The 144,179-nt window shown below is 38.6% G+C and overlaps 4 protein-coding genes across 9 annotated transcripts; 2 read left to right on the top strand and 2 right to left on the bottom strand.

Moving 5' to 3' along the window:
• Window positions 1-346: 346 nt before the first annotated feature.
• Window positions 347-37,605, bottom strand: LOC139143497 (BMP-binding endothelial regulator protein-like). The gene is made up of 15 exons (XM_070713883.1): window positions 37,042-37,605; window positions 36,574-36,659; window positions 20,439-20,538; window positions 17,710-17,792; window positions 16,464-16,554; window positions 16,265-16,347; window positions 14,445-14,544; window positions 13,838-13,944; window positions 11,180-11,314; window positions 9,310-9,420; window positions 8,871-8,922; window positions 7,648-7,974; window positions 6,693-7,038; window positions 6,170-6,300; window positions 347-1,895 (listed from the first exon to the last, which is right to left on the bottom strand). Exons 1-15 carry the CDS (start codon window positions 37,115-37,117, stop codon window positions 1,717-1,719), a joined length of 2,007 nt encoding a protein of 668 aa, XP_070569984.1. The 5' UTR covers window positions 37,118-37,605; the 3' UTR covers window positions 347-1,716.
• A 6,620-nt stretch (window positions 37,606-44,225) lies between these two features.
• On the top strand, window positions 44,226-53,572 carry LOC139143498 (protein scribble homolog). Its single transcript, XM_070713884.1, has 3 exons — window positions 44,226-44,517; window positions 48,469-50,081; window positions 50,418-53,572. Exons 2-3 carry the CDS (start codon window positions 48,512-48,514, stop codon window positions 51,089-51,091), a joined length of 2,244 nt encoding a protein of 747 aa, XP_070569985.1. The 5' UTR covers window positions 44,226-44,517; window positions 48,469-48,511; the 3' UTR covers window positions 51,092-53,572.
• Window positions 53,573-55,374: 1,802 nt separating this feature from the next.
• LOC139143499 (uncharacterized) lies at window positions 55,375-76,764 on the bottom strand. Of its 6 annotated transcripts, XM_070713885.1 has the most exons (14): window positions 76,642-76,753; window positions 73,209-73,433; window positions 69,008-69,103; window positions 66,293-66,376; window positions 65,269-65,372; window positions 64,568-64,696; window positions 62,859-63,023; window positions 62,592-62,679; window positions 62,131-62,214; window positions 61,456-61,703; window positions 60,428-60,627; window positions 59,214-59,392; window positions 57,990-58,253; window positions 55,375-57,452 (listed from the first exon to the last, which is right to left on the bottom strand). In XM_070713885.1, exons 2-14 carry the CDS (start codon window positions 73,408-73,410, stop codon window positions 57,163-57,165), a joined length of 2,133 nt encoding a protein of 710 aa, XP_070569986.1. In that variant the 5' UTR covers window positions 73,411-73,433; window positions 76,642-76,753; the 3' UTR covers window positions 55,375-57,162. The 6 variants fall into 6 exon arrangements, with proteins under 6 accessions (XP_070569986.1, XP_070569987.1, XP_070569988.1 ...); XM_070713886.1 differs by lacking the exon at window positions 69,008-69,103; XM_070713887.1 differs by lacking the exon at window positions 64,568-64,696.
• A 55,087-nt stretch (window positions 76,765-131,851) lies between these two features.
• LOC139143041 (caspase-8-like) lies at window positions 131,852-135,416 on the top strand. Its single transcript, XM_070713218.1, has 2 exons — window positions 131,852-132,104; window positions 132,645-135,416. The coding sequence occupies exons 1-2, from the start codon at window positions 131,999-132,001 to the stop codon at window positions 133,292-133,294; spliced, it is 756 nt and encodes a 251-aa protein (XP_070569319.1). The 5' UTR covers window positions 131,852-131,998; the 3' UTR covers window positions 133,295-135,416.
• Window positions 135,417-144,179: the final 8,763 nt, after the last annotated feature.

The raw sequence follows: 144,179 nt of genomic DNA on the forward strand, positions 1-144,179 counted from the left end.
AGGGGATACTGAAGATTGACAAGCTGGCAACGTTCAACTCTTATACCGTGAAATATAAATTATTAATACATAATAAATAAATACTAATCACACGCATACGTTCACAACATGTTACGTAAAACACTTCACACCTGATCACAGCTACGGTGATTACATATGATGAAGGAGTTCGCTCAAAACACACCTGATCAAGCTTATGTTAAGCCAAAACAGGTAAGTCACAAACACACTCGGTCAATCAACGAGAAAAAGAAATGGCCAAAAATATAAAACTGTATTCACCTGGTCACCAGGAAGAATGTCTTTACACACAACAAGATAGCGCCATCACCGACACATCGATGAATAATTTTCATTCTTTTATTTACACGCCTATTAGAGTAAATACATGATCACAGAACGGTACAAAAATGAACTGGAAGCTAAAACACACGTCTGCTTTTTATTTATATTATTGATGAAACGGACTTGGGTCAAACTGGGCCATACATTTTTGAAACAAACCAGTTGTCCTGTACATTTAAACGTGGGGAAAGTAAATGTCACGATAAAGATTAGTCGACAGTGAGAAAATTGGGTAAAAATCTCCAAAGGTTGAAAATTTGTCATGAATAGAAAAACAAATGGCCGGAAATATATTCGAGCTAACAAATATCGGCCGATTTTTTAAAAAAACTATCAATAAATAAAAATGTTTCGCAATCGAAGCTTTATAATTTTCTCGCAGCCGGTTTCTCCGTCACTCAAATCTGAAGTTTATAAAAGCTAATCAGTAAAAACTAATTCTCTAAAAACACTGACAAAGAATTAAAATTTGATTTTAGAAAGTACTAGGTACCAAAAATAAACGTTTAAAAAAATAATTTATACCCTTGGGGCCACTGGGATGTTGCGAAGTGACGATTTCAGAATCCAGAAGAGTTAAAATTCAATTAAAATACAATAGCGCCCTCCTCTAAAAAGAAAGTGTTATGTTTACTACAAGCTTGAGGGCGCAATAACTATACTCTATACTTTTAATCGATAAATATAAAAACAAGCTTTTTAACTGAGGTAAATGTAAATGAACAAAACTAACAAACAAGCCCTCGGTTCCTAAATGCGTGACTCTTCCCCCTTCTAAAAATCTAACACCGGCGAGTTCATCAGAGATTTCAGTGAACTGATAGTAGTTAGTTAGGTACGACCCGTATGATCCCAAGTACTGAAATTAAATGATGAACGAAAAAGCACCAGAAAAGTTTTATTTCATCCGATGGGGAGATTGAGTTGTCCAGAGGGAAAGTAACTTAACCTCACGGAGGTTGCCGTATTAGAAAAATAAACCTTGATGCGTTTGACAGCAACTTAGGAATGTCTCACTTCTCTTCGAACAGGACACGACAGTTGACGACATCGACGGTTTCACGGAGGCGAATTGCCACGGAGCACAAGACTGACCATTGGAATGAAGATGTATGCTTGTTTATCTTAATTTTTTATGCCGGAATGGGTAGGATTCGGTCAAAGGTCACAGTGGTCACCTAATCAGCATGAATGTCTTGTTGAAGTCCAGCTATGCTGATTAGCGTGCGTATTAATAAACAAGCACAGGTGAGCCACTCCCTTGTACGTACCGGCGTTCCATATGTTATATTACCAAACCACGTCACAGAACAATAATCCGTGCAAAATCCACGCAAATAAATATTTAATTCCAGGACAGACCACAAAGTCTCACTTTGGGCATTCATCTGGCTCGATGCACTTGTTTCCGTGAAGAACAAGTTCCCCGGGGCATGTACATCCGGGTTTGCACAATTTCTTGCACTTCTTCTTCGTATCCTTGTTTGCGCATGTACGCTTGCAAGCTGGTGCACACATTTCATACACTCCACCTTGTGGGCATATGTCAACTGAAAAGTAGGCAGAGAGAGAATTATATGATTTTTATCTGATATTTTTGGTCTAATTGCATTGCACTTCTAAATTTTGCCAATGTTAGTCCGACTCGCCAACGGTCACCACGAAGGTGACCGATAGGAAGAATAGTCCAGTCAAAATAGGGTTAGACCCACCACAAATTGCAACAGAATTTTTTCTTCAGAATGCATTTCAGAGAGGTACCCAAAACAACATATTAAAAGTTTACTCGAATCCACCTTGGGGAAATATGTCTAATTTGCATAAATCAAATATGGCGGCCAACCATCCGACAAAATAACATAATTGGCTATATATCACATGTTAAACAAGCTATTTCAGTGATTTCAAAGTCTGACACTAGTAATTTGGCTCAGGGAATCATTTTGAAGGTATAATGTTTCATATAGGCACTTCATTAATTTGCATAATTCCAATATGGCGGCCAACATTCCTACAAAAGACATTTTCGGTCATATACCACGTATTAAACAAGCCATTTCAGTGATTTTAAAGTTAAAAGTATATTTTTAGGCATGGACAAACGATTTTCGAGATGCAATGATTTGCATAGGTAATTTGTTAATTTGCATAAATCCAATATGGTGGCCAACATTCCTACAAAGGACATTGTCGGTCATATACCACGCATTAAACAAGCTATTTCAGTGATTTTAAAGTTTTAATATTTTTCTTGGGTATGAAGAAACACTTTTAGTGGCTCAATTTTTACAAAGGCCCTTTGATAATTTGCATAAATTAGATATGGCTGCCATATTAATGCCCCATGGCTTAATAGCTTCTAATATAAATAAGGGTTTGGTATAGTTTTTAACACTAGGAAACTATCAAGAAGAAACTGTTAAGTCCTTGGACATTCTTTTTAAAATTTTGATTTTTCTGTATATGGCGACTGTTAATGATTGTTAGTCTTCTGAATAATATATTCTCTTTCTAAATATAACATTGGATTCATCTGTGTACGGCATTTTCGTAATTTGTAAGGGTGTTTAACACTGTACAGTGTCAAAACATGTAATCTGTAATGTTTACTGTTAAAAAAGACGTGTTCAAAATCTTTAGTTTTTAATTTAGACTGAACCCCCTTCTTATGGATGGGTGCATCTTTATAAGATCCCTCAGATGATAGGCAAGAAGTCATCACACACAACAGCAAAAATACAATAAACACAACAAAGCTAAAAAACAGTAAAAAATGGTATGACCAAAGTAAAATATGCCATAATACACAGAAATTGAAACTTAGCACTATTGCAAACAATGTCAGATTCATAAAAACTTTATGGACACAAAAAACTCAAAAAAATCTGAAAACTGTTTGCTTTAGCAAAGGCTTACAATTAATCCAAACACAGAATCCAAACAAGGCACAGCTTAAGTCATTTTTCCAAGTGTCATTTTTCCAGATGTACATGTTTGTATCGTGTAACAGTTGGATTCTGTTGGGCTAATGAGTTGTCTGAATTAATTTTAAGCATTTGCTAAGCATGTAATTTTCAATTTTTGTGAGTTTGTGTGTTGATCAAGTTTTTAAGAGTCTGACTTTGTTTGCATCAGCGCTAAGTTTTAATCTGTCTGTATTGTGGCATGTGTTATTTTTGGTCACATTATTTTATTTTTTCTGCGTTTTTATTATCTTTGTTGTGTTTATTGTATTTTTGCTGTTATATGTGATGACTTCTTGCCTATCGTCTAGGGGGATGTACCAAAGATGCACTCGTCCATAAGGAGGGGGTTCAGTCTAAATTATAAACTAAAGATTTTGTACACGACTTTTTTAAAACAGTAAACATTAAAGATTACATGTTTTAACACGGTAGAGTATAAAACACCAATACAAATCACAAATAGTGCCGTACACAGATGAATCCAATGTTATATTCAGAAAGAGATTATTATTAGATGACTAACAATCATTAACGGTTGTCATATTTAGAAAAATCACAAAATAATTAAAATTACATGACTTTCTTACATCTCAATAGTAAACGCATATCAACATATACGTATTTTAATCCGTTCGGAAGTCATATATGTAAGTCTACCAAATTTGCTTTAACATTCTTTTCAAAATACAATATATTTATGGAGTATTTTCACGAATTCAGGGTTCACAGTCACCTATTAAAATAAACTTTTATTCGTAAATGGATGTTATTGTAAGTAAATTTATAGTATATATTCCATATTTTTAAAAATAAATGTTCAAAGACTTAAGGTGGAGCTGCACGTTGCCAATACATTTTTTTCAAAGGAATATTTCTCATCTAAGATGACAAGGAAACCCGTAGAAACTATTTTGTAAAATGTAATATTTCACTTGAAACAAGAGTATATCCTCATTCTAAAATGGCATGGGCTGAACGACTGACACTCAAAAAAGTGCTTTAAATCATGGTTAGCAAAATAAAAATGCCTCTATTCAAAATGTAAGAATTTTATTGCAAAACAAAATAGTTGTTTTGTTATATAGCATTTAAAAACATAATGTGAAAATTTCAGAAAATTTGACCCAGCCAGACTAGAGTTATATTCTTTGGAAATCTTGAAATTTGGATAAAAGGGAAGCAGAAAATCGGGTGATTTGCATACATTTGCATACATTAACCCTTCTTTATCATGCAACTTACGACTGCTTGCCAAGCTAAAAGGTGAACCTAACCAATTTTTAATCTTGGGTTAACAAATTAATCAATTGATCAAAATTGGACGAATATTTGCAAAAAATTATTTTGAGCAAAAATTTTTGCATTAGGTGCAGTGCCCTCTTAACAGTTTCTTATTGGTAATCCTATTGCTAAAAAACTCTACCAGAACCTTATTTATATTAGAAACTATTTGGGCATTAGTTTGGCTGCCATATTTATTTTCTGAAAATTATCAAAGTGTCTTTTAAATACATTGAACCGCAAAAGGTGTTTCTTCATGCTCAAGAAATATATTTAAACTTCAAAATGGCTGAAATAGATTGTTCAATACATGATATATGACAGAAAATGTCTTTTGTAGGTACATTGGCCGCCCTATTGGATTTATGCAGATTAACGTAGTGCCAACGCAAATCAGTGCACCTCAAAAATCATTTGTCCATGCCAAAGAAATATACTTTTAACTTTGAAATCACAGAAATAGCTTGTTTATCCCTTTGACTGCTGTAATTTTTTAAACCAAAATTTTAATGCACAATTTTACCAATTTCTGTGAACATTTCTGTACGTTTTTTTCATAATTTTGGACCAAACGGATATAATTTTCAGCAGCTACATACATTTTTTTATCAGAATTTTAACAAAAAGCAGAAAAATTGACTCTGGTACATTTTATAAAGTTGACAATGTAGACTTTGGCGAACAAAGGGTTAATTTAATATGTGGTATATGACAGAAAATGTCTTTTGTAGGTGTGTTGGCCACCATATTGGATTATGCAAATTAAACAATTACCTATGCAAATCATTGCATCTCGAAAATCGTTTTTCCATGCCTGAAAAACATACTTTTCACTTTAAAATCACTGAAATAGCTTGTTTAATACGTGGTATATGACCGAAAATGTCTTTTGAAGGGATGTTGGCGGCCATTTTGGAATTATGCAAATTAATGAAGTGCCTATATGAAACATTATACCTCCAAAATGATTACCTGAGCCAAATTACTTGTCTCAGACTTTGAAATCACTGAAATAGCTTGTTAAACATATGATATATGGCCAAATATGTATTTTGTCGGATGGCTGGCAGCCATATTTGATATATGCAAATTGGACATATTTCCCCAAGGTGGATTCGAGTAAACTTTTAATATGTTGTTCTGGGTACCTAATTAAAAAGCATTCTTAAGAAAAAAATTCTGTTGCAATTTGTGGGTTAGGTGCCAAAACCCATAGATTGACTGGACTAATAGGAAGAATAACGCCATCAATCCTTGCCTATCATTACCTTGATATGAATACTGAGACATGTTATTTACGGACACGGTAAACATATTTGTCTGTTATATGAAAGCGTTGCTCGTGTTGGCTGAGCTTTTCATGATATTCTATATTTTGGATAAAAGCATAGACCGTGTGGCAAGAGTCATTCCTTGAGTCTATGGTACGAATTTTTTTTTCGATGGTCCTAAGGCTATAATTTCTATTATTTTCCCTTTTAAGCTGGACTTTATAACAGGTTTCACCGGGCACTAAGATAGTTACTCGGGACGCTTCTATTGGCCATGCTTCCGTCAACGTAAGTAACGCAACATACCTTTGCAGACGTGTCTTTTCTTCCATTTCACTTCCGCACCCTCCCTGATACACTCCCTGTGATAGGCTATTGCTGCTTCACATTGACAGTCGCCGTCCGATGGGCACTCGCATACGTCATTGACACAGGAGCTGCGGAAAATGACACATCAGAGTCGTCAAAACTATGAATACTTCAAATGTGGACAGACTGAGGTATTACTTCAAGAGATGAGGTATGCTTGAAAGTTATCTCTAGGACAAAAACTCTGAAAGTATGGTACGTCAAAAGTCGCCATCATAATTATAATTACACCATATTTCAACTCTCACATCAAAGTGCGGTTTCTCTCCTTTGCAACACACAAAGCTCTATTGATTTTAGCCGATTCTCTTACATTTTGATTTATTCAAACAAAGCTATACGGGACTCAACAGTGCTACTCTGATCACTGTTTTCCAGCTTTAACTGAGTTGGTATGACATCGAGGGATATATGTCAACCAGGGACCCCAGAATATTTCTTGTGTACGGCCCTACTTTACCTATAATAGTGGTCCAATGGGACAACTTTTCTGCATTCTTCAAACACCTTCGATTTCAAAATCTTGCATTTTCTCTCGGCGTATTTCCTGTTTTTCGACCCTTCCTCGCATGCCCTGTCTTTGGATTTTATCCTCTTTCTTTCCGGTCGTCCACACACGCTTCGTCGGCCTATCCGCCAGGTCTCGGCAAACATCGGCGCGTGGTTCTTCACGACGCCACCACGAGTAGTGTAGTCATCCCACATGTTGCCATTGTAGTTGCCACAAAGCCCGCAGAGTTTGTCTTTATAGGAGGGCGGTACGAGGACTTCAAGGTAACTGTCGCCATCCCATATAATAATTATACCTGTTAATGTCCAACAAACGTGTGTGTGGTTAGAATTTTGAACAAATGAAGAAAGAATCTAAACTTTTCAACCTGAGACCAAGGCCATATTTTTCTAAACAAATCATGTACATTTGATATCACTCGCTGAAAATTTGTCATGTCAACTATCTTCACCGGTCTCCATCATGCTTTCTGCTTACCTATAGACCTCGAAATAGCATTTTTTTTAAACTCTTGCCCAAGGAAACTTTAAATCATTTTCTGTCTTCGTTATCGAGAATAAAAATTAGGGGTCACCTTGCAAACTGTTGGATCAGATGAAATAATTACCTACAATTTACCGATATAAGGCCGCCAATGAACTATTTCGACGGGGAACACTACATTCTCGGATTTTAACAAAAACATGTCGCCTAAAACTTCATATACTCCAAGAATTCAAAATGAGTCCATACAAATAGACGATAAAAGTGTTGTACACATTTAAGTTTTCAAAAATAAAGTCAAATGGGCTTATTCTACGATACACCATTGAGGAAGCTACTGTGTCGTCTATGATAAACAAATCGTGTCGTTAGTTCATGCGCACCGGTGTATCGCCCTCAGGAAAGCTTGGCACATACTTACCCAACGCTGTGGTTATCTTAAGTAAACTGTTCTCCATGACAGCAGAAAACTCTCCTGTTTCTTCGTAAGGAATTTTTATCCTCTCTTGTTTGTACTTAACGTTGAAGTCCTGCTGTAGTTTGATATCGACGCCTCCGACAGTCAAGTGAACGGACTGGGTCCACGAAAATGACGCGGTGTTTCGAGGATCATTGCGCACGCGCACAATGAAGGTGTTGTGACGGCAGTCCGAAGTCAGGACATATTTACAAGTGCCTTGAAAATTATACAGGCGACCGTCAAATGTTTTGTAATGCGGGTCACCGAAAACGGTACACACTCCCATATCTGTAAGTAAACACAGGATCAAATTAAAATCTTATGCGTATCAAAGTACAACAGTATTTACTGTCGTAAAAATGAAAAATGTTAATGACAATATATCAAGTTCAAGTTATTTTAAAATTAATTTGATCGTTTAAATGTGAGAAATGAACGCTACCGTTCGAATTGAAAAAGGGTCAGTGAGTGGAAAACGAACCCACTGAAAACGAAAGAAATTGAATATTTAGGGGGCGCCCTTTTAATTCTCGACAACATACAGTGACGCAGCTGGCAACACGGCCATAGAGATCTCAGCATCTCAGAAACCGTGGTCAATTTTGGACCAATCGAAACGGTGGAAAATTGAATGCGAAATATCATGAAACAATGATCATGAAATGCTTGTAATAGATATAACATAAACAACTTAAAATACACCCTAAGTTTCAATTTTGTTGAAAGAGCAAAAATTAAAAAGAAGCGAAAGCTTTAAATTTAGACAGTTCCTTGTATAGACATATCAGTGAAGCAAGGGAAATATTTATACCAAATATCAAATGTACAACTAGTATATGCCAGTTAATATTAAGCCATGCAGCTAAAATTTTTACATGCTCCTTTAGACAAAACGTGGTAATCTTTCAAACTTTGTGAAAATTATTGATGATCAGAATTGCACGACAGCCTCCTTTTTGCAGTAACATTTACGTGGAAAATGTATCGCTTACTGTTATCAGAGGAATTGAAACTGGATTGTCAATGTTTGGACATTGTAATTCCTCTTTTAGTAATTTTCATACTTTCAACTCGTTTAATTTAAAACATTTTACCATCGCATTAAATATAACACACTTAATTGTGAAAGTGATGTTATTGCTGAATTGAAACATACAGTACTGTAATATTTAAAGTTCGCTTACTTTCAATGCATCGTGGACAACACTCGCCCTCTGGTGTCTGCAGAGTGTGATCCTGTGGAGGATGAATGAAGTCAGATCTCCAATTATGTTTCTGCGAACTTTTTCTTTACAAAATGCAAACTCTTTTGATCATGAAAGCACCGTTCAGATTGCCACAACCATAAAATGCATGCCCAAATGTTCGATGAAAATATTCTAGCGATTTCTGAAAATCTTCGGGAGAATCAGTAAAGTGTTATCGAAGCTGTGAGAATGCTAACAATTTTCCAGCATCCATGCCTTATCCCGCCTGTGGAATATACAGTGTGATTGGAATGTTTTCGCTCCTGCGACCAAATTCTATATTTTGTGAAAAGTTGTACTTATATCTGCGTTGTTTTGTTCCTTCTAATTTGCAACGACAAAAAAAATTGTCTTGTAGCGTTGTGGCATTACTTACCCGTGGACAGTCAACGATGTTATCGCACTGCAAAGTTTGACACGTCACCGTTTCTTGTGAACACGTACAAACAATGCAAGGATCGCCGTGGTCCGACCATGTGTCACCTTCCTGTGTACAAGAAAAATGAAATATATCGTTTATATAAACCTGCCATCATTCGACTACATTTCAACCAAATATCAAATTGTGTAAACGTAATAAATTGATAATTTCGATAACTTTGCATCAGCGACAATTTAAGAATTATATGATAAGTCGCCATTTCTATTCTGAAAATGACAGCAGGTCCATCAGTGTGATTTCAATAATGTCTACTTTCATTGTCATCCTGAGACCAAAGACTTTATTCAGTACAAGGTGAAGACACTAGCATTGTCAATGAAGTGGAACACAACTTGGAAAGAAACGGTATACAAGGGCTTCCATCTCAATGGAGTCTTTTCTTCTGGACTAAGAAGTTAGGACAGGCTCAATGTCCGGAAATGAAAATATGGACAAAATGGGAAGTTTGCAAGACCTAGACTGAGCCGTGATTCGTCAGAGATGCTCTTATTGGTAGCAATATGTTTTGCTTTTCTTTGCAATGCTAGCTGGGATCAGTTGTGAACACCTCCCACGCAGCTAAGTACCGCCACGTCCGTTCAAGAAAATGTAAACAGTACAATTTTGTGGCGGTTACAATCCGGTCAATTATTTGTATTCAGTCAGTGCAAGTCCCATTTTTTCAACATTTAAACCTATGCAAACATTGAAATCAAACAATGAGACGATGAAGATTTAGCTCAAAACAGAGCACCATGTTGAAATGTGGCAATATACTAAAACGCTAATGCTATGTCGGTTTGTTCAAAGAAATAAGAAATAAATTACGGTAATAAAAACGTATGTGTGTAAGCCCTTTTCTTTGGTTGGCATACTTTAAAAGATTTCTAACGTTGCTATTTTTTGTAAAGTGTTGATTCATAGGTGTGTTTCTAGCCATTTCGACTGTGTATTTTGTTCCTAAAGCTAATATAAAGCAACAAAGTTGAGCCGCCCAGTCATTGTCTACATCGATAAATGTTTATAATTTCATGAGGTGGTTTCCAACATGGGTGACATACAGACAGAAACAGCTTTGATATGATCAACGATACGAGTAATAAATCGTCGTAAACCAATGGCTTCTTTACAGCAACAACTGGACGCGTTACCACAAAAACTCAATTGCTCTTGGTTCTTGCTCAGCATCGCGGAGCGGAATTAATACACCAATAAAACAATATTACCGTATGTACACAAAAATCACATCTTTTCCTGGATACATTCGGTAAAACGGAGGGTCGACTTCAAGTGTTAAGGTAGAATGTGCCTCGGGGACAGATATTCAGACTCAAACTTTCACAATATTCTGATCTACCATTTGTTTGGGTTCATTTTAAAGCTCTGTGTAAGAAAACTTTTCACCGTCTTAGTTTTTCGAAAATTGAAAATCTTATTTTCTCCTTGGAGTCAACACGGGAATGGCGGACAATTTTGTTCTCTAGTAACAAAATTTGTGCAGTGATCACCAATTTTTTGTTCGTGATTTTGAAAGAGGACAGTTGAAAGATTCTTTGAGGGAAGTTTGAGAAAAAGTTTAAAGTCTTTCCTTTTCGAGGCGCTCATTACCTTAACAGAAGGGAATTTTTGTATATAAATGCATAACGATGATTCAGAAATGACAATTTGTGTACATGCATCTCGGTTAGAAAAAAGATATAGTTCGCGTGAAAGTACACTGCTTTGCATGTAGTGACCGGCAACGTGTGTCAGGGTGCAGAGAAATAGGTATTGTGAGAATTTGACAAAAGCTGAGCATGTGTGATAACCGGTGAATGTAACTTACCAAGTACGTCCTATTTCCAAACGTACATGTTCGCATTTTACACGTTGCACAGCACGCCCCTTCTTCCATCTCTATGTCCGCTTCGTCGCACTCCAAGATCGGACAGTTCTCCCGGCGGCATATAACTGTCGAGTCCTGGAGAAATATGATAAAAAGTGATTCAAACGTTAATTTGTGAGTCGACCGATGGCTTTGTCCATACTGTCTGAATGGGGATCATGCATGCCGCCGACGGGGAAATAGCTTCGGTCACCACCGTTTTCACTTTACCATTTGCACGTATTCTTTGGTACATTATTCTTCGGCACTCGGTCACTGCATGCAGAATTATCTTGTCGTAAAAAGGCAAGGTACGATTAGTCAAAAATATACATTATGCGTATACAAAAACATTTTGCAACAAATAATTGGCATTATCACATACATAGACCCAGTTATCCCTATAGTATGACGTCACACTATAGGTATATGACTACGATGAATCCATATTCCACATGTGGTGGATATCGGACCCGGACTACTTTTAAAACGTAAACAAAAAATCAGCTGTTCAGAACTTATTTTCAAATCCCTGAAATGCAAAAGTGGGAGGATAATGAAACATAAGGAAATATGGAGTATTAAAATGTATGTGTAGAATACAAAATACCGTCGATACTAGAATTTTTATGAATTTGTGTTTCTCCGTCGTTGATTTCGATTGAAACGTTTGATTTGTACACCGCTGACATTTTAACGGTATGTTACCGGCATTTTGTGTTGTCCACCTCGTCAAAATTGCCCTTCTCGATGTCCATCAAACAACATAATAAGCATAGCCGATAACCCAAGACACGTACCAATCATCCCTAGAGCAGTAAGAATGTTTTCTGAAGCAACATTGACGGGTTTCAAGTTCAACATCACGATCAATGCTGCCGCGGCAGTCAGCCAGTCGACGGGCGAGCCGATGAAGCAAAGCGTACATTATTTCTGACAGCAATGACGATACTCCGGACTTGAGACTCATCAGAAGAAAAGCTATTATATTTTTCAAGAGCGACGAGTTCACAATGTTATCAGTGCAATTAAAGGTGCAAGCTATTGTTTTGTCCATGCATATTGTGCATCACGTTTCCTGTATTGTACATGTTGTTGAACTTCTGTCGTCTCGCGTCTGAGCTAAGAAAGACTCGTTGCTTGTATGTTGTCTTACCGATTGAGTCAGAGCCGAACTGTCGGAACACTGTTCTTGATTATATTTAAACACGCTCATTTTATTCGTAAAATATTAAACATACAATTGACAATTTCGTAAAACATGATAATTGTTAATTTTGAAAATTTCATACAAACTTTGCAAAGCAGAATTATTTGAATAATGTTCGAATATTGACAAAAATAACCCGTTCTCGCCAGCCGCGGCTGAGTGTCGCGACGTCCCGCTTGTACGTCCAATAATTTTATGAATGAATTTTCACTAAAATTGATGTTATAGTAAGTACCAAATAAATACCTTGCATTAAAAATCCATAGTCTTTCCTATTTCCGCTTGGTTCGCACAGAAAAAGCCCTACGAGAGACGCTAATTATCCATAGGAGCAGCCCCGACATGTTGAGCTGACCGCAGTCAAGTCAGCTGTGACCCAGCCACGACCGCATAACACAAGCGTATGAATTCTTGTAAAATACTCCCTCTCGTTTTTTCCCAGTAATTATCATTCCTGGAAGGTTTATTGACGGAAAACTGGGTCTATGCATGTGATAAATATATAATCCCCCCGTATTCCTCACTCGTGTGTCTGCGTCGCTGACTCGTGATTCCCCGTGTAGCGGCCGTATCCCCCCTCGCCTACGGCTCGGAGGGATACGGCCGCTACATGGGGAATCACTCGTCCGCGACGCAGCCACACTCGTTCGGAATACGGGGGGATTATATATAATTATTATACACCTACTGCCGTAACCTATGGAAGTTTGACCGTCCAATAACTTTCCGTATTTTGTATAGTACGCGGAGTCCCGAATACGGGAGACGCGCGACGCGAATTTTCAGGGGTTTGTAGCAATTTTATTTAAACAATCGCGCGCGTTCCACTCATATCGCGTGTGCCGCATCCCTCAAAATTTACCGTAGAATTAGTTTATACGAACGATTAATGGAGGGAGGTGTATTATAATAGGGTTATACACAAAATACGGCCCTGTATGGACGGGCTCAGTGAGTGACGTATTGGACTCGCCTTCGGCTCGTCCAATACGTCACTCACTGAGCCCTCGTCCATATAGGGCCGTATTTTGTGAATAACCCTATAGTATGTAACTTGCTTGCTAAATTTACTTTTTGGGTCTAGTCTACAATAAATCCTGGTGAAAGGCACAAGATGTTCATAAAAATTAACCATTTCATAGGAACCTGTTCACTTAAAAAATGAGTTAAGTATCAAAAGCCTTGAAATAGCGTAGGTCGGATTAAAGGAAGCATTTTTTCGGCGTTGCTTTGTTTTGTGGTTGTGGTCATTGTTGTTTTTGTTGTTGTTTTTATTGTTGTGGTGGTAGTGGTTGTGGTGGTGGTGGTGACGGTGGTGATGGTGGTTTAAATAAAGAGTGTAGAGCCAAAAGGCTAATAACATTCAAAATGTGTGACATAACCAACTGAAATATTTCAAATGCACCTACCAGGCAAATGCACGTGGTACACTTGTCTTCTTCGAATGCCTCGCCGTCGGAGTATACCTCCTTACGAAATAAACAGCGATTGGCTAGGTCGTACACGTTCCGTTGTACTGATCAAACAAGGCGAAAAGGCAGAAAATTATTTTTGCAATGTAGCACAGATAATAGACAGAAATAATTCAGTCGTGCGAGGCGCTCTGTAACCTCAAACCCTTACGCGGGATATGTGCCGCGGTTTAGCATGTCATCCCGGCTTTTTTCGCCTGATATAAACTTTTGACCAAGATAAACTGAAGACTCGTGACCACGATAATGTAGATTTTTGACCTACGATTTTTTACTAAGGCACGACGTTTGACCAAAAATAAGCACTTTTGACCGATCATTTGTAGCAAATGTAACGGTTTGACATGAGAATTTGGCCGGAAAATGTTGACTTAAAAAAAAACTGCTTTCAATTGTGAAATTGAACTGTGAAGGGTACACCGGTGAAAATTGACTGCAGAGATCGAGAAGAGTGAGAGATGGAAAGTGTGTTGCCAGAGAAGGGCCAGCAGATGACCACGATCTATCTTACTGCGCCCTCTACCGGCGGAAGAGTTTACCGTACCTGCACACTTCGGACAACATTCTCCGGGCGCTTTCTCTTGTTGCTTCAAGGGGCAGGAAAGCACCGGACATGCGCGTTTTTCACAACGTATGTTGCCACCCTGCAGGAACAGAATTTAAGGACATTGAGACGCTGTTTAAACAGACAAGGTCACACTATTATTTCAATGTTATGTTTAGTAGTTTTTTTGTAGTTTTGAGAACTTGAGCCAGTTGGTTTGACGATGGAGGTAACCCCACGGTTAGACAGCCAAGGAGCTTATGACAGAATGGAAGACAAAACTTATTTTCAGCCCACGACAAGAAAGAACATCAAGTACTAGTGAGGTGACATAGCTTTCTTTGATCTACATGTCACCAAACTGCAGGCCTGTGCATAGAATGTAGTTTGGGAAATAATATTTAACGCTCAGAATATAGTACATCACACATCTATACTACTTGAGCTCACGGTCTGTTCCAGATATATCATTATTCTGTACGTAAATAAAAGTCATAAATATAAGATAATATGTAAGTGTAATTTTCTTTCCGACTGAAAGGCCATAACGAAGTGTGTGAGCGCCCCCCGTGGCAGTCCATTCGGACCAGTAGCAAAGGACGTGTTACCGGAAATTTTAGGGAGGTCATGTTCAATGTCGAAAATCTCCAATCTCGGGCTGACAAATAGTCTTCCGAATTGTAATAAAGAACAATTTCGTCCAAGCAGTTCACGTGAGAAACCTTCGACCTGTGTTAACGAATTTCTCTTGATGGTTAACACGTGCACTCAAACAGTGGCCCATTCGTCACCGCCTACATGTAACTTAGACACTATTTAAGGGTCAGGTCGGATGGTGAATTAACTACACAGCACATCAATCTCTGTGTAATTTTCTGCTTCTGCCGTTTGCGCAAGTTTCTCTGCTTCTCATTTCATCCGTTTATCTTGAACCCCGAGAGTAACATGACTTTTTTTAAAAAGGGTGTCTCGCCTTCCGTGTGGCAAAGTTCATAAAGCGAAAATACATTGTCCAGACATCCCTTCGCTATCGCGCAATGGTTGTCTCCATTCGCCTGCACTTAAAATTTATCGCTCTAAACAATGGTTTGGCGTACAGACCGGTGTCCGGGCGAGTTCAGTCGTTTACACACTTTTATGAAATAGCTGTGGCGCGATGCACATCTTACAACGGTCCAGAATATTTACAGGAAGGCCAATCACAAAATAATCATCAGCTTGACGGCGAACTGTGTGCTACATTATATACGATACGCTCAAGTAAATAGAGTTTTATGTGCAAACTTTGAAAACGTCGGTGAAATCAAAACGGAAAAATTATATCAAAATATGACATCATCCATAGGTCAGATATCTTTTTTTTATTTTTCCGTTATCTGACGATGTTTGTGTTACAATCTACAACGACCTCAAAGGTACACTTTATTGGCAACATCCCGATGTTGTCACAAGGCGTTTTTCAGAACCAATCCGAGCGATTTTATGTACAGAATATGCTGTCATCCAAACGTGTTGTTTTAAAACATCTCATCTACAGAAAAATTTGTAAAATCAAATACGTAATTAAGCTTTGATCTTATAATTATTTTAAGTCTTTTCTTACCACATGCAGTGAAGCTTAAACTAGCCTAAAGTACGTACTTTGTTTGTAATGCTGATAACAAAAATGCCCTTTAGAAGCGACTGAAAAGGGGTAAAGTGCTGTCTTGTACGAAAAAAATACTGAATTATGAACATCAACTTTGAAATAAAATTTCCTAATCACCTTACAAAATTATTATTTTGTCACAGGATCAATTGAACGACAATTTAAAACTAACCTCACATGCGCACTCAACGCAAGGGTCATCCTGGTATTTAAACATTGTGCCGTCTTTGTAAGTTTGTCCGCCATACGAACAACCTGAAACCAAAAGATAAGGCGTTTTAAAAATATTTGAAACTTAAAAAAACGGTAAAAAAGGAAAAATGATATTTCTTTAATTTTACGACACTTTCAATTGTCGTCGTCATAGTTACCTTCGCATGATGGACAGCATTGGCCTTCTTGGAGAATCGGGTTCTTGCAAGAGACAGCACATTGGGTGACTGATGACGTCACGACACCCTCCTGAAAACAAGGCATGCAACGGACATTAACAACAAGATAACCAGGGTAAACGAATGTCTCAGCGATCATCCTGCTGTGAAGTTGCTGAAATATTCTTCTAATTCTAATAATGCTAGGAGCATTTAATTCAAAGTTGACATCAATTCTTTATCAGAGCAAATGATTCGAGTTTATGGTTATAGAGTTCAAGGTTGTCACATTGTCCGTTGATTGAAAATGATCTCAACACTCTTAGATGAAGTAACGATCCTCATATTCCGTCACAAACCTTGAACTTGGCAAGCAAAATAGTAGCGCTACTATTACATCGTGGAGAACCAAGGCACTTCGATCGATATGACACGCTAACTAGCAGTCTGACAGACTTCTGCCCAATATATCGAAAGTATCCTAGAAATAGGAGCACTTTCATTGCAACGTTTTATCTGATCTTTCTCTCTAATAAGGTCACTCTAGATTGGCGGGTTAAGCTGATTACTATTACTTCACCCGTACGATTAGGTAAGCTTGATTTGAGTGAAATAGTTCCTGTTTTGCTCCAATAAGGGTAGACCATGATCTCAGAATCTGACAGACACCTAGAAAACGACCTCGCGTCCAGTTCAGATCCGATCACATGAAGCGCACCTAATTGCAAAATATTTTGACAAAAGCCAGTACACATCAGAATTTCTGGTTCAAGTACACTCCTATAGATTGTGTGCTGCCGCTTGTGCCGTTACATGCCTTCGCTTCGTAGAGGTGAGACACCGAGTGCTATATGTACAAGCAAGGTGTCATCAGTACAAACACTCGAGCCTACGAAGCTCTGGGTAAAAGCGTAGAATTTGTACCTATTCTTCGCACTTGCCTGCGACAAGGTTATTCGTCCATAGTTTAGATAAAGAAGTCACGAGCGACGATCGACAGTAGGAGTGTACTCCAAACGAAATTCTGGTCTTAGTTGATCGTGACTATATTTCTCCTTTCTCACAATGTTTACCTTTTATCTATTTTCTGCAACCTTGGGTAAATTACGAATTAGCAAAACTGCAAGTTTGATATGAAAATTGTATCAGAATACCAGCAGTTGCGCTGACAACACGACCGAACTACTTTCCACAAGACAACGCCTTTTAAATTGAGCCAACCTTCATGGATTGTCTTTGACCCTACCTGGCATCGAAACAACTCGCAGTTGTCCTCAGATGACCTCCAAATGCTCCCGCTATCGTGAACTTCTCCGTTGAACGAGCACCCTGTAGAAAGATAATGGTTGGATAACTTTTACCGTCGCATATGCTAAAATGACGTGGTCACATTAAACGGAATACCGTCTAACTTCAAACTATGTCAGTATTAGCCAAATGTTAGACTGCGTGCGAACTAGAAATTTGGTGATTGGTATTGAACGGGTCCAGAGTACGTAACCACTTTTCGTCGATAGTAAAAGGTCACTCTGGAAAGCAAGTTTCCTGACAAGAGAAAATTCCGTCAACGTTTTATGATAAACTATTCTTTTACAAAAACAGGAGAAATCTTGTTGTTTCTCATTTCGTTTTCACGTGGTGAAGAAAAATTATGTAAGGTAGAGAGCTCACGTCGAACTTAGTTTTTCAACTCTGTGCGCCAATTAGAATTTTACGCATTGTTAAATTTTGTGATTTTTTTTCTCCTATCTCCATAAACCTTCATTTTGTGTAGTGCTATTACTATTAAATACATGTTCTAATCTATAATTTTAAAGTGTCAATTAAATGATTTCAGCGTCATTTCTCCTTTTTGTGAGGTCCCCCTCCTTAAGGAAAGCTTCTGCCGTGACAGACATAATTGTTTTTGCCTGGTCGAAAGTCACCATCACTCTGTGGGTAAGTCAATCACGTGATTACAATCATGTGATTTCATCGATTCACAAAGATAACAACAGCTCTTATTGAATTTCAAAATGAAATAAAAATTACACGGTCAGATGTCGACTGTTTCTCCCTCCAGAATCGTTGTTCGCTGCGTTCCATGGGGTTTACCGGCGCGTGTCGAATTCAAGTTAAGAGTGTAAGGAAAGAGTTGAGCTAATTATCTCGAAATTAAATGTTAGCCGAGTTGACTACTAGTCGCCCAGGACATTAATAAATTTTCTATTAATACTGTTTACATCTCGTTGTCCATGACGCCAGCGTACGAAGTGATTCAGACACCATTGGGAACAGAGAGACAAATAGTGGATAGAAGAATATCATATCTTTACCTCTCAGTCCACATATAATATGGCAGAAAATGTTGATTTACTGGTATGCGAAGTCGTTGTCAATACCTTTATTACATATTTTCATACCAAAGTACGTTGCCGATAAGTCTGAATAGCCTGGCTCCGATTTTTTAGTGTTTGCTGTCTGTATCAGTTTCAGCGATGATGATGATTCATTTCTTTGCGTGTGCGATTCAGGAGTCACGAAGAAGCCGCCGAGGTTTTGTAATAACAGAGGGCCTTCCTAATAACCGAGAAAGTCGTCGCCAGCGTAATCTCCCCCTGTTTGAATCAAGGAAAGTGTTTCAATGAAGCTGCATTGTGCGCTCGCGGACTAATTAGAAACGGAAACTACGCATCTTTTTACGCCAACGCGACTTCATTTAATATTCTGAAAACGTTGCGACCACTTTCTTTGTTAGTGTGGCTTGATGTCTTTGCATATTCTGTTGTCTTTTTCTTAATTTCCTTTTTGGTCCTGGTTGCTACGGCATTCAACGTTGAGAAAGACTGAAGTTACATTGGCAACTGATTTGTATATTCGGTACTTCGAAGATCTATACGTTTTTCTTTCTTTCACGTTTGAGTTCCGCCCCGCTGTGGATATGGAAGGTTGAATAGTATTATCAACATCATGGTTTGACAATTAGAAGATGTACCTGCCGCTTCTGGCAGAATAACAAAACAAATAAAGTATACACCAAACACCCATCCCAGAGTAGATTTATAGTATTGCGTACAACATCGTCACTCAACAGCAGTGAGATAGCAAGGAACAGATACTATACGTAGAGAAGAGTATGTGGCCCGCAGTTGTTATGATAGCGTGTTGCATCATGTCAAACTTATGAGGTAGAACAAAAATCGCTTAGTATAACGTATTTACAGAAAAATGCCACTGGTGGTAGCGGTAGAGATAAATAGACTGTGTCTCGATTTTATGGCCCGGGGCGTCGGTGTGGGACCATCGGGTTATCGCTGCGTGCAGAAACCAGTTAGCTTAGAAACGTGCCAGCGATAAAGGGGGGCTTATCGTTGATATAATATCATGTTTGGTTTTCATTAAATCCCATACTGACCAACGGAATATGGCCACGTGTCTGGTTTGCTTTATTTCCTTGCTTCTAATCTGCACATAAGTAAAGACAGCCATCACTGGATTAGGTTTGAGAAACTTGTGAAGTCTGAGGTCTGTTTCGAAATCCCTCTTATCTGGGTAGAGGACACAGATGGTCTGTGGAAATCGTTAGGTAGCTGGTGATATTTTGTGATCTTTCGGGAAATATTTGGGATCGCTCTTCTCAAAACAGCCCCAGTGGCCATTTGGGGACCAAGACCAAAACTAGCCCTTGGTAGAGACTTGTGGGACGCTTTAAATGATAGCTAATGCAATAATTATATAATCATACGTTCTTTTGTGTGTTTTTGTCAAACACGTTCTCAGCTATCTTAAACCAAGAGGAATGTAAAAAGCGAAATCGGCGATACATAAATTATGTTTGTCTCGTAGATAAAAAAAATTGACAGAAACGGTAGACATTTTCGGGCGGGATGAGGCTGGGGATATTATTGCTCCCGGTGCTCAAAACGTATCTTTTCCATCGGCAGAAAATTTATACATAACCAAAATGTAAATAATTCCATCCGTGTCTCTTCTCACCTTTACATCTTTGGCAACAGTCGAAACCAAAACTGGTGATGACCAGGGCACAGTCGTCGATGGACTTACACTTCTCCTTGAAACATTCCACCGCATTATTCTGTGGAAAAGGAAATGAAAAATAAAATAATCTCACGCTGGTGTTAAATGTCAATATTCAAAGGGTAGAGGAGATCTTGGCGTGCAGGACACCAAGAGTGGGCGGTGAATAAAGAAGAGTGTACCGTACAAATGAACACACGAAGTGTGGAACAATCTCAGAAGATAGATGGGGTTGGCTCGTGGTACTTTAGAATCAGTGATCCATATCAGAGCCAATTGAAGGGATATTGCCTGTAACTTAAATATGCTTTCATTACTTTTTTTCATAAAATTCGTTTCCATATTCTTCTCCCAAAGTTTGCGAAATACAAAGTATTAGACGTGGAAACACATTGCATTACGTCAGTATAGTAGGCTTGATGTCCGTAGCAACATCCATTTGTCATCAACAGTATTGAAAGGTATTGGACGTTACATAGCAAAAGGCTGTATCATAATATTCACTGCACTGCATTTACATTCAAACTATGGTGCTGACTGGGCCGAGGCAGTAGATCGTGATACCACAAACGTAGAACAAAACGCTAAAATATATCACATGTTGCAGCAGCTTATCCCGTTAAAAAATTGAATCAAACAGCTTATCGGCAACCCCGTCCTCTCTTGTTCAATGATGTGAATCAAATTCAATGAAAACAATATTTATTCATTTGTTTGTCCAATGTGGTGAATATTTATCCAATATTTATCCAGCATTCACTCTCATAAAATCACTGAGTATGATTTGTAAAGAAAACACAGCTCTCCGCCTCTTTTGCTTTCCCAAAGGATCAATATTTCAGTCTGTCTGACAGAACTTTCTGTTCATTACGCATGTCTCCTACGCCCATTTCTTCAACAACTTTCGTTTTGTATTGAACTGGAATCGTGAAAATCATTCCTAAGTACCTGTCTCATGTAAATTTTTGTTGAAATTTTATATTTCCATACAACTGACAGTGAAAAAATAACTGAACAGATAGTGATCAAGGGGTCAAGTATGTGACCTTTGACCTGGAGCGTGTACACTGACCACATTTGAGTTAATCCATCATCAAAAGCTCTTGTGGAAACGCACAGGACGTTGGGAAATCTCTCTCTTTACATTAAAAGACGAAAGGCCTGTAATCTGTTTAACTATTATCGATAATGACCCGCGTAAGTAGACGAACATGTTCATTATGCAAATGAGTGTGTATCCATATGCGCTAAGGGAGCCTTCCGTCCTGGCGTTGCAAAATTATAGACTCGTTCCGTTCATGGAGGCACGGAGTCTCGCTTCTAGAACTGTGATGGAGGCAAAAGATATCTATCGTGTTGATCGAGAGTTAACCGAGATGTCAAGTTTTACATGCAGTGTATAGCACAGTCGGTTAGCTTTGGGGAAAAGTCAACTACTTTACGACATGCGGACAACCAGAAGCTATCCGGTCGCGTGGCTTGTGATGCAATTTTATTTAAATAGGCAATTACAAGCAGAATTCTGATGATTGTATCGATAGTGAATTCGAACAAAGTCATTTTTTTTATTTTGAAGAAGCTCCCTTAACCAGGAAGGGAGGCGGGATTCCAATTACAACTCCGTTACTGCTAAGAAATTTGTCGTTTGTTAGTTTAGCAAGCTTATGTCACAGTCCCCTCCACTGTATATAAAGCTCTCAAATCTTATCTCAGTCTCGCTTTCAATCCACAGTCAAAATAAAAATAGATGGTAAGTAGCCGATACCGGGCACTTCAGTATACATTACGAGGGATTACGCTTTCCAGTTTTTCAAAGGTCAAAGATTCCTGAATAAGTGTTCTGCTCGGGCACAAACCTCGTTTTGAATCGGTGAGGGCGAAAATGACCTGTTCTGGTGTTACGTGTAAAATGTTTTATTCCATGCGTTTGTTACCATGACAACGCATATTAATCCATCTTAATCGCCCTGGAACTGTTTTTTGTGTTCGTGTGCATTAACCAAAGCCTCATTTATTATATCAGACATAGGCTTCCGACTGGTGCGACATATATTGACTTTCATTGGGGGTGGTGTCTGTTTGAACGAGTTCCGGAGTGGATCACGTTAGATCATGCCGTCGTTGTTGTATAGCGTACTTCAGAGCGTACCGTTCGCCAATATTGTCGTTGTCGTTCAACGGTTGTCAGGAGGTGTTGCGCTAGCTCTACTGTGCCGTATCGAGCCTGCATATGAGACCGAAAGCGCTGAAGTACAACGGAGTCCGGTCTGGCTTGTTCAATCTCTTTCGAGCGAGATCTATATCACCCCTAACACACTCAGCAGATGCAAATAGCTCGACCTGCATCAGATAGTTGTCTTCAACTGTATAATCACTTAAGTGATATTGTCCCCCAGAAGAAAAATAAAGCAATGAAATCGTCATTACAATAATTACACAGTGACTCATCTTGGCTTTGTCCTTCGAGTGACTCTGCAATTATCATTTCGGAAGTGTCATTCAGGAAACTTGTTTTGAGCGCGATACGTTCGTGACGGAATGTTTGTGATTGTCGAATGATGTTCAAAAAGCAATTTGGATGAACCATTTCCGCTATTCTGAATAGCAGAAACAAATATTATCGTTTTACGAGCTTTAAACATCGTACTATTATTGTACAATTTAATTTGTTGCCACGTGTGACCTTGAAATGAAGTCATAAAAGTATGAAAATTCATTACGACATCATGATAGCCCTTTAAACTGGGCTGGTAAATTGTTTCACTCTCGGGGTTGCACGGCCGGAGGCAAATTACAAACCTTGACAAAGTTATCTTGTTCCGCAACACTTCGCTCAAATGCGGAGAACATATTTTGGTGTTTACAGGTTCAAAATATGGCAGTTCGGGGTCGGCGACGCAAATTATTTGTCTAATGATGCATCGTTGATTTTCGATTCCGTAATGGAAATCATTAAGTCATTAAACTACAAGATAAGTCAAGTAATCTTTTAAAGTTGTTTTTTTAATCGGAGTACCTATAATTGAATGAGACCAGAGAGAATGTCTATTATTTCATTTCAGCTGAACATTAATTCAGCTATAACCTTAGATTAGATTTATATATGTTCATTATCTGTGTTACATTAAAACAAGCACATTTCTTCTTCTTCTTCTCTCTAAAGTTTTTTAATGTTAGTTTCGCTGACGGACACAATGCATTTAGTATAATATGCAATGTTATTCGTGACGAATGAATTCTGGTCGAGTACATCGAACATTACACTCATTTACTGACACAGGTCATGTAGATAAGTTGCATGTTGGAATTTCCGTATTTTCGACATTATTTTTTGGAGTAGAAACTTGACTTAATGGACAGTGCCAAAGCATTGTTAAAAAAATATCAAAAGTAGCCACAAAAAGTGTAAATTTAGTTTGTCTTCGATTTTAAAGGAAAAAAATCCTTAAAAACATGGCACATAGTCCGAAAATGACTCCGTCAACTGTAAACTCTGTGTCAACATTAGAAGATAATCATGCTTTCGACCTAATATGCTTTGATTACAGTCAGATATTAAGTTCATAGATCAATTGTGTCAACAATTTCCTAGAGAATGTTTTTAAGTTCACCGACACTCGAAAACAGAATGAATGTCTTTTGCACAAAATGCAGACGTTTAAGCCAAGCAACCTCCTACTTGACCAAATTCCCATGCGAATTCAAACTTCGAAAATTCCTGTTGTACGGAGTATGTGGCGTGGATTGTTTTGTCTTTTACAGGGAACAAACAGCAGATTTGATCACAAGGAACGCGCGTTGTGCCAATTTTGGAGTATAATTCCGTCTAATTTAAATTCTTTGCCACTAAAGACTTCCCAAAGTTGCTTTCTGTTTAAGAATATTGGAGTTGTCTGCTTCGTTCCAACCACAAAACCCTTACCCCTAGGCCTTCTTTTCCCTTTCTCGTTATCCCTATACGATTTCTTACATTAAAGATATTTACATTCAAGCAATTGTAAAACTTATTTTTGTTTCACCACTAACCATGGTATTTCGTCATGAAAGCGGTTTTAAAGGACTTTGTCGGATAATCCGTTCGCAAATTTGACAAAATCACTCTGTAATGTGTCAATCGCTGATTGTACTTAACACAAATCACGTTTCATCATAAAACAACGGCTAATAAAGACATCACCGGGCTTACAAGTTACAGGACAGCTGTCGATTCGTTCTGTTCTCGTGCCAAAACTTCTTTTGCAATATGTCAATGGGTCGTCTAAAGCATATCCAGGGCAGGCATTTGTCTGAGCCATGTGGCATCCTCGGCATGTTAAACACTCATAGTTTTTTGATCTCATGTATTGTTTCAAAATTTCGGCCATGTTACACATTGAAAACTTAATTTACATAAACTATAGTTCGCAAAAACCTTGGATGTTAATAAAATTTATAGGAAATTGGATGTCATAGAAATATTTTTCCTGACATATTGTAGAAACGGGTCAGTTTAGAACTGGCAATGACATTTGCTTTACTACAGCACAGTTTGACGTGACATTCCAGCGACCGTGGTTAGTGACAGATGATTGGCTGGGCAAGATTTACGTAAACCGAATCTTGGCATCAATTCTAACGATCTGCTCACTTTCTAATCGCTACTGCGTGTGCGACTAAACATCACCCATTTACGGCGTTTTTGACGTCAGCAAGCATAGTTCAGACAAACCGATCATGATGTTGTAGATGTTATTTTTCCGCCAAGTAATAAAACCAACATAGAAAGGAGCCTGACCTCATCGTATGTTCAACAGTGGAGGCAGGAATGTGACCTGATGGGGAAATGCTGCTAGACTAGAAGTCTGGACAAAACGCTTCATTTTGACGCATTTAGTGATAAGAAGAGTAGTATCAAGGCAACCGTCAGGCAGACGTTAAATAAACTCGTTTCCGAGTCTCTGAATGGCTCGAGACACCAACAATCTTTGCAGTGACTAACATTCAAAAGAATACTAACATTTATTTTGTAACTATGTTTACGTGTTTCATTGGTATTTTAAATAAGCACTAATTCTGCTTTTGCGAGTTCTGCGTCGATGGAATATTTAGACGGGTAAAATTCAATCAGCAAGTTTGTTACACCACTGGAAAAACAACGATCATAGACCAAAAAGCACAGTGAATACAGTATTGTTTTCACGTCGACGCATTTCACATATTTGCCAGTTTCGGCGTGAAAGAAACACGCGAATTCCAAATGCCTGGGCAGAATCGGAAAACAGCGGTCGACCCAAACAATTGTCAAAGAAAGAAAGTGTTGGCAATGAAAGCGGCTTACTTCCGCTACGTAATGTATCATTTGTGGTTTAAAACCTGGTCAAAATTTAATGAATCAGAAGAGAGAAAGCGGGTGCGAAATCGTCGCTGTGGGGCAGAATTTCATTGTGTGAAGCTACGCGGTTTGGTCTTTTACATTCTAACGGCAGTCCAAAGCATATTTGCCATTAAAATGGTCGGAATACCGTCGTAGGCAGCCACTCCATGTTACAAATTGGTGGACAAACATAAATATTTTGCTATTGAATAAGCGGGTCTTCTGTGCACAGAGGTTTAGTCAGACAGCCTCTCTGCTCCAAGCACACAAATAATAGTTTTGCCTTTAGCTTCGTTGCCAGTCAATTCAAGTGTCGGTCCGATACACGGTGAAAACACGCCTTGGATACTTGGAAATTTTAAGTGAACTCGACCGAAGGGAGCCGACGAAGAATGGTCCTGTAACGTTTCAAACCCGGTGGAATGTTCGAAGTTTTCATACATGGAAGCTGTGTTTTCGTTTCGCAAAATATCTAACCTCCCAACAACTCGGAGTCACGGTTCCTGGTGATTTTCGTATGTCCCAAAAATATGAAATAATCTTTATTAAAAGAATGCGTTGAGTTTCTTGACAAGAGTATTTTAACCATGCCAGTAGGCAAGGCTTTCAGATTGTCAGAGATGCCTCTATTCCATTTATACCATGTATCCCTGGTAGATACTAGAAATCACTACTCCTCTATGTCAGTCAGTCTGTCTGTCTGTCTCTCCGGGGAGCTGAAGTCATGCATTTTCGACCGTTCTTTTACTGTGTTTCGAAGTGTCAAATGATCACTATATGTAGAACTAACCCTTCCAATGATAAGAGAAAGAAAGATTGTCAAAGACCGACTTTGTAACGTTTACGTACACGCCGCCCATTTTTACCGCAAAAGTCCGTTGTTGTGCGCATGGGGTTATGGGTGACCCTTACAGTACGCCAGCTCGGACACTGAAACTGTGTCAGATTACATGCATTACTACAAATACACCATCAAACCGATAAAAAGAATGCATAGATAGTTTTAAAAAAACGCCACCAAATTTAATCGCCCGCGTGCACCTGTTCACGCTGCTTATCGGCTATTGGTTTGTATTGGGCCAAAACCAGGATTACTCGGCTTAATTGTATGTATTAGATCACCATCGCGGCCAGGAAAATGCATACCTGAATGGTGGGAGAAGATTTTACTGATCTCACCCCGCAGGCTTACAACACTGTGAGAGAAAAAAAACAATATCTCGTGCCGCTAAGACCATAACGTGCAAATGAAAAGGCTCAATCTGATTGGTCGCTCAACTTGAAACGCCTTTTCATCGACCGATTAGCACACGGTTCTTGATTTCACCCAGGTGGATGAAATATGTCAAATGTTTTTTAAGCTCTTGTAATAACAGCTGCTGTGACAATGACGATCTTTTCGGGCTAAGTTACCGGTGTGCAGGTGTTAAAAAGGCTTGAATTTTTGAAACCAGCTAGGTGATGGTTATTGCGTCACTGTCCATGAGATGGAGAGAACAAATCGAAAAAAGATATCGGTTTGCGAACTGACCAAAAAAAAAACTGTTTCTCTACTGTCTATGATCGAACCTTCCGTTCGAACAATACCCGGAGGTCTCTCATACCAGAACGGCAATTGTGTATTCGCGAGGCGAGTGAGACATTCATCGTCTCGGTAGATAACAAACAGCTCATCCGACATATTGGCGATGTTTTTGTCCCAATTTCATACTTAAGTTATCTTTCGAGCCATCTTATCTCCATTGTAAAGCAATACAGGGAGTGAGTCACCAAGTGTTTTTCTCAAAAAACTCCAAAAAGCGAGATCAAATATTCATCGCCTTGCCATTTAAATCAGTTTCGGACAGCTGTCTCAGGCCATTAACCTTCGACGACGTGGGATTCATTCACCGAACGCGTAGCAGTGACTTTAATTTGGTTTGAATACTAATAGATTGTTTTTTTCTCGAAGGACGACTGAATTATAAATTATTCAAAAGGGGTGACAAATTGCTGACGTCCACTGTGAGATAAATGTTTATCTGAAATCCGGTTGGTATCGTTGCGTAAAGTGTGATACTAATTCTGCATTTCCTATTTGGCACGGTCGTAGAACCCTCTCGAAATATTTGGTATTATTATCCGAATGTAATAAAACCTATGTATCACTATATGCATCAACGACTGCTATGATATTTTGACGATCTATCTATTCGACATTGCCTCGTTTAAAACTGGCCATCATGTTGGCAATTTATCGAAGAGTGAAAGTCGAATACATTTACAAATAAAAATTAAGAGTTGAGTTGAATAAGCAGCACGTGCAAAACACTGAAGTGCGTCGAAAAGCCGCTTTTCTGACTAAAATCATAATAGTCACCAAAAATATTTCATAGGTTATAGAAGGGGTAATTTCATATTATTTATTATAATCGTATGAAAAATACATTGAGTTCTTTAATTCGTAGTTATAAACCATGGAGATTTTGAAGGCCGACTAATTCATTAATATTTTTACCAAATTGAAATTGAGGTCATCTAAATTTCATGTCGTCATTTCCATTCACGTGCTTCACGAGAAATCAAAAGTCTTAATCGAGAATTTCCATTGGATTCCAGTCGGGTCGGCATTTAAATCCGTCATAAGCTTCGTAGACGGCTATATGTATATTCTCGGCCAGGCAACGCACCGACCCTTGGTCGCCCAGAAACCACTAAAAATATCTCTTGTGAAGACTCACTAATCTTCGATTAACTTCAATCAACACAACGAATGTTTGTTTACGGCCATTCACAGGTCTGTTTTGCTGCCAAAATTCATGGAGAAAAATTAGATTCAAATAGCCCGGTATCTTATCTTGAAGTGGGTTGGAAAATTACTTTAACGCTTTTGGAATACAGACATCTGCATCAGTGACTATGCACAGGCAGTAGAAACGGCCGAACTTTACTGGGTTTCGCTGCACATTTTTCATCTGCTCATCTTTCAATCAACAATAACGCATTCATACCACAGGAGATTAGTGTCTCTGAGACTATTGATATTGTTAGATGAACTCTGTATTGCCTCCGTAATTTCAATTTATTTCAATATTCCATTTTATCATTTTGTCTAACATTTTGTTTCTCGGCCTCTGCTCGCAATAGATCGAAAAAAAAATGTATGAGAGAGCGGGGAGGGAGGGATTTTGTCCATCTATTGATACTCTTCAACTGCCTTATTTGCCTTTAAGAGGTGCTGAATATGACATTCTACTTAATATTTGAGCATACCAAGAATATCCCCACAAGCACTGAATGTACCCTATTCTCAGACAACTACTACAGGTAGTTGCCTTAGCCTTGCAAGCAAACCAACGCCCGTACTTTGTGTCTTTGTCCTTCAGTAGTCGCCGATAACGCGTGGTCACCCTTCCAATAATTCGTTCAGACACACACAAACTCTCTCTGCCTGCCCTTTCTCCCTACCCCCTCTCCCCCCCCCCTCTCTCTCTCTCTCTCCTCTCTCTCTCTATCTCTCTCTCTCTCTCTCTCTCTCTCTCTCTCTCTCTCTCTCTCTCTCTCTCTCTCTCTCTCTCTCTCTCTCTCTCATATTAACGGTCATGCGCCCCCGTCGCCCCAGTTATTAGTACGCGCGACTCAGAATCAATCAAAACACCTCATATCGTATATAACTGTCGCCGCCATCTATTCGGCCAGTGTCCTTGAAGTAAAGGCATTTATTACAAGATGGTTGGCGATAACTGCAGGGGCATAAATTGACAAAAACCTGCAGGTGTGAAAACGGCTTCCTTGCGGAGTTTACTCATCGGCGGTAATTTACACCAAGTTAATACAGCGGTTCCATTGACGCCATTTATCCTGGCATTACCGAATTATCGTATTATTGTCAGGATTACACCGCCGCGATGTCCGCTCTAATCCGGATTAGGGAGGTCCGCTGACTTATGGCTTTGCGAATCAGTGAGGTTTCGGACGGTTCTCTCTGAAACCTGCGATAAAAATTCACCGCTCGGGACTCTGTAGCTCGGCACCCTGGAATGGAGTACGTGATTGCGCAGCCCTGATGATGATCACCGGTCCCGTCGTTCAACCACAGTGTCTCCAAACACGAGGGACTGTTTTAACGTTCGAAGGGCTCATCTGATTGACACAGCCGAGTTCAGTCGGTTAATGGTCAAATGAAACATATGTACAAAGACGCGTATATCTCAAAAAAGCTTGCTCTTTCGTCATTAATGGGTATAAAGGAGCATGATCAATCATTTTATAAACTTGGTGGTGCGGAATTAATGGACCATTAAATTCACGTATGAGAGACTGGCCGTCTTCAATGGAATATACCTACCAAGAATGCGCTGTTATACATGCAGTCATTAAACTGAAACACCCCACCCTACCAATTATCAATTCGATAAACATCATTATTCGTTGGTTCACGGACTACTTGCAAACTACTACGCACGTGTGATGATCAACCTGGGTCAGTGATAGACGTTCGGAATACAGTTGAGTGTTACTTGGCTGAAATCAAATCACTGTCTCTCATGCAAATGTATCTGGAGTTATTGCATATCTTGAGTATGTGCATCAATTTTTTTAATTGTATTTACATGTTCATTTATTTTTATTGATGTTATGGTTTTACGCGTTTTTGTTTTGTTTTGTTTGTTTGTTTGTTTGTTTATGTCTTTGTTTGTTTCTTTGTTTGTTTACATTTATTAAGAGTAGACAGACAACTTAAATATCCGTGACGCATTTGATCCAGACCCTGCCAAATTCTTTTTACGTGTGTCACTGTGCGTGTGTATAACTGAGCATTTTTGGACAGTCAGGAAAGAAATGCAATTAGGTGTATTCAACGACACCAGAGAACGGTGGGTGGAAGGTGATGTTAATCTGACATAATCTGCCCCTAAATTTACCAACTTAGCACACACAAAAGACAGACAGTCTCTGACGAGTCGAGAAATGGGGGCTCGGCGAGCGGCAATCATGAGATAGACCTCTTACGCGCAAAATGGGGAAAGTTGTAGACTCCCGATACTGCCTTAGCCTCTTCACTTGGCGCCTAAACTCCGCGCTAGCGAACAGAATGGCAGCCGCTTAATTGGCCAATTTCAAGACGAAGAAAAGATGGCTTTTAAATTCAGCCAACTGCTAATAGGAGCAGTTACCTCTATAAGGTGTGAAGAAACATCCTATATTATCGCAACTCGTGAAATTGCCCTCAGAACTGGAAAGAGACTGGAGACTAAACATTCTTGCTCGGGAATTTAGGGTAATTTGGAGGCTGAGTAATGATCGACTGCATGGTAGAGTATAACAAATAGGTATCTGTGTGGTCTCGTCAAAATTAGGTCCCGGAGTTCAAGGGCATTCGGATACCTCAAATTGTCAAAGCTTTGTGCAAACTGAAGTTGTGTTTATAACTAATTAATTACATCAGCGGGGTATGAAACAACATCCGAAAGGTTGTGGTCATGCAGCACATTTTCAAGGTCAACTGAAGCACATCGCTGTTATTGGTGGACAAATCATTGCTTCGTGGGCCTGATTGGCTTGACATCACGTATTCATTTACCATTTTGATTATTTGATATGGGAAAAGCCTATTAAATGTTGTGTTCAATTAGCTGGTTCGTTATTTGATGATAAATGTGGCCAGCCTGTGATACATATCGAGCAATATTAATTAGTTTTGATCAGTCCAATGTTAATGAATGTCTTCACTGTGCGACTGACATCCCTGATTTTTAATGTGAAAAATTCAAGTTAGAAGATAATCAATCATGGGTGTAGTTTGATAATAAGTTTATTGAGGAGACGCATCAAATCAAATACTATGAAATATAAAATGAAATATGTAGAAGATGGCTCTACTTGCAAAGTTCATCAAACATTCGGCAAACCGTCAACTAAAGTCCAGTGTGACTATTGTACAGAGTCTCCCCTTGGAGAAAAACGACTGATTTAAACAACGGTCCGCAAGCACTGTTTCGCTTTCAGAATAAAGTACAGCTTCTCTTCAGCAACGGAAGGGCTTGTAGTTCAGTTGCAAGATGGGGAACAATTCAAATCATTTGATCTATTAAGGACTCTTCACGAGAAACATGTCCGGTGCAATTCACCCGCTATTTGTTTTGTACGTCAGTCGGGTAATTTTGCTGTGCTGATGGTGTTTCTAATTCTGGCACCGATTTCGAACTACTAAAGACGCACTCCTTTGGGCCAGTAGTTCTACTTACGAAAACGTTTTTGCAACTTTGCTCCTGCGTAGCGTGGGCAACACACCTGTTCCTTCTCTACAACTAGTTCTGCTATCAGTTCGTCCCGGAGCTAGCCGGCTCGCCGGTCGATACAATTGGCACTTACATTTTTATTCGCCTAGTTTTCGTTTCCAGTTTTCGGTATAGCCTGCTTTTCATCGAAAAAACAACGTTGGGTAAGAGGTAGGAATATTTTCCACCTTTTTCTCACAAAAAATACTTTAAAACATTATACTATTCGCAAATTGACGTACAATGGAGTGATAATTATTCGTCACATATTAATGGAATCTTCAATCAAACTTCAAACATGACATAATTGCTTAGAAAAAACATATTATTACAACTTTGAAGGATATTCCTAGTATAATCTTTCAAGTGTAAATTAAAAGAAGAAAACGGGTAATGTCGAGTGTATTTGAACTTTGAACTTGATGTTGAAGGTTATATGCAGCTGGCGTAATGGAGAACATACCAGCCTTTTAAAACTCTAAAAATGAGGAGCCACGGCGAGGCTATAAAACAGTTTGTCCTCCAACTTGTTTCTGGCAAATGTCACCACTGAAAGTGATCCTAAGCAGCGCAAATGACTCTACGCAGTTTGTACACTAATATCCTGTGCATAGATGCTGATTCGCGTCGCCACACCCTAAAGCCTGGAAAATTAGTTTGGCATTCGGGCATTATCGGCGCGCGTGACGTCAGAGAAACGCGCATAACTTTCTCCCAGGCCGTCAGTGTGAACGTCTACCGCTTTTATCTGATGAGCTCGTCAGGTCAACCAAAAGCGATGGCACACCGCCTTCACGACAGATGTGCGACCGAAAGCAACTGGTCGAGATTCGGCAGACTTTTTGCTACGTGGTGCTAATTTCAGCGGTTACACCTTTTCAAGAAACACTTGTTTTATAAGTCATGCGACAATAATACCTATTGATCCTGATGTGCTATGCTGCTTGGGAAAAAGAATCTTCTCAAGGTGGTTGAACTAAGTTTTGACATGAAAACCTCACACTCTTTCCTCTTTTTTGTATGGGGTCTTCAACGCCCTTTGTTTTAACTATCTTGCATGGGCGGAATATTTTCTGTAATTTACGTATTAGCACCTTTTTACTAATCAATTCTTCTGAAGACGTTCGGCCATATTTTCTCATTAGTGCGGCGTACAATGTAGATTGTTTAATCCCCCGGACAAAAAATTGTATAACTGACAATTACCTTCATGAATGCGGTGTTGTAACTTTTTCCCGAGTCCCTGAAACGATCCATAGTCTCAGTGGATCGAACTCTAACAACATCAAAGGTACTGATAGTTTGTTGGACCTCAGACGACTACTAGAAGTCGTTTGAGGTTAGGCGATGACACCCAAATCATTACAGTGTCAATACTTTTAACTCGCTATGGGGGACCCCGGTTTTGTTTGTCAAACCTTTGTATTATTTAACCGTTGCACGATGCGTTGGATAAACTTTGGATATTTTGTTGTGAAAAGCCCAACACGTGCACCTTGATTTCTTAATAAATTTATCAGAGTCGCTTAGATATCCGTCGACCTGACATGAAATGGTGTGCGTGTGGTGTGTGTTTTCAGACCCGTTCACGGTGTATTACACGACATAATTATACACTGCGTTTATCTATCTTTCTATGTCTTTATTGAGCTGTTCCGTGGACCAGAATAATCTCTTGGTTGCATTCAGGGAGCTTACTTTTGTTCTAGCGAATTTTCACAAGGCCGGAGGACACAAAATTCAGTAGGAAGCGTGTGAAGCCAGTTTACCAGGCCCAACGGGGGACAATGGCGACGTCAAGTGGAATCTGAACTGTAGTTTGCTGGTTAAATAGAAAAGTCCCGAAAGCGATGTACTGTTCAAATGTGAAACGTCATCTTGTGACAAAGGTTAGCTAAAATCGATAGGCAAAATTGGCAGCAGATATTCGTGTAGTATATGTCAAGATAAATGCAATAAGCTTCTAACTCCGGCCCTTCGATATACGGTATTTGACATATTCTGGTCACTACAATATTGGTACTTCTAGGTCCGGAACAATATGACATACAGACATACATGCGTTTCCGAAGTTTAAATTGGCCTATGGTGTTGTTGGAAGCAAGGTTCCCCATATGATATCAATATCGAATTTCGAATGATGTGGCGGTTCTTCAACTTTGGCTCAGTACTCTGCAGGATTTCTGGACAGGCAAATAGCCTTGATATCGTACTTCTCGGAACTTTGTTCGTTTGCGTGCCAAACGAAACGGGCGACGATAAGAAAACACTGACACAAGGACGAAACGTGAGATCTCTGTTGTTATCGCGAAATAACTCCCGTTTGAAGTGGAGGCAGTTTCAAAGTGTTAGTCTTGCACAGGACCTGACATTCGCATCACAGTGCCAATACATAGAGTCTGCTTCAGAGTCACAAGGTGTCATTTCCAACACAAATATCTTCTGCTCGAAATATCATTCTACCGTGAACGAGAGTGTATAAAATTTCACTGGCTAACTGAAGAGACCAATGAACTTTCTCCCGTCGTAGTGATATGCGGAGCATAATTGTTTCAAACCGTCACTTTATCAAACTAAATAGAATTTTCAACATTAATTCAATTTTACCAACAACCATATCACCATAAACCAAACGAAAGTTGACATACAAACAAACCAACTTTAATTTGAGATTTCATTCGGGAAAATAGCCGTTCCATTTTACGATGGGAGCTAAAATATTTGTCGCTTGCTTCTTGTGGGAGCAGTTTACCTGCAATGGATTGCGAGGAAGATTTTTTTGTAAATACGCACCGGCCAACAAAATCTTTCTCTACATAAGCTACGAGCACTATCGTTTTGCCGAGTGTTTGGAACATATTTATTCGAGCGGTGGAAAATCGGCACCAAGTATCAGAGCTTCATTCGGCAGCTGGGGTACCAATAAACGTGTGGAGTAAATCTACAATAATCCCGTTCCTAAGTCCTGCCCCGTGGTGTAGTGCACGAAGGAAGGCCCCACGATTGTAAACCGGGTTAGAAGATTTCTCTCAGAGCTCGTCCACATTATGAGCTATAGTGCCAATAGTTTGGCGGACGACTGCGATAACCTTTGTTAACTTTGTTCAGAGGTGTGTATAGAGTATCTCATTTTCGTCTACCAGTTCAGCTATATATAGCAGAAGTGCAATTCACACTAAATTGCAGTTCGTATCACCATTTTCGCACATACAAGGATAAACCGAGGCGTGATTGGCGAATTAGAAACGGTTTAGACTGAACAGGCGGGGATATTGGATCCTAAGATGATAGCCAGGCGAACCACTGCTGGGTTTTTTCCGTATACGTGTCACGATTTTTTCACATAACCTTTAGCTCTGATTGTGCCATGCGTTACAACTTGCACAAGTGTCAAGCTAGAGAGGGTGACAACGATGAGAGACATAATGTGTTTCGTGATAAAATGTAATAGTTGTGTCATATCGTAAAGTGCACCTTTGGCCTTGTATGGCGCGGTTGAGAGAAACAGCTAAGTCGCGTACCAGGTTCCCGGCCGATATGTAGTATCATCATAGAATTTGGAAGTGCGTATAGCAAACACAAATTATGCCATAGACTTGTTATGCCAGTGATCACCGGGTTTCTCGGAAAATGCACCGCTGATTTTACATCACCATAGCACTCACACACAGCAAGGACCCCTTTAGACCTTTTCCTGGAGTCTACTTAAACAGGCACCAAACTGTCACAGATGTGTGCGATAGTTGTAGCCGGAGTTGTGACCAGGTCGCGGGCTACTCTCGCGACAGGTGATAACTCGTCATCTCATTGTACCCGAAGCCCCACAAGAATCCTTTGCATATTTTTTGTTTATCTCAATGTCCCCCTTAGAATGACAAGTCCACTTGAGGTCTAACTGTAAATCTGTCGAAAGATTCTCCGGTTCTTGAGTGGGTGTCTTGCAGCGCAACGCAGCCTGTCTTCTCTAGCTCCAATGAAAACCAAGCACGCGTGTGCAAACCTTCAACCGTAGCGTAAAATAAGAGAAAGAACTCTAAAAAACCGCCGTTGTCCCGAATCATTTTCCTAGACCACAGTAAAAACCACATTTGTGAAATCTCAGGGCGGATTTCTATTCGTTTAAAAGCTAGCAATGACTGCGTCTCAGGTGTGGTGGTTGGTATAAATTGCCGGCTGGTAAGTTGTCGGCAAGGAGTTATCCATGTGAATCGAAGAAGCTTTCTCCACATTCTACCTCCGTGATAGGGGACGGTGTCTGTCATGGATAAAGCAAACTTTGTCGATTTGCGTCGGAGCTACTATTTCGGAAGCAGTGCCCGTCTGCCAGAACGAAACCTGGCTTCCAAAGGACCAGGAGCTTCATCAAGGCGCTGATCGGGTTACTCACAAGGTATTCCTGGACTTCGAGGGGGAAAATGTTGTTTTTCCCACAGCCTTTGTTGACTCATGCGAGCATAGAAGTAGTGAATGTTTTGCTTACCTGACAATAACACGATATGCAGGGATCCACGGTTATGAGAGGAATTTCCACTTTTTCGCCGTCCTCGCTGCAGGAGAGGGGACCACCTGTTCAAGAAAATGGACAAATAGGAAGAAACACGGTTCACCGGTGTTTGCGAAAACGCTCAACCATAACAAAAGCTGTCTCGTGGGCGGACACTACAAGCTTGCGCAAGGTATGGCTTGGCGGTCTGCGTTACGGCGTTTCTAACAGGCAAGCACGCTTTGTCGACCATTAGATCTTTCGTGATATCATACACAAATATTGCGAACAAGCCGAACAATTACAGCACTTGAAACACCGGCATGAAGGTCCATAACGTGGGCGCCGATTGTTTGCTCGACGTCCGTCTCGACTCCACAGCCATGCAATGAAGCCCTTCAAACCAATGAATAGAAAAAAGTTTACGTTTGATAAAAAAAAGTGTGATAAAGTTTGTCAACTCACCACTCAATGGCTGGGCCAGGTTTTGACAGATTGTAAGCGTTGAAATCAACAGACATAAAAATTGTCCTGGCGACATGGCGACACTGACAGTTTCGACGTAATTGCTGCAGCCGCCGCTGATCGAATTATGGCAGTACTAAGTTGTCATCGCCACCTTTGTAGAAAGGAGACGGGTATGTCTGGGCCCTTCGGATGCGTTTGACTTGCGCTCTCATCCAAAGTTCTTGCCCCTTCCCTTAGTCCGGTGAAGCAGCGTAAACCCTCTCTCAAGCTCGTTTATAAATGCCTGATATGGACCAACCACTCCGTTCAGAAGGCAAGGAGCGTTATTCGGCGAGCAGAGGCTATAAACACTGTCTCGTGGGTTCTAAACTTGGTTATTCGCCGCACGGAGCACCAAAAAGAATGGTATCTTCATTCATTCAGCGTCTAAGTGAATATGTAATTACAAAAGCACCACCATGGTAAATATCCTCTTAAGGCATTGTTGCCAACTGGGTGATGATGTACAATTGAATGGGCATAATTAGCCTTAGACAACGGCGGAGGCTGGCCCGTGTACTCAACGCCACCCCCATCGCATAATAGAATTGTCCCGTGGCGTCAGAAGTGACGACCAGAAGAATACGTTACTTCCAATGCCATTCATGGGGTTTTTGACAGGTTTTCGCTAATGCCGAACGGTTGGCTCCAAAACTCGGGTGAGTTTTTAGCGCCTGCACTCAGGGCAATTGTAAAAAGCAAAACCCCCTATCCGTTGCTGTTCCCGTGCCAGACTATGTATTAGCAGTTTAGCGATGTCGTCGATATAAACAAAACAAAAGCTGCCAAGATGATGGACTGCACTATCTCAACTTGTTCATAAAATCTTGGCGAGGTACATAGTCAATACAAACCAACGTGACTTCATCAATGTATGTTGAGATTCCTCACCAATCGGTCCAGACTACTAATTACAATAGTATTGTCATGTATCTATTTCTAATGGAGTTTAAAGTCCAGCTTTTTCTCTGACGTAATGTGTTGAATCTTCGATAAGCTGGCGACATGAGCACAACACCGCCTCACGTTATCAGGGTGTTCGAAACACCAATGTTTCCTACGTTTTGAAGTCTACGCTTTCTGTGACTTACAACTTCACTTAGTTCAATCATGGAGGGAGACCCCCCTCCCCCGACCAAAGCATAGAGGAGACCTTAGTGCGAAGTTGTATGTATGTATGTATGTATGTATGTATGTATGTATGTATGTATGTATGTATGTATGTATGTATGTATGTATGTATGTATGTATGTATGTATGTATGTATGTATGTATGTATGTATGTATGTATGTATGTATGTATGTATGTATGTATGTATGTATGTATGTATGTATGTATGTATGTATGTATGTATGTATGTATGTATGTATGTATGTATGTATGTATGTATGTATGTATGTATGTATTTGTCCTCGAATGTTTCACGCTAGACTAGTTTGGTGATCTCCATGGATTCTGATAGATGTGCTTCCATTGTTTACGTTTTTGAAGAAAGTGAAGGTTTCCAAGAAGCTAAATCAAATAAATTTCTGTAAAATGAGGAAATATAGATTCTATAAATAGTTCGGAGAAACATTAGTAACGTACGTAAAGTTACCTGAAAAGACACAGTAATCTATCAATTAAGTGGATGAATATAATCAACATTGATATTTTGATTAAACAAACGGACACGTGCAGTGCAAGTACATGTCGAGCGATTCAGCCTACAATTGCCATCCATGATTTTATCTGTCACTACATCGTGCCGATTTCAGGGTATCAAGAATTGAAGTGAATATAAGTATGACCAAGAAATGTTTCTAATTTTGGTACTAATTTACCATTCCCTGCGAAACGGTTCAGGAATGCGGCAGAAAATTCCCGTAAAAATGGGAAACTTTACTCTCCTTCTTCAAGTTGAGTAAGATATATCCAAATCAAATTATACCCTTTTCAGAGCCTGAAGCCATATTAATTGAAACGCAATCGTATATTTATATTCGTTGCACCACTGACAAATTCCACGCACCTGAAATGTGTATTCTTTTTACCTGTATTAATTATGCGTCTGTTTGATGGTCACGGTGAAATAAATATCACAATTTCGAACGCTTTGGTTAAGCATATCATGGAATCCAAGGGTTAAGTTACCGAAGTGTGACCTGACTGGCTCCCGTTAGCTCTCAATAGACAAATCTATAATAATTATATTCCTCCAGTTTATCTAAATGTGACGCACAGTCGCTACCCAAACCAAAAACATCAACATCAGAAGACTGTAAAAACCTGACGGTTTGGAGGAGGTCACACGGCAAATTGCTGTATAATATCACAGGTAGTAGAAGTGAGACTATCTATGGCTATATCGACTGCTTTGACCAGAGATGCGTTTGGATGTCATGCAGTCTTTGCTGTGGATGCAAATTGGAAGGAGTGTGACTAACTCGAGCGGCCAAGTGCGAGCCATAACCAGCATCACCTGAGTACCTAAATCACATGTCTTTTTACGAAATTTTCCAACGAACTTTGTTAAGAGCCAGACTCCTTTACGCTGAATTGGCTGGTAGAATGAAAGACGCGTCCCTTGCGGTATTGACTATACATGAGTTCGCCTTGTTGGACTGGGGCATATATCTAGGCCTATAAATGTGCTGACCGATGGACAATAACCGTATTCACAGATGACTTCAAGCTTCAAAGGTTACCTCGCGCTGTGGTGTTCTACAGGTGACGATTTTTGACAGGAAGGTTGATCTAACTTACACTTTGACAGCTGTCTCTATAGTTGTCGTTTATAATGAAAACTGGCGACAAGACGGTCAAAATACTTCAGGATGACTGAAATAGAAAATACCTGTGTTATGCGATCACACGGGAGAAGAAACGGCGCCACCACAGTCCAACCTTCACAATCATAAAAGCCCTTTTGTTTATTTCCGCCGACAGCGATTGAAACCTCAGTCTGAAAAGATTCGGAAGGTTGCTTCTACATGCCTTTTAAAGTAATCTTCGGACTTTTTCCACAGAAAGAAAATAAATATTTGCAAAGCGCACTACCACTGAAAAATCCACCGTCGCCAATACTAAAACATAGGAAGGTATTGAAAGATCCCTTTGCGACGTGCTGCTGTTGCATGGATACCACTTGTTAGCTGAAGGTTTGTAAATCACCGGTAGTTTGTTCATTCTCAGGGAGTGTTAAACGATTTCCTAATACCTGTTTGAGGCTAGTTTGATATATGATTATTTCCACTTCAAAGTGATATGGTCCCACAGAGAGTTTGCATCACTCTGGTAACGCTATTCTTGATCAGGAAAAACTTCGGTGACATCAGAGGCGGTATTCTATTGCATCGTAACTTTCATGCCAACATCGAGTTCCGGTCTTCCACAAAATAATTAAAAATCTACTGCAAGTGTTCATCAAACCTGCTGCTTTAAACAGTTAATTCAATGTGTAATACAAATCATTTCATCTCCTACGTCGGATGTTCTATCATAGTAATTAATTTAACCAAAAACTCCGAAGTTGCCGGACATTGTGTCGGCACTAAGACACATCTGTATCTTCAAACTCCATCACTTCCAGAAGCTTTGCATGATGCAAAATAAATAATTAATATGGTACGTACGACATCTTCCATATCAACAGCCTGTGAAGTGATAGCTCCATGAACATCTACATTGTTCTGCGCGTGACTTCAATTTTTTTTCCGATCCGACAGCTTCAAATTTCTTGGCTTCTGGCTCCTTCTCTGTGTCTAATTGGTTTCAGGGTCAGTAGATCTCTCTCTCTCTCTCTCTCTCTCTCTCTCTCTCTCTCTCTCTCTCTCTCTCTCTCTCTCTCTCTCTCTCTCTCTCTCTCTCTCTCTCTCTCTCTCAATTTATGCGTCCGGACTAGTCACGTGACTAATTCAAGTTTACAGACGACGTTGATTTTTTTTCCCAAAAATTGTTACAGTAGAGGCGCGGGATAACCAAAAGTCTCGATTTGTCCTCTTTGTGTCATGTGTAAACGTGATGTGAAAACGAACACATCCGCAGGTCAATCAACAGTCAGGTAGCGGCTGAGACGTCACAAGGGCGCCAGTGTGTCTGCACGTGGTTGGAGTTTTTGCCGCGGAAACACATTGCAGGGTATGGAATGAAGTTCTCCAGAAGCCCTGGATACTTGGGAATGTGGCTGAGCTTATTGTACAGTACTCAATATTTCAACTCTTCGCGTACGACAGTGAAGGGCAGCAGCTTCGGCCTAGATTACAGGAGAAGTATGAAGCATGACAGTGGTTGATACGAACGAATGATTCAATTTGGTTGCGTTACTTTTCTCGTGTGTTTCAATTAGAACAGTTCATGTCGTGTGGTTTTGAAGTTCTTGGAACAATCCAGCTAAATGATTTATGCCTGAGTGATTTCAATCGACCATAGTCAACCTCACATACCCACCTGTTGCGCATGTGGTAATTTTTGAGCAAATGTTTACTTTTAGAGCGGTAGATCATCATGAAATGGTTCTCCGGTCATTGTCTCTTTTCTGCTTACCCATATCTGACGCCATATGGAAGACTTGATTTGCAGGGGCATGCAAAACGGGAAACATTGAGGTAGCATCTGTGCAAATTTGATATTGCCACGGTCAAACTGATCACCACGTACATTTGTAAAGAACGCATATCGAAGCTGCTGAGGGAGATGTGCCCAGGATACTGTAGGAATGTGCGCAGGGTGAATTAAACACTTATCGAAATATCGATTTTAGTGGCACGGAACCTTAAAGCTGAGGGGATGGGGTCAGAGTTGCCTGCAACATTTTCTATTATGTGAGGTGCCAGAAATGTGTCATACAATTTCGCTTTTTGAACTCATGCGACAATCTGAGACGGTTCCTAATGACAAGGCCGTCTTCGACACATCTATGTAGCTGCAATCATAGCTGATATTTGATTGCGTTACATGACTGTCAATCATGGCTGATCTAGGAGCATAGGGTCATGAAGCTTAAAGTGATTACCTCGAATATAGTCCTCGCACTATTAGAATGAAAGTTCCAAGCATTCCCTTTTAAGGCAGGGATACATCAGTGGTCTTTTTGCCACAATTAGTAGATCAGAGAACCCAAGAGTTTAAAACATTCATTCATATTTTGAAATTCAAGATGACCACCAATCATCATTACTCATCGCCGAGGAAAGAATATCAAGGTCATTTTCCGAAGAGGGAACCATTTACTCCCTTCCGAAGTTGTCATAATTAAAGTTACCGAATAAATTCTGAAACAAAAGAAACTCTAGAGGAGTTTAGATTGTCCGTCTGTACCAGTCATATGCTATTACACGTACTGTCAGACTTGATAAAGAGATTTCATGTTGTTATCAACGTTAGTGAAAGATTAAACTTTAGATCCGCGATAAGACTTGTGAATCAGCGTTTATTTTATTTCATATTTGTGCTGCTACTTTTTATCGGGCTAAAGCTCTTCACCAAACATCCACGCACAAAATGTCTTTAATGAGAAAATTCAAATCGTCCGATATCGCAACATAAATAAGAAAGGCATACCAATTTGCCTTAGCTTTTATTTGGCTAAGATTAGTCATATGTCTTCTTGAAGGTCTTGCCAGGATTAACAGGAAGCCGTGTTGGTACACCGCATGCATTATCTCCGAAAATTTGACAGCTGACACATCGAAACATGTTCAGCAGACTTGCTTTGGTCGACCATATTGCATTGATTTTCGCGCATGCGCACAAGGCCCGGGAACTCAATGGCCCGAAAAAGTAATCATGTCTGAGTCCGGGGCCTGAGTTGTCTGTTTGATACTATCTTCTTTTTGCTGAAATTCTGCCTGTCGAAAAATGAGATCATGCTTGATGAATTGTCGATCAACAGCACATGTCTGAAAATTTTCCATTCAAGCCATCATTATTTCTAATATCGGTTTTTATCAAATAGGGGCAAACTCGAAGCGCAGTCTCTTCGGTTCAAGGTACAACTTTATCTCTACACACAGTGTTATCCCTCAGGTCAATCGCGGATGTTCCTTCACAATCAGAGCAGGGCTAACCTTGTCACTGTTCAATTTACAGGTCTAAAGTCTGGTCAATAAACCTTTACCCAAGTACAAACTTTTAATGTAACACACGCACATATGCGTGAGTTCTATGTGATCTCCCTGAATGTGGTCACCGACATGTAAAAGCCTATCTTCCCCTCTTTCGATGTTGGGTAGGTCAAGTGAATGATGCAAGCAATTGATCCTAAAACCAGAGTACACTGATCTACCTTTCAAATAAGGGAATGTGCCCATTTCAACAGTAAGGCACTGTCTTGCTTGGCCACGCAGTGTGCGAGCTGCGTTCGCCAGTAAACTTCACGAGGACTAATTGGGTACTCTTATATCGTTAGAGGGCGCACACTGTTTCCTTTTGCTTACATTTAAATTATCCATTCTACGTCAGGGCGATTTCGACCGAAATAACATTACTATGAATCAAATGACGCAATTTGAGTTAATAAAAATGGGTATTCCCTTGTTCCCTTAATACGGATTTCCCTCTGTTGACCACTTGAAGATTTAGCGAGAGACGACACAACAGGAAAGAGATTTATCTCCAGTACCCGACTAAGATATATCTGCCACTCATGTGAAGATCAGCTATTGTCGATAGTTACTACACCAATTAAAGTCCGCAGATACAAAGAAGGGGCGAATCAAATTATTGTGTAATACGATTTTAATGGCAAAGCAAACTAAGACGTTGATCAGCTGCCCGGGATCAGCTGCTGCCGTGCACTGCGTAATATTCCAACACATGTTGATCGCTTACTTTTGTGCGTGACCGCTCTTGATAACGCAATACGCGCATGTGGGTGCGTATGTTCGTGTGTGCATGCCTTGAGCCGATTCTTCCGCTCTTTTTCTTATTTCTTTCTTATGTTCGCAAGCTTTGCCAGTTTTAGTAAAAAGGAATCATTGTCAATTATCCACAGACCAGATTACGCGGAATATATTGTTTCCGCGTTGTCCGGTCCGCTGTGGGCACTGGCAGTTTGATACTTGTGGAGCCACGACTGTCATCAAATGATTGATCTGTGGCTATCTTGGTTGACCAATTGGCAGTAATTTTAGAGGGATGACCTTATCAATTTCAACAGAACAACAAACTCCGGAAGAGTACACCTCACCGCCCGGTACTGGATATCTTATAAAACAGGTATGTACTGGATCAGAATTTTACACATGGCCAACATTTCTTGAAATCGAAACAGTCAGTCTCTAGACCAAAATTCGCTGAATCTTCGCCACATATACAAGCAGTGTGTAGCTACCGTATCAAGGGACGACAAAAACCATCAAGGTGCCATTTTGTTGACATGAAACCGCTGAGAGCGTTGTCGGTTGTGAGGAAAATACAGCTTGAAATAACTGTGACCTTACTCCTGCGTTTTGGTAAGTTTAACACTGATGTTACATATTTCGAGATATATGTTAAAGGTATGTATTGTCAAGATGCATATGCATACAGAATCGATAATATCCTTGAAATAGTTGTAAAAATGGTTATTACATTAACTATTTGTTCCCCTGTGCCAATCGTTACAGCAATCACTCAACATTACTCAGAGTACGTTTATATCACATAATTCAAACTTTTTTCCATTTTCAAACGAGATCGATGCAATGAGGCTACCAGATAAAATACACACTCAACTAAAAACATCGCAGAATCATGTTTCCCTAGTTACCAACAACAACAATGCGCAACATAACAACGCAGTAGTCGTTTTTAGCAGATGGGTAAATAATTTATCTCAGTTATGTGACCTCTGTTCCCCAGGTATGCCGATGTCACACTGTTGCAGGTTTGCGAGATAGGTTATTTACTTAAGGTAGAATGCACCTTTGGGACAGATATCGGACTCTCAAATTTTTACAATAATCTTTTTGCTAGGGGCTTATTTAAAGCTGATTTAATGAAAATGTGTTTTACAGGCTGTATCACCGCAGCGCAGAAGACATCAAAAAGTAATCGAGGAAGCAGTGCGTGATTTTTTGGGAAAACTTCATATTTACAGTTGTAACTTTGCAACTGAACATTTTTACCATATTCAACACTTTGCATGCTTTTGTACAGTTCAACACAGTATTGACAGAAATCAATCCATTTGTCTGAGAAGCGCAACAAACGTGTCCTTGTTGAAGATTACGTTTTTCTGTGCATCAGATCATGTGACAAAACTTGCGGATGATAAATGCGCCAAAAGTCAAACTGTATACGCGTTTCAAACATCGGATTTTTGATAATTCACCGTGCATAAAATATTCAGTGTAGACCTATTCGAAAGGCACAGGACATTTCTCGCGACTTTAAGTGTGAAATATGGGTTTCAAATTTTCAAATTATTCAATATTAACACAAATATCAAGACCGAACCACAGGGTCCGACAGGGTACCAGTATACCTCACCTGTTACTTGTACCCTCAACGTAGGGAAGAAAATTTGGGACCTTCGGCCGCCCAAAAACTGTTTCCGTCATATAGCCCTATCTAGACAAAGGCAATTACATTATGAATACTGGTCCCTGTTAAATTTGCCGTCGATTTATTTTTAATCGTTAAATTTCGTGTTATTTCGAAAACTGTGGCGGTGTACGTACATGTATGCTCTCAATTTGTATCTTGCTCGAGTGCTGACTCGGAAATTACAAGTTCGCCGATGGGTTTCGCGATTACTCGGCCATGATGACCATGAACCATGTGTGCAACCTCCATGTATGAACATACCCTGGAATTAAGGCAATTGCTTCCGTCTATTCGGTGAACACACAAGTCTAGTATCTGCCTTTTCTCAGCGATAAGAAAATTGTGCAAACATGACTAAGAGGTACGCTCTGAACTATATCTCGTCTGTTTGGTTCCTTTTTCAGCTTTTTCCCTCAGAAGGAAAATTCTTTGACATTTCTTGTTAATAATAAACTACACCTATTGTTTATCCGGAAATCCCCACTTCGAACACCTAGTTGACATAGAATGTTGACGTATGTGAGCTGGTTCAAGTAATGGGCTACTCACTCAGGACAATGGGCTCAATTTGCGGTTATAGCGGTGCGGTTTACGAGGTAAATAACAGTAGGCGGCAAAATGCTTGTTATACCATGCCTCGTGTTTGAACTCCTCTCAAAGTTTAATTACCAATGTACACCGGAAAATCAGTAAATTAAGTCAATTAGAATCAATCTTTTCGAGTGTTAAAAGCCAACAAAGACGTGATTTCGATAAAAGACATTTCTGTTGAAATGAAACGATCACGACAAACGGCCACACGGAAATTAATGTTTGTTTGACCCGAGCAGTCAAAGAATCTTAGTTGCAACGACGAACTTAATGCACAACATTTAAAGCTCCATTAGCTGTAACTTAAATTTTGTACGATTTTCTATCATGTGTGTTGTGTTTGGAAAACACAATTACACATTCTACACCTAACATAATGTCGAAATGTCTGTATTCAGCTCGTCAATACGTGCATGTGTGAAATGGGCATTTCATATCATTGAGACGTGAATGATCAGGTTGTCCGACAATTGTATTTTCAAGAATTTAATATTTGTATTTCCACATGTATTTTGGAAAAGAATAAAAAAACTTATTGTTTCCAAAAACTTAAGTCTCTCCTGTTAATTTGAAAAACTCAAAAGAGAGGCTTATTAATTTCGAGGATGGCAAGTTCAACACTCTTACTCAATTCAACGTACCGCAAAAGGAAACAATAATTGCCCCAAAATAATAGAAGTCATGGGTGGTATACTGTGGCCGTCAGGCGCAATGCAATTTAGCTCACAACAGCGATGACCTGATATGGAGTCACAAACGGTTGACATTAACTTTGACAATTATATTGCACCTGTTCAGTGCATTGTCTGTGGTAAACATAAGATTAGAGGGAGTTTACCACAACGAAAGCATCCCGGACACGTGAAATGAAATCATGATAATGATATTCAAAAACAATTCCTGGTGGAAGAGGTGAGTCATCTTCACTATAAACATATCACAAAAGGACGTCAACATTAAACACAACGGAGATGGACAAAAATAGTATTTCGCGTAATAGGCATTTTGAGTAGAAATACTGTGTCAATGGTTTCGAAAGAAGTATTTAATGTTGTATGCACAGTGATGAATGAAACATCACTGGGCTGGTATATTTGCATAAAAAACATGTGAGTGTCCAGAGATAAGCATATTGCGTTACGAGATAATTAAAAGGACAACAAGGACAAGGACAAGCAGTGCAAAAAGGCAGAGAGATGGACACAGAGAGAAAGATGGATATATGGGATATATGGGATATATATATATATATATATATATATATATATATATATATATATATATATATATAATGATAGATATTTACTCAAGTATATGTTTTACATATACGCACATACTACGTACACTAATATACTTATCATACATGATACTGTATATTGGAAATATACTATCACTGCGATTGACAGAAGACGAAAGTGTCTCCAAAATATCGACATATCATTGATGGTATCAATTTCATTTTGTGATACTGATTTTCAATTGAAAACCTTTGATTCATTGCTGGTGATATCACAGTAAAATATGGAAAGGCCCAAAAATCGATCTCTAAGTTACCGAAGTCGACTTGAAGGTCTAAAAGTAGGTAGTGATTACAAATTTTTAGATTGGGGAACTGAGATCTTAAGAAACTTACCAATATTCAAGTTGTACAACTTATTGAACATTTAATCTTTCTGTACAGGTTTCAAAGCGAACCGCGAGCAGCAAATACTTGCACATTGTAAGATTTAAGTCTCACGGATGCGTTCTGTCTTAGCAACATCATCATCATCATCATCATCATCATCATCATCATCATCATCATCATCATCATCATCATCATCATCATCATCAACATCACCATCATCTGAAAGAAGATGTAAGCGTTCTTCTGTTAAACATCCTGTATGGTGTAAGAGAAAGTAATGTAGAGCAAGCTATACTGTACATGCATGGCGTTTTTAACCCACGTCGCTCATAACTGCAGCCGACTTCATTCCATGAGAAGCACTGAATGCAGCCAAAATCCAACGATCTCGAAATCTTTGTTCTGCGAGAAGTGAACCTTAGTAACAGTACTTTACCGGGCACCGACATTTTTATCCAAGAAAATTAACAACCTGCTTGTTTTCAAGGGAACATCTTCTTATCTTCTGATAACCCTATTTATGATGTTCAAATTCTCACTCGTAGTAAAGACAATGTCTTGCCAATTCACAAATTTGTATTTGTCATTCCTCTCTTCACTTTACCTCGTCCACTCGTTGTAGCAATCCAACTTTATAAAGACTTCACGTCTCTTTCAGATCTGCAGTGTATACTCTTTGGCCCTCCACTGAAGTACAGAAAATGTCAGATATTGAAGATTTTTCGGACGAGGAATTCCAGCACCCGAATTTTGCTGTCGTTGAAAGTATTAGGCTGGCATCAAACTCCGGCATATCAAACTTAAACCTCTCGGGAAATTCTCTAACTGAGCTTCCAAAGGAACTGTCTGATTTTGCTGACCGATTGGAAGAGCTCAATATAAGTAGCAATGATCTTACAGCCCTGCCTACCCCCGTGTGCCAGCTTGTTAAACTCAGAGTCCTGGATGTGGGGAATGTCAGTCATCGGGGAAACAAGTTAAACTGCCTTCCATTGGGCATTCTGAAGCTCCAGGAGCTGGAGAAGATTTTCCTGAACCGTAATGCCTTTGTCGATTTTCCAGTCGAGCTCTGTCATCTTCCAAAATTGGACGAGATTGATCTGGAAGGCAATTCTATCCGCGCATTGCCTACCGAAATTAGACATCTTGAACGTTTAGAAAGATTAAATATCGCTGGAAACAAGATCGAGCAACTACCGGATGCGATATGTGAGTTAAACAACTTAAAAGAATTGTTTGCAAGCGGAAACAATCTCAAAGGGTTACCAACAGACATTAGTAAACTCAAACAGCTTCAAGTCTTAGACATCGGACACAACAAAGCCTTACGGTTCCCTTACGTGATCCTTGAGTTGACAAATCTCGAAATTTTGCGAGTCAATGGCAATAATATCGAGAAATTGCCTTCAGGAATTGGCGATAAACTCCAAAAGTTGACCGAATTGAGTTTAGAAAAGAACAAATTATCCGAATTACCAGAAAGTGTTTGTAGCATTTGTGATCTGGCGACTCTCAACATATCCAACAACTTGATCTCCGTTTTACCAAAAGAGTTTGGCAACAGCCTCGCCAACTTGCAGCGCTTTGAAGCAAGCTGTAACTGGATATCCTCACTCCCGAACTCGTTTTGCAATCTTTCGAAGCTGTCAGAATTTATAGGTGACCAGAATAGTATCAGGAGACTTCCCAATGGGTTCTTCATCAAGCTGACGAATTTGGTGTCCCTGTCTCTGAAGCAAAACCCACTCGAGCATCCGCCCCGTGAGATTCTTGAAATGGGGCTGGAGAGTTGCCGGGCATATGAAATGCAACGCTGTGTACGTTCACGAGGTGATCGACGTCCCTCGACATCGAGGATCTCCCGACATCGCTTTAGACCGCCTACTCCTCAAGACACCGGACCTGTTGGAAGAGAAGCTAATACTACTGGAAGACCCTGGTCCAGCGGTGCAAGAACCATCGCCAGACCATCGACGGCAAGGGAAAGACCGTTAGCACACGATGCCGAACTACCGAAAAAGGAAAGCCCCAGACCCGTTCCCGGTGCCGCTCATGACGCCGAGCCAGGTGATGGGAATGACGCTGTGGCAGAAATGCCAGGACATGAATCGCCTCCAAGGCGGACACCGACGCCACCAAGCCGTCCAGACGATGGCGATGACGTGGTGTATAGTATGGGCAAAAAACCTCACGGCTTAGCGGTAATTTTCAGCAACGAACACTTCACTTCCAACAATTATCCAAGGCGGGAAGGAACACAAGTAGATATAGGTGAGAACAAAAGACTCGTTCTATAGTTAATATCATAATTAATTGCTAAGGTACTGTAGATGCTTGGGCATTAACCCGAGGAACTGACAAACTTCACAGGTATTAACGACTTCATTTAGAAGGGAGACTTTATTCCTTTCATGCTTTAAAAAATCGCCAACGTGAGATTCGAATTCAGCAAAAGAGATTATAGTATACTTGTCATAGCACTGCGGTAAAATAATGCTTTCATTCAATCTCTCTCTCTTTCTCTCTCTCTCTCTCTCTCTCTCTCTCTCTCTCTCTCTCAAACTAAACCATCCAATGTTAACCAGTGTTCATTTCTCTGTTCGACAGACCGATTAACAGGTGTGTTCCATTACCTCGGTTATAAGGTGCGTGTTCACAAAGACCTGACTCTGCACGAGATGATGTTCCACTTAGAAGACATTAGGTGCGAGGACCATTCTAACTACGATTCCTTCGTTTGTTGCGTCCTCTCGCACGGTAAGCCCGGCGTTGTCGTCACTAGCGATTGTCAAAGCCTACCAATTCAAGCAATCCAGGGTAGCTTCAACGCTAGGCTTTGCCCTCCACTGCGAGGTAAACCGAAAATATTCATCATCCAGGCTTGTCGTGGCGCGCGACGACAGAGTGGTTATGAAGTAGATGCTGGGGAGACAGAGGAAGCTCTGCCTCCGTCTTCGCCAACGTCACATTTGGGACCACCCTCGCTTCTGGCCAGGCCGAAAACTGTTCCGGAAATGGCCGACTTCGTAATCGGGTATGCCACTATAGAGAACTGTGTTTCGTATCGCAGCGCCACTGATGGGTCCATCTACATTGAAAAGCTCGCAGACTGTCTACAACGGTTGGCTGGAACGAACCACCTACTGGATATTCTTACCGAGGTTAACAAACTGGTATCAGAAGTTATCATTAACGAAGAGCATGGTGGTTGGTTATTTGAATCCAGACAGGTCCCAGCGCCAGTCACCACCCTACGGGGAAAAGTTTATTTCAAACCATGACTACATTCCATGTAGAGAAAAGGCCATGGGAAACAAACTAACCTTTTTTTTAGAAATTGTAACCATGGGTGCTGTTATTTTTTAATATGCTATACTTAACAGTATTGTGAACAAACGTAAGATTTGAAGGGGGAAATAACGGCTGTATGTAACTGCTGTCCTGCTACCGTTCACGATTTGAAACTTTCCCTCCCGCCAAACCGTTTTCCCGTCTTCTCGCTTCCGCCCAGGAAATATCCAATCATCTTCTTCCTACCAACAAAAAACTCCCCAATGCTCTCTCCACGCCATGCTATCCCTTTGCCACAATCATACTTTAATTTCTGCAGCCCGTCGGCAAAATCCCGACTGAAAACAACCGAATCATAATGTCTCCATTCCCGCCCGATTGACTTTTTTCAAGTTGCTCGCTGGACAGTAGAATGAAATTTCCCCTCCTCCCCGCCTGGCCATGAGGGGAAAACTACACGCCGAATGACGAATACGGAGAAAACATTTGCCCGTCCACCAAGAAATCGCTTAACAACTGTACAATAGCTCTTTTAAGAACATTAATTTATCAGCGCCATTTAAAGTTTAAAAAATGCGCCGATAAATAGGATATAGGGTCTAGTGGCCTGGAACTTTTTGTTTGGTTAAACTTGCTCTGTCGGTGTACGAAAGAAACCCATCCAAATGTGAACATTGGGGCGTCATTCTCTGTTATTGTCAACGAGATCCAGCAACACGCGTAATTTTTTGTTTCTCCATTCGCCGCTATTCTGATGCAAATCAGTTTTATTTATCAACATACGAGAGTTCATAGTAATGCAGTTTGTTATCTGTCAAAGGGACTATACTCGCTCTTGACCGAAACCAAGGTATTGCCTACACTGAAAATTACTATAGAATTTGACAAAAACATACCTTGACAGAGTCGAGGAGGATACGTACACGCTGATATCGATGCTTATATGCGATGTTTCTGGTTTCTCCTTATCTGTCTCTTCAGTTGTTTACAAATATCACTAAACATCTTCAAGAAAAACACAAACATTTCCTTTTTAACGCAATTCTGACGTGCTTAACTTGCGTACAGCAGTGTTGTTCTTGTCTTACCCCACGTCAAAAAGTTGTGCACGACAATTTGTTATGCGCAGAAACAGTGCGCATTGTATCAAAATGATTTGGTAGACCCGGTTTGGCAGACGATCTAATATCATCACACGCTACCATGCAAATAGTCTGCCAGAGAGCCTACGATTCGCGTTCTTGCCTACCAATCGCGCGCCCTTCAGAAACGCGCATCCTCTCACAGCTGCACAGCGTAGCCTTCGAATGCAGGCCCATCGCGCGCGGCGCGCACAAAACAAGGCAAAGCGACTGTGGAGAGTCTACCTTGCAAACTGCAGTATCTTTACCAAAAGATTGCCTGCCTTTGACTACGCCACTCGCAAGGGCGCGAGACTAATTAATTGTAATATGACGAATAATACTCTTCGAGTCTGTGTCCAAACCTACCTGGCTTCCTACACTATTTGCGGAATCATGCATTTTATCTTCTCTGCTGTCGTATATGATAATCAGCGAGGGGACGTGCCTTGAATCGAATTAAGGGCTCTTGGGGTTCACACGTCACGGTACCACATGGCACAAAACGTTAGATGCCATCTCTTTATCCCCAAATAAAGGTGACATAAAAACCGGAGATACTCTTGAACCTGAGGCGCGAGCACCACTTCCATACACAAGACTTTGTATAATTTTATAACTAGACTGAAGTTACTAATATCTAAAGATAGTTTACGTTTTTACTTTCAAAAGTGGGACTTTACCTCAGACATTCAATTTATTCAACATGAACTTCTTACGAAAACTCAGTTTTTGTCTGTTTTCCAATGACATTCTTTACACTACTCAGGCTGTTATAATTCTGGGTTACATCCATATTCAAATGTTTGGTTCAAACATAGTTGCTTCGTCACAGATTGAATTAACGTTATGACGACTATGTGCCGAACCAGACTGAAACTTTAAAGAACAATTTCATTTTTTCCTCCACTCTGTATATTCTCGATATTTAGACACCCGATTTCTGACTTTTTCCCGTTTCTAGGCCTACATGTCGTTTATACGTTTACACGTTCATGACACCGTGTATGCGCATGCTCATAAAGTATTTTACCTTCACGTACAATGATTGTGTCAAACTCCAGAAACTACTTCCTTGTTAATTATGTATCAACTACTTTGGCTTCAATCGAGTGAGTACATCTGTTGTTTTACTTATGAAGTGAACATTGTATAATTGTCTGAACACTCACGGCGTATTAAGTACTTTACCGGACTCAGTTACATGTATTTTCATTGCAGGTCTCTTTTTCAACGTTTGGCATTTTGGAACGCATTCAAGTATTCCACAGCCATTTCAACTGTAAAGCATACTGTTAACATGTGTACATCGAATACAATCAACGCTGACTGAAACAATAAAACCCGAAGTAAATCCCGTTTGAATCTTTGCACTTGCCACAACCCCACCACATCCTTGTTGTTCTGGTTATAGTGCGGCAATGTTAGTCACCGAAGAAACAAGTTAAACTGCCTTCCATTGGGCATTATTTTAAAGCTCCAGGAGCTGCATTTTCTATACAAGTATATTGTAAGGCATCATTTTCAGCACACAGCAACTTGCTAAAATTTCCTCTTTCAAAAAGTCAACTTCTATAGCCCTTTTTTCCGGGTTCGGCCCACAGACCAATAGACTTGACAGAGTTGCCAATGCTTTTTAACGGGCGATTCTTGACTTTAAGAAGAAGAAGCATGCCCATCACATCGAGGCTGACAGTTTAAAAGAAACCTGTTAAGGTCATTGAACTCAAACCCGTAAATCAATACAGGTGTAAACAGCCTCAGATATTCTTGGAGATTATAAAACGAACACGATCGCCCTGTTTCTTTAACTTCCGCCGATGACTAAATATCACAGAAACAAATTGACATACTCTCCTAAATTCCATTATGCAACCAGCGAAACATGCATGCAACTGACTTTATCTTCTTGACTGACAGGCGAAGCTTCTAGACTTATCGATATCGCGTCGATAAGTTTGACTGCCTCACGATTGTCTATCACAAAGATGGGCGAATGAAAACAAATCGTCCGGTCAAGACATGGGCGGTGTGCCCTCCAACTTTCTGGAATTCTGAACTCTGCACAGTGAATGTCGGAATTTCTTGAACTTCTTTGAATCTATCAGACTTTTATTCTTTTAATTGTGAAATTATTTTGAGCCATAGACAAGTCTCACGCCTCTTTGACACATCAGTTTGGCCTATGGATTCGACGTGAGCGTTTTATTGACAGCTTACGTTTACCTGTAATACAACTTGGTTTCTAAAACTGTCACCCAGTTCAGCCTGCTTTCTAGAGATCTGTCTCGCACTGGTAGAACGTCAGCACTTTCACATAACAACTTGTAATCGGTTCAGTTAGTAACTGCACACGATGACAACAACAGTCCCCCAGGGCTATTGTATTGGCATATTGCATTTTCAATTACCGTTAGAAAGACCCGGACCACACTGAGTCATTCCTAAACATCGATTGCGATCGTTCAGGTTCACTACCGGCTAACAATAACACCAATGACCGTGTTGCATTTTTTAAAACTCGAACATCAGTCTTGGATTGCAAAGCTTTCAACAGTTGACAGACTTGAATTTCAAAAGCCCTTACTCAAACGGGCGCAAAGCAAAGTATTCGTCACTAAAGGTCACGAAAAATCGCTTATACACACAAATTCATAGACTTGATTCAAGTCGGTGAATTTCTGAAAACATTCACAGACTTGAACCAAGTCTAACAAATTCAGTAACATACATTTCTAATTATTATAACATTTTCCTGTAAATAGTACAAATTATTTGCCTATCTTTTGAGAACCACTACGAATTCAGCTCATCTGAAGAATACTTTGCCATGTCCTTCTTGTGGTAGTAGTCAGTTTTTGTCTTTTGTCTGAGAGCGCCTTTCACGATGAATAAATCCACTCATATCGGCCCCCCCAAATAGGTAATAGAGTATAGCATGAGGGCGCCTTTCATGATTAATAAACCCACACGTCACCAAGATAATGTAGAATTGTAATACAGTTTAGCATGGGTACAGCATCATTCAGTTTTGCCATGACGGCTGTTTGAGGTCGACTTGACATAATTTTGAGTTTATCTGGAACATTTCAACTCAACGTACAGCGCCACATCACGTCACAAGTTTCAAACAAAAGCCCAACAAATCAACCTTTAGAGAGGTGAATAATTTATTTGGTCTATAGTAGAGTGTACAGTAACAGGGAAATCAAAACAACACTTCACTTTGGAATAAATATTACTACACATGTGTAGATGGGGTCGTTAAATATAAAGTCTACAAAGATATAGAAAATTTGTTTTGTTGCATACGCATGTAAAAGGTTTTTTATAAATATCTTTGTTCCATAAGTCTTTGCATAGAAACAAGAATCACCCCTGAAAAAATTCAAGAAGAAACATCTCGCAAACATTTTGCTTTTGAAAATTAGTTTCAGTGTACAATAAAAGTGTGGAAATTTAACAATATAAAATACTTTCTCTATACCCATAAGACCTGATAAAGTTCTGATAGTGTACATTGCACTGCTTCTCTCTTCTCCTTGGGACAACAAACCTTTTTTTTCCATAACTTGTGTTCCGATAGAGTGCGCCCTCACTGGTACAAAATGCAGATCCCTTCAGCCAGAGCTGGTACAACTTGTCTCACGGTGGATGTGATTTCCATGATACTTTTCAAAAACAACTACCACATAATCCTATGTTATACATCATGGTGGAACCTCTGTGGAACCACAGTCCCTTTGATGCATGATTCAGATTCTATGTTGACTGTGAAACAGAAGTTTTGCATACTGCAAACAAGTGCTTATTTGGCAAACTTCTAAATGATACAGAGGAGTCCAAATTTTTGTTCTCTCAATAGGGGAGGAATGAAAATTTGCTTTTACGAAGTAAATGCAGAATTATTAATACAGGTATGCCTGTCGTCCACCATCTTGAACACAAACCTCACTCATGCAAGTGATTAGTGTTATTGTCCATCATGACTGTAACTGGGCATGTGCAAACTGAAATCATGACTGTGATTGGCCAATTGTCTAGATCACTGAGCAGACCACACCTCCTTCAGCCATTGTTCTTACATGTAGGATGAATGAATCTACACCCTAAACGGCAACATCATTATTAATTCCTTTGTAATTCAACATCACCACCTGCCAATGATTGTATCTTCATTCCCTTCAATTGCTCAAATGGTCATATCCCATTTAGTACCATGAAGTCACGCACAGACAATGAAACATAATTTTCAAGACACAGTGGTGTGTGTACACATTACATACTCACAAAATACCAAAGAAAAATATAGATCTCTCAAAGTTCATAAAATATGTAAATCTTTAAGAATGTATTCTCTCAGCGTATTATACCCTGTTTGCCCATGAAACAAAAAGATGAATTTCTTACGGTCAATGCAAGATTAATCTCATATCTCATAAAATGTACATTTTCTCATTGTAATACACTTTAACTGAATGTCTTAGTGGAAAGATCTTGTCATTTACGCATCAAATTGAAAAAAAATCTTTATGTGATTGAGCAATAAATAAATTGTAAAAATGTAAAAATGTTGAAAGACATATGACTGCTCCAGGTAATCAGTTAGTGCCTGATGGTATCAACACTGGTATCTTATTGTTGCCATGAACTTCACACAAATCTATCACAAAACCTACCCTGGTGCTTCTGCAGTCAGTAAATGGTGAAACAGGGGAAATAACATTTTTAAATAAATAAACATACATTAATATTGCCTTAGTAATCTATTGTGATGTGATGTGTTGAACCCAAGTAGACTGGAAATGTCTCAACATACTGAAATTCTAATCAAACTGTCATAACACAGCACTCTGAGTTAAAAAAAAATTGAATGGAAGAATAGGGATTTTTTTGGAATTTGATACTCTTTAATTTGGTGTTACCAATGTCTCTACCACTCATCCGCTACCTCCTGCACTTGGAGAAGAAGCACCTGCTGCACTGGTAAATCCTCGTACTGTTCTCAGGTATCGGTTGTAGTCCGTCCCCATGTAAAGCTGCGGGTGTTTGTCTACGGTGAAGAGCAGGTTGAGAGAGGTCTTGTGTTCGTCTGTGGTGGCACCCACAGCTTGGTACAGAGTCTGCAAGCCATTGCTGTGCGCGGCTTCCAGAACTGCGAAGGCGTTCGCCTCTCCGGTTTTGACTATCCTCTCGGATGTTGCAGTCGCGTTTTCATTGATCTCCCTCACTGCAGGTATAGAAATTGCACAACACACCTAGCTTTAACTGAAATCTTACACAAGAAGTTCAATTCCTGAGAGAAAAGCTGCATTACCCCATCCCATCTACCCCACAACTTTTAAAAATCTGCCCTTCTTCCTTGATACAGAGCCACTGAAACATTTTGGGAATCTTAGTACAATAATTCAGTGTCTTTTTTATCTGTGACAGTTTTATACAGACACAGCACTTAGTATGTTGCATAAAAATAACTATGAAATCCAAAGCAACTTGTGTTATGGCTATGCAAACAAAAGTTTGATGTTAGATGTTTCTGAGTTTTGTGCATGTCATGGAAATGTAATGAGAAGGAATAATATTGACATCATGTCCCATTAAACTTAATATTTATGGTGAATAAAGTTTTACTGAATGTTGAAGGTATTCTGAAGGTATGGAGACATTTTGAACAGTGAAGTGGATCAGACTGTACTCTGAAATACACTTTGTGATAGCACCCTCTACAGACTTTTCGCACGCATTCTACTCTGCTGGTCCGCCTTACCTTCGTTGAGTTTTGCCTCCTTCAGTGCTTCCGTGACTTTCAGTGCAACAGCATACTCCTGCTGGTACACTTCCATCTCCCCATGGATGAGAATAAGTTGCTGTGTTATGTATTTGTTCAGCAGCACCTCGGTGAATTCCAGTCTCCCCAGCTGAAAGTACCTCACGTCCACATGCAGACCCTTGTCACAGTCAGCAGCCATGCTGCACGTCTCACAGTCGTCAAACTGCTCGCACTGGGCTGGGTCTTTGGGACAGCAGTTTCCTGTGAGTTCATAAATTGCAATTACAACTACAATAAAAATTCTGAAAGCATCATTTAAGGCTGTTTTTTTGCAATTTTTACCTTGTGATATCATAAAATGTACATACTGGTAGTTTTAAAACTTGCCAGATGTGCTGCATTCTCATACATTGTTTTTATTTTAAAACTTTCAAGGAAGAATTTTAATTTTATTACAAATTCCCAAACAACACAAAGTTTGCATAACTCTTTTAAAATGTTTTTAAGTCTTTTAAAACTGTGCATATTATCTAATTCTGATCCATTCAAAAGCTATTGGAGCCTGAGACAGACAGAGGGCATTGAGTTGGTGAGTTCTGCATCTTTTTTTAATTGTTACATCATCAAAAAGAAGCCCATTCACATGATGAGGTGCCAATCACAAACCAGTGAAAGGTAAAGTGCCATGTTCAAGGGCACAATACCATAGCAGAATCTCAAACTCACCATCCTCAGATAGTGAGTAAGTTACTGAGGCCATAGCAAGGTCTCGCACTCACCACTGGGATTGTGAATCTGGTACCCTTGTGTCAATGGTGTCTTCAGTTGTGGTTATCAAATGATACTGCAGACACTAGAACTACTGCACATTGCATGGACTAGTGCAAATCAGGTGATGTTTACAGGACACTGACCATCTTCAAAGAAAGTTCTACCCATGCAAACTTTGAGGCATTTAATTACAACAATACAAAGCTGGGGACAATCATGTGTCTGACAAATTCAAGGGGGCACAACTATGCAACACAAGTATTTAACCCCTTCGATCCCTCAAATGCAAGATAATCCAAGTATTGCATTAAATTGCTGTATATCCTGAGTGCCGGAAAATTCAAGTGCGACCCTATATGTGTTCTCAATGTGTTTGATGTATATTTAGCAACAGGAAGGTAGTCAAAGGGTTAGGTAAATGTGTCGTAACTATGGCTACCTGTGACTTACCTCCAAGTTTGAGTCTTACAGCTCTGTGCAGTGATTCTTCTGTCTTCCTTCTTTCTTGGATGAACTCATCGATTGAAAACTCCGTGGCTGCATTCTTCACTGCAGCATTGGCAACACTCTCGATCACTGGTTCAAAGTCGTCATCATATTTTTCAAACAGAAGACCAAGTTCATCTGGCCTAGAAAGAAGAATGCACAAATGTAATATAGTTTTAAAATATATTTTCCTCTGATTTTAGAAGAGCCAGTAAGGATTGATGATTTTTTTACTATTTTTATTTTTAATGTCACCCATAACTTCTTCTTCTACTCCCAAAAGCGTGTTGAGATACACAGTATTCAGCTTGTTGATTAAGCCTGTACTTGTAAATACTGCATTGTTATTGTTGGCAAATAAATTCTGGTCTGGACTAGAATTCAGACATAAACAGTGACAATGCATTAACACATATATAAACACTATGTTGACAACCTAAATAGTGCATGTATCAACATTCTTTTGGAAGTAGGAAAAGAAAGTGCAATTAAACTTTGAATAACATAAAGACCTAAAATCAAAATGGTGAAAAAAATCACTGAAAGTGACAGCTACTGGCTCCTTAAGTAAGTCATACACTCAATAGATTTCTCTGATGAGTTTTACTTGATTTGTCGCCCATTACACAATCAATATTCTTGAGTATATATGGTTTTATTTTTCAATTCTAAAATATAAATATGTGTGTGAGTCATATAGTAAAGCATTACATGCAAATCTTGATGAGAAAGTATTCCAGAAATTTTTTTTTTCTAATGGAGGCTTTTATGAGCCAATAGCCTGCAGACATTTACCAAACTTCTTAACATGGGTGTCCAATTTACAAGAAGTGTGGTGTTCCATGTTTTGTACATTCTGTATGAGTGCAGTAAAGTTGCAACTGTGGGAATTTGTTTTTCACATCTGGTAACATAGATAAATCTTTTGGCTTTAAATATGAGAAAATTAACCTTTCGGCCGTAAATATTCAAACTTGGTAATGACAACCAATTTATACATGCAGAAATTGATCACCAGACTTGAGTAGGAAACTGGTTTTCAATCGGATTACACTTTGCTGAATGACAATCAATATTTTATCAGATTTCAATTACAGTCTTGAAATCAGAGTACAACATTGCAGTTTCCAGGTTTCAAAATCCTGATAAAATCTCATTACACAGATTTTCATACTCACTTGAGAAAATACTGGAATGTGCAGTTGAGTACAAATTCCAGCTTTTCAGTCGATGTCACTTCCAAATTTTCCAGCGATACCATGTGAACTGTGCCATAGAATTCCCGGAATTTATAATCTGGCCCTATGCCGTGCCTGCCTGACATGTATGTTTTCATTTCATCAATTTCACCTGTGGACTTCTGCTCTTTCAAGCCAACCTACAATATTGAATGTCAAGTTTGAAAAAATGGTATCTGCTGACAAAATAAATGCTACAGCACAAATACTGAAATATGAGATGTATATTTTGTATGCCTCCACATATCAACACGCAGGATTTACTAGCCATGTTTGGCAATTATGAGATTACCTAAATACTCTGTGCATCAGCTACATGTACACATTTATAGACTCAATACATGCTGCACGGTGTTCTCACTAGCTAGGTAAAAACACAGGGGCAACCATTTACATAAAAATTCATATCATAATTTGCATATTTTTCTAATAAATTTTGTATGGTTATTAGCATATTAATAAATTGCTTGAACAACAGACGGGCCTCTTCCCAAATTCCCTTGTGGACAACCCTGATGCAAGATCAATCAAAAATTTGATAGTCTAAAAAAAAATTTTTGCACCAAAATGTCACAATCATTCTTGCGGACTGGGAGACATGCTGATGGGTTTCTGAGTACTTAGCATGGATGAAAAAAAGTATTTTATGAGCGAATTGTGAAATATCAAGTATTTTGCTATGTACAGTAAAACCTGTCGAAACCGAACGCTAAAGGGACTGAGAAAACTGTTCAGTTTACATAGGTGTTTGGTTTATAGAGGTTCCTTAAACATGACATTCTATGTGGAAGGGACAAGAAAAAGTGTTCAGTATAGACAGGTTTCCAGTTTAGACAGGGTTTGGTTTAGATGGGTTGCACTGTATATCATGAGATTCAATGGACTGTAAACACGAGCCACAATACATGGCAGAACATTGTAAGGCATACTGTGCATGTCATAAAAATCATGGACGGTGCATGACTCACCCTGTAATAGTCCAGATACTTGAAAGTCATCGGTACCAGAATCAAAATCAGTAGAATTCCAATGGCTATCATTGCTGCGATCAAATATGTAAACACTAGAACTGCGACTGATCTCTCACTCTTGGGTTCAACGTCTTCAATTTCATCAACCTCTCCCTTCGGCTTCTCATAATGTACGTCAGGGACGTCTGACAGATCAGAGTAAACCGCCTCCCTGCTCACTCTCTCTTCTTCAACATCTGCATTGCCTGATAGTACAAAATATTTCTGATCATTTCAAGCAAAAGTTTTTGATCAGAACTGAATGAATGGTCGGTTAATCATTGAGTGCTGTACGTCTCTGATTCTTAAAAATTTTGTATAGAGCGCCATAGACATGATAGGGAATGACAGTAGTTTTCCACTGATAATTACAATGGGAAATCCAGGAACTCTGAGCAAACTCTGATAATATTTTTGTTAATCGACAAGTTTCTCTAAAAAAGTTTAAGAAACTGAATTCAAAGTCCCTGCGAGTATATCTGATGAACAAACACTGAACATTATTAACGACAAATTTTTCCACCGTGTACTTTCATTGATTCAGCACAAAGACACACAGACATGCAACCTTCACTTACTGAGTGTTAATAGTTGCGCACGCATGCTGAATACATTTAAGAAGTTCAAACTCACGTGCATCCGCCAATGATGTTTCTGTGTACTCGTGGTCCACTGGAATATTTATAGTGTTCACACCATTTGCCCCATCAGCAGCATCTGTTGGATCAAAGAAATATAAATTTTTGTAGAATATTTTAAGAATGGTTTAAAGTTTCCTTGAGGAAAGTTTGAACAAGTCTTTCAATTTTGAGATGCATACTACCTTAACCCCAAGTGGTCTACAACCTGGCTTTCCCATGTAATGGAAAGCGCCCTCTTAAGGCTGCAGAACACCTGAATCTTTTTCCACAGTACCAGTAAGCGTGAACCTACCTTGCTGCAGTTAACACTTGAGCACTGATTTTTGTCAAGAGACAAGGCTGTTTTCTGAGAGAGGGAGTTGTAACATCAGATGATTTTCCTGACAGACGGTGTAACATTGTATTGTGATTGGTTTCGCATGTATGATTGAAATGATGAAATGTATGATATACCTGGAGACAGTGTCCTCAATTCTACCATTGGTGGTGTTAGGACTGAACGACCTGTTTTCGCTGAAGCTCTAGATACTGGCACTGCATCCTGAAAAACAAAATAACTTTCTCTGGTTACCTTTTAAATACCGTATTTTCTACGTATTCATAAATGCTTTCAGAAATCTAAAATTTCAAATGACTTTGTAGGTATAACTAACCATGTACATGTAGTTGGATTTCTATTAAAAATTAATTAAAGCCACCATTCATTCGATTGGATATTACCTCATATGCCGGTGGTGGCCTAGGGGCTTTCCAGTTCTCCACGATTTCTCCCTCTTCCAGGGATATTGGTCTCCTTCTCCACGGATGCCTTGGGGTTTCAGACTCCCCAGATGACACGGAGGGATTACTGTCTTCAGATATCTCACTGACTTGATCTTCAGCATACTACACAGAGAGTGGTGCAAGTGATTGTTGAAACAGATAAAAACGTTTATTTCTGATTGACGGAATTGGTTGCTTTTGATTAGTGAAATTGTACAGCTGGTAATTTCAGCATCTACTTTTGAGCAAAATTGTTGAGCAAAAAATGTATTTCAGTTCAGAATATCAGGATGACAAATTTAAACTTTGTACAAATATTCTGATGAGACTTTCAAGAGCTATATTTATGAGAACTTGTATCCTCCCTGCTGCTGTGCATAGAATATACAGTTGAAGTATCACATTGAAAACATTGAATTTTATACATTGAAAAATATTAGAACACACGTTATTGAACTCAACTCTTTGTAAAGTGCAGTGGTGTTTATTGGAATTATTGTGTACCGGAGACAAAGACATGATCATGTTTTGTTGCTGATGTCATATCTGCATAAACCAACATCTTGGGTAAGTAAACCACGCGGATACCCTGTTTCTACTGTTGGTACTGAAATCTCTTTTACACCTCAAATATATAAGTTGTTTTTGTTCCAAGATACTATCTGAATAGAATTTGACATGGGTGTCCCTTAGTGAAAGTTTCAGTGTTATTTATGTCATTTTTGCCTCTTCTTTCTTTCTTTTCTATCTTTCCTTTTCATTCTTTCTTTCCTGTTTTATTCCTTCTTTCTAAGATGTCAGTAACTGAGGACAATAATTTTCCATGATTTTCCTTTGATATATCAACCACAATCATGTCGTGGCTAACAGTCATTGTCGGAGATGAAAATTCTGTCCACAGAGAAATTCTTTATCATAATCACTGAAAGCAGTTCTGGCATCCATGTGCAGGCAATTTTGACATGCCAAGCACTGGGTATCTCAATATGCAAGAGGGAACTGAGGTTGATAAATGGAACAAATAATGCTGAGAAGACTGTAAAAAGTTGCAATTGCTGGCAACTGAAAAAGGTCCTTTTAAAAACAATGCTACATATTGTACATAAATGATTTGACTGCAGAGATAAGTCTTAAAGGGGCATTAGCTGTAATATTTGATGATTTTTTCCAAAATTTTTGTTAAATTTAAATTGCTAGTTCGTGTTCTAGTCCCGAAGCATGTTGATAACCTACTGCATGATTATGTACCTTGTAAACATTGCACCTATGCATGTAAAATGCAGTTACTTGTTTTTGCATTTGAATTCTAGTCTGAACCAGAATTCATTTGTCACCAATAACAACGCAGTCTAACCATGTACAAACTGAGTTGACAAGCTGACACTGTTTATATCAACATGTTTTGGGGAGTAGCACAAGAATTTGCATCATTTTGGCATTTTTGAATTCTAGTCCAGACCAGAATTCACTTGTCAACATAACCATGCAGTCTACACATAACTGACTAAGTTGACAAGCTGAATACTGTGTATCTCGATATGTTTTAGTTATGGAATAAGAAACTGTAATGACAATAAAATTCACCAAAAATTACAGCTACTGGCCCCTTTTACATACATGTACATGTATGCATCAAAACATGATCATGGCTTCTGTGTTTAACTCACGTTAGACGAACTCGGAACGTGTCCATGCATTAGTTTGTCAGTTTCATTGTTAGAGGAAGAACTGCTTGCCGCATCATCCAGAATTTCACCAAGTTCAAGATCAGGAAACATTTGACGAAGGAGGAGAGTCTGGACATGCCGATGGAAGATAGGGGTAAAAATAATACAAAAATCCCAAAGATAAAATCGTGCAGAAATGAACACCATGAATGTGAAGACGGGTGTTACCATTGCCAACTGTTGCAACAACAACAATGTAATCATAACAATGACAATGATGTGATGGCTGAGACAGAAAACATTATTGGTCAATGATGCTGACCATTTGATTGATGATAACGACAATGATGATCACAAAGATTGTTTTGTGCTGGAAGAAGACAGAATGTAAATCATGACAGTTGGGATGAAAGACACATACAAGAATATTTTCCAACATAAACAATACATAATCCTACTGAAAGATTCAGCCGTGTGAGGGCGCTGCAGCACTCTGCTATCTATGAAGGTTACCAAGCACCTACACATGGTTGAATTTTTCAGTCTACACATAATCCTTTATGTTTCCCCATGTGCAAGTGATATTTTTTCTGTTTTAAACTCAGGATAAATTGGTACAGGGGACCTCACACATACACACAAAGTGAATAATGAGTTGTGCGGTGGAAACTTTGTGACAAAGAATTTCGATAAAGGCATACCTCTGGAGAATTATGTTCCACATCCTCCTCTTCCTCATCAGCAAACGGTCTTGGTGGCACTGGGGGAGGTTCTGGAGCCAGTGTAAAGCCTCTGTTTTGTTCTCCTGGTAAACAAAATGTAAAATTAATGATGGTGGGTTGATGGAGCCATGTTCTGTAGAACCTTATTGTCTCTGTTTTCAAAGAGAGCTAGTAAAGCAAGTGAAAGGGAGAAAACGCTAGGATTGCTTGGGAATGGGCTACATGGCAATTTTAGTTGCGGTAACAGCGGGCTTTGACTTCTTCATCCCTGGCCACTCCACAAAGTGAGTGACTGTAATTCATCAAAGTCAAATAGGTTGTTACAATATAGAGTGCTGAGCAAAATCATTTTCCTATAACTGATTGGAAAAATTTTCCTGTGAACAAAATACCACATTGTAACATATGGGGAAAATCTAATTTCCCTTCTAGCATATTGGCACACAGACCTTAATCATAATGTAAATGCAAATAAATGGATATATGTGACATGCAAAGTTCAAAGGCCAAAGGTCACAAAAACGATGGGTTTTATGACTTTGAGAGAAAGTGCAAATACATTCAAGTGCATGCATTTATTAATACACAGAGTTAAAGGTTAGGAAAGTTCATGCATTTAAACCCAGCCACAAATTTAGATTTGCTCAATTCTTGATAAGTGTATGGTATTCCTATCACATTGCAGGTCTGCAGGCATACCTAATTCACCACATCAATCTTTGAAGGAACACAGTGTACATGTAGGAAAACCAAACTGGTAATGCTGTATCGAGCTATCCAAGTCTATCTACATGGGTGTAGAGACTGTGGTCTCGCATACAATAATGTCACTTCATCATGCAGTACACAAGCAACTTTCCACCAGCAAACTTCAACATTCCCTGCACCATAGAAATAGAGCAGACGTCATATCAGCAGCAACCATTCCAGATTGCGATCCCATGGGTTATTCCATTATGCAGGGGAAGGCATGAGCTTAAAGGGGCAAATACACTATACCTACCTTTGCGTCTGTCCGTGTATTGTTTAGGCATGGGGGGAGTTGATGGGACTCTACCTGCCAAACGTTTTGGGGAGAGTCTCCTCCCTTGCCATGACGAAAGAGAATTACATTAAAAGTGTAAGCAAGGGAAAGGGTTTCATTTCAATGCAAGCTTTGTACAGTAGGTCCAGAAACATGTTACACCACTGAGGAAAAGGTGAGCTAGACCAAAATTTTGAGATGGAAATGATCAAAGATCCCTCACATTTACGCACAGCTATAAACATGGCCCAAAAATTATTTTAACATTCACGAGCATGTGTAAAACTGCTGACGTAAGAACATTTAATTTGATAATATGAATTAAGTGACCATGAAATCCACTTAATAACATTTAAGTCTTTGTATGGAAATAGAAAGACAAAGTACACACTATAACAAGGACTGACTGTACAACTGTAGCTGTCTATTGTAGGCAGAATGGTAACTGATAATTTCTTCTGACATTTGGCCATTTCAGAACAATGGATTCGGTGGTAATTCTGTACATAAAGCAGTTTATACACAGCATTGTACAACCTACTTGTACAACCTCCTAAATACACATAACTGTACCCAAAGTGTGTTCTAACTGAAAGTACGGTCAGCGTGATATGTGTGTACTAATTACACAGTTCAAGGCGCTTGGGAGACATTTGGATACAGTGTATCACATTACACATCATCACATATTACCCATGCTGCAGTGCTGCAGACATAACACTTTGTACTCTGAAATGCATATGTAACAGATATGTTCAAGTAAACACAAAAGATAGACTGTGAACTATAAATCATAAACATTGGCCACTGCCTATGTAGAAATCTGTGAAGATTTTTATCATGTTGTTTCTCAAATAGTGGAAGAAGTTAGGAATAAAGCAGTGTTGCAGCCAGGACGCGCCATTGCAACAATGACCCCAAAATAAAACCCATTGTCCCGCATTCTTGCATGTGGTGGGGGGGGGGGGGGGGGGTCTGCGGGTCATCTCAGGCGCACTGATGAGTCTATGACCTTTGTTTTGCATGATTATTTTGAGGCTTATATTTTCGTACTTTCGGAGCACAGACTAAACTTGAAGAGTAATTAAAATGCTGCACTTTATATTATATTAGCTGCTACAATTACTTGCCTGAAATTGAAGCATTTTAGTGAAGTGGTCCCGGTAGCTTGAATTTCAATTTGTGAGACTAATTTGTTACAATATAATACAAAATTTGATTAACAACTGATGCATGTATGTCCCCAAAATGTGCAAAATGCCCCAAAAAATAAACATTAGGGGGACGCAGAGTGTCCCCTGGTGTAAAATTCCTGGCTGCAACACTGAATTGTACATAATGTTGGCAGCATGTGAATAGACAAGAAATGGGATGAGAATAATTGGTCTTCCCATTTCACTCTTTGAGATTCCCTATACATAATTACATTGCACCCTTTGATTTTATGCGGCTGATATTGCATACAACACACTGCACCCTTCAAAGATGTTGGAAGCAAAATGAGATTGAAATATTGTCATTTCTTTTAAGTGTGGATTTCTGAAACATTCCAATACAGATGACTTGTGAATGTCTGAAGACAAACTGGCTTATTTAATGAGTAACGAATATGCATAATAATATAATAATAATATTTGGTTCTTATATAGCGCACATATCCACAAGTAGATGTGATCAAGGCGCTTTACAATTATTATTACCCCTGGTCACTGGACCTAATATTATACCACTCAACTCCCTGGGGAGCAGACAACAGCTCACATGTGCAGCCAATAAGCGCAGCAGAGCTAAACGCACACATAACAACCTCTGTCCTACCAGGTACCCATCACTCTGGGTGGGGAGAAGCAATGAGGAATAAAGTGCCTTGCCCAAGGACACAACACCACAGCCATGCCGGGGCTCGAACTCACCATCCTTTGATCGTGAGTCCACTGCTCTAGCCACTGGCCCATGATGCCAACAACGAAGATGCACAATGATTAATGTCAATATAGAGCATTCAGAAAACCTACTTGATCAGCATTTTTTTTCATGTTTCATTTATAAAGAAAGAAACAATCTTGACTATTTGCCTTTAGTCTGGAACAGTGACACATTTTTTGAAAACATATTTTTTGAGTGGCTTCTCTCACAAAGCCCTTTGTGAGAGTTCAAAGAAGATGACAATATTACAATGTCACATTCCTGCATTTCCATGAGCAAGCTCATGGAATTGGCTGACAAACCCGGAATTCGAATCGACCACGGTACAAACAAAGCCATGTGCGCAAACGCGCACAGACGTACGTGTATTTCCATACGCGTTAGTACACATGTGGGTTTGTTTGTACCGGCATCACATGATTATTTGGGCGTACTGAGTATGTAGAAGGGCGTACGCATCGCGTCCTTTTTATTCCGGAGTAGAACCATTGGCTGACAATGCTCTACTCACAGTGTCCTCTACCTCAGCCTTACAGCTGATCCCGTATTTCCCAAAACTGAGAAATCAGAATGTAAATTGAAGTCTACCAGCTCACTACTAATTCCACAAAGATGTGCCCCACTTGATCACCTATTTCATTAGACATTACGTACCAGGTTACCAGGACAGTACTCTACAGGAGCAACATGGGTCTAGGATGAAATGCAATGTGGCATGAAGCAAGGTTGGATTTAGACAAGAGCAGAGAAAGAAATAAGACGTCCTACCTCTGATTCTATCGACATAACGCCAAGGAAGAGATGGAATAGGAGGAACTGAGTCATCCAGCTCTGACTGAAGATCAGATGTATTCTCAATGTCATCTGATATGCGTTACAGAAGATGAAGAAGGACAGATAAGTGATGATGAAGATGATGTTGGCATGGCAGAATGAACCTTGGTTGAATATCTTATGTGTAGATCTTTCAAAATATTTTTTAATCTTCCACAACTGGTGCACTGTCATGTTGAAGGTACTGAAACGTGCATTTTTTGCTAAACCTGTACTTCCCTAAATCCCAGTAAACAGGTCCACACTCACTATTATAACAATGTGTTTGGGTCAAACCATGACGATGAATGGGTTAAACTTTTAGTGACTGGGAGCAACATTGAACTAAATGAATCACACAAAAGTTCACTTCACCTTGTCTAATCATGGACCATTGGTGAATCTGAGATAATATTTTGGGTATTTTCAAAATTTGTATGGCAACCCCTGCTTTTGCTTTCATTTGGATGTTTCTGATTTCTTGTATTTTATCTCTCATTCCATTTTGAAGGAAAACACATTCTAGGTTGAGATTCAGTAAAAAGCATTTGATTTCATTTTTTACATCATTTATTTTCAACCTTACACGGCAAAGATTTGCTTGTGCTGCCTGCAACACACAAACATGTATAAATATACATGTATGTGTGTATAAATGTATAAAAGAAATAACTGTAGTTGTGAGACATGGAAATAGAATAGGACACAGAAATAGAACATATCCATGGTACAAAGGTCTGAATCTTTGACCAACTATACATCAGTGAAGCAATATCCCAGGTGTAAAAGTACAAGTGTTATTCAGTAGAAGTATTGTACTGTCAAGTTACTTTCATAAATTCAAATGAAATTCAGTCATGTTTCAAACCTGTGTGTAGGACATGAAGAAGACTTGGAACAAATTTAATGATTGTTTGAAAGAAGAACTTGTATGTATGTATGTATGTACACTGATCAGTGACTCCTTCCAGCAAGCAACCGTTATTTTCCTTTGTCATTGTACAAGCACTGATCTCACCAAAAGATGTAGTCAGGGGTCAATGAGATGGCTTCTGTGGCCAGTGGTTGGTGGCTTGCATTCACGCGCCACAATCATTGCGGCTACAAATGTAGATCAGTGATAGTTCCATGTACAGGTGCATGAATGAAGGAACCGGCGAGTCATTGGCACACACACATGTGCATTACCCAATACCATAGCAGTATGTCATTGGTGCAAATACAGCAATCTGATTGGTCAAGACGTGAAAATAACAGAGCTATGTTTGTGCTATAGCACAGTTGGAACATGTGCAAGCTCTTAGGCAGAGAAAAATTCCTTTTTTGACATTTCACCCCAGAATTTCAATAAAGTATCAATCATGATATAATAGCAATGCACCACCTTAGCAATGGGTAAACCACTTAGTATGTATACATTTGCAAACTGGTCCAAATCTCATGATATAACCATCACTGGTGCAGTTTAGAGCTTTTAAAATAATCTACCTACTAACTTGCAATCCAGTATTAGAAGGTGGAGATGGGTGCAGATGCCTCAAATGCTGTTTTAGCAGACATTATCAGTTAAAATCCATAATATTCTTCAAGGGGGAGACAGTGGCTAGTTCCAAAATGCTGTATCATTTGCTGCATGCTTTTTACCTCGCGTGCGCATGCGCGCAGCGAGGTTATGGTTTAGGCATTTCTGTGTGTGTGTGTGTCTGTCTGTCTGTTAGCAAGATATCTCAAAACGGCTTGGCAGATTCCGATCACATTTCGCACACAATTTGTTCTTCAAATTTGCAAGAACTGATTAGTTTTTGGTGGTTGTGCTTTGCGAATTTATCAAGTTATGAGTAAAAGAAAATTTGTGGCCTGTATAAGTCTATGGGAGGCTAAATAAGTATGTTTGAGGGCGCTATACTAAAACATTTTACACAAAGTGATTTCTGAATTCAGTCACTCGGCCGCGCTGATCGCTAATCTTGAGTTTTGACTGTTGATGTCGTCGTGTCGACGTTTGACTTTAAGAATCGTGTGGGTTACTCTGGACATAGCGAACCAAAAGCTAGATTATCGAAGGTAAGCGTCATAATATTTGATCAATGCATTTTTCTCTGAGAATGAGATGTAGAGTGACACTTTTCAATCTTGTGTGTGTCAGCGAATTTATATTCCGGCATGGTTCCGCTGAGATCAGCATAATATTATGGCGACGTATTGACAGTCTGTGTCTTTTAAGTTGCTTTTCAAGATTGTATTAGCTACAGAACCAACAATGACAAATTTTCATGAGATTTCCATGTTGGCATTGATGTTAAATCAGCAGCAGTAGGCTAGCTCCTGCGTACAATAGGTCTGCGTTTCCCGGCGGTACGGTGGTAGGCCGACAGCTTGTACCACACTGTCCACAGGACACCACGTGGTAGAGGCCGTGTGCACAACCTGTACGCAGAGCTTCGAATACACTAGACAGAGTTCGTGTTTCCTTAAATTAGGCATTGAACTTGACAATATAGGCAATAACCAGAATCATCGACCATCGCCTGACAAGTGCACCATAGTCAGCTGTACATGAGTTATGTGGCGTGGTGAGCAGGTTCCCATGGGTATTTATTTTTTGAAACGCGTACTTCAAAGGTCACGAACTCATTTTGCTGCTACACGGCGCGGCACAGATGATTTTGAGAATTCGGGAACAAATTTTGTCATCTATTGACACATTTTCCTTTTCATAAAAGCCAATACCCCAAGAAGTACTTTACAAAATGTGCACGCGAGGCCATTCAGTTCATATCTGGTTATAAGATAATATTGTATGATGTCTTGTTAGAAGTAAATGCGTCAAGTTTGTATGTTTATAATTTACATTCTGGTTTTTACAATAATGTATCAAACAACATGATGGGCAATCTCTGACTTAAAAGTTAGAAGATATTATCAATTGTATCAACAATAATATCTAACAACAAAGCATCTTGGGTATCTGCACCATTTCTCTCTCCTTGACCTGACCTTCTAGTAGCTACCGGTAGGTTTGAGTCTAATATTAAAAGGGGGTTGGTGGTGTCATGCCCAAAATACTGATTTATTTGCGATAATATCCAACAAATTGATAACATTGTCTATGTTAGATAGCTTGGGTCTCCTAAAACTTAGACAAATATGGTGCCATATTAATCTTTACGGCCCTGATACGGCTTTTGCGGCCCAGGTCGTACGGCGGAAGGGCCCGAGCGTGCGAGGGCCCGTATGCCGTACGACCAAGGGCCGCAAAAGCCGTATCAGGGCCGTAAAGGTTTTATCATATACCTTATGAAATGGTAAATATGTAGTTTACATAATATTCAACATTGTTTAGGAGATAAAAATGCGTGCGATATCAAAGATTCATCGCCATTTGTGTAAGTTTTTCAGAAATACGATGACCGCTTCCCGTCGCGGATTGACATACATAATGACGTCATTTGTTTACCTGCAGAATTCTAGAACGCGCAAAGCAACATCCGTACTGCACGTGACCAACAGAGATCAAGGTTGAAATCGAGGTGTATGGAGGGCAAAAACATGTTGTCAGTTTCTGGTAATTTTTACTGAACAAGCACGCACTTAGTATACACAGGATTTCACTAGAATTTAGAATAAAAGCCGATGTCACCTGCGCGGCTCCATTGTCGCCACGCGCAACTACGATCTGAGTGAGCAGACGTTTCCTAATCTTGCGCTGGCTTTGTGTACGAATGGAACGTTTGCAGATAGCAACGCTTGTAGTAACCAGAATAGAAATAGTTCAGAATGCACGCGATTGCCCATATTTGGGCACCAGGCCGGGGCGTGATACGTAAAAAAAATGCACGGATCTGAGGGCGCTTTCTCCCATAGCTTTACACAGGCACGTGAATGTAGGTATATGATATCATCTGATAATAAATATAATGCAAATGTTGCACCTTCATTTGCATTTTATGGCATCCACGCTAGGAATGCAGAAACCAATAAATACGGCCAGGTCAGTGACCATGTGACTTAGCCCTTTCTCTGAAGTTTGTTCACAATTGTGCAAGTACAGACACTGAAAAACAAACTTGTTATGATGAGAAGATTCCCTTCTTTTTAACTAATATTATAACAAGGTTGAAAATTTAGCGTTCTTTAAAAAGTCGTAAATACTTACTAAAATTGTCTCCAGCTATTTGTTCATATTCAGGACTGTGTGGTCTTGTTGGTCTCTCAGACTCAAGATCCAAAATTTCTTCGATACCGGATTCATTTTCATCTGTAAAGGGCTTCCTCCGACTGGAGCGGGTTTCCTGTGCTGCGTCTCTGCTGTGATCATCTAAATCGGCCACGTCTCTCTGGTTTTGATCGGACGCCATGATTATGCTATATGTAGTCTCAGCTGTGGAAAGGTATGTTGAAAATGAAGCTGAAATTCGCCCTTTGATAAGGCATGGACACTTCTTCGAGGCTATGGTTACCTCAATACTTAGTGCTTTGAAAGGCTTGCTCAGTTGATGTAGGGTATGACTCTGGGAGAGACTTGATATTTGGACTAAGCGTTCAAGAGGTGATATTTACCTTGTACAGCCTTCATGTGAAACAAGGCCTGGAGAGGACAGTGCGCGGAATTGAAATTTGTTATTTTTATATATAATCCCATGGTATTTTTCTCTGTTTGACGTCATCGTATACGAGTGTTTTTCACGGAGCCGTACAACAACAACAAGTTGTGCAGCTCCCCGAAAAACACGAGTATACGATGACGTCAAACAGAGAAAAATTCCATGGGATTATATATTTATCACATGAACAGTCTTCTTATTTTTCTTTGATGTGGCTGGATCAAATTATTGTAACAAATTGCATGATTTTTATCGCGATTTTGTGTTTTATTTACGCGGATTACTTACATTTAATGAGTAAAGCGGTCCGTCACCCAGGAGATGTGCAAATGTTTACAGGTATACTTTCATTCATAAATCCCATTAAGCTAAAAATTTGATACATGGAATGGTATCTCCACCAATCAGACATATGGATTCGGTCACGTGCGCGTGTCAATCATTGTCTCGCGCTGGAGCGATGCCAAGGCAAGTCTGCCATCGGCGGACATAGCTTTCACCGCGCTGGCGACGGATAACGATAGTATTTTGAGTTATTTAGAATATTTACAATTATATTTATAAAGCGAATGCAACGGCACGATCGAAACAGTAGTGATCATTCTTAGAGATGCTGTGGCTTTTAAAATATCACAAGTTTACGGCCTTGGCGAGCCCGAAAGTTTCAGATCGATGACACAGTACACACACAGTGTACGCTTGTACAGTGGGCACTGCGCGTCACCGGTCTCCGCCGGTGGCCATCTCAGTCGTCAATGTTTTCGTCATACGGACTTTGATATTTGCTGTGACACATATATCCCCCGTAGGTACTTCCCAATTTTGTTACTTGACGGGAACTCTGTTCTGTTGTGAGTGTTGTCTGAGTCAACTTTCGATATGCATCGGATTCTACAGCGCTGCACTGCAGAGTTTACGCTACAGGTCGACAGCTGCAGGTTTGATTCCAATCGAGAAACAATGGAATAATTTGTGTGATGAAGGAAATTTATCATTGTTCGTCGATATTTGTGCCTTCTATGTCTGAATTAATTGAACTTTCGTTGAGGTGTGTCTTTCGAGTTTATCGCCAACCGGGATCGCCAGGTACGACGTCGCTTGGCGATCGCCAGGTATAGTACGACGCGATGATGTCCACGTCCACATTGAGCCTTGTGACTGGAGCCGTGACGTTACTGAGCCAAACGATCGACGGTATCCTACTTCGATTCTTTGGGATAGCTAAAGCTTTAGCGACTCGAAATTTCATTGGGCATGCCTTCTATGTTTCTGTATCTGGATTTGTCGGGTCACCTTTTTGTCAAATGTCATGAGAGCACGGTATCGATCACGACAAATCGGTCTGTGTTGCGACGTGCACGTACGAACGGTACATTGCAGGAAAAAAGTTCCGGTTGATGACGTACAACAGCATATGGATTTCTTATCCGTGCTGGTGTACGTCACACAGGTGGAGATACGGGCCAGTTCATGTGATAAGTGTGTAATATCCAACAACCAAGACATGTGCTATAGAATGGACGGGAATATTACTTGGGATTGTCGTCTTAACTTCAGATAGCCGATCGCCATCATGGGCTACCGCGCTTTGTCTATGACAGGTATGACATCATCCATTTGTAGTCTGGTTCCCTGACCCATTTCCCCGGTAGAGGGCGGGGGAAATATAGGGTCAGGAAGGCCATCTTGAACAGAATTTTGTTCAAGATGGCGGAGGTTAGTCACCTGACAGAACATGCTACAACAAATATGGCTGCTACCATGAAAACACCGGTCAAAATTCGACTGAATCAGAATTATGTTCGAACACTGGTATCCGAACAAAAAACATTGGCACACGAGACGGGAAACATAAATGAAAGGGTTAATCCAGTAGTACGGGGAAATAGAGGTGATTGAAAGCTGGCTGTGATATTGCAGCAGTACTTGTGGCGTGTATCGAACGCGCTAGGGTCATTGAGGTCATCGCCGACTGTGGCGTGACCCCAATGACCCTAGCACGTTCGATACACGCCACAAGTAATGCTGCGATATCACAGCTCATTGAAAGCAAACTTTGTTGGAAGTGCAAACGACGATTGATTTCGATGGATAGAATGGTGTCCGAATTTCGCGAAAAATGCCAGGCATCATGTCGACGTTCTAAAAGTATCAAGAGGTGTGCTAAATCACAGTGGCTAAATCATGGAGGTAGAAAGTCTTTCTTTCTACCTCCAAGGCTTTGTGGTACAAACAAGAAGTTGGTGTCAAGTGAGCCTGATAGTGCGAAACCAAGAAAGATGAGAAAAAGTTACAAGTGTTACTTTCATATAATCACAGCTTGTTTTATTTTAACCCAATAGCATCCATGTTTACATTAGCCGGTACCTGACCCTATATTTCCCCCCGCCCTCTATACCGGGGAAATGGGTCAGGGAAACCAGACTACATCCATTTGTAGGGATTATCAATTCAAATTCAGGTCTCTTTATTATATTTTTAGCTTGGACTACAGCTCCCTACAACCCCTCCACATCACAGTCGCTTTTGGTTACTATACCATCGATGTACAATTTGTACAGTGTATATCCATGCTAATAACAGGCCCGCGACGAAGGCCTCTAGGCTCTGTGCCCCAGAAGCAGAAGTGGGTTACCGGTGCCTTCGTCTTGTCAAAGCGACAGCGACGTAATCACCCAAAAGTCGAGTTAGACATCCCTCCGAGCTCCTCCCCTGTACTGTACGAGGGAAGTCGTGTAACCTATCACATCAAGCGCATGGACCACAGTCACTTGTGCATCGAACGATACACGATAACCGCTGGGTGGTATGAATTACAAAAGCAGGGATATTGTTTACCAGTGGCCATGTATGACACTGCATCGATTCACAAGTGACCGTGAAGCGACTGTCTAGAGTCTGTATGTCAATCCATAGCTGTTGGCTCGGCTCTGGGAATAACAACAAACATTGATATACGATCGATTTTGAACATGGAATTCTTACCTTCTACTCTCCCTACATCGTTTGTGGGATCAAAATAGCAATCCTTAAAAACTAAAACAGTGGGTGTCAGTTACGCCATTTTGTCAACGCCTTTACAAGTCAACATCGATGCCATAAATAAATAAATGCCATGTTTGACGTAAGATGGCGCTCTTCACTTCCCACAGAGTAGGCATCGCAGGGGAACCACTACACTGGCCCCCACAGGCGCTCCTTAGCTCCTCCACCGTATTAGTCTGCTAAATAGATCGATTTTCGGCTCGATCTCTCGATCCCGTAGTCGATATTTAGGTTGCAGTGGGGGGCATATCGACCACGGGATCGAGAGATCGGCTAATTAGCAGACTAGCCAGCTAAGGAGCGCCTATGACTGCCCCCCCCCCCCCCGTCGCAGACCCCCCCCCCAGGATATCAAATGTGATATCCTGGGGGGGGGGGTTCTGGAAGATTTAAGAAGTTGCTTTTTTTTCGTACTGATCCATTGCTAATTTTTTTTTAAACTCTCTGCTTACCGGTAATATATATATTTATTTATTTATAATTTTTGGGTTATATTTTAAACATACAATTATTCTGTGTGTTAATGAATTGTTGCCATGTCATTTGTAAAATAGGAACTTAAAAGTGTCAGTTCTCAGTGTCAGTATTTTGAATGAGCTGTAAATGTATTCCGCACTTTTTATGCATAACCAGATGTCCTAAACTGTTGTAAGAAAAATGTGATTGTGAAATATTAGTGCATGTTGCTTTCTAATGCTGAATTCTCAAAGAGAAAACAGAAAAGTATCAGTAACTTGTTAGGCTTTTCATATGAACTGCAAATTTCATTATGTTTAGTACACTTTTCGCAAACAGACTTTCAATTTACAGACATCAAGATATTTCTTACATAAGCTTATATCTCTGTTATATTAAAGTTCTGCGCCTGAACAGCGGGCCGAAAAATATTAAACGTCCAGAAATCTTTGATATTTATATCTGATATATGAACGTCATGTGGCTGAAGGGCATGCTGAAAAATATGTTTGATATTTTTAAAGTAACGCGCCCAAAGAGCGCGCCGAAAAAAATTCAAAATACAGATATTTCTGATATATATGTCTGATATATTAAAGTTTCGCGCTTGGAACTTGGGCTCTGAAATATATGTCTTATTATTATTAAAGTTACGCGCCTGAAGGGCGCGTCGAAAAATGCAACTGAATGATGAAATTTGTGGGTTGCACGATGTATTTTAGGCAACTTATGAGCTATCTTTTTTTTTCTCAAGCCCCCTTTGGCTGAATTTTTTGTCATTGACATTCGCTGAGAATAATTTTTTTTAAATCTTCCGGACCCCCAGGATATCAAATGGTCTACCCCTTAGCTTCAAGTTGGCTAGCCAGCAAGGGCAAGGCCTTCACTCGTGACTCCACGATCTACTAAAGCACCAGCCTACCACCTAGCCTTTCAGTCTGCTGAGGTTCATTCCGTTAATTTATTATGTTTTGATATTTATATGCCCACAGACTTGGAGCACGTCTAGGGCGCTAACTACGCTCGCGCCTGGCATGCAGTGTTGTGACCGCACATCAGAAGTTTACTGTGCAGTGCTACAGCTTAAACTACATTGACTATATTTCTGCGGTTCTGTACTACAACTGCATGAATTTGGCATTAAATACTGATCACCATTCAAGATTCGAGTGCATTAGGTTACTTTTGTAAGTATGCAATAATAACGGAAATGTTAAATTTCTATCAACAGTATTCATAATCATAAATTAATCATTTTCTAACATAAACACTCTTGCTATGACTAATAACGCCTTGGAGAGCCGTCATTATTTAGGGCCAAGAGGTGGGGGTCTGAGGAATTTCATCGCAAAATCAGAGATTTTGGTCGGACTAACGCCCGGAGCCCCCTGCCAACCATTATGCATTTGATTAACCCCCTCTCTAACACACTGAGAAATTTGGCTGACCCCCCCCCCACCCCGGCGAGTTAAATACATGTATTTATTTTTTTTAAATTTACAAAAGTACAGCAATAGTGAAGATCTTTCAAATCCTGGTGTACCCTGCTGGATTATCATCAGTTATGTCATAGCGGTTGGAAGAGGTGAAACCAACAAAAATGGAATTCAAAGTCACAACAAAATATAGATATAAAAGCTCATACTATAGCAGTATATAGTGTTGTTTAATTTTAATGGGGGTTATGACAGGGTTTTCACTATATCTGACAGGGCAGAATTTGAAAGTAAGGGGTAACACGTGAGGGGCTGAGGTGGAAAGTGTAAGAGGGGTGTTCCCTCTCTTGCGTGGAAAATTTTGAGATATTGATGTGTGCGTGTGCAATGGTGCAGTCTGGTGCTATCTGAGAGGTGTTTTCAATTTTTTGACTGAGTAAAATTCTTATAACACTCTAAGGGGAAGGGCACGGGAGAAATTGATGTATGCAATGGTGCAATCTGAGAGGTGTTTCATTTTATTTTGTACCAAATCGAGTACTCCTACTTTCTCTCCACATTTTGAGCAACCCCTTGTAGCTTCCTTTTTTTTGAGTGACGCCCTTCATATATCTTCGACCCTCCGGCCGTAAATAATGACGGCTGCCTTATGGCCCTGTGGTGCCTATGGGTACAGCCACACTCGCTGGTTGTTCCATACACACAGCGAAGGCCTCTAAAAGCACCAAAATGATTTCAAATGCTTACAGGGGCCTTCACCGTGTATCGAACCATAGACGATTGTGGGTGCAACGGATCGTAGGCTGACATATGTTGCACACTCAAAATGATACTGTGCACTCGACACTCCAAGTACCTATTTGCCTGCACACCGCGTACTATATAATCCCTGATGCTGGGCCGTAACACCGGGTAAGACAAGGCTCTGTTCACAAAACACCCAGAGAGAAGATTTGAGGGGAAAGCCACTAGAGGGGACTTACCGGGGGTATGGTGTGCTAAATGTTGCAAAATATTCGTTTATATAAAAAGATGAACCAATATAAAGATAAAAATATAGATATACGAATAAAAAGTTTAGGTAAAATGTGTAAAAATATAACTGTTCCAATATGCGTAAAGACGAGAGTTGAAAACTATAGGGCTAAATGTTCAACTTTAGGACAGAGTAGTAGTTCGAGTACGATCAGCTTATAGTTACAGTTTAGGAGATCTAGACTGTGACCATGCAATAAACTACCGATCAGCATACATTGGAAACCGAAGACCAGTAACATTTTAGTGTAAAAGAGCAATTACGGCTTTGAAAAACAAAAATCAATAATAGAAATGCTTGAGATGAAGTGATGAAAACGATGCAAAGAAAATTATATAAAAACAAATAAGTTTACTTCTCATATGGAAGGGGAACAGCAACCGTTTGTACGACACGCATATTATTCAGTTTTAAACTTTACATTGTGCAGACTCAACGGAAAAATAACGTGTTGAGCAAAATAACTACCCTTGTAAAAGGCAAAATATGTTCACATATACAAGCAGGGTGGCCAAGCCATTTTTTTCTCTTGTTTATACACACAGTTTAAATGGATTTTTGGCAAGAATGGGATAAAAGAAGAAAAAAAAAAAAATTATGCAAATAGCTGTATCCAATCAAAAGTTATGAAGTTTTAAAGCAAAAAAAATGCCATTTTTTCGCGGACAATTTTCGGCAAATTTTAAAATTATTTCAATGAATGCCGATTCCTTCAAGTTTGGCAACCGATAATTTTTTATTTACTTCACATGGAATCATTAAACTATGTGTCTTGTGCACAGATTTACCCAATATTACGGAAAAATCAAGATTTGACTGATGCACAGTCTTGGATTTTGAAACTGTGAGTGTTGAAAATTGAAAATATTTTGTCTGACTTAGTCAAAATTGCGGCGGCACCGTACCATCGAAAAATGGATGGATTTTTGTTTTTATGAATTTTGAATTCACATAACTTAAAAACTAGAGCTCACAATACAATGAAATTTTGTCACAATGTTATTTAATAACACTCAATTCTAACAAATCACAATTGTCTTTTAATGCAGTTCATTTTCAGCCATGAAATTGTAAGAAATAGCTGTCCCTAACTTCAGCCTCAGGCAGGCTGTCAATGGTGTGTGACTGCCTTCCGCCGCCATCTTGAGTCACACTGTACTGAGGTCTATGAATGAACATGATTTTGTTTTTATGATTCGTACTTGTGCTCGTGGACAGATTTTCGTCATATTTCACAGAAATGTTGGAATGATGTTTAAAAAGAGCATGCTACAAGTTTTATGGCAAAAATATGTATCGAAATGGGAAAAATCTACACCGAATTTACCGTACTCACTTTACCTCGTGTTAGCTGGCTAAAATTCCCAGAATATAACAAAAACTCACCACTACATGTAAATGGGATGGTCTGCCACTTCCTGGCCAAGTTTCACAGTTCTATGACAGCGTGCACAGGGCCCGAAAGCAGTTCCGTTGCGAAATAGGTATTGACTGGATTCAGAAGTGCGTGCCATGAGCGGCGACCGCTCGAGCGCTGTGGCCGGTCAGTACAAAGTGGCATTTTTGGAGAGGAAAAACACTATTTTTCTATCGTTTTTTCTTCAGTTTTTTAATGAAACCTGCCTCATACATCGATTTTAATTGGAAATATCCATTTTTTCAGTAACTGAGCTACTTACTTTCAGAAAAAATGGCGTTTAAAATTTCACGAAAATCAAATTTCACTTTCAGTGTGCGTGAGTTGCGTATAATGTCGCAACATTTTAGCTTAACTTTGGCCACCCTAATAAAAGCATCATGACTGCTATATATATATAACCAACACCTTGTCTCGATCATATTAGAACCATCAGCTTGCCTGGTAAATTTTAAGACTAAGATTACACAATCTGATCGATTGATCGCATATGTCCTCTTAGTCTCTACTCTGTTGGCGTTCCACGGTGCTTCTCTATATCACTGAGGTGAGTTCCTCGAGAAAGACAACGACTAGAGACTGCATTATATCTTTTCTTTATTTTTTCATGGTTTGAGTTTGTAGAATGGCACACGTATACTTTGCCAAATGCACTTACTAAACAACAACACTGCTCCAACTGTACTACGTGTACGTGAACCAATAAATACTTGGACGGAGAGGTCAAAGCGACTGCAGCAAAATGTGCTTCTCGTTGTCTAAGATCCGAATATATGGCTGAAAGCAGACAGTGAAAGTATGCGTGTTTTTAAGATCATGAAAACGTTTGTTCCAAATAGAGGTTAGAGTATTTAAATATTTTTCACTTCAAAGTTTCATCACCCCTTCGAACGGTTAAGTGATCACTCCTGAATTGTATTGATTGTTCAAAAGTTTGTTCCAAAAATATATGTCATAGAATTAGACGAATCATTGGGGGAGTTGACATTGCTTACCCTCTTGGTAAAGCCACAGACAGGAGAGTCGCTTCCATACTATGCATGATGGAACACAGATGTTGCGCTGGTGGGATTATAGGGAATATAAAACAGTGTAGAGTGAAAATGTTATATCTTTCGATCAATTGTGCCGCAAAGATGTTACCTTCTATAAAAAAATAAAGTTTTAACGTCTGAATACAAATTAAACTGTGTGGTGCGCATGCGCACATAAACAACGCAATAAAATAAGCCTCTTCTTTACTCATCTATTAGCGGCACTGTCTGTCATGTACAACGATAACTAGGACTTTTCTTGCCAATTCCCAAAACTACCGTGTTCCTGCTTTATGTTTAAAACCAAGATTAACTCAATCACTTGTCATTCCATTATCATGAAAATGCGGACTGGAGTTTTGATTTTAATATCGAAGGTACAGCTCTGTGTACAACACCAAAGCCATTTTGTCCATAGCAAATTTTTACTTGAAGCACTCGACATGATAGCGTCAGAGCGACATTGTGTCGAAGAATAGGTCTTAAACTGTGTGTCTAGTCTTACAGCTCTCCCCAGCCCTTTTTTTCTTGGAATGCAGTTCCTGTGCAGTTTGGATACATTTCGTATTTCCGTGGGCTAAGAACATACTAAGCGTACTCAGACCATTGTCTACTATGTTTGCCGTGCTTGCAGTTTCAGACTGTGCAATTGCTGGAAAGAAACGTTCAAAATAAACACGACTAACAAAATTGTTGGAAATATTACCAGAATGTTGTAAATTGTTCGAAATTATTAGGGATCGTCGGCAATTAAGCCTAAAAGGCAATCTGTGGCAATGACTTTGAACGTTAGAATGAAGTGTACCCTCTTCTCGATCTCCATATCCATTTCTTTGGAGAAACTTTCCACGGTATTCATTTATGGCTTCGCAACCGTGTTCATGCAAGCTGCTGAATAGATAGATTAAGGTAATGTAATAAGGTGTACTTAATTAAGATGCCTGTTTATTTACCATACCTGTTTAAAAGCTTACGCGTACCTCACCTAACCTATGACCTGTTTTGTTAGTTGTGTGTTTCCAATGAATTGCCTACAATATTTTACCCAAACTCGCCACAGTCTTATAAATTTGACTGATTTACGTGACGTCAGTGTATCAAGATCACAACACATAATTATGCATCAAATGCCCGAGTTTTTTCCTTCCCAGAGTAACGACCAATTTTAGATAAATCTTTGGCGAAACATCATATCCACTAAAAGTGCAGTGAGCCTGCAATATTGCATTCATGTCGGGGAAGCTTATCAAGTACTTCGTGTGCTCGTGTCAACTCTTCTAAATATTCAGATATCAAAAATGCTCGTGACTTTACTCTGACACTTCGAATTTGTTCTCATTTGAAAAAAGACATTACTTGGCTGATCGTTCGCAATCATATGTCACTAAATTTATCCATGTTGCCAGGAATCGTCACATAAATAACGCTTTCAAATATTGCTCTGTTGTCGAACAGCTTTAACTTTTCTGTAAATCTCGAGGTAAGTTGCTGATAATATTAAAGGGAAAAAGACTTACTGAATGGTATCTACGAATGGTAAGTTTGTATTGTCATGTGATCGTGTCTGTGTACATGTACACAGCCGAAGTTGTCTTGTACGAGGTGGTGCGGCTTGTGGTCAGCCACACTCCCTCCGTGAGTGGAGGGACTGGTCAACATTTCCAGCAATGTAATCATGTAACTTTGTGTGGTGTCTGTATTTGTACGTGTATATAAGGCATGTGGCTGTTCTTTAGTGAATCCTAAAAGTTGTCCTGGCAACAGATACAGACACTCTCTGTTCAGGTTTTTCTTAACATGTCGACCTTGAACACATGGTCTGCATGATGTTGACATGCGCAATGACTATCTGTATACAAATGCATTCACAGCCTATATGATGCTTGATCCGATGCGGATAGTTGCAATAAGCCTCCGACTAAAATTTGTCCTGGTGTTACAAGCTTGATATTCATAGCTTGTAGTCAACAAAATTGTTGTGCGGCAATGTCTGTACATGCCTGTTCATAGGCTATAGCTTTTCTTCTTGTTGTCGAACGTTGTCGAATGTTGTAAGTCTGAAGATTGTACAGTTCATACCTACCCACCATTTGTAGTATGTAGTCACAAAACCAGGAATGGGAGTGTATGGTCATTGTTTGTGTGATTGATCATAGCCAATGTGGTTATGCTCTGACTAGTAAAACGTAGTAAGAACTGGTCAAGCCAACAAATTGACCTGACAATACAAACTTGGCATTTATAGCTTCTGGTCAAAGTATTGTCAGTTTTGCAAGCATATGACAATCCCCTTGTGCCTGTACACATCCTACGGCGCGCCAAATGTTTCAAAAATATTTATCGTCATAGAGTAAAATAAACTGTCAAATTTTCTTTCTAAAAATTTAAGTCTTAAACGTGTATGAATAATAAAGAAAAAAGTTCTTTCGTCCATATCATTGCATTTTATTAATGTACCTTTTCATAAAAATAGCATTCATTTGAAAATACGTGTCATTAAATATTTGAATGTGTCTGTACAGATAAAGATGACGTGCAACCGTCTTTCTTGATTGAAATAAAAATTCGATGGAATTACGGAAGAAAATAAACGAGAAAAGTATTATTGCAAAAAAGGGCAGAATGTTATGTAATGCTTAATTTTAAAATATTCTTTAAACCGTAATGAGAAGATAAACTTTTCAAAAATTTGGAAATACCACACTCCCATACTTATTGACGTACACATACACGTGTATTTGATATAAAGGTGCAATGAATGCTGATTATAAGGGAAAAAAGAAAAAAAATCAAGCACACACACAAAAAATATTGAAATGATTAAAAACAAAACCACAAATAGTACTTGCACTACTACCAAAAAACAAAACGAACCACCATCAGGTCTGATTAAAAAAGAAAGAGAATCACAATTGAAAAGTCGACCGAGATCGCGCCGGCGTTGAGGCTGTAAAGAAACCAAAACGAGGTCAGCTTGGGAAAAAACCAAAGCGAGGTTACAAAAAAAAAGAGGTTACCAAAAAAAAAAAAAAAAAAACCTCAGTAGAAAAAAAGAGGCCCGTTCGAGAAAAGAAAACAGAGTGGGACACCCCGCAGAAAAAGCCCAGCATGAAAATTGAATAATTGTCAACGTCATGATTGTTACAGTTTAATGCCAGAGGGTTTTTGATCATCACACTCGGATGTTGGACCGATATTTGGGGTATTTCAGCGATAACTCTCAGCTTCTAGTCTTCAATATCATCTCATGGACGTCCAAGCTATCGACATGTCCCATTCTATATTAAACAGTTACCAGTTTGGTTAAAAATGGACAAAACACTCTTGGTGGTTCGTCGGCTGCCAGCGGTCCCCTCGCTCCAATGTACACTCGAGGTGGTAAGCCAGCGGCCGGCGGTCCTGTCGCTAGTACAGTAGGCCTACACGCCGGCAACCAGCGATCCCCTCGCTGTAAAGTGTAGGGCCGCCTCTCCCAAACCATAGACAGTCTGTGCCCAACCCCAACAAAACGATGGCTTGCCGCTAGCCCACGGTTACGTGTGGTTCGATACACAGCGGCCGCCGTGTGGGTATGCATAGTAAAATTGCATACTGCGCAGCACTCTGCGGCCTAGTTCTGCATGGCAGGGCTGTGTGTTACCGGTGTGACACGGCCTCCCGTATAACGCCGGTAACACGTACACAGCCCTGCCATGCAAAGCTAGCAGCAGCCGCTATGTATCGAGCCACACACGTATCCCATGGGTTTAGCCTCTAAACGGAGTGTGGCAAAGGCGAAAATAATCGGGCTGAAACACTCCGTCTAAATTCGAGGCAACGTTTTCACTAGTAGTAGTAGTACCTGTAGAACGCGAACGCGCCCGACTTGACAAACACTGATCAAGCAGCCGCTATTTCTCTGTACACTGTAGCTCAACACAACCAGCAAAGGGAGTGGTAGGGCTACGGAACCGCAGCAAGGCCGGTCTGTGAGTTACCGGATACGGCCAGGCCGTATAACGCCGGTAACTCACTGGATACGGCCAGGCCGTATAACGCCGGTAACTCACAGCCCGCCCTGCCACCCAGAGCTATGTATAGGCTACTGCACAATATCGTAGCTCCATATATTGGACTGTGTGGATATAAAGATTTCTGCAATGGGGATCGACATGTCGTGTATAGCGCTGCGAGTATAGTGAGAGTGTCTGGCGTTGCGAAGGCCGGACACTCTCGCCATACTCGTAGTCGTAAGGCTTGTACAGTTGCGTCGCTCGTCTTGTCGAACACGGAAAACGATGGACGTTCTCTCAACACGCGGCAGATTTCTTCAAAACTATTCATTTTATCATGATTTGGGTGATCTTTGAGGATAGACGAGGAATTAGCAAACAACGAGGTGGTTTATTATCATGGTATTTGAACCCGATGTATCGAACCATACGTATAAAACTGTGTAGAAATCATGTAGGCCAAACGGCGATGACAGTGCGGCTCGGTGGAAGGCCTGCAGTGGGCTCCCTGCCATACCGCGCCTAAGGCATCGATTTGTTCGCAGTGTTGCTATGAAGGGTCATGGGTTGTACGTCTCGCTCGTGATCTGACCTGTGGACTGCCTGAAATTGGCTCAGTTAACTTGACTCTCTGGAACTATTCACTGTTACCTTGGACGTTCTTTAGAAAATATTGCCCACTTCATTTCATCAAGTATGGTTTCAAGTAGAGCAGGGCCCAGCCAAACAGAGCTAGGTTTCAAGATGTCACGTTATCACTGAAATGCTCAATTAATATTTCGTCAAACATTTCGTCAAACATTCGTGAACCATGAGTTTTTTGAATAAAATAATGTAATTTCGGGCTTGTTGTTTTTTTTCTGTGGCGAGTGCTCGTTTTTTCTTTTTTTTTCTTTTTTTTTCTTTTTTTTTGCTGTAGCAAGTCCTCATTTATTTTTTCTTTCCACAGGCCCACGCGTTTTTTTGTATCTCTGTCATGGCATTTTTATTTTTTCGTTTTTATTTTATTTTATTTTATTTTTTGTAGATGAGATCCACTTTTGTCTAGAGCCATCACTGCCGAATTTTTTCACCGATTTTCTCTCTTTACTCACAAAGCGGCTGGTGATTCATATTATATTTTTGATTATCTATAATACGTTTATTATGAGACGTAGTGCTTTTTAATTTTCTTAAGTACATAAATAATTTTATGTATGCATGGCTTTTTTGTCTGATTCTTTTACAATTATTTTCTGTATGTGGTTCACGTTTTTATTTTTTGTACTATTTTTTTCCGGGTGGTAGTAGTGATTTTTAGTGATTTTCTTGTGAATTTTGTGGACCTATCACTGTATAACATATTTTTCTTTTTTCTTTTTGTAAAATCAGCACTCATTGCACCTTTTTCGCGAACTATTATACGTGTCTGTATGTCGATAAGTATGGATGTATGACTTTTTCAAATCGTTGAAAATTGTTTATTTCCTAATTACGCTTAAAAGATTTTTTCTCAAGTTAAAATGAAGTATTAAATGACATTTCTGTCTTTTGTTTTTTAATTATACTTTTCTTACTTTTTCCTTCCTAATGAGACCGAATTTTTATTTCAATTGAGAAAGACAGTTTATTTTTGCACTGAATCGATAAATATTTTTGTAACATTTGGCGCGCCGTACTTATACATATCCAACGTGGCTGTGTTCAACATTGTAAGAACTTGGAAGTCATGGTCGAGCAGAGACATTGCCCTCATGCTACAAACGTTGTTGGAAATGTAGCCAACATGATTAGCTTTCTAAGCGTGTGGTTATGTCTGTGTATATACACACAGCCGACGTTGTTTGTGCGAGGTGGTTCGCAGGGTTATAAGGGACGATTCAGAATTTACTTCCAGGGGGGTGGAGGATATTCAGGGGGGCCACCCATTCTTCCCACGAAAATTTAGGGGGGGGCCAGACAAAAATACCACAATCTTTTAGGGGGGCCAAGGAAAAAAACATCAATATTTGCCCAGAATTTCTGATCTCTACAAAAGAGAACCATAGACGCTACCTGGGTGACAGATAAACTCAACATGTTTAGTTACATGTAAACTCCTTTAGCTGCCAAATTCGGTAATATTCACAGTGGTTTTGTTTTATGCATCTACTGCAGTATCTTGTTCTCCTCCCTAAAGCGTCATGAAATGTCCAGTATTTAGCATGTCAACACAAACCATACAGTGAACAGTCAGGGTTGTTTTTGTTGAAAAGAGATCTCGGATCAAGTCCAGACTAGAATTCATTTATCAACAATAACAATGGTCATTTATGTTCACACTGGTATGTTGCTAAATACAGCATTGGGTGTTCTATGTAGTGATAGAATAACAAACAAATGCTGATACACAGAGATGAACATTGAACAAATGCTAAAAATTACAGCAAATGTCTTTTTAAGGTTGGGTTTACCTTGTAGCAGTTGAAAGTTGCATGATAAAGAAGTGTTAATTTATGCAAATGTATGCAAATCACCCGATTTCTTGGCTTCTTTTGCCTCCCAATTTCAAAATTTCCAAAGAATTTAACTCCACTCCGGCAGGGTCAAATTTTCTGAAATTTCACATTATGTTTTTTAAATGCTATATAACAAAACGACTATCAATTGGTTTTGTTTGGCAATAAAGCTCTTACATTTTTAATGAATAAGAGGCATTTTAATTTTGCTGATCATGATTTTAATCAATTATTAGTGTGTCAGTCTTTAAACCCCTATAATTTTAAAATGAGGATGGATAATGCCAAATAAAATAGTTGTTTTTTTCTACATGTACTCTTTCAAGTGAAATATTACATTTCAGAAAATTCTGTCTAGTTTTTGACTTAAATTAATTTTTATCATTAATACCAAAATTGAGGTTTTTACCCCAAATATACACCCTCTTCATCCTTTGAGTAAACTACTGCTACCATACTAAACTTTAGAGTCTCTGCTTTTTGAAAATATATGGTATGAGGGGGTTTCCTTGTCATCTTTGATGAGAAATATTGCTTTGAAAAAACTGTATTGGCAACATACAGCTCCACCTTAATTCAAAACAAAACGACTTGCTACTCTGCCACTTCTTAAAGTAACATGGTCACGTTGGTTCTCTGGGATTTTGTCAGTGTCAGTGTCTGTGTCACTATCATATTCAGAACCAACACCATCATCATCACTCTCAATGACTCCATTGACAGAGGTTTCCAATTCAGAGTCACTGCTATCTGACTCTGACTCATCTGTGACATAAGTTGTTACAATATCTTTCCCTGACAGCTTTCTTAAATTGAATGAAGGTTGTGCATGTATATGTGCGGTTATAATTTGAACTTTTTCAGCTTTCAATTTTGTTTTGTTTTGGTAATTTATGTGTATCAAGGTATTTTTTAATTCTTTTACGTTTAAATTTTGAAGGTTCCCACTCAAGAGCAACTTTAACCAGTCTTAGTCCTCGTATTTTTATCCTCTCTTCTTTTCTGCTCCTTTTTTCTATGTTTCATTCTCATCAATTTCTTTCTAAATTTTTTAAATGTTCTACATAACTTTTTACAGTGCTTACATCTACTGTAAACTTTTTTGAAAATAAATTTATGGCCGTCTCATCTTCAAGTTGCTTTTCTGCGAATAGTTTTTTAATGTTTAAAATAAAAATATTATGTATTACTGTCAAAAATATATGGTGATAAATTTACAAAAGGGTTGATTTCAATAATCCTGTATGGGCATCCAGAAGATCATGTGGCACTGCATCAATGCTATGGTGTCGGATTGTTGAAATATTGTGTACACAAGAAATTTGCTGTAGTCCAAGAAGTGATCTCAGTGTGTATGAGGCTAGGAGAAATGTGGATAGGCTCACACATTGTGTATTGATGCTAATACTTTTGTGTCCCATTCATTCTGATATGTATAATCAAAGATTTCACAGTGGCGGCTGGCAGAAAAGGCAAAAAACCAAATTAACATGTATTGTTTCGTGTCATCTGAAAACATGTGCATCATGACTATTTTAAATTAAAGTTTGTTAAAAAAATTTGAAATATGAATGCTCTGTCAAACTTGAAAAATACTGCTGACAAAATGTGAACTTTGACTTACACAGGGTAATCTGCATTTTAATATGAACATTGGATTGTGAATGGAATGAGCAGAATAACATGTGAATTCATTCTTTTGGATAAGGTGTTTTGTTCAAGAAATGTTCTAAAATATTCCTCAGCAATTGTTGCTTTCAGTGGCAGCTACTTGGTCTTATGACAACCAAATTAGAAAAAAAGAGAAAATTAAAAATAAGTTGGCTTTCACCAATTTTAATTCCTAATGTTTAAAACTTTCACCGTGAGTCTGCAAATATTCAGCATCATCAAATGAAAATGTATGCTGAACTTGTGTGCATGTACATCTCACTTTCCAGAAATATCTGGATATCTGCAAATGATGTACCATTAAACTTCAAGATATATATCACTCTGCCAATTATCTGCTCCTCTGATTTTCTGTTCACTATCTCTAACTGACATCTTTGCTTGTCTTTGTGTGCATCATATTTATCAGTGAGACATAACGAAAAAAGTATTCATATTTAGTAATTAACTTTTCTTCAGAAATTTACAACCAGATATGTTTATTGCTACCCTTTCCAAAAGTGTGCCACTTGCAGTCCCTGCAAATCATTCTTTTTATAGTCACATAACCCTGAAATGATTTGTTATATCATCGATTATATGTCCACTACAGTTCCTGCAACTTGTTAGATTGGATGTGTCTATAATGTATAAGCATGCATGTATATATTAGGGGGGGGGGGGCATGAAAAAAACAGGAAAGATGAGGGGGGCCATAGATTTTTATATAATTTACTAGGGGGGGGCCATGGAAAAAAATCACCCAGAAAATAGAAAATCCTCCACCCTCCCCCTGGAAGTAAATTCTGAATCGTCCTAAGCCGTGATTCCTGAAAACTGTCCTGACCTCAGAAACTTACCATTCGTAGATACCATTCAGTAACTCCTTTTCTCTTTATTGCATGCGATCAGAGGTGTAACTTCTTTTTTCAAATGAGAACAAATTCGAAGTGTCAGAGTAAAGTCACGAGCATTTTTGATATCTGAATATTTAGAAGAGATGACACGAGCACAAGAAGTATTTGATGTGCGTAACTGACACGAATGCAATATTACAGCCTCACCGCACTTTTTAGCGGATGACTTCGCCAAAATATTTCTTTAAACTTGATCTTTCCTTTAAGAAGGAAATCTGAGGCAATTTGATGCACATGTGGTATGATCTTGAATACCGTATTTCCTACCCTGGGTTGATAGCTCTGCTGGCGGACCGAATTGTCCCAGAGGCCTCTTTGTATTCCTTCGATAAAGTTTCTGTGCGATCGATGTTTGACAGTGAGTATTACAGTGGTTTGCTTTGAAGCATTGGCATTACGCGAAGTAAGCTTAGACATCTTGTCTAAATTGAGGTGTTGCCAACTCTGTCGGGTGCAATTAACAGCTAAGCAGTAACATGAGTCGATCATAAAAGAATCGACTCTGCAAAAGTTGAAACATTGACTAGCAGGAGGTCAGACGTGGTCTAAACAAAACCATGACATATGTCCAAGCACTGTCTAATCTTTACGGCCCTGATACGGCTTTTGCGGCACGAGGTCGTACGGCGGAAGGGCCCGAACGTGCGAGGGCCCGTACGCCGTACGACCAAGGGCCGCAAAAGCCGTATCAGGGCCGTAAAGGTTTTATCATACACCTTATGGAATGATAAAATATGTAGTTTACATTGTTTAGGAGATAAAAATGCGTGCGATATCAAAAATTCATCGCCTTTGTGTCAGTTTTTCATAAATACGATGGCCGCTTCACGTCGCGGATTGACATAAAGGGGAAGTTCACCAAGGATGATTTTTACATATGTGGTAGCTCTGTGGTCATTTACCCAGGAAAAACTATTTTCACCATTTATAACTTGCAGGATTTTTTACAAAAAACGATAAAATAGTACAGGAAGTTGCCCATGTAATTTGAATCATGGGAAAAAAGCTCCAAACTTGGAGCTTGCATAATGTGATATGGAAGGGACCATCTTCGGACGGGTATGGCCCCCACATCGTCCACTCACAGTAAAACAGTAGTAAACAGCAACACAAAATCTGACAGTGGAAAGTTTATTATAAGTGATTCATTGTTTATGCAAGAATAAACAGTATAAACAAAAATTATGTAAATACGCACAGCCTGGTTCAAGCATGGGTGAGTGGGCAATGCCATACGCATGGGACAATGGTCCCTTCCATATCAAATTATGCAAGCTCCAAGCTTGGCGCTTTTCCCATGATTCAAATTACATGGGCAACTTCCTGTACTATTTCTATTATTTTTTGTAAAAAATCTTGCAAGTTATAATTGGCGAAAATAGCTTTCCCGGGGTAAGTGACCACAAAGCTAGCACATATGTAAAAATCATCCTTGGTGAACTTCCCTTTAAGCTTTCATAATGACGTCATTTGTTTACCTGCAGAATTCTAGAACGCGCAAAGCAATATGGTATTATATTACGTGACTAACAGCGATCAAGGCTGAAATCGAGGAGTAAGAAGGACAAAAGCGTGATGTCAGTTCTTGTAATTTATACTGAACAGGCACGCACTTAGTATACACAGGATTTCACTAGAATTCAGAAATAAAAGCCGATGTTACCAGCGCGACTCCACTGTCGCCACGCGTGTGTTCCGCTACAGCTAATCGCCCGCTCACCATAGCCCTGCAAAGACCCGTACCTAGGGTCGGTGACTTCAAATCCATTTTGGGACTTGACGTAAAAAGCCAAATTACTGCCGAAATTCAGCGTTCTTGGGCCCAAGTCGTATCCCTGCCTACCTTGACTACTCGATCGCTTCCAAAAATGCCAGTCTTTTATTCACTTCTCGTAAATAACCGTCGATGTCGGCAACTCTCTCGCTAGCCCTGCGTACGATGCTGTGTGTTTGCTGTAGCGGCCAACACAATGTTACCCTATCGGGTGCAATTAAGAGCTAAGCGGTAACATGACTCGATCATAAAAATCAACTCTGCAAAAGTTGAAACATTGTCTAGCAGACAGTCAGATGTAGTCTAAACAACACCACCACATATGTCAAAGCAGTGTCTAAGTCTTATCACTTGCTTTCAGGTGTAGTGGTATTGACTACATCTGACCTGCTGTAAGGGAGCATTCGTTATTACGGGGAGGGGGGGGTGGAATTTGAGCGACAAATGAAACGTAAAAAGCGACCCCCCTCAAAATCAAATTTCTAAAATTTGACCCCCCCCTCAATTCATCAATTGTAAAATGTGACCCCCCCCCATGAAAAAAAAAATTCATCAGATTTGATTCATTAACCCTTCGCACCCTGTGCGGCCCCGGGCTGAAAAAGTTTCCTCACATACTAGAGAATCAACATTTTTGGTGAAATGCCAAAATCAAATTTTTGCACACACATGAACTTGTAATCGCTCTAGTCTAATCAAGTACACTAATATCAATAATCAAGAGTACATAAATACACAGATTTACCTAGTTTTATATTGGAAAAAATTATCATAGTTTCCATATAGACAAGATAGTGAATCAACATTTCGGTGACATTCTAAAATCAAATTTCTTGCACAAACATCCACTTGTTACCACCCTAGTCTAATCAAGTAAATTAATATCAATAATCAAGCGTACATAAATACACAGATTTAACTAGTTTTGTAATGGAAAAAAATTATTCATAGTTTCCTCTGACAAGATAGTGAATTAACAATTCGGTGAAATTCCAAAATCAAATTTCTTGCTCACACATGCACTGGTAACTACCCTAGTCTTATCAAGTACATTAATATCAATAATCTAGAGTCTATAAACACACAGATTTAGCTAGTTTGTATTTAAAAGAAATTATTCATAGCTTCTCATAGATTATGTATGGAGGATCTGTGTATTTTCTATTTTGCCTGGGAGTTCTTGTGTGTTTATCACTGTATACCTAGGAGTCCAAGACGGGAACGTTCCAGAGAGTGTTTTACGTTTTATGCGGCACTGGCACTGGAAGGTTTGAGTGTCAGCGTGTGCTTTTTAAGTCAGATATTTCTCTATTTTGAGTCTTACTCAAGTCAGCAGATATGTAAAGAAACTGGTGAGTGGCAGAGATCGAATTTTATGCGGATCGGACTGTTTATTTAAACCCTACGCCATCCTCTACTTTAGTCGATGGAACGAACATTGCTCACACAAGTGAAAGCCGTGCCGTAGCACTGCTAAGATGATAATATCACCACAAGTTGAAAGCTGATCTTTCTGCAGCAAATTGTGTGTTAACTGTGAACTTTATTCCGTTTATGAGTTCAGTCAGATGTCTGAGATTGTCATGAGAACATTATTTGTGACCGTTCCACTGAACTTTTGTCGATGCGCGGAGTTAGCAGAGGAAGACTTCAGATTATTTCGGCATGTCCCGACCGGAAGTAAACAAAAGATCTGGCTGCTCCCGGCCGTGGTAGCTGAACTGGACGCTGCTTAGCAGTGAATTGCGTGTGTTGTCGCCGACTTTCATGTGCAGACATTACACGGGACTTACAATTGTGCTCATCATCGAACATTAGTTAAAGTCGCGTGTGAACTATTTGTGTTTCCCAGCCGCGTGGTCAAGTCTGAGGTACCTCTGCGGTAACGTTAAGTTTTCCATAGAAATTGTTAAGCATTTAGAAAGGGTTTGAACAGAGTTTTGTTCTGAAAGTGTGTTCGACTCCTGCTGTCGGGAGGTCGATCAGTACAGTTACTGTTACATGGAGTAATATTTATAGTTTTGAAGTACGGTTTTACTATTTTATATGTAGACCCCGATATTTGACACAATATAGTAATATAGGCTACAGAAGTTGTTTGTTACATTATATGACTGTGTGCAATGGTTCCTCATTTCATGCCCCATGCTGTGTAGCCCTGCGTACAGGTGTGTGCACGTGTGTTCCCAGCAGCATTATATGGCCTCTACCAAAGCCCTGCAATGGTCTTTGAACAGACTTGAGGTTCTGCGGCCTGGATCTGGACCGCAATGAAGACTAAAGGGTCTTTTTGGCCAAAATTCTGCTCTATTGGGGCAAAATCCTTCCCTGCCTACCTTTACCTCCTAACCAATCCCAGAAAAGATGCGATTGACTTCTCCTAACGTCCAAAACGCTCATTTTCTGAAACATAACATATTCAACAAGTTGTTTACCCATGGAGATCCCCATTTTGAATCTCGCTGCAGAGACCCAGTTATCTCCACAGACCATTGCAGGGCTGTGGTGGAGGCCGTATACGCCAGGAACACACAGACCTGTACTCATGAGGGCTACATGCTCTGTTGCTGCTCTAGAGAGGTTAACGCCAGTCTCGGACTTGTTGGCCCTGCTAGAGAAATAAATTTGGCTGAGCTTCGGTCGGTTATTATTCTGCCGTCTCGAAACATCGGTTACACAAGCAACATTTCGGTGAAATTCCAAAGTCAATTTTGTTTTCCATAACTGAGGCAAACCTTTGTAAAATTTGACCCCCCCTTCAATCATTGATTGTAAAATTTGACCCCCCAAAAAAGCGGTTTTGTAAAAGTCAACCCCCCCTGATTTCCACCACCCCCCTCCCCGTAAATAACGAATGCTCCCTAAGACATGTTTCAACTTTGACAGAGATGATTTCACTGTGATCGACTTGAATTACTGCTCAGCTAATAATTACACCTGACAGTGTTGGCAACACCTCAATTTAGACAATATGTCTACTTCGCGTAATGCCAATGCTTCAAAGCAAACCACTGTAAAGTGTGAGTGCTCCATGAACTCTACAGCAGTGTGGAGTGGTCGCAGTCAGAGAAATTGTAACAACTTACGGGCCGTGGATAATTAAAACATGCTCACGGTAAACGAATCTGAGTGCGTTTGTCCTCAACCCGTCCCCCCTCCCCTAAACGAAAGTTTGGAAGTGCGAAAATCCAACCTAGCCTCATTTTGTATCTGCAACCAACAATCGGTGATTACGTCGCTATGAAAATCACGCACACGCTACAGATACCGAAAGCCCGCATACCCCCTCTAAAACCAAAAGCATCCCTTTAATTTATTCGTCGTAACCGACACCAATTTATTTGATTACAAACGCTGCAAATTTCATTTTACAGGTTTTATAGACACTTTGAAAGTAGGTGCTCATTTATAAAAAAGTTCCGGCTGTCAATAATGTCAAGTGTAAGATAGAGAAAAAAGTCCGGCTTTTCTATTATGTAATACAATCGTTAAAACTTGTACCAGCGTACTAATACATCATTACGGCTAGAAATATATTTATTTCAAGATTATTTGGTTTCCGCTACCCCGATACCGATCGATACGTAGCGGAGACCTCGGCGAAAAAAAAATTGTGCCCCGAATCCTGCATTGTATACGTGATGAGGCACAAGGTGTTATTATTCCTGAGATATTGTGGAGCTTGTCCATTTAGGGCTTTGTAAGTAATCAGCAAAAGTTTGTATACAATGCGATGATGTACTGGAAGCCAGTGAAGTTGCATAAGTATGGGGGGTAATGTGGTCGAATTTCCTGGTCTTTGTAACAATTCTAGCTGCTGTGTTTTGGGCACGTTGTAACCGCTGTAATTGTGTATCGGGCAAGCCATATAGTAGAGCATTGCAGTAGTCAAGCTTTGAAGATATAACGGCATGGACGAGGGTGGCACAGGAATCTCTGGACAAGTACTTTCTGATACGACCAATTTTGCGAAGGAGGAAGTGAATAGCACTGCAAGTGGCACCAATATGTTGTTGGAATGTATGGCTGTCATCAAATATTACACCGATGTTCCTCGCAAATGAAGTGGTTTCAATAACAGTGGAACAGATGTTGATGTCAGTGAAAGGCGCTGGTGAATGGTCAAATTTAGATCGAATTAAAATGACCTCCGTTTTAGAGTTGTTTAACTTCAGCTTGTTTTGTGTCATCCAGCTCATAATATCATTGACAGTTTCTTCAACAGAAGATACGGCAGACGTGGTATTGGATTTCTTGAAAGACAGGTACAGCTGATTGTCATCAGCAAATTGATGGAACTGGAGTTTATGGCGGTGGATGAGCTGTCCGAGTGGTGATATGTAGATTAGAAACAAGAGAGGTCCAAGAACAGACCCCTGAGGACCTCCGTATTGCAATATTTGAGACAGTGATCTTTGTCCATTTAATGTAACGGACTAAGATCTGTCTATGAGATATGAAGGAAGCCATTGAAGAGGAGTAGATTTGATCCCAAGATTTGATAAACGCTGTAAAAGTATGTCGTGATCAATGGTATCAAAAGCTGCAGATAGATCCAATAGAACCAGTAAAACAATTTGTCCAGAGTCAAGAGCAGTGAGGATGTCGTTATGAACAAGAAGGAGGCCTCTCTATGTTCATAAAATGCATGTTGCGTACGAATAATATCTCTTCATTTCTGAGTATCCTGTATAACTTGTATTGAGACGATCAAATTCGTTCTCCATTTCTTCACGGTCACTCGACAAAGTTTGTGGGGCGACCGATATTTAAAAAGTATTTTTATCATCATGAGAGATTGCCTCACTTAATTGTCGCATTCACGCGGGCTATTTTGACACCTAAGTTGTAGCACCGTGATGAATGTAAATATTGAACATGTATTTGCCGAAACCATCTGTCAAGATACGGGCAAGGGTCGAGTGGCCACACCTTTCATCCCGCACATTCCATTTTTGTTAAACTGAACGCAAAGAATATATCAAATTTCCGTGAGCAGCCTATTGATTAAGTTGACAGTCCTGCGGGGCCAAGAGAAATTCACAAATTTGATTATGGTAAATATTTCCACTGCTCAGTTCCAGCATGAATACTTAAATTTATTGTGAACAAGTCATCGTTGATGACACAGTCCCCACTTGTTAATGGGTACTTAAATTACAAGTCCTCAGAGAAGATAGAGTCCTCTTCATTAACTAGGTCTGTGATTAAAAATACTGCGATACAGATTGGGGCTCAATATTAGCTGAGAATTAGTTCCATGGGTAGTGGAAATATAAACCAATGTAGGCCGCCATCCTAATTACAAAAGGTCAATAAAAAAGTCAGTTAGTAATAAATCGACAGGATGCTGCCAAACATTTTTGCATCCTATCCTAACACTACACATTATCACCGGTACTATATTTCATAAAGTTTGATGCCGTGTTTCTGGACACTCCACCTAAAAACAAACATTCATTACGTAAATGTAAACTAGTAATTAATTTCAATGATACCGCTAAGTGTCATTGAATTGATTTACAACACTATAAGATCATCATCTGTAACAAGTTCCATCAAATTTGACGCAGTATTTGTGAATATACCACTCTAATTAGGAAAGTTTATTACTTATGCAATTACAAATTAATTAACATGACACTGATAAATGTCTGTTTTACTGTTAAAGCAATGTGAGCTTGACATTTGTACCGAGTTTCATGAAATTTATGCAGTATTTCCTCAGTGACATATCAGCCTAATTACGAAAATTCAATAATTGACATGATACTGCTACATGCCGTGAAACAAATTGATGTGCATATGCATAACATGGGTCAATATCCCTGTACTAGCGTTTGAATGGTACTGGTGGAAATATGTCTGAGCTATGGCTCTGTACATGAAAAAATCGTAACAAAATGGCCGCCACGCCAGCCATATTTGATCTGACAATCTACAAATTAACATGCAAATGTATGACATAAGTCAATGTCCATGTACCACCTTTGAATAAAAACTGTTGAGACTTGCCAGAGTTATGGCTCTCAACATGAAAAAAAACCATAAAAAATGGCTGCCATGTGGCCATATTTGATCATATGATGAACAAATCGACGTACATATGTATAACATAAGTCAATGTCCTAATACCAACTTTGAATAAAATCAGTTGATACATTTCTGAGGTATGATCCCGGATATGGAAAAAATTGTAACAAAATGGTCGCCCTGCATCCATATTCAATCTTATCGTAAAACAAATCTATGTGCATATGCATGACATAAGTCAATGTCCTTGTACCAACTTTGAATAAAATCTGTTGAGATATGCCTGAGTTATGGCTCCGTACATGAACAAATCGTATCACAAAACAAATCGACGTGCATATGTATAACATATGAAGTAATCCTTGTACCAAGTTTGAATGAAATCATTCCAGGTATCACTGAGATACCTGCGTGAACGGACTGACGGACGCATGGACATGACCAAACCTGTAAGTCCCCCGGACGGTGTCCGTGGGGACTAAAATCAGTACGGAGGTGTGTTCAGTCCACGTAATCTCAGCGATCGTGTACTCGGGGTAACTTTTCAGACACTCGCACATGTCAGAACACCGCGAGTAGCGTAAAATGAGATATGTTTTAGATCGAGCAATGAATCTAAACTTATTTATGATACGGCTAGATAGAATAATGATGCGCTTTTATAGAAGTAAAGTACACTGGCATATATAATTACAATGGCCCATCAAAACCGTAAACCTTTACACCTTATAAATGTCATGCACACTTTGGAAAATTGTTGAGGGATCTTATTCCATGCAATACAAATAGGTAAAAACTGTCCCCGACCGACCTTCCCGTTTACTAGAGGGGCACATTTTGGAGCTGATTAACAAGTGTCGCCTCAAAAATGGCAAATCATAACCATGATATTTTGCTTGGACTTTGACGTCTTCGGTTATTTGGCGATAACATTACTTGTCTTGTCAACTGGCCGGTAAGGGATACCAAGTGAATACAAGCGTTCTATCCTCCCTTTACAATCTTTGATATTTCCAAATAAATATGTGTGTTAGCTATAAACGGTCTCCTTCTTTTTTAACCTAACGTTAGCAATTTTTTGACATCTCGGCTACGTATTTTGAACTATATTGTTATAAGTCAACAAAATTTAATTATTAATTTCGTCAAAATCAGATGTTGAACGAATGACTCATCATATTAATTTTTATGATTGGAAGTATCGAAATCATGTTTATTTTAAAACATTCTTTTAAATCCATGCGCTTTCCTGATTTGCTTGTTGCCCCAGTAACTTTTGTAATAGGTCTTGTTCGTGTAATGATAAATTGTACCGTCAAATCCTCTAACACAACTGTTCTCTTCATCGTCTAGACGTCTAGAAATGCATATACTAAACAACAATTAGGGCAAAGTACTGTCAAAACGAAAAAACCGACAAGATCAATATAACATTAGTAATAGGCTTGGTGGTCACGATACATACATTAAATGTAGACAAGATGAAAAAAATATGAACTTAACTGAAAAACCAGAAATTACTTCACTTAAGTAATTTTCTTCCGATATCTAACTAAGGTATTCAGCGCGATCGACAATGAGGCGTCAGGTGAGGGAAACCATCATAGCATTCTATTGCGAAATGTCAGTTGTTATTCAAAGATATATGTCAACCATTCTATTTACACAAGATTTCCACCAATTTTTCTTACAATAATATTATAAAGGCAGAAATTTTTATGTCTTGCTTGTTTGTCAACAAAAGAAGTATTTACTTATTTCCATTGCTTTAGAGAATTTGCGAGTTATTTTCCCTTCGATTACGAAATTATTTTTGTTATCTGATCAATCTAGATCAATTATTATTAGTGACTTTTAGTAGATGGATGTCAAACCAGATGATATCAAATGTGATTCGTTGCGATAAGCTAGCGCACATAACAAACGCGCCCTTGTTTTTCCAAGGTGAACTTCCATGTGGCCTTATGCCAACCATTGTAGTAGGGTACCAGGAGAAAACTTCAACGTTCATCTACTGGTCGGAAAAATGTGGGATAAAAATTGCTTTTGCAGTGAGTATTATGTTTATTTCACAGAGTCATCGTATAACCACACCTCAATACATGTCACCCAGCTCCTTAGTTAGCTTATTGAAAGACATAATATTAAAGAAATTAACAAAAATCATCGACGGACGACGAATTTAATCGCAAACCTTTGCCGCTTGCAAGCCAATGGGACTACATATTCTTAGCTGTATTCTTAGGCTCCTTTTTTTCTTACACTTATTCTTCCTTTATAAACAATTCTCTCTTCAAAGTATACTTTTTGATATTCACTGAGCTTTACACTCAATCCCAGCGATCTGGCTTTTCATGCCGGTTTACTTTAAGTCTTTCCCCATTGAAGTTGCATCTCATATCACACAAGGAACACTCTATCAATAGAACATTAAAAGTCTTTGCCTCTAAATTCAGAATTCAGAAATCTTTACAGGTGTATGTTCTATTTTTTTCCGACGAAGTGTTTCTCCGTACTATTTGATCTTACTAACTGTGGGCGCTGTAACGCTTACCTTACTGTGTAAGGTACTCTAACGATGAAACAAAGACAGACTGATTATACGCGCTTACAAAAAAGTGGTATTATTATTTTCAGGACCATTTACTTTTAACGTGTTTGATTAATTAAAACATTTTATTATAAATCTGAAATACACCCCTTCCTCGATAAGTGAGGCGTTATGTAAAGCCATTAGAATGCGGCGATCTTATCAGGGTCAGATCTGAATTCCATATTTGGTCTCATCTAATATCGTCACGCCCAACAATTTACAATGAACGTATTCAGACCCTGCGTGCCGACATATTGACTGATTATGCTTTTTTAAACGAAACCCGCGCCTGTTTCCTCGGCAACTTGCATAAACAAAGACAAACACCGTTTAATAAAAGGACGCCCAGTTTGATTCGCTCCAAACTCCATCAAACTTCGAACATTACACATCTCATACTTAATTAGTCCGTGGGCTGGAGGGGCCCACCGTGCACCCCCCCCCCCATAAACCTACTACATGGGTATTTTTTTGTTCTTTGGGATCTGCTGAACTAGAAAAAAGATGTTAACATTGGATATTTTGGGATGCACTACCTGTCTGCACTGGTTTTTGATTTGTATGTACCGCAAAAAATGGCGAAAAAATGGGTAGGGGTAAGGGGTACTATATCCTCCCCTAAATTGAGTAAACTAGCATGAAATAGCACAAACCTTACATTTTTGGAAAGCTCAGATACTGCTCTTTCTGAGGGATACCAACTTTAGCAAAATTAATTTGTGTACATAGAATAGGACGACTTTAAAATGAATTTTTTTGACAATTTTGAAATTTTTTACCCAAAATACCATGTAACAATTGTGATCTACTTTTTATTAAGCAAAATTTTCACAACTTTTTGTGTTTAAATTATTCATTCCGACATATTAAACAAGAAAAAAAGTGTTAACATCAGATATTTAACTATACACTACTTCTCTGGCGTCAATTTTGAATTGCGTGTATCTGTATGGGGTGTGCAAAAGCTAGGGGTAGGGGTACAACATTCTTTCCTTGATGAAGTAAACTGGCATGAAATGCCATATACCTTATAGTTTTAGAAAGCTTAGATACTGGCCTTTCTAAAATGCATAAGTTTTTAGTAAAAAAATATGACGTCATAGAATTGGATAACTTTAAATCGATTTTTTCTGGTAATTCAGCAATTTTAACCGGAAGAAAATACGATAACTATTGTTTCCTCCCAATGAAGCAAATCAAACAGATTTATGGATGTTATTTACTAATTGCAATGTGCTGAAGAAGAAAATAAATGTCAAAATTGGGTATTTACAATCCATTATTGTCCCTGCTCACTCAAATTGCAAGTTTTGCTACATTGGTATATCGTGAATGGGCATTTTATTGTTATGCAATGAACTAATGCACAGCCTTAAAAAGAAGACTTTAAAACGCACACACATAGTCATATTGCCATTTTCTCCTTAAAGTAAATAGATTGTTGATGACTGTCTATTTTTATAATTTACTTTTTAAATATTTTCTATGAAATAATTTTGATAAGACGTATTTGGAAAATTGTGTATGCCTCCTTGTCTTACTTATACAGCAAGCATTACTAACAATCTATTAGGCCGTGGGCTAGAGGGGGCGTCTACGTGCACCTCCCCCCCCCCACCCGCACAGGATAACAAACCTGTATTTTTCAGAAGCCTTGGGATCCCTAGAATAAGAAATAGGATTTTAACAGACAAAATATAGGGACTCAATAGCTGTTACGGTCATGTTTTGAAGGGTACCGCAAAATCACGATTTTGTGACCCACATGGATTTTTGTCAAACCTGTCTTCATGTACGTCATCTGCTGAGCTTACTGTTTAACATGACCTGGCTTATGGGGTATCATTAGAAAGGTGATGTATTCTTCTTGATAATGTTATATAGCAATGTGCAATATCTTCTATAGTTTTTATGAAATAGGGCCATAATTTACCCCATACCCCAAAGTTTATGTCGCAAATTACTGTCAAAACTAATCTAAATTCTACCAATTATTTACCTAGACATAATACAAAGGGTAATGTTGTGTATTAACTTTGTGTTATTTGCTACAGGTACATGTTAGAAACCTGAAATAAACTTTTGACAGAAAAAATATTGGGATCCTGTAGCTGTAACAGTCATATTTTGAAGGGTTCCGCAAAATCACAGTATTACTGAATCACATTCGTTTTTGTTAAACCTGTCTTCTTGTAAGTCTTCTGCTGAGCTTATTTTGAACATAAAGAGGCATATGCGATATCATTTGAAAGTTAATTAACTTTTCTTCAAAATGATATATTGCAATATGCAATATCTTCTATAGTTTTTATGAAATGAGACCTAAACTTACCCTATACCCCAAAGTTTTATGTCGTAAATTACTGTCAAAACTAATCTTAAATTCTACCAATTATTTACCTAGACATTATACAAAAGGCAATGCTTTGTATCAAATTGTTTTATTTGATACAGGTACATGTTAGAAACTTGAAATAAACTTTTAACACAAAAAATATCGGGATGCTGTAGCTGTAACAGTCATATTTTGAATGGTACTGCAAAATCACAGTATTGCCAACTCGCATACATTTTCGTTAAACCTGTCTTCTTTAAGTCGTCTACTGAGCTTATTTTTATTATAACGTGGCAAGTTGGGCATCATTAGAAAGTTAATTTACTCTTCTTTAAAATAATATATTGCAATATGCAATATCTTTTACAGTTTTCATGAAATAGGACCACAACTTACCCCACACCCCAAAGTTTTATGTTCCAAATTACAGTCAAAACTCATCTCAAATTCTGCCAACTATTTACCGGGACATAATACAAAGGGCAATAATTTGTATTAAATTTAGTTTATTTGCTACAGGTTCATGTTAGAAACTTGAAACGAACTTTTAACAGAAAAAATATTGTGATGCTGTAACTGTAACAGTAAATTTTGAAGGGTACCACAAAATCATGGTATTGCCAACTCGCATACATTTTTGTTTAACCTGTCTTATTGTAAGTCATCTTCTGAGCTTATTTTTTAACATAAGTTGGCTATCCGGGTATCATTAAAAAGTTTGTTTTCCTTTGATATAATTTTTTTGCCAGAAAGCGACTGACATATTGTAATATGCATTGTAATATTGTAATATCATCTTAAGTTGTAATGAAATAGCAAACATCTCATCACCCCAGCCCTTAGTTTGATTTGCAAACTACATCTGTTCTAAAACTTTGCAGTTTGCGAATTTGGGATATGGGGTAAGTGTTGGTCCTATTTCATGAAAACTATTGAAGATATTGCATATTACAATATGTCGGTCGCTTTCTGGCAAAAATTGTCTTTCCAATGATAGCCCATTAGATAGGTTAGAGTAAAAAGTAAGCTCATCAGATGACTTACAAGATAACACATTTAACAAAAACACATACGAGTGGGCAAGACTGTGACTTTACGGTACCCTTCAAAACATGACAGCAGCAACCATTCAATCCCAGTATTTTGTCTGTTAAAAGTCTATCTCATATTTGTGACATGTCTATGTAGCAAATAAAACAAATTTCATACAAATCACTGTCTTTTGTAATATGTCTAGGTAAAAGCTTGGTAGAATTTGAAATCAGTAGTGACAGTAATTTGCAATATAAACTTAGGGGTATGAGGTAAGTTTTGGTCTTATTTCCTGAACACTAAAGAAGATATTGTATATTACAATATGTTATATCAAAGGAAAAAAACCTTTTTAATGATACCCCAATAGCCAACTTATGTTTAATAAAAAGCTCAGCAGATGACTTACAATAAGACAGGTTAAACAAAAATGTATGCGAGTTGGCAATACCATGATTTTGTGGTACCCTTCAAAATTTACTGTTACAGTTACAGCATCACAATATTTTTTCTGTTAAAAGTTCGTTTCAAGTTTCTAACATGAACCTGTAGCAAATAAAGTAAATTTAATACAAATTATTGCCCTTCGTATTATGTCCCGGTAAATAGTTGGCAGAATTTGAGATGAGTTTTGACTGTAATTTGGAACATAAAACTTTGGGGTGTGGGGTAAGTTGTGGTGCTATTTCATGAAAACTGTAAAAGATATTGCATATTGCAATATATCATTTTAAAGAAGAGTAAATTAACTTTCTAATGATGCCCAACTTGCCACGTTATAATAAAATAAGCTCAGTAGACGACTTAAAGAAGACAGGTTTAACGAAAATGTATGCGAGTTGGCAATACTGTGATTTTGCAGTACCATTCAAAATATAACTGTTACAGCTACAGCATCCCGATATTTTTGTGTTAAAAGTTTATTTCAAGTTTCTAACATGTACCTGTACCAAATAAAACAATTTGATACAAAGCATTGCCTTTTGTATAATGTCTAGGTAAATAATTGGTAGAATTTAAGATTAGTTTTGACAGTAATTTACGACATAAAACTTTGGGGTATGGGGTAAGTTTTGGTCTCATTTCATGAAAACTATAGAAGATATTGTATATTGCAATATGTCATTTTCAAGCCCAATAAATTGTCTTTCTAATTGCAGCCCATAAGTTAGGTTATGGTGAGAAGTAAGCTCAGCAGATGACTTACAAGACGACACATTTAACAAAAACATATGCGAATCGGTAATACTCTGCCTTCACGGTACCCTTCAAAACATGCAAGTAACAGTCATTCAACCCCAATATTTTGTCTGTTAAAAGTCTAACTCATATTTTTGACATGTCCTTGTACCAAATAAAATATATTTTACACAAAGCATTGCCTTTTGTAAAGTGTCTAGGAAAATAATTGGTAGAATTTGACATTAGTTTTGACTGTAACTTGTGACATAAAACTTTGGGGTATGGGGTAAGTTTTGGTCTCATTTCATGAAAACTATAGAAGATATTGCATATTGCAATATATCATTTTGAAGAAAAGTTAATTAACTTTCAAATGATATCGCATATGCCTCTTTATGTTCAAAATAAGCTCAGCAGAAGACTTACAAGAAGCCAGGTTTAACAAAAATGAATGTCATTCAGTAATACTGTGATTTTGCGGAACCCTTCAAAATATGACTGTTACAGCTACAGGATCCCAATATTTTTTCTGTCAAAAGTTTATTTCAGGTTTCTAACATGTACCTGTAGCAAATAACACGAAGTTAATACACAACATTACCCTTTGTATTATGTCTAGGTAAATAATTGGTAGAATTTAGATTAGTTTTGACAGTAATTTGCGACATAAACTTTGGGGTATGGGGTAAATTATGGCCCTATTTCATGAAAACTATAGAAGATATTGCATATTGCTATATACCATTTTCAAGAAGAATACATCACCTTTCTAATGATACCCCATAAGCCAGGTCATGTTAAACAGTAAGCTCAGCAGATGACGTACATGAAGACAGGTTTGACAAAAATCCATGTGGGTCACAAAATCGTGATTTTGCGGTACCCTTCAAAACATGACCGTAACAGCTATTGAGTCCCTATATTTTGTCTGTTAAAATCCTATTTCTTATTCTAAGGATCCCAAGGCTTCTGAAAAATACAGATTTGTTATCCTGTGCGGTTGGGGGGGGGGAGGTGCACGTAGACGCCCCCTCTAGCCCACGGCCTAATAGATTGTTAGTAATGCTTGCTGTATAAGTAAGACAAGGAGGCATACACAATTTTCCAAATACGTCTTATGAAAATTATTTCATAGAAAATATTTAAAAAGTAAATTATAAAAATAGACAGTCATCAACAATCTATTTACTTTAAGGAGAAAATGGCAATATGACTATGTGTATGCGTTTTAAAGTCTTCTTTTTAAGGCTGTGCATTAGTTCATTGCATAACAATAAAATGCCCATTCACGATATACCAATGTAGCAAAACTTGCAATTTGAGTGAGCAGGGACAATAATGGATTGTAAATACCCAATTTTGACATTTATTTTCTTCTTCAGCACATTGCAATTAGTAAATAACATCCATAAATCTGTTTGATTTGCTTTATTGGGAGGAAACAATAGTTATCGTATTTTCTTCCGGTTAAAATTGCTGAATTACCAGAAAAAATCGATTTAAAGTTATCCAATTCTATGACGTCATATTTTTTTTACTAAAACTTATGCATTTTAGAAAGGCCAGTATCAAAGCTTTCTAAAACTATAAGGTATATGGCATTTCATGCCAGTTTACTTCATCAAGGAAAGAATGTTGTACCCCTACCCCTAGCGTTTGCACACCCCATACAGATACACGCAATTCAAAATTGACGCCAGAGAAGTAGTGTATAGTTAAATATCTGATGTTAACACTTTTTTTCTTGTTTAATATGTCGGAATGAATAATTTAAACACAAAAGTTGTGAAAATTTTGCTTAATAAAAAGTAGATCACAATTGTTACATGGTATTTTGGGTAAAAAATTTCAAATTGTCAAAAAAATTCATTTTAAAGTCGTCCTATTCTATGTACACAAATTAATTTTGCTAAAGTTGGTATCCCTCAGAAAGAACAGCATCTGAGCTTTCCAAAAATGTAAGGTTTTGTGCTATTTAATGCTAGTTGACTTAATGTAGGGGAGGATATAGTAACCCTTACCCCTACCCATTTTTCGCCATTTTTCGCGGTACATGCAAATCAAAAAACCAGTGCAGCAAGGTAGTGAATCCCAAAATATCCAAATTCAGCAGATCACAAAGAACAAAAAATACCCATGTAGTAGGTTTATGGGGGGGGTGCACGGTGGGCCCCTCCAGCCCACGGACTAAATGATTGTCGAGGGGACTGAGGCCGCAACATTGACTATTTACGTCACATCTGGTTAGATCAAAGTCCAGCAGTGAGTAGCAATTCACACCACATAACTTGTAATTGGTAGCTACACCATTCCAACAAATTCTGTTATTTTCCTTCTTTCTACATGATGACATTGTTTCGATCTTTTCGTGATATATAGAGGTGTCAAGTTGCTTTGTCGATTACTCTTTCAGCATTTACAAGATTCTAACCAATAGGATTATAGCTTACTTATCAAGCATCACAAAAAACAGTTTTGAGCAAAGGTAATGACTCATCTCCTTTCATGAATGTTACTTTTTCATATCACAAAAGATGATAACATAAAATGAAGTACGATGAAGAAAATTTGTGCAGATATTTTATAATGTCATTACTTAAACCGTGCAGGTATTTTTCCATTATTGTTGTTTTGTATCTAAAATATATTAACTTGTTCCTATTTATTATATCGAATTAACACGAACAGTTAACCTTGACAATGTGCAAAACTCGTTGTAAGTGCAACGCCGATTTACATTTTAGCACCTGAAGCTTAGTCACTTGTAAAATTCATATGTCAACTGTAATATTGCATGTAACATGGCGCTTTGTGCTGGCAAGGTTAAAGGGTAAGTTGGCTGTTTTCGTTTGACTAAAGACCCATACTCTACATAAGAAAACCCCTTATCACAAACTCTGTTGCTAGACACATGTTTATAATCTTGCACAGGGGGAGTGGTAAGAACCAGAGTAACTTTAAAATGAAACAAGAGTGCACTTAATCACCTAGACAGTATGCTTTGATAACCAACCTTCGAAATGAACCTTGGTGTTCACGTCATCGGTAATTAATTTGAGGGCAAGTAACCACCGGCCAGATTCTTGGCATAGAGCTTCGCAAAGTGAGTCGCACGATGGATTCTTTATGTAACAAAGTGACAAAAACTGTTGGCCTTCCCTTTTTATACAGTATGCCGGCCGTAAATTTTACTGGCTTTTCCTCTGGAGGTCACATTATCAAGGAATGCCCACATAAACGTTTCGCACAACAATCTGTTACTAAATAAGAACTGAGTTTCTTTTGTCATGAATATAGCAATTGCAACGCCAGAAAACGAGATGAAAGGCTCGAAAGGCACCATTGCTAAGGCACTTTCTTTGGCCGGGATGGAACCTGCAAGGGAGACCCACCTGTACCGCGCTGCTTTTATTACGGGGAAGCATTACCCAAATCAATTCTGTTGAAAAGTGATGGTAAATATCTGACGTGGATAGCAGTGTAAAATCATTCTGCTTGATGACAATTAATAACGTTCATTTACCAAATAATTAAGTAATGATGGGCTCGCACTCTTATAAAGTACCCCAGTCGCTTGTTTTCCGAAACACGCAGGCCGGCCGTGCTGAAGTAAACACAGCACCGTATTTACTACATTACGGCCGGCGTGTATCGCTGTGTTTGCTGCAGCGCGAACGGCCAGCGCGTATGGAAAACAAGCGACTGAGTAACGTACCAAGTAATTCGCCACGCATAACATAACACAAGATACAGACGATGTGCGATAGATGAAATACGGAGAGAGTTGGTATTGAGATGTTTATGCATTTTTGCGGCATCTGCTTGTCACAGAATTTTATCCATTCATGAGTATCATTCATTGCTGTGTCTTTTTTACCTTTGTCGGCACGAGTCGAATATTATACCATGTCAATCTGGGTGTGACGCGTGCCACACCATGATCCCATTAAACATGTCGATCATGACAAGATGTTGAAAACATAGCAGTCGCCAAGTGTGACCATCTTTTGTTACGTTATCAAAATTTCTCTCCGGGACGTTCCTTGTGTTGATCAACTCGTTTTCCCTTTGACTGTAATCCGGCAAAACGGCGGTTTTTCACCGCCATTTGGGGGATCAGGCGAGATTATGAACCTACAACGTTTTTGTCGGCTTGGTTTGGCATGCACTGAAGCTAATATTAGCGACTTTTAGACAGTTGTAAACGTTATTTTGACGAAAACAAGTGAAAACTAAGTTACACGTTTTGACTTCAATCATGGCGACATTTCCGGAAATTGCCGAACTCGCCCCGTTTTGGCGTAAGTAGCTGTGAACGCGTGATGGCGATTTAGTGCATTGGCTATGATGATTTGTGATAATTTCAGTGGCGAAATCAGTGCAACTGAGAATGTCATCATCACCGAAGAAGACAATGCCTAGTCGCATTACATAATGCTCGTTCACCAGCAGGGAGGGCGAGTGGACCACACGATTTGGCAAATGGAGTCTCCCACCCCCACCCCCCCACCTGAGCAAGGGCGTTCCCCTTGAACGTATTGTTTCTGTGTTTTGAATCCCCATGGCCAATGCAAGCATAAGGAGTGCTCCAGGGAAGGCCAATCACCCTTGCCCGCCCAGGCTCTCCTCAAGTTGTGCGTGTGCCGACATATCCCTCTTAAAGCGCAGTGGTCGTCGCGCTGCGCATGCTTCTGAGGGGGTTCCCCATTGTTGACAGCATATCCGAGAATGCCGCATGAGGTTACGAGTTGATTATTATGTTTGCGATATTGCCGCTGATATTGCGGCTGATTTTTCACAAGCATACAAACTTACCAAATCTAACACGCAATAAAAGGTCAATTAAACTAAGTTAAATATCTGCTGAATATTGAACAGTAATTACACGCTGGATTGAGATCACATTTGATCATGATTTTCTTGAATCAGTTGAATGGGGCTCGCTCTAGCCATGGAGCTAAACACTTACCCGTACGCGTGCATATGCCAGTAGACTATCAATGACCGGGGTCTGGTCTACGACATCGCCAGCAAGGACGAGAACTTTCATTTCAAGAGGCCCAACAGGAGTACAATTGACATAATTCGTTCTCCATTTCATCACGCTCACTCGACAAAGTTTGTGGAGCTACCGATATTTAAAAATATTTTTATGAGAGATTGCTTCACTAACTGTCGCATTTAAGTAGGTGATTTTAACATATAAGTGGTAGCACCGTGCTGTATGTAAATATTGAGCATGTGTTTGCCGAAACCATCTATCCGGATACGGGCAAGTGGTCACACGTTTGCTTAAACATAATGCAAAGAATATATCAAATTTCCGTGAGCAGCCTATTGATTTATTTGACAGCCCTGCGGGCCGAAATAAATTGACAAAATATTGATTTTGGTAAATATTTCCGTTGCTCAGTTGCAGTATCGATACTTAAATTTATTGTGAAAAAATCAATACGGAGGTGTGTTCAGTCCAGTGGTCTCAGAGGTCGTGGACTCGGGGTAACTTTTCAGGCACCGTCGTATGTCGGAACACCGCATATAGCATTAAAATGAGACATCTTTTAGATCGAACAATGAATCTGAAGTTATTTATGATACTGCTACAACAGAATAATGATCCGTCTTTATACAAGTATAATACACTGGCATATATACCTACAATGGCCAACCCAACCCTAAACCTTTACATCTTTTAAATGTCATGCATACTTTCGAAATTTTGCTGTTTTCGAGGGGTCTTATTCAATGCAAGTATACAAATAGGTAAAACTGTCCCCGACCGACCTGCCCGTTTACAAGAGGGGGACATTTTGGAGCTGATTAACAAGTGTCGCCTCAAAAAGGCAAATCATAACCATGATATTTTGCTTGTATTTTGACGTCATCGGTTTTTTCGCGATAACATTACCTTGTCTTGTCAACGGGCCTGTAAGGGGGACCAAGTGAATAAATGCGTTCTACCCTCCCTTTACAATCTTCGATATTTCCAAATAAAAATGTGTATTAGCTATGTACGGTCTCCTTCCTTTTTAACCTAACACTAGCAATTTCTTGACCTCTCAGCTATGTACTTTAGAACAATTACTGTTATTGTTATTTGTCAAAATCAGATATTGCAGATATTGCACGCATGACTCATGATATTTATTTTTATGACTGGAAAGTATAAAATGTTTAATTTAAAATATTTTCAAAACGTACTTTTCTCTATTTGTTGCCTCAGTAATTTTTGTAATAGGTCTTGTTCGCGTAATGATAAATTGTACCGTCAAATCTTCTAACACATACTGTTTTCGGCTAGACGTCTAGAAACACATATACTAAACAACAATTAGGGAAAAGTGCTGTCAAAACGAAAAAACCGACAAGATCAATATAACATTAGTAATAAGCTTGGTGTTTACGATACACACATTAAATGCAGAGCAGTCGAACAAATATGAACTCTACTGAAAAACCACAAAATAACTTCACCCAACTGTTTTCTTCCGATTTCAAATTCTAGTATTTAGCGCGATCGACAATGAGGGGTCAGGTGCGAGGAAACCGTCGACAACGTTAACCGTTCCACATAGCATTCTATTGCGATATTGTAATTGTTATACAAGAACAGTGATGTCTACCAATCTATTTACACAAGATTGCCACCGATTACTAGCTCACGTGTGTAAACACGTGGGCTAATGTCATAGCGATGTCTGTCTGTCTGTCCGTGTGTGTGTGTGTGTGTGTGTCTGTCTGTCTGTCTGTCTGTTTACACGATAACTCAAAAACGCCTGAACGGATTCAAGTCAGATTTGGTAGACAGGTACCATATGCTACTTGCAAGAACTGATTAGATTTTGGTTAGTGTGGCTTGCATATTAATGAAGTTATGCAATATCGTTTTTTCCGTACGATGGTTTCCCTATGGAGACGGTAATGAGAGTGTAGGCGTATCTTAAGAAATACTGCACCAAATTTCATAAAACTTTTTACAGATGACAATCTCAGAACATTTTCGTGATACTGTGAGTGTAATGTCAATTATCTTCTCATTTGCATATTTAATGAATTTTTGTTATTAGTGAGATAACTCTGAAATTCCTGTACCAAACTTTATGATACTTGCAACAAATATTTATCTGATATATATATAATTATACTTAGAAGCATTAGGCAGTGTAAGGTTAATAAATAGCTCATTTGCATATTTTATGAAGTTTTGTAATTAGTCATATAACTCCGATATAACTGAACCAAATGTGATGAAATCTGCTGCAGATACTGATCCGACTGATATCTAACTGTGGTGTAAAGCATTTAGTAATGTGAAGTTAATTAAGGGTTCATTTGAATATTAAATGAACTTTGTAATTAGGTTTATAACTCTGAAACTACGGCACCCAAGTCAGTGATATTGGGTACAGATATTGTTCCGATAAATATCTAATTATACTGAGAAGCATTTGGCAGTGTCAAGTTAACAAATAGGTCATTTGCATATTTTATGAAGTTTTGTAATCAGTCATATAACTCCAAAATAACTGCACCAAATGTGACGAAATCTGCTGCAGATACTGATCTACAGATCTCTACTTGTGGTGTAAAGCATTTAGTTACGTGGAGTTAATTAAGGGTTCATTTGCATATTTAATGAACTTTGTAATTAATGATATTACTCCAAAATTACAGCATTAAGTTTGATGAAACATGCTACAGATGTTGATCTGATAAATATTCAATGTACTGAGAAGCATTGAGCATTGTCAAGTTAAGAATTCGCTAATTTGCATATTTCAAGACGTTTTATAATTAGTCATATAACTGCGAAATAACTGCATCAAATGTTATGAAAACTTCTGTATATACTGATCCGACAGATATCTAACTGTGTTGTAAAGCATTTAGTAGTGTGAAGTTAATTAAGGATTCATGTGCATATTTAATTAACTTTATAGGTATATAATTCTGAATTACGGCACCAAATTTGGTGAAACGTGCTACAGATATTGATTTGATAAATATTTTAATTGTGCTATGAAACATTGAACAGTGTCAAGCTAATTTAGGGCTCATTTGCATATTTAATGAACTTTGTAATTAGTGACATTACTCTAAAATTACAGCATTAAATTAAATGAAACGTGCTACAAATGATGGATATCTAATTGTCATGAAGCATTGAGCAGTGTCAAGTTAATTAACAGCTCATTTGCATATTAAATAAAGTTTTGTAATTAGTGATTAAACTCTGAGAGTACTGTGCGAAGTTGATAAAACCTGCTACATATAGTGATATAACATATATCTTATTGTTCTGTGAAGTATGTGTGCGTACTACCATTAATGAATCTGTTGTAAAACACGTGAGAATACTGAGTTAATATCTGGTTCTACAATTATATTCATTACGAAGGCAGAATCTCAGAAAATGAAATTTAATCGCAAACCTTTGTCGCTTGCAAGCCAATCGGACTAGTTATTGGCTGTATTCTGTATTCTGTATAACTGTATTCTTAGCGTCCATATTTTCTCACAATTATTCTTTCGAAATAAACAATTCTCTCTTAAAAGAATACTTTTTGATATTCACTGAGCTTTACACATCGATCCCAGCGATCTGGCTTTTCATCCCGTATCCTTAAAGTCTTTCCCCATTCAAGTTGCATCTCAATATCACAAAAGAAACACTCTATCAATAGAAAATCAAAGGTCATTGCCTCTAATTTCAGAAATTTAGAAATCTTTACACGTGTATGTTCTGTTTTGTTTTGTCGTAGAGTTTCTCCGTACTTTTGATCTTACTGGGCGCTGTAACGCTAACCTTACTGTGTGAGGTACTATAACGATGAAACAAAGACATACTGATCACACGCGCACACACAAAGTGGTATACCTCACATCGACTGTTCAGCTTTTGGGTGTTTTATCAAAGATTAACATTGTGTTACTATAATTCTGAAATACATCCCCCTCTTGATAAATGAGATGATGTGTATTTAGTCATTGGAATGCGGCGGTCTTACCCGTGTCTGAATTCCATTGGCCTTATCTAATATCCCCACGCCTTTGATATCTGCTCAACAATTAGGGGGAGCCTGTTTAATCAGTACCGATCGCGATGCGACGTGCCCCGTGTCTGCCTACTGTATTACTTACGTTTTGCAAATGCGATCAGGACAAGGAAGGTCGTTGTTATCTGCTCTGAATCGGAAAGGGACTTTCGAACAAATTCTTGGGCAAATATTCGACTACAATTTTTCTCGATGTTAAAAAACAATCATTCCACTTGGGCTCAGTTTGTCAGTATTGCGGCTTGGCCGTGATTTGAAGTCCTGCAGATAAATGTCCAAGTTTGCGACGCTACAATGAACTTCAAAGTGAAAACATTCTCTTAGTGACCGTGATTCACTTTTATTTTGAGGGACTGCGAAAGTTGAGGAATTACGAGAGCAAAGAAAACCGTTGACAAATTTCAAGTTCTATTGGTAAGCGATCGGCAGTTTGCACTACCAATTAATTAATCACTGGTGGGATTTAAATCGAATCCGGAAATATGCCGAACTCGCCCCGTTTTTGGCGTAAGTAGCTGTGACGTCACTAATAGAACGCGTGATGGTGACTTTGTGCATTGGCTATGATGATTGTGATAATTTCATGGGCAAAATCAGTGCAACTGAGAATGTCATCGTCACCGAAAAAGACAATGCCTACTCGCATTACATAGTGCTCGTACAGCAACAGGGAGAGCGAGTGGACATAACGATTTGGCAAATTGAGTCTCCAACCTCCCTCCTCCGCAAGGGCGTCCCCCCTTGAAATTGTTTTTTCTGCGTTTTGAATCCTTATGGCCAATGCAAGCATAAGGAGTGCCCAAGAGAAGGCCAAGAATCCTCGCCGGCCCAGGCTCTCCTTGTGCGTGCGGGCCACATATCATTCTTAGACCTATACCCTCTGGATATATATCTGGTAGTTAATTGTTTTTGATAAGCAATAAAGAATATAGACATCCGTGAAGGTGCGCGGTTGTATCAAATTAACATTCTTTTTTCACAAAACTGTCATTGCGATGGAAGATATCCAGGAGGCATGGGAGACTGGCATTGGTATGGTAGAAGGGGCGCTGCCCATAATTCCCTGCCAAAAAGTTATACATCTCTGGCAATTGCAGGTTTGTGTGTGGGACTTCACCGAATAGCAAACGGGATGGGAGACGCGAGGCAACCGGGTTTTCCTGCAGCTTCTCCCACAGCAGAATCCAGACAGCACAGTCAGATGTTGCTATTGGGCGACAAAAGGCCTACCTAAATTCTTTACACAATGTGTGGGGACTCCCAGTGAGAAGGCCCGCAGAAGATCAATTGCTATAAGCGATCAGCGAATCCACAAAATTTAGCCATTACATACAGCCACATCATACGTAATTTAGAAGCTTATTATCTCTTCTTTAAGAAAATTGACGATGTTAAGCTGCAAATTAGAGCCATATCCCCCTAATTTGCATAATTCACAGGGGTACCCAATTTGCATATATGCGATATAAAATTAGAAAATTCATCGCTAACTACTTAATATACTTTTAAACTATCAGGTAATATATCAAACGAAATGTATTTGCTTGTAGAATACAAAATGGATATCCAAAGAGATATTTAAATTGATATAAATGAAATATTTACATATCTACATGGAAAAAATATTTTCCCCTTTTGAATAACAATATTTAACAAATTCTAGCACATACAGCCACATCATACTTCAAAATCGTACGTCATTTAACAGCTTATTATCTCTACTTTAATAAAACTGACGATGTTGAGCTGCAAAGTACGGCCATACCCCCTAATATGCATAATTCACAAGGTACCGAATTGCATAAACACGATATAAAATTAGAAAATTCATCGCTAACTACTTAACATACTTTTAAACTATCAGGTAATATATCAAACGAGATATTTAAATTAATATAAATGAAATATTTACATATCTATATGGAAAAAATATTTTCCCCTTTTGAATAACAATATTTAACAAATTCTAGCACATACAGCCACATCATACTTCAAAATCGTACGTCATTTAACAGCTTATTATCTCTACTTCAATAAAACTGACGATGTTGAGCTGCAAAGTACGGCCATACCCCTAATATGCATAATTCACAAGGGGACCGAATTGCATAAACACGATATAAAATTAGAAATTCATCGCTAACTACTTAACATACTTTTAAACTATCAGGTAATATATCAAACGAAATGTATTTGCTTGTAGAATACAAAATGGATATCCAACGAGATATTTAAATTAATATAAATGAAATATTTACATATCTATATGGAAAAAATATTTTCCCCTTTTGAATAACAATATTTAACAAATTGTAGCACATACAGCCACATCATACTTCAAAATCGTACGTCATTTAACAACTTATTATCTCTACTTCAAGAAACTGACGATGTTGAGCTGCAAAGTACGGCCGTACCCCCGAATGTGCATAATTCACAAGGGTACCGAATTGCATAAACACGATATAAAATTAGAAAATTCATTGTTAACTATTCTAAACATAGTACATTTAAACTATCGAATGATATATCAAATGTAATGTATTTACATGTAAAACTCAAATTGATATCCAAAGAGATATTTAAAGTGATTTTACTGAAATATTTTCCTTATTTATTTTGAAAAATATGTTTTCTTCTTTTGAATAACGTTACTTTTTAAACATTTATTTCATGTATGATTTAACACGAAACATTACTAATTTTCCAGCCGGCAAATCTCCAGATTCAGATGTTATTTCAATTGAAGTTTACAAGATTTTCTTTTCAAAGTAATGTACCCCTTTGCTTCAGCGTTTCAATTATCCATATGATAATAGAATGTTATCTTTGCCTCAAAGGGAAGGTTTATTATCACTTTTTTAAAACAGGATGCACAGGGTAATGAAAAAGACCCAATTTTTCTAAAAAAAAATTGGAGACCTTTGACGCTGCTTTGTTGCGATACTCGCATTTTATTGAAGCGTCTTGCCTTACGTGTCAACATGTCATTGCAGATATTAACGAAGACAAAACTGGTTTCATCCATGGTAGATATATTGATGATAATATCCGTACTCTATTTGAAATTATAGAGCTTTAAGAAAATGAAAAAGAACCTGGCCTGATTTATATCGCCGATAATGAGAAAGCATTTGAGAAAGTGAGATGGGACTTTATTATCAAGAGTTTGGATTTTTTCAATTTTGGTTCATCCTTTGTATCATGCGTGACAGTAATGTACAATAATATATACAGTCGTATAATTAAGTATGGTCTCATTTCTGATAATTTACTCTCTCCTGGGGAGTTCGCCAGGGTTGTCAATTGTCACCATAATTATTTGTCATTCCTGTAAAATTGTAGGCAATCCGATTGAGAAACTGTGAGGCTGTGAAAGGTTTAACTATGGATTTCATAGAGGACAAAATATCACAATATGCTGATGACACGAACTTTCCAGTCCAGACAACGTCGGATTCATTTAATGCTTTCTTGATATTTTAAATGCTTTTTCAACGGTTTCTGGCTTGAAACCTAACTACAATAAATGCAAGGTGTTAAGCATAGGCTTTCTTAAGTACACTAATTTCGATATCAAAACTACATGTCCCTTAAAACTGACTGATGGCACAGTTTATGTTCTTGGTGTACACATTCCAGTAAATTTATCACAACTAGTTAAAGTGGCACTCCCACTTGGTAACATTTTTAAAACACATATTTTTAGTGCCAACGGTCGATATTAGACGTGGCGACTGCGCGCGGATTGTGAGATATCGATAAAAACATGTCTTCAAAAAAGTAAAAGTTTGAATTCCGATGGCCCACCTAAATTCAGCTTCCGAATATCGTACGGCACTAGGGCCACTGTCAACTAAGCTATGGAGCACGCGGGCGAACCACACGTACTGTGTGGCATACGACAAATGTAGTCATCGGAGGCGGGCTAATATTTAACTTTAAACTTTTATTAATATTTTCGAAACACCTGACATCACTTCTCGGTCTTCTGCCCGGAGGTCCATATATCTTTCTTTCATGAATATGACTTTGTTTGTGTACCATCTATTTACTCTCTGTTCTGTGCTGTTTCGTGTCTATGTTTACAACTATTGTCTTGCGAATTCTGACTTACTGTCATTGGATTATGGATTGGTATGGTTGCGATTATTTAAGAAGTAAAAACTGATGTTTATGTGGTATTGGTCAAAAATATAATACAACTAATTTAGAATAATGAAAACGACAAAAATAAGAAGAAGTTTTAAAAACTTACCTGAGGTAAAGGCATAATGTTGTACATAAAGTATTTGCAGTGGAAAATAAATTAATTGGGTCGTTCGAACTTATTGTAGACTCTCTAGAATATCGTCAATCATCACAACAACAAACCTTCGGGGGATTTCGGGTCAAAATGAGAAACGATCGTAAAAGTTCGGGATGGGAAAAATACGCTCGGAAATGACATGTTTTTATCGATATCTCGCGATCCGCGCGCAGTCGCCACGTCAAATATCGACCGTTGGCATTAAAATGTGTTTTAAAAATGTTACCAAGTAGGAATGCCTCTTTAATCTCAACTTTATCCCTCGTCTTGAAAAGCAATGAAGATACTGCAGCCATGGCAGGGTCAGGTGCTCACCCTGGAGAGGAAAATTGCTCTTGTCAAATCTTTAGTCACTTCACAATTTATATTATCTCTTTATTTTTTAAGGAATACGATTCTTTTGTTTTTAGGTTTCTATGGGAAGGTAAGCGAGATTGGGTAAAGAGAAATACTGTACACAATACTTATGAGTTTGGTGATCACAAGATCAAATTCATCAAAGTATTTGTTTGTAAACCAAACCTTCGGAATGATAATGGATGTCAGGTGAAAAGATTCATAGAAATATGTACATTTATTTTATGAATTTAGAAACACCTATTCGTATTCCTTCTCACATCTTAATGTACTGGCATAATATTGTGGATATTGCTATTCCACTTGACAATTTGAAGGTTATTTTGCTTCCTTCCAAATAACCTTCCAAATAACCAAACTTATTATGAAGATCTTACCCACTAATCGTTTATTAGACCTTGGAGATTGATTAAATCGCCAATGTGTTCATTTAGTAAACAAGTAGAAGAAGACTATTATCATTTATTTGGGATTGTGTACACACAGCTCAATTTTAAACATTATGCAAGGTCAGTGTACAATACAGAAAAATGTATAGCATTGTCGAATGACGCACTGCAAAAACATACACAAAAGTGGGGGACATTTAGTACACATTTTGCACATAGTTTTGATTTTTAAATGTTTGTTTTTTTCTGTCTTCGTTTGTTTGCTCTGTTTTTTTTTTGTTTCTGTGTTAAATGTTCAATAACGGTATTTTAAAAGTTTTAACAGAAGTATCGATGCAACCACAAGAATTATGATGTGCAAAAAGTGCATAGAACAATGTTCTGAAAATTGACATTTTTTGTTGAATGTATGTTTCAAAGCACATGAACGCCTCTTATTGTTTGCAATATTATCCGATACTGCTGTCTAGTTATAGGTCAGAGTCTCTTTCTCCAAACATGGCTTATGGTTGAAGTATGATATATACCCAGTCACAACATATGAAAACGTTTTTATGATACTAAATAATACCAATATTCTCCTGTAATGTTGTTACTGAGGCAACAGGACGAAGTATATATATATATATATATATATATATATATATATATATATATATATATATATATATATAGTTGAAAAGATCTGTAGAATATTCACGTGACCCAAAAGGAGACCAATAGCACGAAAGCAACTAATTTTGAATTCCCGTAGGCTCGTAATCATTCAACCCTGAGGATACACCGTTTCCGCTTTATTATCCATAAACTTTCTGGCTGTTTCAAAAGTTGTGTGTTAGGATCTGGTAATCGGCAGAGAATTACGGATGTCAAAGCATTATCTGACAATGAATGACCAGGCAGCCTAAAATGAGGCACTACATAAGGAGACCTGTCCTTACGATTTGTTTTGATATTAGAACGATGGCCATTCATTCTCTTATGGAAAGGTTGTGTTGTCTGCCCTATATATTGCATATTACATGTACGACAGGTTAAGGCGTATATAACGTTGTTTGATTTACAATTAACGTCATCTTTAATTTGGAAGGATTTACCAGACACTGTAGATATGAAATACTTTGTGTCCTGTGTAATAGAACAGCAAGCACATCGTTCTCTTTTACAAGGTTTGCAACCCCAGGTAATACGTTCAGATTTAGCATGTTTAAGTTTATTTTGACGTAGAATGTTACCGATCGTCGCTGGTTTGCGGTACGCGATAATTGGTGGCAATGGCATCACTTGTCTCATGCGAGATGATGATTGGAGGATGATCTGGTTTTTATCGCTGATTTCCTTCAGAAATATACATACATACATACAAACATATATATATATATATATATATATATATATATATATATATATATATATATATATATATATATATATATATACTTCAGGGTTGACTGGAGTGACAAAGAACTGAGTTGTAACTCTGAGTTTCGCGCTCTATGCGGTCATCAGACAACTGAAGAATCCTAGCTCCCGGCATACAGAATGTTCGTTGGCACCCAGGTGGCGAAGGTGTTGGAATGTAGTTGGCAGTTCCATTTTTCTAGGTGGGATCGCAGGGATAGTTCATTAAGTAAAATTTATTTTCATGACGGCATTTGGAAACAAGTTCTGACCTTTTGTTGAGTAGACTGTTCTTGTCTGCGTTGATTATGCAGAATTTTTCTGCGAGGCACAAGTTGCAGCGTTTTGTTTCGTTGGTCGTGCCTCGCAGAAAAATTCTGCATAATCAACGCAGACAAGAACAGTCTACTCAACAAAAGGTCAGAACTTGTTTCCAAATGCCGTCATGAAAATAAATTTTACTTAATGAACTATCCCTGCGATCCCACCTAGAAAAATGGAACTGCCAACCACATTCCAACACCTTCGCCACCTGGGTGCCAACGAACATTCTGTATGCCGGGAGCTAGGATTCTTCAGTTGTCTGATGACCGCATAGAGCGCGAAACTCAGAGTTACAACTCAGTTCTTTGTCACTCCAGTCAACCCTGAAGTACAAATCGCTCTGTGGAATGACCGCATCGAGCACTTTCTCAACCAGCGAGTACAACCTAACCTACCTATATATATATATATATATATATATATATATATATATATATATATATATATATATATATATATATATATATATATATATATATATATATATATATATATATATATATATATATATATATGGTAAATGATTTGAACGCCGCATTCGACATTTTTTCCAAAAGATGTGCTGGTAAAATATCGCCAATTACCTTCAGTACTGACATAAAGAGTGATCCAAATGAACGACACAATTGCAGCTTTGAAAAGTAACTCTGTAGCCGAAACAATGTGTTAGAGTACGCTGCAGTCAAAGTTCTGCCAGGGTTCATGATGCAAATAATTCATTGCTATACAGTATGATTCATTTCGAGTAAATCTAGTAATTCTAGAAATCCATCTTCTCTTCTTCATCTGCATTGTCATGAGTAAAAGGGGTGCCACAGTTATCTCTGCCTTGGCAGGAACAAAGGTCTGTGCAGGGAAGATTAATTTGAGAGCAGAAACAATTTGTGACCTGTAAGAAAACAAAGCCAATCCATACATCGTTCATATCTTAGTTTTTTGAGTTTTCTCTATGATATTGTGTATATTGTAAATGTATGTTGTGTTTGGCTGTTTTACATTATGTAAAGTGTTGATTTGTCATAGCGAGACGTACCCCTAATCTACGTGTCCTGCCTTGAACTCGCAATGAGGTGCAAAGACTAGTGTGAAACTGCAGTCCTTTGATGCTATCTTTCGAGAGAAGAGTTGTCTTCATCAAACTCTTAAAATTCATTTTCTGTTGGTAAAACGTGTGCACTGATTGACTGATTGTATGTGTTACCATGTTGTTCCACTGAAGTTCGAGTTGTTCAAGTAGGGAAGCTAGAATGTCTACCGTTAGATCTGGTTGCATTTATGTATGCTCATGTGAATCGGAGATCGAACTGTTGTAGGTTTTGTGAAATTTGGCATAGGCGTTACTGTCCGTGGCTAATGGCGGTCAAAAAAATCTAATATTTCCTGACCCCCCCCCCCAGAATTGTGGGGCCCTCCGGGCCATCTAATGCCCCACTCGTGCAAAGGTTAGACCCCCTCTACCATCCCGTACGTGTGAAGGCTAGGTGATATCCCCTTTTCATAGACTTGACACAAGGCCATATCCTTCATAAGAGTCGCTTGAATTTGAGGGTGGGGCAATGAGTCGTGGTAGTGAACGAGCACGTTCAGTACGAATTAAAGTCTCAGAGGGATGGCCAGTGGGACTAGTTCGGAATCGCTTTTATTTACTATCTGATGCTCTCATACCTTAGTCAGAGGGGTTGCTGAAAGAGCTTTGGAAGGTAATATCAACCTAAGGTCACTGTTGCACTGAGGGAAGGCAACGACTCATGATAGATTTCGATTGTTTGGTACGAAATGAAATCTTATAGAGATGGCAAGCAGGACTAGTGGGTACTCGCTGTTATTTTCAATTTTCGGGTTTAAAATAACTGAGGGTTCAAATAGTTTGCTTGAGTGATGAAGAAGTTTTGAAAGCGATCTATAGACACTCTCCGACGTTGGAAGACTAAATAAGTCTATGTGAATACTGCGAATGGTTATACTCATTTGCAGGGTGGCCAGATATGAGTAGGTAACTAAATAAACATTATGCGCACTGACTTCGAGGGCGCAAATAGCCCTCAAAGCAAAGAACGACCCACTAGACTCTATTGTCGTGCCTTTAGGAACAAGGATATCCAGGTATGTTATACTTAAGACAGGCTTTTAAGTTCCATGGGCATATATATATATATATATATATATATATATATATATATATATATATATATATATAATATATATATATATATATATATATATATATGTGTGTGTGTGTGTGTGTGTGTGTGGTGTGGTTGTGTGTGTATATATTATATATATCTAATATCTATATCTATCTATCTATCTATCTATCTATCTATCTATCTATCTATCTATCTATCTATCTATCTATCTATCTATCTATCTATGTGTGTATGATAATCTGGATTAATAGTAAATACTGGGCAACTGGAGTGGTCCACTTTGACCCCGGCATGGACATGTCAGGGCTCATCGTCATATTGCTGTTGCGCTGCACTGTGTGGAAATGTAGGTACTAAAGGACAGAAAAGAACAATACCATCACCCATCGCATTTCAACCGCGCAATAGAAAAAAAGGGCGATGGGACCTGACAATTACAACATCGACACCCAAACTGAGGGCATCGGTCTGCCAGAAAGATCATCTTCCTGAAAATAAAGGCAACGGGCAAAGTCTATCTAGATCTGGCCAAAGATTGGAAGATTGACCTAAGCACTGACAAGAGTTTCTCACCCCTGCTTGTTTCAAAAAGATGATTGTGTACTAAAGCAGAGAGAGCCACAGGAGGGCGGATTTTATCTATAAAGTGGTCTATGACATCAGCAATCCCTAGCGATGCCTCTCAAGAGGGAGAGCAACCTTAGCAGTATAAGGCTATGGATTACAGATCAGAATGGCCAGCTTGTCGACTGCACCTTTTTTTCTAGAGTTGGTATAGCATGGCCCACAGGAGATTCAGACGCAGCATTTGAGGCCAAGAAGCGCCTCAGACAGATCTATTATGACACAGCAGACTAAGTTTGTCAATTGAAAAAGAAGTCGCCGCGCTCACGAGCATGGGCCCTCAGCACCCCGTGATCTTGTCAGGGTGCCTCATCCTGAACACAGCTTGACGTGTTCCTACTCCTTCAGCTGGCTGAGCAGCTTCTTCAGTTGATTTTAGTCCAGCTCCGTCCTGTATTCTGTGATGATGCTGTCATTGTCTGTCTTGCTTGTATTGTAGAAAAGCATTAGTATCCGAATGTTCTATGTAAACTCCTTGATGATGCTGGTGTATTGCTGTGTCAGGACCCACACCGAGGCTGTTGTACTGGGCTCTGAACCGAGCCCAAAGTTGACCAGCTCATCGCTCTGCCTCTTCACACCTTTTGATGCTGCGCAGTTATCTAAAACGATCGGCATTTTCGTCCCTTCATATGCTTGTGGGCCGTCTTCACCTGTGCAGGAGACCAGGAAGATGATGACACCATCAGTGAAAAAGGGCCTCTTGTTGTAGGCTTTGTTGTTCAGGTAAGTGTGGCACAAGAAAATGGTGTACTCAAAATCCAGACAATAGGGCCTCGTCTACAAGCTCATCAGGTACTCTGTCTTACCACAATAGATGGGCCTTGTTATGATCATATAGAGGGCGGATCTACCAACAAACTGTAATCCATCTCTCTTCCATCCGCTGTAAGCTCCACGTGCCTATACTTAGAAGAGGAAAGTGGTTTGTTTCAGTAAAACTAGTGCATCGGCCAGCACATAGACTTGCACCAGCAGCCTGTCGTCACGATCTGCTGTAGCTGTGTTTTTAGCAGATATCCAACTTAACCTCATTTTCCCCAATCTTGTAATCAACATTTAAGAGTGTTATGGGCCTCCAGATTCTAACAAAGCGCTAATCCTTTCCTTTTTCAATAAGAGTGATAACCCCTTGTTTCTGACTATTTGACATTCACCATTACCATACACTTTGTTAAAAGCATTAACAACATAGCGACCTATAAGAGGCCAACATGTAACAAAAATTCGACACAGATGACATCATTACCTGGAGTTTTATTTAGAGGCATACTAAAGAGGGCCTGTAAATCTTCATCGTAGGTAATAAGGCCATGACAAGAAGAACAGTCCAGATCAGTTAATTTGGGTAACTTTAGCGTGGTAAAAAAGTCAGTTATAGAATTCGAATTTCAACAATTTTGTTTGCTGTGATAGAGCTTGGAATAAATGACGTAAGCTCTCCTGAATCTCTTGAAAGTCCGTAATGCTCCTCCCTTCATCATTGATAATTTGGGTGGTGTTGGACTGTTTAGCATTGGCTTTTTCCAAACTGAGAAAATACTTTGTATTCTTCTCCCCAACTCATACCAGTTGGCTCTTGAACGGATTATGCTACCTTTGACAACATGATCTAATGCTATCTGCAATTCCTTTCTAATACCTTTCATATATCTTATATGAATAGCATATATCTCCATATATCTTTCTTTCATGAATATGACTTTGTTTGTGTACCGTCTATTTACTGTCTGTTCTGTGCTGTTTTGTGTCTATGTTTACAACTATTGTCTTACAAATTTTGACCTAGTGTTATTGGATTATGGATTGGTATGATTGCGATTATTTTGATATCGTCTCTAATTTCATCAGACGGATTAGAAGCTAGTGCTACCTCCAATAAAGTAAGTTTGGACTCAAGGTCAGAGATATTATCTCTCCTGGCTTTTGCGTTTTGTTTCAACAAAACAAGAGAGAGACTTTATCTTGTATTTTAAGAAATCCCAAATCTGAACTGGATCCCGTGAGTGATATTCATCTACCAAATTTTCATAGCTAGTTGCTGTAAATAAAATTGATCAACTGATCATCTAGAAGAAAGATATTATTGAACTTCCAGTAAGAACGTCCAACACTGGCTCGACTATTACCATCATATCCCCGCCCATGCCTCGCCAGGATTAGATCAGTAGCTATAGTTGTCGAGATTCAGTTCCGTTGCCGATTACGGCCCCGTCACAAAATCAAAGTTATTCTTAGCCTGCGTTCACAAAAAATGAAGAGGAAAGGGGGTTTCGAAATTGCTTGGGGTAGTAGTGCGGGGACTTGAAAGTTTAGCTCTGTTAAAAGGGGGTGGGCCGAAAATATTTTTGCTCCTTTCACTTTTTACATTTTCCGAACAAAGGTCTGGTACCTTGTTAATTCAATGAAAAAAAATAACATTCATGTTTATTTCATTTTTATGCCATTCAATGGTTCTAATGTTAGTTATAATCGTGTTTTGTGAAAGATACTATTTCGATTGTTTCATTTGATGAGGATATGATTGTCACTCAAACTGCCATTACAAATTCCATTGCAAAATTGGCAAGTGGTAAATCTGCTGGTTCAGATGGCATTACAGCTGATCATCTAAAGTTTGCGCATTTACGCCTGCATGTTCTTCTCTTAGTGAGTTTACTGTAGCACATATTCATGGTTACTTGCCATCTCGCATGATGGACACCACCTTTGGTCCACTTGTAAAGAATAAAATTGGTGATGTTACTAATTCTGGGAATTATCGCCCAATTGCTATTGCCACTGCCATTTTAAGATGTATGAATTATTCATTCTTGATAAGTGTGATAGTCTACTGTACAAAAGTGATCATCAATTTGGTTTAAAGAAGTCACTCAACTGATATGTGTGTGTTTTTGATAAAAGAAATAATTGATTTTATAAGCGTCATAATACCCCTGTTTTCCTTTGCTTTCTTGATGCGACAAAAGCTTCCGATAAAGTGAATCATTGGACACTATTTCGCAAATTGATTGATAGAGATTTTTCCGAATGTTATAGTTCGTATGTTGGTTTATTGGTATAGGCATCAAGAATTTGCTGTAAGGTGGGGTTCTGTTTTATCGAATAAGTTTAAAACATGTAATGGTGTGAGACAAGGAGATATACTTTCTCCACGTCTTTTTTCAGTTTATGTTGATAAACTTAGTCAATTACTTGTAAAGAAAAATATCGGCTGCTTCCTTGGTGGAAAGTGCATGAATCACCTGTTATATGCTGATGACATAGTACTGATTTGTCCTAGTGTAAAGGATATCAACAACCTCTTGAATATTTGTAATCAATATGCCTATGACCATGATATTGTCTCTAATGTATTGAAATCTAAGTGTCTTGCCATTTTGCCTAATATGCTAAATATTTGTAAGATTCCGCATGTGTACTTGTATGACAAAGAGCTTTCTTTTGTAGATAAGCATTCTTACCTTGGTGTCATTTTCAACTGCAATGGCGATGATAATGATGATATTAAGCGTCAAATGAGGTTCGTACTCTGTCAAAGCTAGACATTTAAAACTTTTTGTACTTCTGTGTATTGCTCATATCTTTGGAGTAAGTTCACAAATCAGTGTATCAATAATGTTCGCGTTGCTTATAACAACGGTTTTAGAATTTTGTTTGGTATTGACAGAAGATTAAGTATCTCGAACACTTTTGTTCAGAGCAACAGTTTGACTTTCGAAAAAAAAAAACGCTCGAAATTTTATATGAGGTTGATGAATAGTGAAAATTCTCTTATTAGTGCTGGTATCAATACATATATTATGTTTGGTAGCCTGTTCTGGAAAAGACTTTTTCTGATTGCTTTTAAAGTTTTCTCTGTCTGATATTTTTCATTTCCATTGTGTATTAGTTTTTTATAGTTTGTGTCCCCCTTTTTTCTGTATATTTTTGGTGTACGAGCTGGCTCTCGAAATAAATAAGTCAATAAAAAAATAAAAAAATTATCGAACAAAATCTAGAACAGTTTTTTGTGTCAAAAAATCTAAAAAACTCATGAATGCCGTAGATTTACTAAAATAAAATAAAAAAGGCTTCGTAATGGGGCAGAAGCTGCAACTGTTGGTAGCTTTTTTTAAATTTCTGTGAAATGTATCACATACAGTTTCTTGTTGTCTCTCTACAACATGCTGAAACACACAATGTTTATTTGGCAACAAAGCCTGCATATATTAATACTTATGATAATTGAATTAAAAAGGTCACGGTGTAGAGCTTTTTACTATTTGGCACTTCAGGAATTCAGAATTCGCGTACACTCACATGATCGTCATTTAGTGTGCTTTTCAGCAAGTGCCGCGCGGATCTGGACAGAGTCGGATTAACTGAAGCCTGCGCTGACTATCGATTCTTTGATGACTATTACATTATTTATGTTATTGTATGTTCTTGTTGACAGTGCGACTGACCATATCTATTTTTCGAAATGTCAGCATTTTTCTGACTTAGAGGACAGAGATCCAAGAAAACACACAATTTTTTTAACATGTACATGAATGTACATGAACTAGTTACGACGCTACACATTGTACTCACTTCACGTTTCCCCTAATCTGCTCGGCATATTTTACATCTACGGACATGTGTAATTCTTGGAGATAACCTGACTGGTACGGCTTCCATTTTGCATTCACAGATGTTGTAGAACTGCTTGCCCTATTCTCTGCTGTTCATACTCGATCTAGCTTGAAATCAAACGCTGGCGCGAGTATTTTGACTCAATTTTGGTGGGCCTCATAACTTTCTCGATGATGTTTCAAACCAACACTCATTTTACACACTCCAGTCTATGCTTTACATTTACAACCCTACTAAGATGATACATAAACGCTCTTCAAATTATGAAAACATGTGTCGACATTAGATTGTTCTCTCTCAAAGTGTACATAAACGCTCCCTTGAAGTGGAATGGCCAAAAGGTGCAATAATATCAACAAGTCATACGGTTGCCATAACTCCAGAAACCTATTTTTTATCACCGAGTACAGTGATGAGCGAGCAAGGTCAATTTCAGTTGATTTCGTCACTAATCCCGGAACGTCCCTAGGAAATCAGTCATCACACAGTATGCATGTATTATAAAAGGGTTACTACACGAAGTTTGGTCGATACCGCGCCGTGTTCTGGTGATGTGTCCGCCTTTTGACTCGTTGCTGTGCAACTCGTCAAAATACGGACGCATCACTCGAATACGACTCGGTATTGACCAAACTTCATGAAATAAGATATTACAATAGGTGATAACATAATAAGGAGTATGCTATCAGAAATTTGTACAGATATTATTATAACTTCATCTTTCGTCTGCAAAGTAAACGTTCTTGTTTCATTCCTAACCTTATCGAATTAAATCCAATCATTCAGCTGTAAATGTACACAAAAGTTTTTAAGCGCAATCTCAATTTGCATTTTAGCAACCGAAGCTTAGTCCGTTGTAAAATTCATTTGTCAACTGATGCATGTGTACATCGCGATTTATGCTTGCAAGGTTAACGCTGATGCTGTGAAATAATCTTCAGTAAGAAGTTCGAAATGAGCTGTTCGTGTCTCCTACAATTCAGCTGAGGAAACTATAATTTGAGTCACAGTTATGGTTTCTTTCATGCGTAGATAAATGCGTCGCAACTGACTTCTCGTTTAACACAGTTCACTTGATCGCACGACCCCGCTACTTTAATAAACCATATGTATTTTTTATAAATATAAAGATAGATACTAACGATAGTATGTTTTCCAAAAGCATTAATAATGATGATGAATAAGGGGATTTTTGATGGGTTCAGTCCAGCATCGAATGAAATATATTTTTTCCAGTTTATCGTGAAGTTTAGCGCAGTGAAACAATTTTATGAGTACTTTTTCAGAATGACTCCTCTCACCTGGTCTTTTGTTAAAGATTTAGGAAAACTAACATCATTTTCTATGAATATCTGACATATCCTTAAATTTTAGTAGATATTTACCCCGAAAGAGCTACATCTTCGATCATATTTTTGAGAAAAAACTTGACGTCATCACCACAAAAAGGAGTGTGGTAGAAAGTCTTACCATGAGATTGCGAGGTCAATATCTGTTTCGACGAGCAAGCACATTTTTGCAATACTATAACGATTCTTAATGAATTACACTCATTCTTTCACTTTGTTTTTCCTTTTTTTCTGACAGGAAATAAAGTTAACCATTTTCGAGAATGGCAGAAAACACCACCGACCATGAACATTGCGAGAACGTTAAGCACTCTTGTAGTAATACTTCATCAATTGGCGAAACGAGACCCTTCTCATTGAATCTCAGTCACCGCTCGTTACAGAACCTGCAACCCTCACTTGATTCGTACGATATAAGTCACGTAAATCTGAGTGGAAACAGGTTCCGTGAATTTCCGTCGATTCTTTGCGACTTTAATGTCTCCTGCCTTACGGAAATCAATATTTCTTCCAATAAATTGTCGAATATCTCACCCGCGATTACAAAGTTAGCAAATATACGCACTTTCATTGTGGACTACAATAATTTGAAAGAATTCCCCGCGGAACTTTGTAAATTGCAATCACTGACAAAACTGACGTTGTCGCATAATTGTATCAGTCGCGTTCCGAAGGAGATAGGGAGACTGAAATCACTAAAAATATTCGATATCTCTCACAATTCTTTAAGTGAGGCTCTTCCACAGGAAATGTGCAATCTAGTCGACTTAGAGGATTTTAGAGCAGAGTCTTGTAAACTATCGTCCCTGCCAACAGATTTCCACCGACTTGTAAAGTTAAAGGTATTGATTATAGGTAACAATTCTAGTTTAGGTCTTCCTGACACGATAGAACGGCTGACAAATTTGGAAATTTTGTTTTTGAATAAAAATAGAATAAGCACCTTAAGGGAAATGGCTGGTAAAATGAGTATTCGTAAAAAATACGATAATAAGGATGTCCTTGATTTTTATTTGGCGGAGGGAACTTTTAAAAGGTTGCAGGGTTTAAGACTCCTGAGTATTGCTGAAAATGACGTGGACAACATAACAGCAATATCGGAGCTAAACTGTATTGAACAGCTTGACATAACTAAAAATCCGGGCTAACACTTCCGGATTTCATTTGTGAAATGAAATGCCTTAAAGATCTGAGAACTGATATCGAAAACTTGCCAAAGTCATTAGATATATCGCGTGTTAAAGTACGGAAATATCCGTTAAATATCCCAATACAAGCGACAGACGTGGATACAGATTCAAGTACAGATCTGCTACTCGATTCTTCCAAACGCACACTGTCAACTGCTAAGGATGTAAACATGAACTACTCAATGGACCGTACTCCGCACGGCTTTGCCGTAATTTTCAACTTTGAAAACTTTGGCAGTGAGGACAAGAGAAGAGTTGGCGCAAAGAAAGATGTCGGTATGCTATTTACACTCATATAAAATTGGTAAATGTCTGCTATTATCATGAATAATCGATAAGGGTTGTCTAAACAAATATTGGGTATAGTCTGTCTTGCTGATTAGAATTCAGATCCACAGACATTCAGACTCTTCAACACAAATAAACGGAGCTTGCGGGAAATTCGTAAGGATTTGTTCATAGTCCTGTACCTTTCAAGGATCTCCGCTTAGCCTTTCGACAGTGTAAGGCAAGCATATTGCTCTCAATTGCAAAGGCAAGTAAAACTTTAACATGTTCGAGATATTGTTGAATCAGCCATTATGCGGAATAAGCAGTCTTCACAATTGTGGTACTTGTTCTTTGCTACTCATTGAACTGATGTTCAGCCAGCGTGTGAGAGATGTAATTGCTATTGATCGAGACAAAGCAAGAAGACAGCACAGATGATGCACTTGAGAGATATGTTACCTTAAATACACACATTCAGACGATATATTAGTAAACGTTAGTCGACCAACATGCGAAGTAACTGAGACATCTACCTTCTACTTACAGAAAGTGTACAGTATGTGTTTTCCGAGTATCTCAAGTACAAAGTGGAGCTCCATGAGGACCTGAACTACGAAGATCTCATGTCTAAACTGAAGCGCTATCGTGAAGACAACCACAAAGACTATGACTCCTTCGTTTGTTTCTTTATGTCTCATGGAAATGAGAACGGAGTCATAACAAGTGACCACAAGAATGTGAAGATGGAAGATATACGTAATATGTTCGTCGGCAGTAAGTGCCCCTCCCTTGAGGGAAAACCTAAAATGTTCTTCATTCAAGCATGCAGAGGGGACAGACAACACCAAACGCAATATAAAGAAGAAGCCTCTACACCCAATGTGGAAAATGAAAGCCGCAGAGCGCTTAGAATGAAAATAGCCAATGAAACAGACTTTCTCTTTGCATATGCTTCCCAACCAAACGCCATCTGCTACCGGGATCCGGAAAAAGGAAGCGTGTACATTCAAACGCTTACTGAAACTCTGAAAAAATATACAAGTGAGGAACACCTTTTAGACATGCTCACAATGGTACGAGATGTAGTGTTTAAAAAACCCATTAAGTTAGACAATGGACAAGAAGTTGACCAAATCCCTCACGAAGATCATTCATTGACCAAGAAAGTTTATTTTTCAGTGAAACCAAGAGAGTGAATGTAAAATACGAAATTCGATCTAGAATTCGATGATCTTAAATTTAAAGTAAAATGATAGATGGACTCTGATTACATAGTCAAATTGTCGTAAATGAATCGTATACTCTATTTATCAGACTGTTTAAAGTGACAGACGTAGACCAGTGTATATGGTAGGTCACAAGATGACAGACAACTACGTTTGCACTTATCACATATCTGTGTTTTCGTACAAAGTATGTAGCATGTGTAGTGTAGTATCGGTACTTGGCTTTCAATTCTAATCAATTTTATAAAACCAATCAATAGTAGGGAGCACCAGACTTATTGTAAAAATTTGTTATTTACGTCTATGCCATAGATTTTACGACATTGTATATGATAAATAATTTTAAGCTTTTACATGAACAACTTTCTAACTTTCACCAATTAAGGAACGAGTGTAAAACATTATGAGTGAATTAGTACGGAGATTTTGTGCACATTATCTTTGCATAGATACCAAGAAAAGAGTAAATAATTTGCAATATAATGTAAGCTAGAAAGTTATGTGGCGTACTTGTATTTTGTAAATTTGCAGATGATCACATACAATAGCATCATCGACATTTTATGATCTTCCAAAATTATTTGTCTTGTCAACTTGCCGCATTATCAACACGCTGTAGTACCAGTGTTACCAATATCAGGACGTGATAAAGCGGCTTGTCCGCGCTGGTTTAATATTGGTTCATAAATCGATCACTTTGTTTGTAACGTCATGTGGCTTTTATATGAAATCACAGGCAAATAGAAAGACAGATTAGTAACGGGTATTGTTCAAGGTGTGATGCGCTTACGTAAGCCCTCAATGTTCGCCTTGCCTCAGGTTGCTCTCGCCTTTCTTTTCCGAAGAGTGCCAACCATGTATCCTTCAGTAATTTTCGGATTTTCGCAAATTTTTCAGCGAAAGTATGTTCGGCAAAGTTTGTGGAGTTGTTGTCGTGTGGTGCTGAGCGGAATTGGCATGCTGGTGAAAACGGGAAAGTTTTGAGCTTCAGGAAAGTGAGTTTTACCATTTTAAAATTCTCTCACATTTTTATGAATGTATAATGAGTGTTTGAACCAAATTTAAAAGTCTTTTGTCGATACTGTTGGTTTTACTCAATAGTTTTCGGTCAGTCATATCGTCTTTTAAAAGTTGGTCATGGAAGGATGTGGTTTATGAAACTGCTGGCGTGTTATGTTTTGATTGGCGTGAAGCACTGTTCTGCCCTGAGAGCACACAGTAAGTATGGTTACTACACGACTGCAGCACGATGCCATCTCGTCGTACTTTTCGCATAACTTCATGCAATTATCAACCACGAACAAAGTCTCAAAAAATCTAACCTGTGAAGCTCATTTTATTATGAAAAGGCCATAGTCTACCGAGACGATCATGGAAAAAAGGCATGCGCATTGCTAGTCTGTCTTTCTATTTGTCTGTGATGAAATGTATATACGACACCATGAAAAACACTGCTTTCAATATCACATATGCAGACACTATAAATAGAGTTGTAATGTATGCAACATTGACCTTTTTCAATTTTTAAATGTTTTTCAGGCTGTGTGAGTGAGATTCAACCATCCAAACAATCGTAATCATTGTTTTCTGTTAGGTTAGGTTGGGTTTTTTCCTTTCCTTTTCTTCATTGAAATGTTCTCCAATGCTTCCATATGGGGTATAACAGTTATATTTTAATTGTAAGTTCGATTTTTTACTTTTGTTTTTATTTTAAGCAGGATAACTTTTGGGTTCATAACTAAATCGAAGTCTCAGAGATATCTAGGGAACGGATCATACATTGACTAAAACTTTCAAATCTCGCTGTCATTTTCAACATGTTTTACAAGTCGTATAGAGTAGATGTAAAGTAGTGATTTCAGAGTTCAGAGTATATTCATGGCAAATGTTTGTATGTAATCGTTAGTTATTTGCAAAGTATTTAGCTCTTTTGTGAATGGTATTCATGACAGATACATTCTACTCATACTCAGGAGGATTTTATGATAATTTTGCATAAAAATCATCATAAACTTACAACATGCCCTAAGTTTACATCGATTACATGTTCTTGATCAAATACAAGTGAAATAAATCAATACCTATACAATGGAAATAATAACTGTTTTTTTCTTTCTGCATTGAGTTTGCTGTTGGCCGTTTACAGTGAAACATTGAAGCAATTCAAAACGTTTTTGGAACGACATTTTTCAAAGTTTAATTATTTCTTGATAGGACTGCATACGTGTTGCAGAAGTCACTTTCCTCTTTTTTTAGTACGACCAATGGAAATTCGCTAAACAGTCATCGCTGATTGGGATACATACGCGATAAACGATTGGATTGTTGTCATTATTCACATTTACAGGTGCAACTGAATCGTGCTCATTCGTAGTCGAAACATTTAAAAGTCCAGGCAAAACCTAAATATCGTTTATTCTATTTGTGTTCCACTATTGTTTGTCACCAGTATCACGGCAGAATACTCTTTCGAAACTTAATCGACGGGAATTGTCGAGGATTTTGAACATATATACTTAGTCACAGATAGATTTCGACAAAATCAGGATTCCAAAGTGACGAACATTCCTAAAGAACATATACCTACCGACAGTCACCAGAGTTCTCTTTCCGCGTAAACATATCAACCAACGATCAACGCACCAGTCTTTATTCTTCGGTTCATGCAGCACACGCCCACAAGGATAGTCATACTGTTGAACATACTGGTGCATGGAAATTCGGGTAACCTGTCCTCACCACTTATCTCATACTAGTCAGTGTGAGCTGTTTAGCATAAATTATTTTGACCTTTTTTTAGACTTTACCAAAATCTAATCGCCTTCCCCCTACATTCCAAGACTGCCGCAAGAAAATCGAGGGTACTTATAAACGTTTGAGTTTTGTTCATAGAAGTGAACCAGGATGAAAACACCATACATTGATCATTTTAGTTTATGACAAACTTAGACAAAGATCCGTCGCACGAGGGCGCTATGAGGAGGGAGCCTAGAGAGCGCCCTCGAGCGATGGATATTTCTGTCTATGACAACGGTGTTACAGCCAGAAAGGGCAAAATGCACGTTTTTCGTCCTCGTGCATGTTGATCTAGACAAGTCGTGTCAGCCTTTTTATTTTCACTTGTAAACCTTATATTTACAAATAACAATTTGTTACGAACAATAGAAAACGTAACATTTATTGCCTGTGAGATCTTATACTTACTTCGTACAGTTCTGAACAGTAAAGTAATCGTCGTAATCATGCAGGTTCTCTGAATTACAAGTGCATGTAAGAATTCCTGATTTGTTTTTCCTCGTGGCTGTTAAATCTTCCAACCTACAAAACCATTAAAATAAAATTTGAAAAGGGCGCAGTCACATCATTTTTGTGAGAGACCTATGAGAAACAAACCTATTTTGGCCTTGGGAATGTTGTTGAAAATAGCCGAGAGGCAGCGGTACTTCTTGAAGCTGATCGACGGCTCAATACGGTTGTTCAACTTTTAAAATTTATATACATTTTTACGTAGCCAATGTCTTTTAAAATTTTGATACTCTCTGATATCGGTTTTTTTAAGTATGAGACATTTCCGTAGACATAAACTCAATGATTTTGGCAAGACAACTTGTGACCATTCGACTCTTTTGGGTCTAGCTCATTAGAAGGGTAGGGGTAGAGGGGATAAATAGAAAACAATATTCTTATAGTACAACTAGTACTAGTGAGGACTAGAGTGTATATTAAATTTTGACTGGTTTTATTTTTAATTCAACTTTAAACATGACCCAGAAAAAATGCGCTACAACAAAAATAGTAGTGGGTGTTTCAATCTCTTTTCTGTCAATGCGACTACCATTTGACGGGACATTGTTGACATGCAGTGTGTTTCTCTGCAATATTTTGGAAAGCAAACACAAACGAACTGAAACGTGAATTTTATGTAAGAAATTCGAAAGGTAGTCAAAATTGTACACTTAGAAAATGGAAAAGGGACCCTCAGAATCAATAAATGGACATACATTTACTCTCAGCGGAATGCTCTCCAAAGTCCCTTGATGTGCAGAAGTCGTGTTAAGTTTTCAACTTGAACACGACCCTTGGTCTTGAAATGACGCTATAGTATCCATTATATGCATACTTTTGTTGAGAATGGGGAATTGTATTTGTTGCATGGGCCTAATAGATCTAAAAGGATCTTGAAAATATTTTTTTTTCCGTTCATTATTTTGTCAGCTTCCCCGTAGCGACAACAAATGAAAAAATAATCAACGCGAGTTGAATCCCTCTAGACGAGAAGATCATGAAGAAACACACGTTTAATCGTAAATGGACGAATGATACAACATATCTATTTTCAGCGTGTCGACCGTGATATATACCTAAATTACTGTAGTATTTGTACATTCATTGTCGTTTTTGGTTTGAGTTTTGTAGCTAGAGTGACCCTTTTGAGAATGGTACTTTCCGCGGGCTAATCTAAGTTTGCTTTGAAATCTTCATTGAATACTTAAAAATCCCATCGTAAGACGCTGTTTAGTAAATCCTTCTTTTCAATTTTTAACTCTTAACACGATTGGAACTAATTTGGGATATTGCATTTTCATACATTTTTCAAATTTCTCAACAATGTCAGGTGCCCTATATTTGAATGTTGTGTGTAACGTAAAAAGGAAAGCAGATAAGGTTACATTTCGACATTACTTCACCATCCAATCATCCCAAATTAGTTCCAATTGTGTTTCTTTAAGGCTCTTTTGTCAATCGCATTTGAAATTATCGTTGTCCGATTGGCCACATACCATGTTGACAAGCCAACAACAAATTCGATCCGAAATTCTAATTTCTCTTTGAGTGTAGGCGTGGTCGATAGGGATTTTACTTTGACGTAAATGAGGAAACCTTGAAAAAGCCAATCCAACGAACCAAACAGTGACAAGGAGGCGATTGACATATCACTTGATTGAACAAAATTAACCTTTTCTTTATAAATGCTTTTCAAATGAGATCCTTAATTGCATTGAATTTAAGTTAGCTGTCATATGCCTTCTCCCTCCTACCAAATAATAGGCAGCAACATGATTAATGGTCATTAGAGTGTGCGGCGAATTTCACTGCGTCTGTGTGGAGAAATTCCGGACCAATAAAAAAAGTTACGTACTTTGTACGATTTGGTACTTTGCTTTGCTTGGCAAGACCTGTCCCACATCAAAGCTACATACTTGCACTCTGCAAAGTTATAAACTGAATCTATCGCTCGAGGTAATGTGAGGGCATTTTACATGCCAATAAATTTGATGCAAACGTCTTTGCCGAAGAATTAAGTTTTATTTGACTAGGTAACAAGTGAATACGTTCACATCAGCGAGCGTGGTGTGTGTGGATCGGGCGGTGTTGTTTTGATCACAAATCTGACTTTTTGCTAGACAATATTTCAACTTTGCTAAGTTTATTCCTTTGTGATCGACTGATATTTCCGCTTTGCTAATAATTACAGCTGACAATGTTGACAACTCGATTAAGACAGCTAATGATTCAACGTAAACCAGGAGCAGCAACAGGAACATAAGGTGTACAACAGTCCCGATGATGAATATCTTGACCGGCATGATATTTCAAGATATGAAAACTCCCTGTGGCCGAATAAACTTAGTTAAATTAATCTGACTTGTGAAATACATTTATGAATCAATTTTTGTTCGCTCGTCACAGTATTAAGATACGAAAGGGGCGCTTGGATTGTACTAGAGTGATAGACCTCGACGCGTTGATCAACTTCATATATTAATTATGCCACCGGAGTAAATGTATGGACATACTATGCTATGAAGGTGGACAAAATAAATAATTCAAATTTGTCAGTCTTTCATTTCGATCAGGAATATTTCCAGAAAAAGTACAGGAATAGGCTGATTTAAAATTAGGTCGCGAACTGCCAAAAATGTAACAATCAAACACCCGTGAAATTGTGAATAGCCTAATCGTAATTTTCACGGGAATAATTGCTCATATATCAAATTAAGCCGCTTAGATGTCATGATCACTCACCTTGTTCCCGCCTCTCCTTATCATAGACCATGCCTGCACTCAAGTAGAAATTCTTAAAATGTCATATTGGAAATTGGTTGCAGTCGCCAATCCCTACTTACAGTTTTGAAAGATGAACACCCCACTCCTAAGAGTTTCTAACATAAATGGTCACATGATTTTGCGGCCATACTGCATTGCCAAAAATATATGGTAACCATGGAATAATGTTAAACAATCTTCTTCAAAGCAATGAACCATTTGAATTCAAATTTTACACCTATCATCTGCAGTGTGTACGCCTTTGTATGTCCCAATCACTGTTTAGCTGCTTAAGCCCCGGCAATTCTGCTTACAGCTTTGCCACTTTCTTTGTGACTAAACAGATTTAAGATATTGACTCGGATATCATCAGCTTACAGTAATAATGAATCAATAAATGAATAAATGAATAATGAATAAATAAATGAATAATAAATGATAATAAATGAATTTAGAAGACTTAGAATGTGGCAATAAACAAAGTACCGATCAGCATACACTGGACAACGAAGACCGACGTTGAGCGGAAATAACATTAAAGCGTTTGTAAGCTTTGAAAAACAACAATCAATGACAGGAATATTTGAGTTGAGTCATGAAAATGAAGCAAAGAAAACTAACGAATATTTGTACTGCTCATTTGGAGGAAAAGCAGCAATTTCTTGCAGAATAATATAGGTATGAGACGTGCGGAATAAATTTTAATATACATGTAACGTTGATAAAATACAAAGTATATACCGTCATGGCGTTCGTGCCTCGAAAGTGAAAGACTTAAACTTTTGCTCAAACGTTCCTGAAGGAATCTTTCAACCATGATTCCCTTTCAAAAATCAAGAATAAAATCGGGGGTTACCGTGCAAATTTTTGCACTAGGGAAACAAATAACTCAAGATTTACAGATGTTTAAAATTCAAAATGGCCGCAATCCCTGTATTAACTCTATCGAGAAAAATAAAATTTTCGAATTTCAAAAAAACGAAGCCGATAAAAAGTTTTCTTACACCAAGAGCTTTAAGTGAACTCCCACAAGTGGTAGATCAAAAAAGAATTGTGAAAGTTTGAGAGTCCAAATATCTGTTCCCTAGGCGCGTTCTACCTTAGACCTTTCTTATCAATGATTTCCATACTATCCGTTCGATTGATAACTGTACAGCAAAAATTGAAAACATCTTCTTTATTTATATACATCCTATTATGAAAAGTTAGATACACATTAATATTCGATCTCATTGCACGATAAGCGACTGGATGGCTGGTATAGCTTCGCTGGCTGTTATTTCAATCAAAACAATATCGAATCCGGTTCATAATTCCGCAAATAATGTTAACCAAAACTTTAATGAAAGCGAACAAATTTGAGGGAATGTACATCATAGAATCCGCAAACAAATGTCATCATTGATCAAATCGAGATACCATCATCTCCCGCCCAGGGACCAACATGAACATGTATAAGCCAATTGTGAAATAATTGCTTTTAGAGAAGACAAACTTTAAAAAAATACGAGAATTTTACCATTTGTTTAAGACTGCAGACTTCACCATCATTTGAACAAATCTGAATGATGCCATCTAAAGAGAGGTTCAAATTTTATTTCAAAGCTACAAAGCTATCGAACCACATTCGAAGTTCCAGGGAAAAATTTTATTGAAGAAAAATGAGAGAAACCTCAAACATTAACAGAAAGCAACTTTTCAAGTTTAACAAATTCGGAAAAGGGCGTCACCGTTGCTAGCTTCAACTTCAACGTAAAAGCTGTCGAATCAGCAGTATCAGAGCAGGATATGTCTGACAAAACGGGAGAAATTGGTCCCCTGAAAATTTCATATCTTACATATATCACCCTCATTTGTACAAACACGAGTGACTTGTTCATGGAAATCCCAGAGAGCCGTCACTATTTATGGCCTGGGGGATTAGAGGAATTTAATCGTAAACTCAGAAATTTCGAGTAACTCCCCTCCCTGCAAACCATGACAAATTTGAGTAACCCTCCCTCTCTAATACATCAATTTTGACTGGCCCCTTAGAAACGTGAAATATCAATACAGTATATGTAAAATTTACAAATACTGCAATAGTAAAGACCTTTCAAATCAATTATAGCCTGCTAGATTATCACCGGTTATCTCATTTAAAATCAATTCGTGTGCTCTTCACCAGGTGCCATTGACCTTGCCAGAGTTGGATTGACTCAATTTGGCTTAGACCGATAAATCCAAAAAGTTCACTGATGCGTTCAAAAATGAATTAATTTGACAACTTGCCTAGAAATATGGCTCTACAAACTGCTGATAACAGGTAGTGTCGAACTTCTTCGAGAAAAAGTGCGCAATCCATGTCTATTTCTTTATTTCTTTATTTCTTTTTTTTTTTTTATTTCTTTATTTCTTGCGTGCATCTCTAATACATATGTGGCTATATGATAATTTGTGAAGGGGTCTTGAAAACTTTGGATCATATAGACGGGGAACTTGAACATTTTTAAGGGTATTTAGAAGGGAAAAAAAATAAGATTTCAATTGCGATTACTTCCCCATCGTTATTTGTGAACGCAGCCTGAACGATGTCAGTGGAGCATCTAGGAAAATCACACAGGTTTCTTGAAACTTAAGGATCATTTCGTCGTGCCAGTTTACGTGTCACCCTTTCAAATTTGAAAACTTTGTAAGCATGTAGAGTGTTTTCAGGATCATGACATTCAAGCTGACAAAACATTTTCCATACTAACTGCGAACCCAAAGGGGAACGGTAGGCTGAAGCAGTAGATCTCATATAGACGTTGTATGTTGTACGGAAGACGCCAGTTACGACAGTTTTCGACAAAATATTAACTCCAGAATGGCTTGAACGGGTACGCAGTTGATGTTGTGTGATTACAAATTTTAATATAGAATGGCCGTGTTTATTTTAACACTGACATTTTCATATAGCGCCCTTCGAACCATTTCGTTAATACTTTGAGTTTGGTGTCGGTCGGCGGGAAAAGAACATCCTGAACAATGGCGTCATACTTCTACGAAATCGGTTACACAGACTATAGCTCTGGGTGGCAGGGCTGCGAGTTACCGGCCATAAGCCTGTGGTGGGAGGCCTTGTTACAGCCGATACGTAGTAACTAACCGATAACGTAGTAAAAGTTTATCGATAACGTAGTAATTTTTCCTAACCGATAACGTATCAACAAATTTACCGATAACTTATCGAATCAACGTATCAATGTATTGGATCAAGTGATTCATGGGAATAGATTCACATGGATAGATCTATCCTCGATCAATCTACCAATCAATTGATCAAATGATAGATCGACCGATTGAGCGATCGATGCACTAATCCAATCGATCGTAGCTATTGTTCATCAAAGAGAGATGCTAAGGACCATTATGTTGTGGTCTGATCGTTGCGTGAATTTTTACTCAGACCGTTGATTTGTACTCTCCTTGTATTTGATTTTTGCTTGAAGGAGGATATCTGGTATGTTTTTCTTCTTTGTATACACTATGATAGGTTTTCTTGAAAACTATGGCCAGTGTTTGATCGGCCTTCATGATTTTCTAGTTTGTTATCACATTGTTTGATTAGGCTGTTTTTGATGAGATGATAAAGGTTGTGCTGACAAGTTTTTTGTTATATCATTACTCTTATTTTTGTTGATGTTGACGTTTTGTTACATTAACTTCTCTTCGATACAAGCTATGTCTTTCTTTTTGTAATCTCGTCGTTGAATTTTTTGCGTTAAGAAATTGATCTTTTAGAAGTCCACACTGTTGTCGCATGTATGAACATATCCGAGTAATTCACTTCTAATGAAGCCCTTGAAGGTGTGTGGCAGGAATTTCCGTCTCTCTCAACTGCGTCTCTGGCATTTGAAGACCACTAGGTCAAGGTATGAGATTTTGTCGATAGAATTTTCAAATATGAATTCCAAAGTTGACGTAGAGTGCAGGGTGTTGCACTCCTCGATAAATGTTCTGAATGTTAGAAGTTAATATTCTCTTCCGGAGTAAATCATAAAATTGTCACCTTTTAAACATTTCAACACGAGTATTTGACCGGATTTGAGATTTAATGTAACTTTCTCCGTTTCAAGGTATGTGATGTCAGTTATTTCTGGTGAGCCCATGCTGCATTGTTTGTATTTTTCTCAGCTGAATTAAATTATGCTGTGTTTCAGAATAATCGTCAGAGAGGCTTTCATGTGCGTTGTTGCTGTTTGTTTGGTATCGTATGTGTGGCTGATACTGTTTCGGAGTCCAACGCTACAATCTATGGCTTCATTTTGTTGCATGTTTTTCTACATTGATAGCACGTCTTTTAATATCAGAATAAATTTTTCTGGTATTTTTATTGATTCCTAACTAGCTTATGAAGTTTTTCTGCCCTTGACATTATGTTATTCGTCTTTGGTCTATTGGTTTTATGACAAAGTCTAGAAATTCCGATATTTGGTTTGTTGGGCTCTAGCAGCCACTTCTAATGGCAGATGGGATAATGATTGTTCCTTCTGCTTGGGTTTTGTTTATTTTTGGCAGGAGATACCATCGTGGTGGTACAAATTATTCTACTTACGGGAATAGGGAAACTGTAAGTCACCTCATTAATGATCTTCTTGTCGCACATAAATCATTTCATACACCATTTCCACCATATAGTTAATGTCGCAAAGTATTGTCTTTATGTATAGTAATAGTGTACATTTCGCAGCTGTCTACAACTTTCTTTAATGTCATGTGTCATATGCACAATTGCTATGCCTCTTCCTTTATTGTGAGTTTTTTAGTGTGATTGTTTGTTTTTGGA

The sequence above is a fragment of the Ptychodera flava genome, chromosome 11 (assembly GCF_041260155.1).
Source record: "Ptychodera flava strain L36383 chromosome 11, AS_Pfla_20210202, whole genome shotgun sequence".
Classification (NCBI taxonomy): Eukaryota; Metazoa; Hemichordata; class Enteropneusta; family Ptychoderidae; genus Ptychodera; species Ptychodera flava.

Excerpts from the sequence above, each read along its gene's own strand:
- LOC139143041 (XM_070713218.1), top strand. The coding sequence starts at position 131,999 with ATGAACTACTCAATGGACCGTACTCCGCACGGCTTTGCCGTAATTTTC. Across the intron at positions 132,105-132,644 it reads TGGCGCAAAGAAAGATGTCG|AAAGTGTACAGTATGTGTTT; the intron begins GTATGCTATTTA and ends TTCTACTTACAG.
- LOC139143497 (XM_070713883.1), bottom strand. The coding sequence starts at position 37,117 with ATGTCGCCAGGACAATTTTTATGTCTGTTGATTTCAACGCTTACAATC. Across the intron at positions 13,945-14,444 it reads ATGTTGTCCGAAGTGTGCAG|TACAACGGAACGTGTACGAC; the intron begins GTACGGTAAACT and ends TTGTTTGATCAG. Across the intron at positions 11,315-13,837 it reads GTACCACGTGCATTTGCCTG|GACTCGACAGTTATATGCCG; the intron begins GTAGGTGCATTT and ends ATATTTCTCCAG.
- LOC139143498 (XM_070713884.1), top strand. The coding sequence starts at position 48,512 with ATGTCAGATATTGAAGATTTTTCGGACGAGGAATTCCAGCACCCGAAT. Across the intron at positions 50,082-50,417 it reads AGGAACACAAGTAGATATAG|ACCGATTAACAGGTGTGTTC; the intron begins GTGAGAACAAAA and ends TCTGTTCGACAG.
- LOC139143499 (XM_070713885.1), bottom strand. The coding sequence starts at position 73,410 with ATGGCGTCCGATCAAAACCAGAGAGACGTGGCCGATTTAGATGATCAC. Across the intron at positions 64,697-65,268 it reads TGGAACATAATTCTCCAGAG|ACTCTCCTCCTTCGTCAAAT; the intron begins GTATGCCTTTAT and ends CGGCATGTCCAG. Across the intron at positions 61,704-62,130 it reads AACATCATTGGCGGATGCAC|GCAATGCAGATGTTGAAGAA; the intron begins GTGAGTTTGAAC and ends TTGTACTATCAG.